General features: G+C 40.5%; 1 protein-coding gene across 2 annotated transcripts; it reads left to right on the top strand.

Moving 5' to 3' along the window:
* Nucleotides 1-49182: 49182 nt before the first annotated feature.
* Nucleotides 49183-110285, top strand: SEPTIN7 (septin 7). 2 transcript variants are annotated; one of them, XM_066556550.1, is made up of 13 exons: nucleotides 49183-49285; nucleotides 83355-83461; nucleotides 89429-89529; nucleotides 90131-90265; nucleotides 93198-93315; nucleotides 94980-95072; nucleotides 96334-96430; nucleotides 98455-98506; nucleotides 99411-99536; nucleotides 103576-103596; nucleotides 105858-105993; nucleotides 108603-108742; nucleotides 109267-110285. In XM_066556550.1, exons 1-13 carry the CDS (start codon nucleotides 49276-49278, stop codon nucleotides 109304-109306), a joined length of 1176 nt encoding a protein of 391 aa, XP_066412647.1. In that variant the 5' UTR covers nucleotides 49183-49275; the 3' UTR covers nucleotides 109307-110285. The 2 variants fall into 2 exon arrangements, with proteins under 2 accessions (XP_066412647.1, XP_066412656.1); XM_066556559.1 differs by lacking the exon at nucleotides 103576-103596.
* Nucleotides 110286-144179: the final 33894 nt, after the last annotated feature.

Consider the following 144179-nt stretch of genomic DNA (forward strand, 5'->3'; position numbering starts at 1 on the left):
CCACAGTGCCTGGCTGTAGACCAAGCAATGAGCTGGCTGTGTTTTAGGAACATGTTTGAAATGTGGGAGGTGCATAAATGTCTGCAGGAACTGGGGCTTCTTTGTGCATCATGGCACAGCCCAGGCAGCCCCACAATTCTGGGTCCATAACCACAGAAGCAACAAACCCAAAAGGATCTCTCATAATTTGAGAACAAAGTGATACTTAATTAAAATAAGAAGAAACCAAGTGTGACCCTTCTTTTCATATTTCTTTTTACAACATATATAGTATAATTAGTCTGTGGAACTTGCTATCTAAAGATAATCCCAGTTTTGAAGGCAGTTGTCAGGAAGCATTTGATTAGGGAAGGGCATGGTTCATGGTGGGAAAGGAGTAACTTCTCCCCCAGCTAAGAACAGAGCAAGTGCAGACTGAAAAGGTGCCTGTTTCATTCTCCATAGCATACAAGCTATGTTGAAGCATTGCCAATTAGAGTATCATCCCTTGCACCTCCAGGAAGCAGTAATGGACTCATCTGAATCAACAGCAATGTAAAATTTACTGTCACTGAAGATCACTCCTTCCTATAGTCTTATTTTTTCTTTGAGTGTGTTTAGGGCTAAAAACATAAGGAAAAAAACAAAGAGACTTGATGGTAGCCAGAATTTTTCATGCTTAAAGGAGAAGTTCCTCTGAAACCTGATAGGTTCCTGATTTACATTAAAGGGGCTCTGTTAGATATTTTAATTTTTTTTTACCTTTTCTTGTGTAAAGTTTGTGTCAGCATCTTTAATTTCAGCTCAGGACTACACAGGCAGAAAAAGGGATGGGGGCATCTCCTGGCATGTGCTCAGATAACTGGCACCTGCACAATAAGTGTGACATGCTCCAGATATCTTGAATTTTTATTCAAGTACAGTTGATCTTTGTATGTGTGCTGGCCAGTTATCAGGACAGACATCACTTGGTCTGCAGTACTGCACATCCACTCAGGTTGCTAACTATCCAGAAATCCCAGACATAAGACCAAATTCCTGGTTTTCTGTCTCAATAAAATTTCGGGGGTGAGGGGAAGAAAGGACATGCATGGAAAGAATTAGGATATGTAGGTGAATACCCAGCTTTTCATGAAAGAAGGGATTGCTCCTCCACCAACCACTACAGTGGTGTTTGTTACTGAGCGCCTCCCCAGCTCCCAGGACATGGCACAGGGGCATTACAAGGGCAGAGCAGTGCAGCACTGCCAGTTCCAAGCCTTCCTCACCATGCTCCCTGCATGGCATGGCCGAGCATCTTCTTCCAGTGGCACCTGTGGGACAAGGAATAGAATTAGGAGTGTGGTTATGGCAGAATTGTCTGGTTGAGAACAAGGTGTGGCAGGCTCAGTGATGAAAATGCTTGGAATTAGCAAGGCAGCTCCTCCCTGCTTGCAACTCTGGTGTAGCCATTACCTCCTGGCAGTATCCCTTGCAGCAGTCCCTGGGGATTTCTCTCTCTCCCCCTGTCCCATACACTCTGTGTATCAGTGCTACACAGGTGAAAATAACCACACAAGTAATTCATTAATTGGCAGAAGAATGTGAAATGCTGACAATGTGTCTTTGTGAAGGGGTAGGGGAAAACCTTTAAAAACTGCCAGTCTAATGATTATCAAATATCTATCTTCCCTCATTCTTGTCTTTATACGCCTTATTATTATTTCTAACATAAATTATCAAATGCTTGCTAAGTTTTATCCAGCCTGTAGAAAAGAAACCATTGTTCTTCAGAATGATTAATCAATTATCTTTTTTGAAATTCCAGTCTTACAGGTTTGCCAATGTCACAGCACATGACTGGAGACTTACAGACTCTAACTAATATCTTTATTCATGAGCAGTCCCAGAAAACTTCATCCATCCATTTCAGTGCATAGGTATTTACAGAAACAAGATCCAGTTGTCCTGGAAATCCATATATTTTGTATATTTATATTTTGTTATGTCTGAGCCATTGTCTCGTGTCTGTTGTGATGACACTCTCATATATTTTTGAGTGGAAACAAGCTGGTTTAGATTCTGCTTCCAAATATTTTGTTTCCAAATGCTTTTCTATTATTGTTTGTCTTTTTAGGGGTCATCCTGACATCTGTACTCTGAAAAATATAACCTTCTCAGTCTGAAATGCTGTTCTTGCAGCTAGAAGGTTTTATAATAACATTTATCTCTGTCCACTAAACATCACACTCTTATTTAAAGAAAGATTTTACAAGTTTTTGAATATCATAAGAAGAGTCTTGAGTCTCAGTTTTAAAGTTTCAAAAGCCCTTGTTCATAAATGTGGAGCTTAACACTGTGTTCTGAGAATCTGTAGTCACGTCTCATTCACAAGAGCAAGATACAATGAAATAACTGGGGGGGGGGGAGGTATTTTGCCTGCAGTTTTTGATGCTTTGGCTTTTGTTTTATCTAAAAATTGCAAAGGCTGAATTCAGCCTATAGGTTGTGTAAGCAATAGGGGTTAAACCTAGTTACAATTTAATTCATGCCATGCTGAAGTGGTTGCAAGAGGAAGAAAGGCACAATTTCCTCATAGTGACACTTCAAAGAGAAGTCTTAGCCGTGTAAATCTGGATGCTCCAGTTTTAGCAAGGAATCCTATGTGTGTATGTAATCAGCCTTCTTCCTAGCAGAGCACTTAGAGCTTCCTCAGGAGCACTGCAGGTCACAGGGCTCCTCCTAAACCCAAGGGGGATCGTGGGACTTCACAAACCATTTGTGAAGACCAGGTTCTACAAGCTGTCATGAGGGTTCTTGGGCAGAGTCAGTTGCTCTGGCCACTCTTGATCCCTACAGTCATTTCATAACAATGCCAGACTTCTTATATTGACAGTCTGCTGTTTGACTGCATTTGCCTGAGTGCCTTTTGGACTGTTCAGCAGTACAGCAAGTATGCCAGGTATTTTCTCAGTTTGCTGGCGCAGACATTGCTCCCGCTGAACCTTATATGATTATTAACCAACAGAAGGTTGGTAAGAGTGAGCTTCGTGATATCTATCCAGGATGTAGATGTTACCAAAATAAAAATGGTCCTTAAAATCAGTATTTCATGCACTTTCACTCCATTTTCACATCTGTCATTTTAAGTTGAATGAACTTGAAAGGTTCTTTGCTTGTTTGCTTTAATGAGAGTCTTTGGCAAGACATGGATTTCCTGCAAGACTCCGTGGTCCTAGGACATGCGAGCCCTCAGGTCACGTAGCACACAGGGTGTTGCATGTCAGGCTCCCTTTTCAAACACCTGCCTACAAACGGCTCCTAAACACAATTAAAGATCCTCAATAATTCCCAAGTCAAAGATTCCCATGTCAAACATTCCCGTCCCCTTATTTTGCCAGGTTGCTCCAATAACATTGTGTTGATGTCCAGAGTGTTTTTCTGCCTTTTACAGAGTAATCAGTGTTCGGCAAACACCAAGCTTGCTTTTCAACCACGAGATGTGTTGTCATCTCATGCTTGGGAAAATAAATGGCACATGCCTAAGAGTGCTTATTCACACAGGTACCTAACCAGATGTCGAAGTGGTGAGTAATAGGGAGACTCAGCAAGTTGCTAATCAGCTATTAACTGTGTGCTTCAGTAATTGGCTTCTGCTGAAAACCAGTTCTCCACAGGCCACAATTTTAGGATGGAAATGGCAAGTTAAATGAGCAGCGCACAGAGATGCTGTGGTTAACCTTGTCAGTCAGTAGATGGCTCTGTTGCTTCTAGCCACCTTCAGGGAACAACACTGCATTGCCATGGCCAAGGAGAGCGCTCTTCCCCTGGGATACAAGGAGCCACTGACAGTGCTCACAGACCTTTCCACTTCGCTGTTTCCAGATGGTTCCGTTTGCACACAGTATTGTTCATCTATTTTTTTTGGTTTTTTGAAGGTGTTTGTTAGTTGCACGAAATCTTTGTTAACTCTCTGGTTGAGCCATCATGCATTGCTGTTTCATACAGCTTAGCTTTAGTAATTATCTGCTCTTGACATCACCATAATTTCACAGCAACCAGTTACAAATGCCCCACTGGGAAAGAATGGGTTATTTCAACTGTTTAGAAGTGGACTGAGAGTTTCTTCAGTTGTGTATTCATAATCACTGTCCTGGCTCCTTCTCATTCTCACCTTGTGGCCTAGCAATTGTGCAAGTGATGGGCTTCCTGTCAGCTTAAAACATGGCAACACTCACATCACCAAAAAATTACAATTGCTTCATTGATTAGCTCCAGCAGAGAGAATGAATAAATACAGAGTTCAAGCTACTCTTCCCTTCCAAAGAAACAGTCACACCAAATTGGAATTGGAGGAGACTGCCAGGGCATCAGGAAGAAGCTTGGAGTGTTAGGCTCCTTCTATTCTGCAGATAAAAACAACATTTCAGTTACCCAGAAAATCTATTAATGAGTTTTCTCATGCATTAAATGACCACACAAAACCCTCTTTCCCTCCGTCCTAAAAACACAAGCCAGCATGATGCCAGAAGAACTCAGTGGTGGCAGAATTTGCAATGGGCACAAGGAGATTATATTGGCTGCAATGGAAAGAAATGAAAAAAGAGACAAGTTTATTCTTTGGCAGTTGTGGGAAGACACAGCAAAACTAGTCGCAGAGGTAAAAAGTTCAGGAAAAAATAGTAAACAATTTCAGATGCAAGTGGATTCATGTTCAGAAGGTGGTAATATTATCTGAGCTCCTGTAGCAAGGAAAACAGGTCCTGTAGGCAGGATCTGCAGTCCTCTGGAAGCACTGGGAATGTTTTTATGGGTTTCAATAGCCTGTAGAGCTGCCAAATGTTGTGCATTTCACTCAGGCCAGTGAGGACCTTCTCACGCTGGCCTGGCTTTCAGCTGGTTTCTCAGGCACTCAAGCTGGCAGTGGGAAAATGTGTCAGGCTTTTGGCTTGTAGTTCTGTCTTTGGACTGTTAGGGACCCCCATGGCTCTACTCCTGCGTAATCATGACCTGTCTGTAAGTGGAGTATGGCCCTAAGCAGTGGACCTGATCCAGGACAAGGGGAGCCAGGATAAAGGTTCCCAAGCTATTGTCACTGATGGCAGGATCCCCAACATTTTGCTCCACAGTTAAAGTAGCTTCTGCCTCTGGAAAGCCCAAATCAGAGCATCAACTCCTTTTCTCACCCAGCAATGTCTGACTCATTCATTATCCTTCTGCACTGGAACCACATGGGGCTGATGTTCTCTGTGCTTCCCTCCTGCTTGGTGACCATCTCTTCCCATTAATCCCTTTCCACTTCCCAGCAGCATCCATTTAGTAGCCCTCTCCAGCACTGCACTACCCCACACCTCTGCTCTATACTGCTTAAAGTAACGTGTATTGCCTGCTAGTCTGAAAATTGTTTGCAAGCATGTGTAAAATTGCACACAGGGAGCATGGCACCTTTTGGAATCACTGTTTCAGTCCCAGTCTGGGGCAACATAGTGAGGACAATAATAATCACAAAATCAAAGAAACAAATTTTCAACTTGTGGAAAATGCCTGCAGTCAATGAATGACTGCCCAGCATGTAGAAATGAATACCCAGGGTCTGGAACAAAATAGGATTTGTATTGCCATAGATTTCATACTGGATGGCAAAAAACATCACACAGATTGAAATAGCAGAGGAATTTATCTAGAAAATGCTTTCTCACAGAGCTGTGAGAATATGGAACGTTAAAAATCCATATTCAGTGAGGGGGTCAAGGGAGATATTTAACCTTTCTTGGACTGTACACATATGAAAACTTGAGTTAGATGGTTACAAGCTTGAAAGAAGGCTGACCCATTTTGCTGTTTAAAATATTCTGAGACTTCCATGGAGACATATCTGATGCCACCTATATATAATGACCTAGATTTTAAAAACAGTTGGGAAGCAGACGTCTGGAAATCTGCTGTGAATTTTAACGTTTTCCATGCAAAGATGGAGTGTAAACTGGCAGTTTCATTTCACTTATGAAGGACCAAAATGCTTTTAGGGCTTCCCAGTTATATAATTAGGAATGTCATGTTTGGAAGATGACTGTGAAGTGACAACAGAGCCATCCTTTCCCTGCCAGATTCCTAAAGGATACTCAGGTAAGCACAGGTCTAACGCTATCTAATAACTGTATGGTTGTCTGTGTGCCATATCTTAATGGTTTATTAATAAATGGGTGTCAGTGGCACGAAATTCCCAGGCACCATTAGTGCCTGCTGGCTGAGTTCTCACAGTGACCGACTAATGGAGCAGTGAAGAGAATGAATTGCTTTGCCAACGTGAAGCACTCAGAATAAAACAGACATGTGATGGTCGAGATGAAGCACTTTAAAGAATACCTTCCCCTCTCCTCAGATTAACAGGCTTCAGTCCACAGGTTTTTCTTCCCTGCTATATTCTCTGGAGCTCACTCAACCATCCATAGCATGGACTATGTGAAGTGGCATTTCTAGAGTTCAGCAGGCAGGCTGCCAAAAGAATCTCTTCTTCTCCTATTTTAATGTGAATTTCTGTGAGTTGGGGAAACTAAATCAAGCAGTCATATGAAAGGGAATTTCTGGCAGAAAATATTTGGAGGGAAAAAAAAAAAGAAAAGGAAACTAAAATGTCCCTTTTCATATTTTAAATAGGAAAAAATATCCCAGAGCCTCATAGGCTCAGAGATCCAAAGGTCAGGAGAAACAATAAGTAGTAAGCCTTAAAAAAACAAATAATCTAGTAGAGGGAAAAAAAAGAAAATTTGTAAAAATAATCAAAAGCAAGTTAAAGGGTAATTAGTGAGATAAATAATACTGATTTCCAGAAAAATATTTCATCTGACAGCAAGGGGACACAAATATGTTTTTAGTGGAAGCTGACCAAAGATAACTAAAAATTGGTCCATGGGAGCATAATTGGCTTGATTGTCACAGCTCTTTAAATAAGAATTTTGAGATTATGAAAACAGTTGTGTGATACTACTGAAAGTGCTAATTAAAATAAAGCAGGCATTTCTGCAGACTGCAAACAAAAAATTCATATGAAAAGGTTTGATTAGAGTTTCCTCTTCAGAAAGTCTCTGCACAACTTTTGGAGGCCAGAATGCACATGGAGCCAGAGAAAAGTAGAATTAACTATGCACTTTCTCCCACAGTTTCATCAAAACCTTAGTGAATTACATTATAATCACATTATAAAATAAATGCTCATTTTAATCCCTTGGAAGTCTCACAAGTGCTATCCCTGTTACACAAACAAAGATGACTCCAGACACAACAGTTATGTCTTGAGAAATATCAGGCTAGATCATCTTTCACGAAAGCAAATAAAGGCCAGAAAAGATAAAATACTGTGAAATTATGTTGTCCTTTTTTGCAGATGTCAAGGAAAATTCTGAATTATAGTAGCAATACTGAATTAAGTCAGAGCTAAATACTAAAGTGATTATTGCTGTGCAGAATGATACAATGGCAGACATATGTGCTATGAATTGGAACATACCAGATGCTTGTTCAGATGAATTTTTGCAAAAATTGAGTCTAGTGAAATAAATTTCAGAGCCTCAGCATCTCAGAAGAACACACTTTGAATTACTTGTCATAAATATTTGGTGGTTACTCTTGCAACTCCTCTTATTTCCTGAGTGCAGTCCCGTTAGTATGAGACAATGTTCCTCGAGTCTCTTGAAGCTCAGTCTCAGAGGGGACTGCCTCCTGTTTTATGCTGGCCCAGTGACAGACCAAACTGGTTTTGTATGAGGTGAGCATCAAGGGCATTTGAATGTTCTTGGAAGTATCAGGTGGAAACCCTGGGCAAAGGGAAGCTTGCTGTGGTGCAGCAGACACAGAGAACCTAAGTAGAAGGCAAGCAAAAAAGCTTGGGATGGACAGAAGACAAATGCTACCAGATGCTTTAACATCAGCTGAGTAATAGCAAGTAATTTTCACTTTACTGCTCTTTCTTACAACTGCAACACAAAGAAGCTTTGCCAATGCCTCCCATTCTTAACTGCACTTTTGCAGCAGAGAATTCAAACCTCACAGAAGTCAGTATGGTACTGCTGGCAGAAGAATGGATTTTGCACATGATTTTTTAAAAATATAAATGGAACTAAACTTTTTTTAGTGTATACTGTGATTTACAGAAATGGCCTATCTTTTATACCAACTTTAATTTAGAATAACTCAAGTAGTAAAAGCCTATAGCCATTTTACCATAGCTTGCAGAGTTGTCTTACTAACAATTTATAGCTCACGCTCTCCACAAACATGACAAGAGTAAGTCCCCAGAAGTTAAATGAACCACATCCTCTGTGAATACCAGCCCCCAACCTTCTGCAGAAGGCCTGAGAAAATAGAGCTAGTAGTATAACCCAGTAGGTCAATAAACTGATTCTTTCAGATCTGCACTATTTTGGATTTGGAGATAAAAGCCAGGATGTGAGCTTTCTGAGTCTGTTGCTTCTATACGTAGAGTGTGTTCACAATCTTTCTAAAGACAATTCAGAGCTATGTTAGTCTTCATGTTAGTCTTCAGCTTTTCCCACTTATTTGATATTTCCTAATTACAATTCCACTCAGTGACAGGACGATTGAAATTCCTATGATTCCTGTTGTAGCTATTTTGCAGGCTTCCTTTATCTACATAAACATTTCCTGTTCTGCTTTCTCATCCTCCCCCAGTGTCCTATAATGGCTTCCTATTGTCATTTTTTTACCCTTTCTTTCACTTGAGTTCAAATGGATTTTCATTGGTGACCATTCTGTCTGTGATATTTCTTGGGTTAGAAATACATCACAGCTTCTCCCCAACTGAAGAGGTTTTCTGTGTGCTACCAAATGCTTTGGATAAAATATGTAGTGAAATGTTTAAAATTCTTGACCACATCTTAATTTGACCAGAGCTACAACACAACTGATTCAAGTTCTGCACCTTACCCTTTTGTGATTTTTACTCCTGAGTGGTTTAGTATTTATAGAGCAGCATGGGTATAATTTAGCCACTGTACAGGTGCTGTATTTCTCTGTGATTTATACTTTAGCACTAAAATGATTTACTATGGAGTCTGCAGTCCGACTGAGATAGTTACAGACCACAAAGGAAGGGAAAGACCAGTGCTGAACAGCACCAGTATGGAAGCTAGTTCATTAAAGTCAAGGCAAAGTGAAGCTGAAAAAGAGGAGTCTTAAGGAGTTTCTTAAGTCTTTGTTATGTGGGAATGAGAGATGCAGCTGAGGAAGGTCTGGGAAGTGAGCCTGAGTGATACTTGTCTGTCCTCACCCCCACTGCTGTGTTCTGACCAAAACAACTTGCCTCCAGTGTCTGTTTCGTCTCTCTCTTACTGGCCTTAAATCATACTAGTCACTTTTACAGCCTTGCTTCTCATCATCTTCCTTTCCAGCCATAAAATTTATGAATATCCCCCAGATACCACCACTGACTCTGTCCACTTACTAGCTTTACCAGTCCCTTGTTTTTTCTGTGCCTCCCATTCTGAATATCACCATCATGTGCACTTAATCTGTAGCTCATTTTGCTGCCAGTCACTCAAATCTGACCCATGCTACAGCCCAAGGGATTCTCCCACTAACACTTAAGGGTGCTTTGGGCACTCTTTGGTGCTTTTCATTTCAAAAAAGTAGAAGCCTGGTTCTTTTCCTTTCCCTGAAGGCCCTTCATGAAATCCAAGTTTCCTTCTCTGAGATAGTGAGTGACTCCATCCTGTACACCTGCAGATCCTGTTCCATTAGTGGGTCTCAGTTCTTAAGTAAGAGTGTTAACTCATATGAATTCCGTCATAATTGTCATGATTGTGGATGGCCACTGAGACCCATTAGTGGGTCTCAGTTCTTAAGTAAGAGTGTTAACTCATATGAATTCCGTCATAATTGTCATGATTGTGGATGGCCACCACATAATATAGTCTGCTTTACTAAAAGAAGTGGGCCATTTTTAGGGTTCTGCATGTTGTTTAAGAGGAAGATGTTGTAGACATGGCTTCTCTTACATCCAGGAATTAAATTTGTTCATCCTCAGCTGGAAAGTCTCTCCAATACCTTTTGTGTTTTGAGAAATGAGTAGATATAAGGTAGTCAAAAGAAGAGACAAGGGAGATAATTTAGCAGGAAATACATCCCTGCTTCTGTTGAAGGAAGGTTTAGAATAGAATATAGAATATTGGACATAGAATATAGAATATACAGAAGATAGAATAGAATAGTTCAGCTGGATGGGAGCTAAAATGATCATCTTGTCCAACTGCCTGACCACTTCAGGGCTGACCAAATTGAAGTGTGGTATTAAGGGCTTAGTCCAAATAAATGCCTCTTGAACACTGACAACTGTGCTGCATCAACCTTCTCTCTAGAAAGCCTATTTCAGTGTTTGACCACCTTCTTGGTAAAGAGACATTGGTTTCCCAATGTCCAAACTAAACCTGGTGCAACTTTGAACCATTCCTATGTGTCCTATCACTGGTTCCCAAGGAGAAGAGATAAGCAATTCCAAGGATATGCCTTCCTGTCCTCTCATGATCTTTCATGTACTCTGGACACATTCAAGGATCTTCACATCCTTTTTAAGTTTTGGGGCCCAGAACTACACAATATACTCAAAATCAGGTTGCAGCAGCTCAATACAGTCGGATAATTATTCCTCTTGGCTGGTCAGCTGTGCTGTGTTTGAGGCACTCCAGGATGAGGTTTACCCTCCTGGATGCCAGGGCACACACTGCTGGCTCCTTTTGAGCCTCCAGTCAATTGGCACCCCCAGGCCCCTTTCTGTGGGGCTGCTCTCCAGCCACTCCTCTCCTAGTTTATACTTGTACCCAGCAGTATTCTCTCCCAGGTGCAGAATCTGGTATTTCAGGTGGCTAAATTTCATCCCATTAATCATAACCCAATGTTCCTGTCCATTCATATCTCTCCTCAAGGCCACTTATCCTTACAAAACAATCAACAATACTTCCCAGTTCAGAATCATCAGCAAACTTACTAATGGTGCATTCAACTCCTGCACCCAAATCATTGATAAATATATTGAACAGAACTGTTCCCAGGATTAAGCCCTGAGGAACACTGCTAGTGACTGATGTCTATCCAGATGTAGCCTCATTCCCTACAACACTCTCAGTTCTACCCTCCAGTCAGTTAAAGCTTGAGTAAAAAATATGCACCTTGCCATCTTTTTGAAAAAAGCAAGCAATGATCTGCATTTTGAATAAAAAATATCACCTTTAAAAAAAGCAAGCAATGATCTGCAATTTTTTTTCTTTGCCAGATGAACTTCTGCAGTAAATATGTGTTCTTCACACTCTGTCCCCTCAACTGATCTGAGCTTCATTTCAATTTTCAAGACAATTACATCATCCCCTTTGAGCCAAGTATCCCTGGAGTGGTAAGGAGGGAAATACAGTCATTAATGGTGTTAAACCCTATCCTGCAGAAAGCCAAAAAGAAAAAGATCATTGTTCTGGCTTAAAGCAGTTGAATGGGGAATCACTAAGCTGCAGGGAGATATGTTCTGAGCTGTATGTATTTGCCTTTGCAGCTCAAGAGATGCATAGCTGTACAGTGTATTGGTTAATACTTCTGAACAGCTTTCTGGACATTTCAAAAGACAGAACATTCCCATCTTCCATTTTAGAAATAGATACAGGGATAAATGCCCTAGCCCCAAGAAGCAGGTTGGATTAAGATGGAAGGTGTGTAAAATGGCTTCATGGGTGTTCAAATCCTTATCAGAACTAAGTATTACCTGGGTGCTGGTATTCTTGATACTCTCTTATATATAATCTCTCCTTAGTAACTGATGGAAGAAGGGGAAAGTCGTGATTTCCTTGAAGTGCTGTACCATCTGTCAGCTCTACTCATCTTTTCTTCAAACTTATTTTGAGATAGCTTCTTTTCTCCTTCTGACATTCTCTATTCCCAGGCTTGGCTATAGCTGGATGATTGTTATGTTCAGTTACAGATTATGAGGTACATACAACTGTTCACTTGAGAAATCTGAGGTATCTCATCAAGTGACATCTCATAGACACAAATGTTGACAACCAGTTTTCCACGAGGGGATGTGAAGCAAGAAGATAACCAACATGATTCTTTCAGATATTTCTGCAGGGAGTGCAGATATAGCATGACCCCATTGATCCCAGATAGCTTCTGTAGAAAAGCAGCCAGATATGAAGTTCATTTGTGTTGGGAGCTGATGATAAACCTTGCAGACTTTCACCAGAGATAAGAGGAACATATTCTGCAATGGTCATAAACCATGCTAAGGAAGGTTTGCATTCCTGTGAAAGCTGTGAATTACTGAACCTGGTTTTTTAATATTTTTCTTGAACTTAAAAAATACAGTGATTATGCAACACAATAAATAGATTCCTCTATATTTGAATGTGATTCTTTCATTGAGTAATATCTGGATCATGTATGAGGGAAGAATTTATGCATCTTTTAAAACTCTGAGTCTATTCTGATAATTTTAACCTTGCAAAGACTGGTTTTTGGCTTTTAAATTTTCTTCTTGCTGTTAGTAGGACTTTATTTAGGGTTTTAATTATTTTTACTTGCCCTCTACAGTCTCTCCAACAGAGCATTAAGGCAGAAGAGGTTAAAATGACAAAAAAAGGCACGTCCTTATAAAATCAGGATGCTAAATCCAGCTGAGCAAAGCAAGCAGAGTGCAGATGCAAAACAGAAATAAAATATGCAGCAGATTCAGAAGTGAAAGAATAAAGAAGTCTGTGTGGTAGACAGTGAGAAACTAAGCAAACACTGAAAACACAGCCCACGAAAGAAGCAAACATGCACCACATATAATGAGGAAGGAAAAGTCAGGCTCAGGCCATCCCCACTCACTGGCAACACATGAAGAGAGTCAGCAAATGCAAGCTGTATGGGTTTCTCTGAAAACAAAGGCTTGATTTTCAGAAATGGAATTTTCTTCTTCCCATGAAGCAGCATATCGCTTTTACAAAGTCAATCCCTCCAAAAAGTCAATGTGAATACCAGAATGTGGTTTAAGGTTTTGTCTTCTGGGGAAATGTTTATCCTCACTAAGTGGGGGTAATTGGAAAGGAATCATTATAAATTATCGGTGGAACTTTGAAATTTATCTCTTGCAATGTGTCATGTTCTGGCAGTAAAGCGAAAGTAAGTCAATGCTGGTGGTTCAGGAAAAAAGCTGGAACAGGAAATATCAGGAAAAGTGAAGGCAGTGAGTAGCTATTCAAAGCATAATTTACAATATGTGGATGTTACACACCTACCTGGGGCAAGATGTGCACATGTACACCTTTGCCATGCAGACACTGAGGCAAGAGACAGAAAGACTGAAGCAGAAAACAGCTTAAGCACTCTGAGTCACGTCCACACGTGTTAGACCTCTGTCCCAAGCCCACCCACACTGAGCCCTTTTTTTTCACTCTGCTAGTCTTGAAAAATATGATGAAGAACCCTGGCATGTGGGGAAAAGCCAGTGGTTTGCTAAAGCTCTTATGAGTTTGTCTGCTTTTTTAATCCTTTGTTAAATGTGATTGCAGCTCAGAATTCATCCTTTTTTATGTTTTGCAAATTGAATTAAAAATAAATAAATAGCTAAAAGGACCTTTCTGGCAAATTTATTTTATGTCTGTGTTGTTATAATTCAGCCAGCAAACACCAAGTTCTTCAGAGGAAAACATCCAGGGCTCATGGCTTAAAAGATCAAAAAGCAGAAAAAAGGGAGCAAGGAGCTACATCCTTTGCTACTAGCCCAGCATCCATTACTAAGATTTTTATTATTAAGGCAGCAGTGAAAAATTATGAGCTCAGGAAGATCTCATATATCACATTGATGGAACTAACAAAATTTTAAAATATGTGTCATTTTAAAGGGTAATGAATAAAGATAAATGTGTCTTGTTCCATACTCCAGAAATGAGCAGCTATTCAGAATGGGGAACTGAATAAACCTATCGTTTCACACCACTTTCAATTCTTCTACCATAATTTTCACAGCCAGAATAACTTAATGGGAAAGTGACACAGGTCACCGATGTAATAAAAAGCTGAACGTCAGATGGTGAGAAAAAATCCTCAGTGGTTTTAACAGTATCAAGAGTATCAGAGGCCTGGCTTCCCTGAAGCCAGGGCTATCTGCAACCAGCTCTCACAGCATTTGCACTGGGGGAGCTGCTGGTGCAAAGCAGGCAAAGCAAAATGAAGTTCAAGTAAAGACCTGTCTCTGAAAGGTGGAAAGGTCTAGGCACAACAGACGCTTCAGCTTGACAATGTAAATTCTGTAAGGACTCAAACAGAAAGAGGCAATTACTGCCTTATGCTCAAGGTCTAATCTTAAATTATAGGATAGTTTCCTAATGAGGGGGAACACTGCTGGAGACAGCTGTGGTGGATGGAAGGGAACACTGCTGTAATTATAGATCCTTGCACATCAGTGACAGAAGTTCCCAAACTCCAAGGGGAAACACCTTAATGATGTTTGTTTTTACAGAATCAAATATCATTCCAAGTTTGCAGTGGGATGGAAACATTCAAGTAAGGGAACCTTTAGACTGGATTTCAGCCCTACATGGTGCATGTTAGGAGCTGGACTGTTTTGGCAGGGGTGAGCTAGTGTGCTGGGATCTTAACTTGGGCTTGGGTATGATAACAATGGTCAACTAGAGAAATGCAAGATTTGTCAGTGGCACTGGAGAGGGAGAAAAAGAAAGCCAGCAGACAAGTCTTAGGCAGAACATCTGATATGGCATAATCAGAACAAACTTGTTCCCTTCTTTCAAGATGACTGCTAGCAGCAAGGGTGTTGAATATTTCACACGCTTTCTTATGCCACAGAGCACGTTACTGGACAGACTGAAAAAATGATTCTTGGTTTAACAATTTTTTTTTTGCCTTTGTGAGCTATACAGTCATAGACAGCAGTCTAAAACATGTGGTCTGCAGACTCCCAGGGTTCCACAGATGACTTCCAAGGGCTGCAGCAGAAATGACTGAAGAACAAGCTGTTGTCTAGCCACCGTTCAAGGATCTGCATGTCTCCAGTAAGGTTTACAGGGGTCTACAGGTGAAGAAAGCTTAAAATCTTTGCATTTACACTATTACTATTACATCAGAAGAAATGGATGATATTTTTCCAATTAGTACTTCCATGGATGACTCAGCTCCTACTAGCATGATACACAACTATATTTTCAGAGTATCTTTGCTTCAGCCAGTACACAGAACAAGACCTGATTATGTAATTAGCAGCTGTTCAATGATTTGTGTTCTGATGGTTGTTTAATGGGGCTTCAGAATTTACTTTGCTGTATTCTGAAGGAAGGATTTTTTGTTTCCCAAGATGCTTGTTTATTGGCATTTAACAGTATAAAATCTGAGTATTTCACAAATATTTTTTTAAGAAAACCTATAAGTGGATAAAAAAAAAGGGGGGGAAAGTAAAATAATCTTGGTAACCAATGTGAGATATTAAAACCTGATCCTTTTAAGCACCTAATGTTTGGGATTTTTTTTTCATATACAAAAAACATAGCCCCCATTGACTTTGGTTACAGCTCTGAACACAGCACTTTCTCACATCAGGAGTCACACTGACCACCAGGGAAATTAGGAGCTTCCGGGTAAACATATACAAAGTTTGCCTGGAATGCAAGGAGTTCTGGAGCAGTGGGACAGAGTCCAAGGCAGCATTTAAACCCCAGGGGCCATTTATCCATACCATATCTTCTCTTTGCCCTCAGCTTTGAGTCCTGTACTTCTGACTGATCCAGTCCTTACCTCCACTCTGTAAACTTCCCACCCAGTCTTAATCTTCTTGTGCAGCAAAACCTAGGCCTTAGTAAATCCAAGATTTATGGACTACAGACATCAGCCCTATGTACAGCTTGTTTCTTGGACCAGCACTGTTTCCCCTCTCCTTGTCTCAGCATCAGTGTTCCCACTGCCTTTCTCCCTTTCTCCTGTGTCAACTCAGCCAGGTTCAACCACAGTTTCTCTTTGTGGGTATTCCCAAGCTCTGATGGTCCCTTCCAGCTTCTGCCCTGCACTTTACTTCATCACCTGTGTTCTCCCCCATCTCTCATTCTGGTCTAAAACTTTCATCCTTCCTCCTGCCACCTCCAGGATCAATTTCCATTATTCTGAGGCTTCTGCTGTGCAGCAGCTTCCCCTTTCCTCCATAGTTCTACCAGGGGAAGCTGGCTGAAAACCAGGCAGTGCCCCTCTCTCAGTTCAGATCTCACCAGTACGTGTGACCTGACACAGAGCCAGCCTTGTAATGACCATACTGGGGGAAAGTTATCTTAAATTTTGATTGGAATGTGCTCAGGGAAGACAAGCCATCAGGGAGGTTAGCTGCTAAAACTGTTTCTGTTGAATATTTGTGAGTGACAAACCTTCAAGGGCCTCCCTCTGACTGAGCGAACTGTACCTGCGTTTGCTGAAGCAGTGTAAAAGAGAGAGCTCTTTCAGCAAGACCACTTCTGACCACTTCTCCCTCCTCCCCCCAGCCCTCCTGATGGCAAAGGCCAAATCTCCACTCCAAACGCCTTTGACCTGACCAAGCCTTTCAGGCTGGATCTGAAAATTACAGCCACGCTTATGTAGGTGTATCCCATAGAGCCAGACAGCTCTGAACAGCTCAATTCTAGGAGCTGATTTCTGAAGGAATTATAACTGGCTGCAAACAGGGCTTTGTGAGGTGTGCAGACAATTTTAATAATACCTGGAGCCACCAGACTCACCTACAATAACTGATTTCATTTGAAGAAATCTATACAAAAACTGTTTTGGTACAGCCTACAGTAAGCAAGCTTTTGTTTTATCTTCCTCCTCCCCATGTTAATTGTGACAGATACAGACTGACATCATTGTAATCTGGGAAAGAGATAGTTAGGAAAGGAATTGCAGCCACACCAGCACCTAGCTTTCATCTGACTTCTTTCTGCTCTTTGATCTCTTAGCTGGCTAATTAAGAAGCTTGAATCAGCACCCTGCCAAAATAGGTTGTGTCTTTTTTCCATACCTGTGACCCTCAGAAAGAACAACCAGTGTACTCACATTCAGTGAAAGAGGCATTGCTTATGAGTCTTTCAGCTCTGTTCATTTAGATGACCATATAAATGTGTGCTGTGCTCTACTGTGGACCCTCCTCTTTCTGCATTTCCTATTCAAAGATGAATTGAGGGGGAAAAATACAAGCATTGACATCACATTTTGCAAAGGAAGCAAATGTGCTCCTCCCTAAATCTAAATGAATGGCCTTTTAAGGTGACTGCTGAATTAAATTCCTGCATGATGAAATCAACAGGCATGAGAAAGTTCTTATTTCCGAAAAAGAAAAATGCGGCAGGGGAGGAAAAAAAATTAAAAAATCAGCCAGTATGTGATTGCAGGGCTGAGAGCTGAATAGGAGCTGTTTACACGAACTCAATAAAGATACTTTACTCAGCTTTGGTAGTAAGGCAGCTTCACAGGCTGAAGGGAAATGGGGATATACATACTCTGAGCCTGCTAAGCTTCTCTAATGTAAGACATGTGCATTTCGCTGAAGTCCTGAAATACCTCACTTAGAAGAAAGATGATTGAAACCCCAAGCCCATCTTTCTGTTTATCATACATTACATATTTCTGACATACTTTGAGCAGTACTTTGAGCAGTCTTTATATATGTATGCCTGTAAGGTATGCAGCTAAAACTTAATTTCTGTGAAGACCTAAAATACCATTAAGACAGAGTAAAAATAATCTCATTAGGGGAATGGGGCACATCTGGACATTCTCAGGATAGAAGCTCTACCCAAGCACAGCCTGTCACTTTACCCTTGCAGGGGGAAATCACAGGGAACCAAACCACCATGAAATGCAAAAATTAAACAGTCTCCCTGCAATCTTGAAAAAAAGAGCCAGAGACCTCCACGAAGGCCATAAATTTTGTAGAGCTCGGGAGGTCACTAATAGTTAATTAACACTACTGAACCACTTTTCTCTAATTTTTCACAGAGATATTGCAGAAATATGAGAATACAATGGACATGAAAACCTGGCTCCAGTTTTTTACCTCTCCTTATACCTGCTGCCCCAATGTAACCCTAAAACTTGGGTCCTTACTCCACATCTTCCATTGTTGGGATTTCTCCTGTGGCTGCATTGTTGATAGAAATAATAGCTTTAGGGCAGGAGAGATCCTTTAAGGTGTTGGTATTTTTATTATTATTCCATCATCCAGACTTGCATTAAGTAAGGTTAGAACAAACACTGATAAAACATTGATGTCTTATCTTAACTATTCTCAGCGTTGCTACAGGCAATGGTGCTACACCAGAGATAACTGAATGTTAGGGGAGGGTGGCTATTTTAGACAAGCCTACATGTGCAGGAAGGAAGGGAATGTGACACCTCGTTACAGATTTAGTTTTAAGATAAATGGAGCAGAAAGCCATGATTTTCCTTTTTCAAACACAATTCCTCCTCCTATCACAGATTTACAGGTGGTAAATTAATTACTTGGGCAGTACAAATAAGGAACAGAGAAGGAGCTGAATGATGGATTGAAAACCTTTCAGAGACAAGTGACTTCTATCACAAAAGGCAGGGGAACACTGCAGTCAAAGCTACTTTCTGTGTCATAATCTGGAGCTAACCCTGAACTGGATGTCTCAGCAGGGGATGTGACAGCACTGCACCCTTTTAACTTCTCCTGTCTTCTTTGCTCTCTGTCTACTAAAAGAATGAAATCTGAGTTTTGAACCCTGCATATATCTTATCCATAGCAACCACAACACTTCCCTCAGATTTGCTAAAATGCAAATCTTGAATTTAGAGGAAAGAAGATGGATCTTCCCCCGATACTCTAATTCTGAGCTTGACTGAAATTGAGAGCTAAATATCTTTGTCAGCATCAGGGCTTCCTGATAGCCTTTCCCATCTCACAGCCTCCAGACTCCGGCTTAGCAACCCATGACCTTTGCTGGCAATCAGTGGGAAAGCACTGAAGAAAAATTGCTGAGTGATGACTCACTCTACCAGAGCTTGGTTGCTCTATCATTTTCTAATGCTGCTGATGGGAAGATATTTTCTATTGTGAGAGGCTTGTTTTCCTGCTCCATAGAAACAATGATCCATAAGGATTTCCTGAGGAGTGACTTCTCCTTAGAGTAAGTCTTCTTGTCTCTTAGCCTCTGGAAGACTAACTGAATTACCCATTACCCAGTTACTTATAACCCTCCTGTCCCTTCCTGTGTTTTCAACACCTACTTTAATGTAGAGGACTCCTCATTGGACACAGGCACTGGGGAACAGGGAACTAATGAAAAACTTTTATAAATCAGCAGAGGATGTGGAAGCATATAGGACCCACAAGAGGAATCAGGGGACCCATGTGGAATACAGCATGGGGGATTGCACTTGGAGTTGAGCAAGTGCCACAGTCCTGGCAATGCTGGAGTGTGGACTCCAGCTTGGAACAGCTGATCCTGATGAGGGTCATGGCAGCAGATTTCTTTCTTCTCTGATCAGAAATAGCACTTGGGGCTTGTTAAGAAAGCAAAGGCACAACAGCAGTCAAAGTTTATCTGCTTGGGCAGAAGTCCCAAAGCCACTACATTCTTCCCCTTTTATTTACAACCTTTGGTGACGACTCCTCTCCTCTGATGGCTGCAGACTGTAATGTTTCACTGCAAGCACAGCTGGCTGTTTGGGGTGGCTGACACGCAGAGCTGCACCTGCTAGAATAGATGCTAAGAAAAGAGATGTGTTCTGAGAGATACAAAGGCATTGTCTGACCCGTGACGGATTGTGTGGGCAGAAGAGTTTGTTAAGACCATCCTGTGTGACCTCCTGCATTGACCAGCTGCTGGCTCCTGGTTGGGTGACAGAAAGCCTTTCAAGATGCTACCAAACCTATAGAAATTACTCTGATTTGATGGTGAGTATTGGTAAATAGTATTGGTAAATATGTGTGTGTGTGCCTTTAGATTGGAAGAGATGTCAGTCACACTGCATAGCTCACTATTGTCCCTTTTTCTACTCCCAGGAGGCTGGGAGAAGCAGCTGTACTGCAGAGATGCCAACCATCAGCAAAATACAGCAATTGTTTTAAGAGTTTAATGCTATTTATCTTCTAATTTATTTACCAGAGATACATGAAATCTCAATGCTCAGTGAAAGCCAGTTTGCTGAGGAGAAAAGTCTTTAAAACACCCTTCCATTTGCTAATGTATTTTTCTTATTAAATAGATTGTTTTGTTTGTATTAGAATATTTAAGCATCATTAAAAAAAAAAAAAAAAAAGAAACAAGCAAGTGAGGGTAGAGAGCTCAAGCTGAGAGAAGATGGGAGCAGGCAATGGAAAGCAGGCCAGCCAGGTCTCATCTTCTTGTTTCTAATTACTTGCCCTACCAAGGACAGGGTCCCCGTTGGCCTGGAAGGGTTTGGTGCCTGCTCCAAAGGCTGACAAGCTTAGAGGTGAATGGTCACTTTGTGTAACTGTGTCTGAAGGAGCTCACTCTGATCTCCAGACACATGTGAGAAAGTTGCTGCCTTGGTATTTGCCAGCACAGGTACTGCAATCTCCTCTGTGTTTACCACAGGTATTTAATGGCTGGGAGTGCACTGCCAGCCTCTGCACCACGTGGAATTAATGGCAGGATAGAGGCCCACGGCAGAACAGATAAGAGGGATCTCGAAAAATGACAGAGGCCAGACAGCATGAGATAAATGGTGGTGAGAAAGCCTGCATTAATAGCAGTAATGTAGCTGTGTTTCCTGAAATGAGAGCAAGAAATTCCCTAGTGTGGACACACTTCTTGTTGGCCAAAACATTCTGAATTCCTCAATAATCAGGCAGGAAGTGGTAAAATCCATCAGACAAAATGAACAAGATGTTATTTTTTCCAACATTAAAAATACATTTTAGGTCACAACTATTACAGAAAGAAACATTTTTATGGCGAATCATATTTATTTTTTCTGCCATACTTAATTTTTCAGTGATGTACAGCAAATGGAATTTCTGTACACAAAGATGTGTTTTAGGAGCTTTGTTTCCATCCAGATCAGTACTTTACCTAATAGGTGCATTATTCAAAAGTACTCACTGCTCTTTCAAAAATTTGCTCAAATAGAAATTATGTTTTAGTAGCTTCTCAGTCAAGTAACCAGAGAGAAAAGCAGAATTATAAATGCCAGGAGTTTTGTGCTTTGTGTAAACAGCTGGAGGTAGGTAATTTCAAATTTATTTTTGTCACTTTGTGTGGTTTTGTCTAGTTTGCACCATGACTGAAGTCAGTGTTGACTCTGTACCACAACAGATCTACAGCCTTGGATCTACCTTGCCTTGGCTGGCTGTTCTGAGAGCCTCCTACCAAGATTTCCTGTTGCCTCCATTTTAGAGCAGTTCTGTCTTTTCTCCAATGAGTGGAAGTCAGTAAGATCCAGCAGATGCTGCTGCCTGAGTTCAGTCAGCAGAGTAAGACTGTGATTCCTTCCAGCTTCTCTGCTTGTACATCAAGAGGAAGGAGGATGCTAACTTTATAACTTCTCCCCATTGTGCCCCAGAGGTTAGGCACCTTGCCATATACAGATGTTATCAAAAATGGAATCATTTTATAAATAAACTGTGAAATAACAACGGACTACATAAATGTATGCTTTGGTTCAAGACCATGTATTCCATTCTTTGAGAACATTCTCTAAATAAACTGAATGTTTTCATTTTATACTTTGTTATGATTTATCACATTGTGGATTATTTAAGGCTTTCAATGTTCTCTCTTCCATTTGCTGAACTTTAGACATGGAATTAAAATACACTTGACTGCATGGTCTTCCTTTATATTCAAAGAAGAAGCCATGTAGCTATCACAATGGATTAAGACATCCTACATTAAAACCCTGTCACTTTTGCAACTGCATTTATGCAAGAAGACAACAGTAGCTAATGGGTCCATCTAAGACATTGAGTTGAAGGGACAATTTTTTCATAGCTGTGGTAATCATGAATACTCTGAAAAAAGCTGCTTTGCCAGTTATAGCCCAAGAAAATTGAATACTGTTCTCTTGCAAAAAATGCTCTTGCATAAAATGCAGCCATCTTATTCCATTACATGCCATTACAAAAAAATAGTTATTTGTTTACTCATTGGAAGTTCATGCACATACACTACATCTCTTGACAGTCCGTAAACACTGCTTTAGCCTGCTTTCTGTCAGAGGCACAGGCTCAAGCTGAGAACCTTTCTGAAGGATTACTTCTCCATTTTCCACAATGGACAGACCATAGCACTAATAGATGCATGACACCAAAATTAAGTGATCCACATTCTTTCATACAGGTTCCAACAGCCAGCTGTGCTGTCTGGACTCAGGCACAACAGAGTTATGGGGTAATCTACCCATCTGCAGGGAAAGCTTTTCTTTTGGGGGACATCCCCCAAAACATCAGGATCAAACATTCAAGTCTGTCCAAACCAACTCTTTCAAGAAGTAGGGGTTTTCAGGAAAAAAAATATTAATGGTGTTGAAGTATCTTCACAATAAACTCTTTCTGCTGTTTCCAAACCTATCGACTTCCATTTGGTATTTAGTTATGCCTTAAATAATTTATTTACTGTCTTGTAATGATTCATATAACTATATAATGCTGCCAAGTGAATTCCATTACCATGGGGACATTTGCAGACATTTTAAATAGTTGAGATAAGTACAATAAACTAGAAAAACCACCAAGAAATAAATTGATATAAAATAGGAGATCACTGGCTCACAAACTGGAATGAAATACACTACATTTTTGAACCAGCTAGCCAACTCAACAGTAACTGCACAAGTTGCTCAATAATACACTACAGGTAGAGAAATACTGCATTCTTTCTGCAATAAAGCAGGCAAAACACTTATTAAAGAAAGGTAATGAGGACAAGTATCTGCTTCCTACACAACTGAACCCTCTTTCAATAACATTCAATTTTCCAGTTAGGTATTTTAAGGACATAAAGAACACACAGGAGCTGGCATGTAAGTGTCAGTCCAATAGACTATTTCTATCACAGTATCTTTGGTCAAAGTAAGTAATATCTGAAGACAGACATGGCCATTATAAATACTACTAAATTAATAAAACATGAAGTCATACATCTAAACATTTCTGGTCTGTCTATCTATCTATCTATCTATCTATCTATCTATCTATCTATCTATCTATCTATCTCTCCATCTATCTATCTTTCATTTAGTATATTATAAAACAGAGGCATTCCCATGCACTCCAGGAGCACAAGATTAACTACCAAAAAGTGCTATCAATTTAAAACCAAACAGTATATGCTTCCCATATATTAGACCAGTTTTTTTACCATAGTTTTTACAGAACTTTGGGCATTACATTTGGCTGTTAATGGGAAAGAAAAAAAAAAGTGTTGGCAAGGATTTTAGAAACATCCTGTGTAGGAAGAGTCCATGCTGACAGTTTGTCCAAGAAGGACACTTAATGAGCACATGACCCAGAAGTTGTTTCAAAAATATATATTTATAATATTATGTAAATAACCCCAACCCTTATTTTTCCACACTTCCATGCAGATTATGTGTTTTGCATTAAAATTTACACACTGTAAGGAGTATGTCCGAAGTCTGGCTCTGTAACAAGCACATAATTTCTTCAAAAACTCTCTAACACACTAACTTTCTGTTATTGCAACAACACAAGAACTTTCCTTATCTGGAAGAATAAGGACAAGTTTGGGTTATGCTAATGGATCTACTTTGAAACAAGCTCTTGAAATATTCTTGGCTTATATAGTGTATTCATCATCAAAGGACCATTATCTCCCATTATGAATCCCAAATGTCTATGTAACTGATTCTTTCAGAACTGTGCTCTATTTCTAGTATTGCTCAGTCATCATAGAAAAATCACTAAGTATTTTTCTCCTTATGTAAAACAGAAGTTGAGAATGTTGCAATTCAGAATATAAACACAAAGAAGTAATCTGAATTAAGTTGCAGCGTTTTCCTTGTTCTATGTTTCTTTGTTTTCTGTTTTTTTCCACATTATGCACCAATAATTTAACTAAGTGGATTGAACCATAATGTATTTTGAGTATTTCTATAATGTTATATTCATATTTTATCAGTTTGTGGTTTTCTTACAAAATATAGTTTTGAGATTTTTTTCTGTCAATAGTGAGCTTTGACTGTTCAAGATTGAATAACCCTTAAATTGCAAAATTCCTACTATCACTAATGGCAGTAGCATTCAGTCAGACCTACGTGTAATCAGATGCCAACTGTCACACATGGTTTAAGTTAAAAATAACAAAGAGTTCACTTTTTACTTACTGCTAAGTATTTCATGCCACCTTTTGTTGCAAAAGACAAGTGACTAGTTCTACTGGATTAACTGGAGCTATATGCATAGGTGTGTTCAGCTTAATGACTGTCACTAAATAAACTATCAGCAAAGCCCAAAAGACAGGTACAAATAAGTCATCCTCTGACAAAAGCAGGAGACAAAACCAAGCAGTGAACTATAAAAGCTTCTGTTCATTGATTCTAGCCCAGGGGTTCAACAGCTGGGTTTAGGCTGGAACCTAGAGATCACATGCATAAGGAGTACCTGAAATTTGCAACTGAGTATCTGAAAAGTGACTTTCAGGAGGTTTTGTAGGGTTGATGCTCTGGTGCCGAGACACCAATAAATTTTTTCATACACAGCAGCTACTCAGAAAACCCAGGAAGGATGGTCTGACTACCTTGGATAAATTACACATGTTTGTGTGGTAGATTAGACAGGAGTGGTGGTACAAGTCCTACTCTGTGTGAAATCCTTCGCTCCTAAAGGTCGTGCCAAGCAATTAATTTTGTTTAATCAATTCATTTAAGTGCCAGGTGCAGCCTCCAAGGCCAGATCTGGGAGCCAGATCACGTGCTAAGTAAGCACAGTGTCACAAGGGTAAGTGCACTGGTGGACTCAGGACCTGCCTACCCAGAGGGAGCAGAGTCCAGGCTGGTCCAGCTTGAGGCACAAAGGGAGAGACTCGTCACTTCAGAATGAACTTGGAGAGGATTCCAGATTGTAGGCATGCCAGTAACTATAACAGAATCTACATTCACATTTTTACAGGTAAAGGAAACAGAATGAAATGACAAAGTGATTAAAATGCCAGTAAGTGGCACAATCTGCAACATTTGGCTTCAGCTGTCCAGCATTTCTACCCAAGGCCTTGATGTGCATACTGCTACCTCCAGTCTAGTGTCAAGTACTAGATGTACTGCTGCTTTAGTATGTGCAAAGATAAAGCCTGATTCAATGCTCCTATGCTGATATAGGTGTCCTTTAATCAAAAGGTGACAACACAAAGCCAGACTGCTGGGGCCACAGTGGCACAGGGAACACAGTACTTCCTTCCCATCAAAACCTGTCATTCACTTTACTTTTTATAGAAACAATGTCCTGATATGAGTAAAGAGAATAAATAGCTGACTGCTGTACATACAGAATTGATGTTTTAATTCTGTAATATTTATTATCTAATATTTTTCTTCTGTAATTTGAAAAAAACCACCCTCTAGTGTTTATGCAGGAAATTAATTTTTAGCTCATTAATTCATTTTAAGAAAAAACACTTTTCTTTGGGAAAGCATAACTCCTTTCCTGAAATTAAAAAAAAAAGGCAATAAAATGTCACATTGCATGCATGTCTAAGTATTTTTTCCGCCTAATCTAATATGCAAAGTGTGACAGCAGTACCTTATTCCAGGCTAGGAAGCACTTGCTAATGTAAAGAGGCAGCGAGCCCAGCTGCCCGAAGGCCTGGCTCTCGCAGCAGTGGCAGCCTGAGCAGCCCCTCCTCAGTGCCCTGCTCAGACACAGCGGCCCCTCAGCCTGCTCAGCTGCAGCGCTGCTCATGAACAATTACACAGCTGGCTACAGGGAAAGCCTCACAAGGATCTACCCAGACCTGCCCAGCCCCAGTGGGGTTTACTTATTAACAAGTAATCAAAGGGAGAAGAGGAATTACGGGACACGGGGCGCACACCATTGCCTTGCTGTTGGTCATACCAGCAGCAGCTGCTGCTGCCTGCAAGCGGAGGGGTGGAAGCGTGAGAGGGGCCTTTGCTCAAGGCTCTGATTCCCTGGAGTAGGAAATGTATTTTTCAATCTGTCAGCCCACCAGCTTGCATCTGTGACTCTCGTACAAACAATGCATTAGATGGTGCATTTTTCAAATAGCTTAACACTACTGGAAACCTCCTATGTCTCCCAAGACAGGAGTCTTTTGCATGGATGAAGGAAACTGCCACGAAGGTTGTATCTCACCTCACTTAAGGAAGTAATAGTTAGTGTGAGTGTGGGGCTAAGGGTTAGGCTGCCTTCCTGCTTCTACTGAGCTATATTCCCTGCTACACACTAGAACTGCACAAAGCAACCATTTTCTACCTTAAACAATAAGTGCATGTGTGTGCCTCTCACAAGGATCACATCATTGGGTCGTAATCTATCAAAGCCTCTTTCTTTAGATAATTGTAGTAATGGATGTATACCAGGACGATACAGTAAACACACTACAAAACAAGAGATGCTGTATTTTTCCTGTAGCAATTGTTCAATAGAAGCCTGTGTTCATAACTTTTACAGCATTCACTTGCTGGTGAATGTGGCTCTTTCCTATTGCTGCAGAGCACTTTTTAAAAAAAGCAAATGGGAAAACTTAAAAGGGGGGCAAGAGGTGAACATTTTATCTTGCTTTATTTGCGTATCTGCAGAATAATCTTGTAGGTGGCAGCCAAAGATGCCAGTCATGATGCAGCAGTAATGATAGGATAGAATAATAGAATGGCCTGGGTTAGAAGAGGCTTTTAAAGATCATCTAGTTTAAACTGCCTGCCATGAGCAGGGACATCTTCGACTAGCCTGGGTTGCTCAGAACCCCATCCGATCTGGCTTTGAACACTTCCAGGGATGGGGCGACCACAATTCCCCTGGGCAGCCTGTTCCAGTACCTCACCACTCTCACAGAAAATAATTTTTTCCATATATCTAATCTAAACCTAGTTTCAGTTTGAAGCCATTCCCCCATGCTCCAGTGAAAAGTGCATCTTCTTCCTTGTAGGCTCCTTTCAGGTACAGAAGGCTACAATCAGGTCACCCTGAAGCCTTCTCTTCTCTAGGCTGAAAAACTCAGTTCTCTCTGCCTTTCCTTGCAGGAGAGGTGCTCCATCCCTCTAGCTGGTTACTGTGCTGCTTGTGAGTTTGCAAGGGTTGTTTCATGACAGCCCTCCTCCTCTGAGAACAGAAAAGTGCCATAAATACAGGACTGACTCTGGAAACATTTATTCAGGCAAATGACCATACTGACTTGGTATGTCACCAAAAGACAGGGTCGAGGGACAAGACAGATGTGACACCTGATGCCTCACATTACTGTTAGCATTTGTATTACTGCTGTTTCTTGTGTTAGAGAACAAAGCAAAATGGTAGCATTTACAAAGAGATCATCCAATGTAAGGGGCAACAGGTGTCCAAGAGGCAACACAGTACAAGGACAAGAGACACTTCTGGTCAACATGACAAGTAGGGGTCAAAGAGTGGTCAAGATGCTGGTAGGCATTATTCCAAATCTGAAATTTAAGGATGGGTTTGAAAGAGGATGCTGTGCTTATTAATCCCCACTGAGTATCCTCAGCCTCCTACCTTGCAAGAGTTGGACTGTAGACAGGAGCAGGAATTTGGGACTTTACCCCATTGCTGTAAAAAACCTGTTGTTTAGGCAAGACATTGCTTGGTACACAAAGATCTGTCACACTTGCACAGCAGCTCCAAAGGATGCTGCATACTTTGGACTGACTGAGCAACATGATTCAGTCTGGAGATGCACCATGTGCCCTACAAACCCAGGAGGGACTGGAGTTGCCATGCAGGAGCAAGTCAGCCAACTACAAGTGCAGTTATTCCACCACATCTCATGCTGGAGCTAATGCTGTGTGCAAATTCACCTAGTGAGTCACGTCTGCTTGCATTAAGAGAAATACAAAAACAAAATAGTCTTCCTATGTCTCACTGGCAAGGAGAGACTGAAACTGGCTAGGCTGGTTGGGAACCAACCTGGAGGCAACCCTAGTTACTAGATTTTCTAAATAAGGTGGGTGGTTTTTGTTTCTGTATCTGAGGACAAGAGGGACAGAGATGGGGGTTGAGTTATGGCAGGTAGTGTCCTGCATTTAATTTAGCAAAGCTTTTTTATTAATTTCACAAAAGGCAGTCACAAAATTGTACCTTCCATATTTGAATCAAATAAATACAATCTACAGAATCCTGACATTTACTTGTAGAGATCAGTTTTTTATAGTTCAATGACATATTTAATGAAGCCTTTGCTTTTGAAGAGGAGCAGCAGATCACCACAGGAATGGAAAAAGTTTGGCTTTATTACATTGTACACAGAACACAATATTTTTCAAACCTCAGGGACCCATTTGCATTTGCTTTATTTCTTAAAATGAACACAATTTTGCAGAATCTCCCGAAGCCTGTGAATTGCTGTATGAAAAGAGACACCCCCCTCACTGCTATTCACAACCCAGAAAAATGGGACATTAACCTCACATAAAACCCACTGGCTTGCATCTTGCTTCCTCATTAACCCTGTGCCAGTTTTGCAGAAGGTTTCAAAGGTGCAAGCTCACTTTTGTTTTTCCAACAATCAATACACAAAGTAATGTTTTACTTAAAAGGGAATTCCCCAAAATCATTATTTCCTACTTGAAGATATCCCCATCACTTACATGCTATTTTCTCAACATTACATATCTGAAAACCAAGATAAATATTTTTAAGGAATGTGAAGCCCTTACTACAAGAGAGAAAACAAGTCTTATTCGTACTGTTTGTTTTCCCACAATGTATTTTTATGGGAGAGCTGTGGGGACCATATTTTGCATTCAGTGAACAACTTCTGTGGTGTAAAATGTCCCTCTTTGGTATTCGAATAACCACAAAAGCAATGTAGCTCTATCTCATTCCCATGGACATTACCACCTAAACCAACCAGAATGAAAAAAAGGTTATTTCTTACCTCATCCATTGTGAAAGACATGGATTTACGAGATAACATTTGGCAGTCCTGTGACCAACGATAATAAAAATCTCTTTCCCTTGGGCACCCAAGAACCACAGCATATTGTAATATTTCCAGTTCTTAAAGAGTGCTGAACCACATTGTGAATGGCTGCATACCTTTTTGAAAAGACTATGCATTTTCCTTGTTGTCATAAAAAGTATTTGTTTATCAAATGCACAAAAAAAAAATAAAATACACTAGACAGGAAAGAATTGGATGGAACTCTGTGAGAAACAAAGGCAAACTTTTTGTCTTCATTGTTGCTCCTGCCTGCTTGGCAATGAGTGCATACAGAAATATTGCATTATTGAAAAATCTCCATTTGCTGCTGAAATGAAAATTGCTATTTTCATCTTCCCAGTCCAGGGCATGATGTTAAGATGTACTTTTAATAACGGCAGCCACAAATTATATAATAAGCAGTAAATTAATGTATTTTTACCTTTCTGCTAACCACCTTTCCTGATTAGAGAAGTGCACCGTGCCTCATGTGAAAGAAAAGGCCAGGAATGAACCATACTTGAAAATCCCTGACACAAAAGAAAGTATGCTAACTTTCAAATCGCACATCATAAATACAGCTCTCCAGTATTCCAGTTTGGGCATAAAATATCCCAGATTTTAAAAGGCTCTTGGAGCCTATGGATAGATACCTGTCCAAAACATAAAATAGAAATACAACGTTGAGAGGTCTATTGGAATAGGAAAGGCAAAAGGCATGTTTCTGCCTCTCTTGGAATCCATGTTTTCACTTCTGTACTGCAGTGGACGTTTCTCTCGGCTGGCAGCAGCATTTCCGAGGAGCCAAGGCAGGCTCTCAGGGACGTACTGGACAGACCAGCCCAGGCGCAGGGCTTGGCACTGGGATTCCCAGGGCACCCAAGCATCCCTTCGGCCCCCCAGAAAAATGTAACCTAGCGCCTGCCAACAGCTGCATTCAAATGGTTTGCTTGTGTTTCGGTTGGTGTTTTCTCACTGTGTCCTCATTCATTACGGGGGACTTGGGCACCCAATCGTGACTATGTGGGGGGAGCAGCGAGTCGATCGCCGCAGTGCCGCAGCCCGAAGCTCCCTGGGGCTAAGCGCGGCTGAGGGCCTCGCTCGCTCTGCCCATCCCGGTGCCGCTCTCCCGCCGGCCTTTCCCTACGCCGCTGTGTGGGCGGCCGCGGGCGGCGCAGGGGCCCTGGCCTGGGCCGCCCCGGGCCCCGCCAGGCACTCACGGAGCGGCGCCGCTCCGAGCATGCGGGGGCGGCGCGACCGCCTCGCCCCGCGCGTCAAGCCCGGCGGACATCTTTGGTCCGGGCAGAGTCCGCCGTGCGGCCTGCGCGCTCCGCAGCGTGAGCCCGGTTCCAAAATGGCCTCCGAGCGCTCCTTCTGTTCTCCGGCGCGGCGCGGGAGGAAATAACAGCGTGACTGACCCCGGGCTGGGAGGGGCGGGGGAGAGACGTGGGGATAGCGCCGGGCGGAGGGGCTGAGCCGGAAGCTGCTGTGTGCTCGGAGAGGCGGGCGGGGAGCGTGTGAGGAGCTGGGCGGAGGCGGCGGGGGAGAAGGAGGAGGAGCAGGCAGAGGCGGCGGCGGGAGCGGAGCCGCTAAGTCCGTCCGGCCGCCGGAGCGCGTAGGCGCCGTGTGCGGAAGGGCCGCGGCCCCTCGGCGGAATCGGCGTAGGGGGCGTTGGAGAATCGCCGCCGGGTTGGCTGGCGGGAGGCGCTCGGGGAGGAGGGGGCGGCCCGCTCGGTGCCGCCGCGGCTGAGGGAGGCAGGGCGGGAGGACGAGCAGCCAGCCGGAGCCCAGCGTCAGCAGCGGCAGCCGCACCGCCGCCGGCCAGCGCCATGGGTGAGTTTCCAGCCCGGGGCCGAGGCGTGGCGGTGGGGCCGTGACAGTGCGAGCCTGCGGCCGTGGGGTCTCCACGATGGGTGGGCTGAGAGGCGGCGCGGGGAGCGGGGGGATACAGCGGGCACGGCCGAGGCTCCCATCCTGGCGGCCCCGCCGCGGGGCCTCCCGTCCCTTTGGCCGCCCCCCACCTTCTTCGTCCTCCTCCTCAGATGCGGCTCCGGCCCCCCTCGCCGCCGCCTCTCCCCCCTACCCCCCCAGTCACTTCCTGCCTCGCCGAAATTGTATAATGCCTGCGCGGGGCTTGGGGAGTCGGGCGGCGAGAATGCCGGAGATATTTCTTCTCCCTAGCTTTTCTCCCCTTCCCCCTCCATCCCGGTCCCTCCTCCCCTTTTTTTCCTTTTGCGCCCAAATTTGGGAGGGAGGAATTTGCTGCTGCAGGAATTAAAGCAGCCTTTCAAATATGCGGGAGAGGAGCGGGTGGGACTGGAATCGCGGGAGGAGGGGGAAGGAAGGAAGGGGGCGCCCGTGCGCGGGTGGGAGCGTGTGTGGCAGCGGGAGCCCGCCAGCCGCCTGCCCGCCTGCTTGCTGCCTTCTCCTGCCCTTTTTTTTTTTCCTTTTCTTTTTTCCTTTTTTTTTTTTCTTCCTCTCTAGAGCGTTTTTTGAGGGGTGTATCTTCCTTGGGTCTGACTTTTATTGGCGCCTGCCCGCGCTGCCCCGCCGGCCCAGCCCGTGCCCCTGCAGCCGGAGGGTTCCTCGGCCGGTCGTTCGTAAAAAGGCAAAAGTAGAAATTGCAATTTTCGAGCAGCTGCCCCGGGAGTCTGTATGAAACGCCTTTTTGAGCAGTTTCTGTTTGATCCGCTCGCTTAGCGAACCAGTCTTGCAGAATAAATTGGAGGGGTGCTTAGTGTTTCAGGAAGGTTGCTGGGAAAAGGGGCGATTATGCACGAAGATTGTTTTAATGGGCGACTTAAGGAAAAGCAGCTAAACTTATTTTAGCATGAAGTTGTTGGCTTCACGCTGAACCAGTTATGTGCAAATGTAATTCCAAGAAAAGACAGCGTTCAGGAATCTTCTGCGTGCAGTTTGTGTGCCGCCTCCTGCAGATGAAATATCGCTGAACAGAAGACTGTCAGAACTAACCATTCACTGAATGTTTTTTCCTGGCCATTGTAATCTCCCTCTGACTGACAGTGGTTTCAGGTTGGGCTCAGTGAAAGAAATGCTTTTATATGCAGAAATTCCTATGGTCTGTATTAATATCTTGACCGAAAAAATGTCAGTTTATGTAAAATATGTAGGTTTAGTTCCCATGAAAGTTAGATGGGTCACTGCTGTGTATCTGGGCTTAAAAGGTAGACCATACCTTCTTATGGAAGTGAGATTTTTTTTTTTTTTGTAGTAATAGCTGCTCAGTGCTAAATGATAATTTAATTTATGTCTAAAACTTTCACTGAGGTATCAAACTAGTATTATTTCTTCTTTATTATTCTATACGTACAATAAAGTTTTTACCTGCTGAAATGCTAGGAAATAAGGGAAGATGTATTTTTGTGTAGTGTTTAGCATCTTTCAGTTGATACCTGCTTAGTTTGTGAGATTACTAGCATTTTTAGCTGTTGATTTGTGATCATAAGAGCAGTAATTCAATCTGACTTTGGATGGCTGCATTTTTTTAAGCTGACTCGAGAATAGCAAAAATCAATAACGAGAAATTTTTTATCTTAGGAGAGTGGGTTTCAAGAAGCCATTGCTTTAAAGTTAATTACTACCTTGTCTGTTGAAACCTGAATTGGAATCCAGGAACATCACCTGTTCTGTGTTTGCTACTATGGAAGAAAGGGTTGTTACTTAAGTCATTTTGAAAATGAAGCAATTGTAACAAGAACTGTGCATCTCATCTGTGCACTGATAATAACTCACAGCATTTCCTTCTGCTTACCCATAAGGACAAGTAACTGGTCTTAGTTGAAACAGTGCTTCATATAAGTACTCAATGCCTGTGTGTTTCTGTGTGTATGGATAAAAACTTGATTGTTTATCTTGTGCAGAAATTATAGATCAGTTTTGTCTGCTTTGTAAGCTAAAATACAAGAGGTTTTGCTTTTTCTTGCATAGAAATGTCTAAACGTGCGCAGCAGAATTTTTTTTCTTTAACTGGCTGTCAGCTTAGTGGTATTTGGTCTCTTTCATGGGGCAGGTTCATACTTCGTGTGCTTTATTTTCTTCAGTTCTAGTAACTCAGTGCTGCTGTGGTGGGTTTTTTTATTACTACCTTAAAATACCCATTAAGACAACAAAGATTTACAAATACAATGGCTGCAGTTTCAAAACCTCATTTTAAGCATAAAGTCAGTGAAGGAAAATTTGCCTCTGAGAAGGTGTAGGAGAGAGGACTGTAGTATGACACACATTTTTAGCTTCAGTTTACTGCCAGACTGTTCACTTAACCTGTCTAGACCAGAGATGTGTATGTATGTATGAGTGACGTTCTGTTTTCTCTAAGTTGGTGCTCCAGCTCTTGAAATGAGCTAGTTAATTGCAAATGTGTGCTCTGTAATTAGAATGGCATTTAGGCACCATTTAAGTAGTTTAGTTAAGCCTCGTTTAAATTAGTAATTCAAATTTGGGGTAGTGTTAAACTGTAGGCAGTCACAAACTATTCCCTGTGAGGGTTTGAACGTCTTGAGCTGATGTTTGTGGAGTAGATGTCTTGCAGAGGTGGGGATGGTGGCACAAGGAGGTGAAGGCATTTCTCAACTGCAGGGGCCAGGAACTCAGTTCACAGAAACCAGTGATTTCCTGTTCACCTTGCCAGAGTGAGTTTCCTGTATGTTAGGGATGAGTCAATTTTTTTTTCAGCCCTGGTTTAGTGGCTGCATACTGATAACTCTGTAATGTTATCAGTAAAAGTGGCTCCTTTCTATTATGTGGGGGTTTTAAATAGGAAACAATCAGGTCAGTATTTACTTTCAAAACTTTAGTTTAATGCAGCACCCTGTGAAACCAGGTAGTGGCTTCATTGTGTGGATGTGGCTGTGAAACTCCTGTAAGCCATGGCCTCCTTACTTTACATTAAAAATCAAAAAGTAGCCAGTAGGTTCACAAGCACTTCAGAAGCCAATATGTATCCACTTCCCTTTTGACAGAGTTTGAGTTAGAGCAATGTAAAACACACGCCTGACTAAACCTTGCTCTGATGTATGTCCTGGACTTCCTTCCCCCAAAAGCCACTTAATCTTCTGCTTTTTGTGCATCAGTGCAATTCCATGCTTCAGATGTGCCTTACAGGAGCCTGCTGGTCTCAGGGGCTGGCAGGGCTGCTGCTCACAGTCACTGCCCAGCAGCCCTTCTTAAAGCCACTCATGGGGAACAGAATACTTCTGTATCTTATTTTCAAATGGCTCTTTGTGTGGCTGTTTTCATGCCACATTTCTGTCATTTAACGCAGTGATAGCTCAGTATGCATTTAAAAATAATTTTGGAAGCAGTATTGCTGAACAATATCACTCTGGGTGTTACATTCAGAAGCACTTAAACTAAAATAGAACTGAATTATTTCTTAGTGGCGCAGAAGATTAAGAAATTTTTTTTGGTCAACATTGAAAATAGCATCTCCAGATACAGCTTTTCTTAATTGCCTTTATTTTCTTTTTTGCTTATTACTATTATTGCTCTTATTACTTAAAACTATTAATAGTTGTGTGCTTCTTATTTTTTAATCTGAATACTTAAGATATTGACTTACAACCAGGGAGAGGATTGATTAAAGCGTTAGGTAGTTGCTTCCTCCCGTGACCCATTGTAGCTCAAGGGAGATCGATATTAAGATACAGCACAAAGTTTTGGTCTGACATTTTTAGAACAGAGCTTTTTAAATGGGAAGATTGCATCATACTCACAAAAGATGTGAGACCTGAAGAAAAGAAAAATTACTTAAACTGCTCTTTTGTGTGATGAAAAAGATCAGAGGATGACAGTGGTCTGTAGAAGTGTGCTCTTAAAGTAGAAAATACCCCTTATGAGGCTTTTTTCTAGTGCCGTGAGGTAAAGCATGACAGGAGAATGACCAGAAAAATAGAAATACAAACTAGGTATATGAGGTGTGTTCTTCAGCGTTGTTGGTGAATGTTGAACTATGAAGTAGTAGTTTATCAAATTCTAATCAAAGCAGTCTCAATATATGCAGAAATCAGCCTATCATACAGTGATGTTATTACAAATAAACCTTTCAATTGCCTTTCATAAAGGCAATTGAAGTCCTTGATGGCAGAATTTCTGGAGTGACATTTGTCTGAGAAAGCCTTGTAGGTCATTGGAGTTGATGCTGAGAAAAATGTAAGATGGCATGAAGGTTGGTACTGCTACCAGTGATTGTCACTGAATTATGAGCAGGTAGATTCTTAGAAGAATAATGCATTAAATATTGCCTGGCTTTATATCTTGTACATTTAAAAGACTATTCATGTAATAATTCATACTGAACTTTAAATAAAATGAAACTTGACCTAGTGAGGTGTTCAAATTGCCAAGAATACTTAAGTTAACATTAACATAATGCTTAAATCAAACCCTTTCCAGTGTTGGCCAGTTGCAGTGTTTGAATTTCATTTATGTGTAATTCTGTTACAGTGTGCAGGAAATTCTAGTGTGCCCAGCAGTGTCCTCTGCTTTCTTTTTTGTTCTTTTGTAAGAGCCTTACCATATGATTTTATAGCCTAGACTGATATGTAACTGCACTGCAGTTGAAAAATCTTGTCTTGCTTGTATGTGTTTTCTATGCACAGTGTATGAAAACTTGTGTGTTCATATGGTGGTGTGATTAGATGAGCTTGCTGATGTAATGGAAAGTTAACCTTACAGTAGAGTAGTTTTCAGCTGGGTGTGTGAGCTAATCTCACTTGTTGGATGTGCACTTATCAGAACTGATAGGAGGGCAGCCTGAGCTCACCCTGGTGGAGCAGTTCCTGGGTGAATCTAGGCCAGCTGCTTGAAAGGAGGCGGTTCTGCTGGTCTGCCCACCCTGCTGCCTCTTCAGCCCAATAGTGAGTCAATTCATGGAGCTCAGCTCACAGGGTCTGCCTGTTTTTCTTCCTCAAAATGATTTTTCTTTCTATTAGTTGAGCTCCCTGAACCTTTTATACTATGTGATCACAGAAGTGTTGGCATGGAAAAAGAAATGTAAGTGGGGTTGAGGCAAGAGCTGGAACTTGAGCTGACGACTTGGGCAGTAGAGAGCTGTGTGCAGCCTTGGTTTAGTGTGTGCTTTAGGCTGGTGTGACACGGCACTGCTGCAAAGAGAAGAGAGCTTCGTTTGCTGTTCCCACCCAAACACTGAATCCTAACATAGGCCGGCAGTTGCTGTGTTGGTGTGCCCAACGCAGCAGAGATATGTGGTAGTTGATCTTGTTGTACAACTTGTTTATTTCCACTCTGCTAGTCGTTGAGATAGGGAAGGAGGAAGACTGTATCCTGTTGGAGGAATTAGTGCTAGTGGTTGAGAGTAGTACTCTCCCCTTGGTGAGAGCTGGTGACTTACCTGAGGATAAACACAAGTGGGCAAAGTTTAATGGCTTTGGTTTCAGCTCCTGTCGCTCAGTCCTTGATCACTGAATGGGTGAGGTGAGGCTTTTTATTACAGGCTGTTGAATCATTGCCTATGACATTTATGGTAATATTATATTAGCATTAGGACTTTTCTAGAGTGATTTGCAAAACTAAGGCCCTCATTAGTGATGGCTGCAGAAATCTCACAGTGTAGAGGGTCTTGTAGTCATGACCAGATCCTGATTGTGGTGGTATCAGAGTTTTAGCTGACTTCCTGTTATAAAAGGAGAAAAAAAAAAAAAAGAAAAGGGAAAAAAAAACAGTTTTGAGGCATTAAAAGCTGTTGCTGGAGAAATATAATTCTCTGTAAGCTTTCTGACAGCAGAGGCTTTTCTGAATGTGTGATCTTACCAATATGCACTGTAGTAAAATTCCAGATGCTGGATTAAATGTAATTTAATGCTTTCACATTTGGGACAGTGAAAATTTCCAAAATAGACTGATGCCAAGAAACCCATCCTCTTGTTTCTCCCCATCCCTTGCTTCTGGGAGCAAACATGTCCTTATTGTCGTTAGTAAAGGTGTATTAACAAACCAAGAGATTCAAGATTATCTTAGTTTCTTCTTGGGAGGCTTTGCCAGATGGTGTGAAATCAAGGTCTGAGTAATCCCTTGATGATGGGTAAAGGGAAGGAAGCCATCCTGTTGCCTTCTGTGTTCTTTATTTTTGTAGCCCTTAGTTGAGGGAGAACTTAGAGGAGAATAGACTGCAAACTGCTGCAGTATGGTACTGAAGTTTGCAGTCACCTCCTACTGTTCAGCTGTGCCAAATATTGACCTTCAGTGCTCTTATTTGCAATTCTATGGGCCTCTGCAAACCAGTAAGTTCTCAGAGCAGTGGAAAGAACCTGCAGTTTCTATCTGAGAGACTGAAACAATGAGGAACAAGACCTTAAAGAGACTGGGGCAAAAACCATAATATGTGGTTGTTGTACAGTTGAGGATTGTGAATTTAAAAAAAATCTCCTTTTTCAATCAGTTAAAGAAAAAATGGCTAAATGTTGCAAGTTCAAAACAATGCTGAAGACTAGATGCTTGAAGAGAGGAGAAGGTAGGGGTAATGAGCTCCCCCCCCATAAAAATTTGGCAAGGAAAGCTGGGAATTTCGGCAGGGAGTTTTTTCCTTACCAGCAGTTTCAAAATTAGCAAGTTAATTTTTGAGCTGGGTGGTGGTGTTCCTTTTCATGTCTTTAATAAGAGGGATTCTATAAAAGGTGTTTTGAGGTTTATTCTGTTCAGAATTCTTGAACAGTTGAAATTTTCAGCAGGGGAAGTCAAAATCATATTAATGCTCAGTATTTTGTGCAGACCAAGTTAAGTTATTTGAATGTCAGTATATTAGTAATATACTGACAGTCAAATGTAATATACACTTATATACAATATACCTTAGTAATGAAGGGTCACTGATGTGTTGTTTGTCCAAACACATGCAAGAGTTAATTTGAAGAAGACTTTGATAGTGATTAAGACACAGCTTCTGCAAAAGAGTATTAATGGATGGCCTCTAACCTGGTTGCTGAATGATTTTCACTTGCCCTGGCCTTGTGATCTGCCTGCCAGGCATCCAGTGTCCCCCTAGGTAAATGTGACTGTTTTTCTGTATGTTCAGTTCTTTGTGGCTGTGGGCATCAGGAAAGATCCTGGGTTTCCTGTGCTTTGAGTTGTGTTTCTGGCTGTGCATCTTGCCTGCTGAGTACTCTGGTGTGTCAGCAAGGTGTGGAGAGGATTTAACTCCCACTTGAAAATTTGGCAGGGCTAATCATGTAGGATAGCTGCTCAGCTGGTGTACATGTTGGACCATGTCTTCACAGCCAGCTTCCTCCCTAAAGCCAAAAACAAAAGGATTTGGGAAGTTGAGAAACCAACAGCTTTGGTGCTGTTAATCACTGGGATGGTTTACAATCCAGCTGCGGCTTCACTCCTTACTCCTCTTTAGTTTTGTTGTCCAAAGCAGTTTGACTACTGGTGATTTGGTTGCTCTCACATGTGTTGCCTTCTTCTTTGAAAAACATGTGCAGTAAACACCAAGTTAAAAATTAAATCTTTGATGTAGAATAAATGAAATAAATCTTTAGGATTTCAAAATGCCAAACTATTTTACAGATGAATGGTAGTTTTATCAACTATATATTGTAATAGTCTTATTAAATGTGGGTGGTAAATTTTACTGTAGATATGGACCATTCTTTGTATCAGTTGCCATTGCAACTCACAGGGAAACAATCTTAACTTTTACTTACTATCTTCCTTACACAGTAATTATAATGGGAGCTATCTTTCTGTGGTATCTCTCTAGTTTAAAAATAAAGATAATTAAAAACAATGCATCCAGCCAGCTGTGTTTCATAACATCTAAATTTAACACATGAAGTGGTTTTTAATACTTGACTTGGCATAATCCTTTGAAATAACACCTGGGTCTTTTTAAAATCATTTTGGTCTCATTAGAATTCTTTATATTCTAAATAGAGAACTCAGTGTGGAAATAGTTAAAAGGTAAAATTCTCCAAGTATTAGTAATGTAATAATATCCCTATGGACTCCTCTCAACGTTTGATGAACCTTGTAGTAGAAGAATTGAAAAAAAATATGATTTCAGCATATCATTAAAATTGTAATTAAAAAGCCGAAATTCTGTGTTTTGGTATCATTAAAACACGCTGTTATAAGGGGAACAGGGACATGTGCCTTAGAATTTTAGCTCAAAATATCTGCCATGGTGAAACCAGCAGGACTTTTGAAAGCTTCTCTATGGCAGAGGATAAGGAGTTCAGTATAGAAAATACTGTAGGAAAATATGAATATACAGAAAACCAGATGACTTCCATATTGGAATGATTTGCATCCACTGTACAGAAATGTATGATAAAAGCCCTTCACCCTTGTTACTTCTCAAAGGAGAATTGTGCATGTTAACAGAAGAATCAGGATGAAATAGTGTAATTTCTCTCTTTAAGGGGAAGACACTTCATTTAGACTATATTGAATGTGCTTGAGTATTTTTGCATGAATGATTCACCTCTCATTAGCATTTCTGCACCTACATGTTCAAGAAATTTTACTAGATCTGATAGTAACCCTTTGGGCTAGAACTGTAATAATGCTATTTCTTGTCCTGCCATCCTTGCAGCTGCTTCATGAGGAGGCAGGATGGGATGTGCTGCTGAGGAGTTCACTTCTGTGGGGATTCCAGGCATGGAACAAAAGCAAGTGCACAGTGCACACCTGCAAATGCCTTTTTCAGAGTCCCTTGGTTGAAATACTGCCAGCTGGATTGCAGCAATCTACTTTTCCTGAGAAGCTGACTTCTGTGCTTGGGCTTATACGAGAGACCTGTGCTGTTGCTGCTGCTTCACCCAGAGATTTGGTGTGGGAATCAGTTGGTTTGGGTTTGTTCTTGGGGTTTTTTTGGGGTTCTTGTTTTTGTTTTTTTTTTTTAATTTTGGGGATTTTTTTAATCATCCCCTGCTGAATCTTTCAGTTAACTGATCCATCTGTATGCAAATTTTGAAGGAAAATGCAATGTTAGGGTGAACATGAAGGAACTGAAAAACGATATGACAAAGGAACTAAATGATACATTGTGGCAATGCCTGTTAGTTTGTTTCTCAATACTTACTGTGCTTTTTTCCTTCTGTGTTTTCAGTGCTAAGTGAGACTCTCGAAATGGACTCCATGTAGAGGCACTGACCTACTTGGGGGAGAAGATCCTTTTCCTTAAAAATGGCTCTTTTCAAAGCCATAGTTTAGTTGATGTCATAGGAGATGAAAGTAGTGCGAGATAAAACTGTCTGAAAGATGCCACCATTTTGGTATTGGTTGGTAGGGTTTTTTGGGGGGCTTTAAAATTATTTTAAAATCTTTTATTTATTTGTCTTTTGGGAAATATCCACAAGCTAAGTAGACATGAGGCATGTTAAATATGAAGTTGAATAGCAGATAGTTTGTTTTCATTTCTGTTGGAGTTGTTTGTTTGTGTTCAGTGGTTTTTTTTTCCTTCGAGGCTTTGTATCCAGGGATCTTCCATACTTGGGTTGGGTTTTTTTGGTCGTTTTTTAATTTTTTTTTTCTTTTGTATCTTTCATCTTCAGACCTTGGTTCAGTGTTTGTATTGCAATAAACATTCAAGGGCAGCAAAACTGAGGAAGAAGAGTTAGGGAGGTTAATGGTGGTGATTGATGCACCAAGTGATGTGTGCTTGATGCTGTTCCTGACATGAGGTCCCCAGCTGCCATTTCATTTCGACCCTGACTTTATAGAGTGGAAGATAATCGGTCACTTCACTGTCAAATGTGATTTCTAGTCAGTCATTTCAGTTGGATGCAAGTGTGATGGTGGTTTATGTGCTCCTCTCTGCAGGCAGATTAAGGAGTTTTTTAAAGCCAGAATAAAAGGGAAAATGCACACTCAAGCAGCTTTAAAATAGTATTTTTGTACTTTAAAATTTCATCTAAAATGCAAAAAAGGTTTTCTTTATTTTCAAGGAATTAGTTGCCTAGCTAGTTGTAGTGGAGGTTGAACTATTACAAAAAATTGTCAGCATGTGTGGCTGGCCTGAATTACTCAGTAGAGTCATCATGAGTAGAACTTTTTAATATTGTATGTTTTAGTTATACAGGCCTGCTTTTATAGTTTGACAACTTTCCTCCCTCTCTGCCCTTTCTATAACTATGATTAGTTACTGCTTGACTGGCTTCATTTTCCTGTAGTTGTCAGCTTTCTTGCACTTTGACTGCTCAAATAAGTGCAGCACTGGCTGTGTTGGCTATAGCTGCTGTGCATATTTATTGCACCCTGGCTCTGAAGTCTCTCATATTTCTTTTTACTAGAGAACTTAAGCTTCAGTAGTGTGCCTACAACATCCTGTTTGTTTTTCTTTGGAGTTTTCTGCTTTCCTCCTGGACATGCTGCCTGTAGCTCAACAGACAGATTATGCTGTCTGATCTTTCTAGTGCAGAGTCCTTTGGCTTGTAGACATCACATGTATTTCAGCACTATTTTTAATTAGCCAGATGATGGTGTCTGGTATGGGAAAAAGAAGGAAGCCTAAAGCTCATTCTTCACCTGCTCACTCACTATGCCCAGTGTGATTTTGAGGAACAGTTGAATTAGTGCATTCACTGGATTAGTGCTTGAAATTAGTGTTTATTGACTTCTTCAACTTGCTACTAGAGACCAAAAAACATCCTCATTTCTTAATTGTGGTTATGCATTGAAAGGATTTTCTATTTTTCAATCCTTTATGGAAATATTTTTTGTTTTATCTAATGTAGGCCATACCCTCAGTTCACACTTGGAAATCAAGTTGTTGTCTTGTGAAGAAAAGCTGCAGCTGATGTCTGTTTGAGGGAATAGAAGTGCTCATTTCCTTTCCATCAGTGCTAGACTTCTGCCATGCAGATTACAGCAGATGTTACTGACCCAGCAAATATTTTTACTTTACTTAGAATAGTGAAAGGACAAACATGTTCATAGATGCTCAGCTTAAGTTTAACTTTGCAAATAGGTCTGATGAGTTTCCCTTTTATATTATTTCCCTACTTTGTTCTTTGGATTTTTTTCTGTTAGTTGTTTTTTTTAATATGGATTGTGTTTATCTTAAGGGTTTTTGCAGAGAAAAAAGTCAATGCTGATGTACTACATATTATCTTAACAAGTGCTCATGGATTATAGAAGCATTATTACATTAAATACTGCTACCTGAAGCCTCTATTTTAAAAATGCAGTAACAAAAACTCTTAAGTTGCAAGATGTGCAGTTGTGTCTCTGAGATGTGGGAGGACAAGATGGGGAGATGTCTTACTTGTTTTATGTTTTGCCTCTATATTGACAAGTTGAAAAAATGCAACATTAGATAAACTGTAGAAAATTTAAAGGGGTTTTGAAGAAGTTGGTAAGGCCTTCTTGCAAGTTTTGGAGACTTCTCTGTATTGATGTGGAGACTTCAAATAACTAGTAGCGTTAGAAAGAAGAAAATAAAAAGTTACCATGTCAGGGATAATGGAGGAAATAGAAGTAAGCAATGCTTATAGACCAGTTGTTATGCATAGAACCAGATACTGTCAAACTGGTCATACTCACAGCACAGTGGTAGGATATTTCATAGAAATACTCTGGCTAAAGGATTTGCAGAAATTCAGCTAGAAGTTCTAAAAATACTATTTTAATTCTTCAAATCATTGTTAGAGCAGGTGCAAATTCCTGTATTTTAGCAGCACTGAGTAAAGTAAATGGTATATAAAGAAAACTTGCCCTACATCTAGTTACCTTACCAAAATAGACACCATAGCAAATGTAAATTGTAAGATAAAATAGTGTTCAGAGGATGCTCCTGGTTCCAGCTGTGTGAAATACATGAAGAATGATCAGCTTTTCTTTTCATTGTTGATAACAACAAACATTGTTATCATATGCCAAATGCAGAGCATATCTGCCCTTTATAATATCACTTTGTGTTATGGTCAGATTTCAACAATTTTTGGGTGTTCTGTGATATTCCTGGGTACTTTTAAAAGCAGTATTTCCTAGGAGGTGACTAGAAGAAAAATAAGTATTTCTTTCTCTTAGAGTAAGTTTGATTGAGAAGCACTTAAAGCCAACTTTGATTAGAAAGGACAGTGACTCCCTGTTGTCACACTGCTTTTCTGTTTGGTCTTCTATTTTCTCTCCAGCTGTCTTCATTAATATTTGCTGCTAGTTTGGCTATGTCATAAATCCTCAAAGAGTTTTTATAACATCATATTACAGGCTGTTGGTTGCTACCAGTGCACAGAAGCTGCACTTACCCGTGTTGAGTGTGAGCTGAACTCTCAGGTTGCACATCATAGAGGTAAAAAATGGCTTTAGCTCACCTTGGACTTCTGTCTCCTTTTAGTTGGAGAGAGATAAGGTGTGCTCTTTTGTCAGGCACTGGACCTTAGGCCAGAGGCTCTCATCTTTTGGCCCAGATGGTAATATCTGAAGAATGACTTTAAATTTATCATTCCTGAATACAGTCATTCCAGAATAAAGGAGAAAGGTAAATTACAGTGTCTGGGCAATAATGAAGATGACAGACTTATTTAAAAAGAAACTACTTTTTTTTTTAATATCAGGGATCTTCTTTAGAACTGCTTGGGAAGCCACTGATGCCTTGTTTCTCTTTTCACTCATTTGCATAGTTAGAGCAGTTTGCTACTGGCTATTAATTCATTGATTCAGATGATGGATCCAAAAACACCAGCTCTGCAGCTGGTTTATGTGGGCTGTGACATTTTGCTTGAGGGAGATGTACATTAAAGCAACATTGAGTACATGGAGTGAATGCACTAAAAGTCATCTAAGGCCAAGTTTATAATTGTATGGCTTGCCTTCATTTGTGCTGAGTTAGATTGGAGATAGCTGACAACTACAAGAAGATTAAAATATTAGAAGACTTGATATACAATGTTAGCTGGAATGCATCATGGATGAATGTAAAGTGATACACGTGTTCTGCTGTGTTGTATGCTCAGTGACAAGCTGTGAACATTTTTTAGAGCTCAGGAGTGAGGTCTTGTGTACAGTTCACAGTGTCATCAGCTCAGTGCTTGGAAGGATTCAAATAAGTTACATTGGGAATTGATAAAAGGCCGAGAGAGTAAGAGATAGCACATGATCAGACATTGGATCTTGGATACTGTGTGTAGCTCTTGCCCTGGCTTCCTCAGAAGAGTACAGAGCTAGAGTAGAGTTATGTAAGAGCAGCAGGAGCAATCAGAGATATGAAATGGCTTCTTTTGAGTGCAGTATGTTAGATGATTAGGGCTGTTTTCCAATGAAGATACTACTGTGCTAGCAGGAGGTAATTTTAAAATTATAAAGTCATCCTTTTAACAATGTACAGAGGGAGTTCTTGCTACAGGGACTTTGGTGGATGCTGGTTTTGTGATAAGAGTGTGCGTGGAAGAGAAATTGGTCAAATGCTGTTTAAGTGAAGAAATAGTCCATCCTAAATGCTTGCAAGGTGGATCTTTGGTGACTGTGGAGGTGTTAAGAGAAACACTACTCTGTTTATTCTGCTGTATGTGCTACCTTAGATGTATGGTTTTGGCCACTAGTGAAGGCAGGAACTTTGGTGTGACCCATTTGGCTGTTCTTGCTGGATGATAGGATTTCAAATAGTACTGTTTTTGTCCAGGGAAGGAGGCCCCTGTGTGCACTCAGTGAACTAGTGCTTGATGATGTTACCTTCTTTCACAGTTGAAAGTAGTGATGTGCTACATGATACCTGATAGTGATGTAGTACTTAAGGTGGTTGATATTAAAATCTTGGAGTACTGAGACCGCTGTGGGATCTGCAGTATTAGTTATGTTCCAGCCTGTACCGCTCGCTCCAGTTCTGCTGCATATACACCTGTCTTCCTCCCAAAACAGAGGGAGCTTCCTCCCAGAGCATCTTATGCCACCTTTCTGCGAGGCACAGAGAAGGACTGGCATTGATCAGCAGTGCTTTGCTTTTTTGTCCTTTCAGAAGAGTACAGCAGCAGTGTACCCAATGTGCTGAGCTGGTATGGCTCTGGGTGCTGATAGACCATGAAGGGGGGCTGTAGAAACAGAAAGCTTATATTGCATTAGGTAGAGAAGCAGAAGGAGACTTCAGTTCCACTTTGAAGTGCAGTTTCCATCACAGTGTAGAGTTTCTAAAAATAAATTCATACTCTGGAACTATGGGATTGATTAAAAATTAGGCATTAAGATGCAGAAGCATCTTAACTGCTGGCCTAGAATTTGCTATTAAGATGGGGTTTTTTACTTAATTTTTTAGTATCTATGTATTGAAATACTCAAGCCTGGGAAGATGTTTAGTGACAAACAGGATCTTCGTGATACAGCTTTTAGTGAAGGTATTGTAAGTGGTGTGTTGGAGAACTGTTGTAGATCTCTTGTCACACACAGAGTTAGATGTTGTTGAACAGATACTTAGCTTGTGTTCCCTGCTTTGTTCTTTATTTTCTGGCTGTTGAACCATGACACTTGTTCCCAAGGTTGCAGCAGTGCTCTAATGCTCAGTGTTGCAAATGAACTGAATTGACACTGTTCACCGAATGTGTCAAGTACTTAGAAGTACAGAATCCTGGGAGACGTTTGCAGAGATGATGGCTTTAGTCTTTCTACCTTTTCCACCCTAAAATAAAGATGCTATGCAGTAGTGTGGTGAAATGAGATTGCATATTCTAGTGAACACCTCAGAAGAAGAAACACCCTGAACCCATTACAGGTTCAGGTAGCATGTGGCAAACAAAATCATGTTGAATAACTGAAGTAAAAAGAGCTATTGTATAGCTACCTGTATTGATCATTAAAGGGCTGGAGTTCAGGTGGAATATTACCATGAAATTAGGTTGTTTTATGTGTAATCCAAACTAAATTAAGGTTACTAACAAAGTCAATTAAGGCGGCCTGCAAGAAAGGTGAAGAGGGATTTTTAACAAGGGTATGAAGTGAGAGGACAAGGGGAAATAGCCTTCAACTGACAGATGATATGTTCAGATTAGCTATTAGGAAGAAATTCTTTATTGTGAGGGTGGTGAGGAACCATTTGTCCAGAGAGGTTGTGGATGCCCCATCCCTGGAAGTGTTCAAGGTCAGGTTCGATGGGGATTAGAGCAGACTGACCTAGTGGAAGGTGTGCATGCCCATGACAGGAGGTTTAGAAGTAGATGTTCCTCCATACCCCTTCCATCCCAAACCATTCTGTGATTCTGCTTAAAATGCTGCATGCTAAGCATAGTAGATGGAAAATACTGTTGTGGGATGATGGGAGTTACTTTGATCAAATGTAAGTAACGTTTTCTTCTTTTCTTTTCTTTCTCACACTGCCCCTGTTACTCTCTCTGGATTGTGACTGCACCTGCATGGACTTGTTGCTGCAATGGTTCAAATTCGTCATTTTACTGGACTATTTCTGGATGCATTCTCTTGATATCTTCAATCATGAAAATGATGGAAACGTGTTGTTTACAAAGTAGCTGTAAGTATTACCTTGATGCAGATGTTTTACAGCTAATGTAGGAATAGAAGCAGCATTAGGTTTTAAGTAGATGAACTAAAATTGAGCTTAGGTAGCAGCTGGTTGAAAATCAGGAAGGGGGAAAAATTAAGGGTAAGTAAGTATTAAGGGTAAGTATTGTAAGTATTAGAAACATGAGATCTCATTGGGCACCATGTTCAAGACAATGGAAGTCAACTCTTTTACCAAAAAAAGTACTAAGTTCTTTTAAAAGCTGTTGCAGGAATTAAAGAAACTCAATTCCTAATTTGTTTTGGTCTCTTTAGAAGTGGCAAATTATGAACAAAGGCAACCATTTAAAAACCAGTATGTTGAAATCTTCAGTTTTAACTGGTGTACCAGAAATCTGAATCTGGCATCCAGCTGCAATTTTTTAAAAGGCTTTTTCCTACTGAGGACAAATGCTCACATTAAACACAGCATTAATGCCCAGTGTAACGTTTCGTACATCTTCATCTTTCTGGTTACTACCATTTTTATTTCATTATCTAAAATTGTGGGTGTAGTTAATGTAGACCCACTTAATAAAGCAAACAACCCAAAATTTGCCATCTATTCTTTTTTAGCATTTCATACTCAGTGATTTAGAAGTTCATAGGGGTAAAGCTATCTGAAGTGTGGAGCTCTTTATAAAGGGGAAGAGAAAAAACATTAGTTCAAAACAAAAATTATATGGAAACCCATTCTTTTAAGCAAAAGAATTAGCTAATGAGTGGGTGAGTTGTTTCTGGTAAACATGACACACATTAAAAGGTATGTAGATATTAAAAAATGCAGGTGGCTGACAAGTAGAACTATTAGGAGTGTGTGACTGTGATTAGATATTTCATATCTGGTAGGATGAATAGGAGTTCCACATCCTTAATGGTTATTAAGGACCTGCACTGTTAAGGAACCCTTTAATATCTTTAACAGCACTGACCTGCATGTCATGTAATATCTCTAAAGCATTGGCTCCAGCTCAGGGTTTCAGATTGTGATAAATTCCATTCCTTACATGCAGTAATAGATTGGACAATTAAAACAAATATTTAGATTTTAAATTCCTGGCTGATTTTTAAAATACTTTAAAACCTTTCAGATGAGATTACAGTTGCACCAAAGGCTATATTGAAACAAAAAGCTTCTTTAAAGAAGTTCCTTGATGACACAACACAAAGATTCCTACATTTAGGGAAGTAATAACATTTGTTGCATTGTGAGTATTTAAACGGGAGCCTCTAACTTAGTCTTTGCAATGGTGTAGTTTTGTTTGAGATTATTAATAGTTTATTTGCCAAATGGAGAAATCAGGTGACTTAAAACACAGAGTCCATTTATTGACTAGTGCTGTTGGATTGCCAAGAGGTTAGTTCTTGAATTCAATACTTTAAAGGTGATAGTGGTTTTATATCCTCGCTTTAATTAAAGAAATATTTTTAATTTAAAAATTCTGAGTTTATTACTGCATTGAACTTATTCTGTCAGTTTTAGAGAGAAAGAATTTCAAAATAAATGACTCAACCACATACCAAACTTGAATTAACCAAACTGTATCCCATACAGAGAAGTTCTGAGCCAAGAGTGCCTGCAGGAGAAAATTCTTTTACAAATTATTTTTTAGAATTCCTCTGTTCTCATAAAGATAATTTTAGGCAGTGGAATTTGAACTTGTAGACAGCAGAAACTGAGTCAGTACCACTACCACATGACATCCTCTCAACTTTGCATGGACATAACGCCTAAAGGCTGAAATCATTGCTCCATGACAAGCAGTGCCTTGTGTTGCTTTTAGTAGACAGTTGTCTCAAGAAAGTGTTTTCAGAATCTCTGTAAAATATCTAAATTGCCCAGTCTCATAAGACAATCCTCAGAGCTGCTGTGTTAATAAACAAACAGTTGTAGGATTGTGCTGGAAGAGTGGTGTAAAGGTAGCACAGTTGAGCTTTGAAAGACTGCTGGGTCTAGTACAGTGAGGAGGAGGCATTTTAAGTACCTCCAGCATTTTCATTAATGTGGTGAGAAGAAGTAATGGCTAACATCCAGAATTCTTCTCTTGTTTCACAGTAGGCACTATTTTGGGTAAATTTTTCAGAGTACAAGGCAACTGAAGTTTTGCCTGTATGGAGAGTTTACGCAAGGCATGCTGCATTAGTGTAAGTCTGGGTTTAACATGAAGGCCTCCAGTTGAATGACACAAAAGCAGAGGTGTCAAGTTGATTCCCATCATGTTGAGGCAGTACCACCATGACTTGGAAGTATAGGAAAGGTGCATTCATACTGCTGGTCTATGTGTCAAATGGGCATTGGTACCAAGTTGATTATGTTTTAATTTGTTTGTACGTGCTCACTGTGCAGGCATAATATGGCAATTGCATTTGCCCAAATGCAATTTCCTAGTATACCTGAGTTTCTGTGCCAGTTTTTTGACCATCCAGTCAAAAAAAAAATTCTTTGGTATTTTTTGCTGCAATTCATTATATTGTCTTGAATGTAGACAGCTTGGGCTGTTGAAAGGTTGGGTAGATATCACTTTTCTACAAATGTGAAAATGAAGTGAACATTTCAATAACCAACAGTACTAGCCAATTAAGAAATTACTTGCTTTCTTTTTAACTTTTTTTTTTCCCTAAATATCTCTTGCTTTAGCAACAGAAGAACCTTGAAGGATATGTGGGGTTTGCAAATCTTCCAAATCAAGTTTACCGAAAGTCTGTGAAGAGAGGATTTGAGTTCACGCTCATGGTAGTAGGTAAGTTTCTTTCTTTGTTTTGCGTGTTGATAGTTAGAAGTATTTTGACATAGTTCTTAAAATCTGTGATGATGATGTAAGTATGTTTTGTATGATCTCAGGAGAAAACATGGATCTTCCCCTGCTGGACTGATAAATTTAGGTTGGTTAAAAAGAACATGTCTGGTCCACAAGTTAATGAGGAGACAAATAAATGATAATAACTATGTAATTCATATTGTGTTAGGAAAACAGTTCAGTGTGGATCTGGCTTAAAATGCTACTTCTAAGTATCACTGATGTAATTTGAACTTGATTGTCATTTAAATAAAAAAGAAATTTTTATGGTTGAGTGCAACAAGGCAAACCTTGTATATAACCAGGCAGTAGGATCCTGTCTATCCTGCACTTCTGTGGCCACAAAACTATGCTGCAAAATCAAAGCTTTAATTAAAACAAACCTTTCTAGTTTGTATGGTTGCAAAGAAAACCAAATGTAAACAGTTTGTTCCCTATGGACTACAGTAAATGGGAAATTATTGTTAGTTTGAATGAAATAATGCCATTCAGAACAGTTCATTTAGGCTTCAGTGATGACCCAAATTTGTCATCTTTCCTGCTAAGGAATCTCATTTCTTTCTCTTTTCTTGCTCTTTTGAGTACTTTTATGATAATAGACTTAGTAAAGTTGGGTACATTCACGTGTAACTGATGCTACTGGATATGTGACCTTGTTTTGGCATGCTAATCAGCAAAATAATAATAATAGTTTAGAAAGTGTTTTATAATAGCCATCTGTCACTTTGTTATCTAGTTTTATCTTTTGTAATTTGGCTAGCTTGATAGCGCTTTGTTTTGTCATCAACACAATGGATTTCTTGTGCAGGCTTTATGTGCATGTAGCCTGTAACATAACAGTACTATTGACACTCAGATATCAAGGGCAAATTGGTGCAAACTCGTTGTATAGGTCATGTATATTTTTCTTTTGATTACAAAAGTAAGCTAGAATTTTAATATTTGAGGATTGCTTTTTTATTTTGGAACTTAATGATGAGTTCCTTCATAGTCTAGCATCCAGTTACATAATTATTTAGAATAAAACTGTTAAGTCTAAAGTAAATTTTGGTTTTCTGCTGTCTACAGGTAATAAAAAGGAGGAAGGGATGAAACTGTCCTCATAAGTGGTTGATGTAGGGATGTGATACACCTGTGATAATCTGCAAAATTACCTCAATATTCTCTTGTTTCCATGTAGTATAGTTTAAAGCAATTACATTTAGGAAAGTTGTAGAAGATGGAAGAAGAAAAATTGTTCCAAAATTAGATTGAAAATGAGATGTTGACTAGTTTTACTATTTTTGTGCTTATTGCTAAGACTTCATTTGTTTGCATGGAGATTTATGCCACTGTCTGGAAGCTTACTGGAGAGGTGGCAGTATTTTCCTGAATTAAAAATGCCACTAATTCTCTTCTTTTGACCCCCAAGTATAGAAATCAGATACTTGAAAGTGAACATTTAAACAAAATGGTAGCTGATCTTTTAGTCCTCTGGGGACATTTGGGGAGAGGTGGGGTAGGGAAATTATTTTGTTTCAAAGTTAAGTGCCTGATAATAGTATGCCCTGAAAAAATGTGTTTGTTTTTAAATATGAAGATGAACTAGTTTGTGTATTACTGATCACTTACGCTGGTAAACACTGTAATGTAATCTGCAAGTAGATTGTTAGGATTGTAATTTTTTGTTGCTGTATTCATCCTGTGAGGTAGTGTACTCTTAATTTGGTTTGAAGTCTTTAGCTGACATAATGATACAAATCTGTAATAGCAAATGGAATTATCTATAATCTGCTTGATTAAGTTTAAAAGGTGTTTATCTGTGTATGGTCAGTGCTGGGAAAATAAGAATACTGGATGTATTTCCTCTTGGAGATTATCTAAAATTTCCTCTTTGTCTTTCTACTACTAAGAGTTGTGTGTGTGTGGCTACCTTTTACTACAGATAGCACAGCTACTGGTCTGCTGGCTCTGCTCTATGTGGAGGTAGTCAGTGTGTTACCCATTTGTTCTGAGAGGCAAAAAGAGAAAAACAATGCTTGCTGTTGGTAAACAGGTACAACAGAGAAAACAAATCATATTTGGGATCTGGGATCTGTATCCAGCTATTTTCAGGTGTCCATGAGGTTTGATATTGCAGCTAATGCATTTGTATAGAAACTGTTTTCCTGTTGTACATCTAGTCTGGAATTATCAGTTAAACTTAAAAGGTGTGCATAGTGTTATATCTGACTTTTTGGTCTTTGGAATGTGTAGTATGAAAATTGACCAGAGCAGTGTTTGGGAGGAATTTGCCAGTATGGTTGTACTATTGTGTGTGTTTCTACTGCTGTAGAAACAATTCTGTTTTCAGTTTAACAGTGTAAGATTTCTGTGACCGAGCAAGTAGTAAGGACAGCATCAAACAGATCTGTTGTTTCCAGTAAGAATTTTTGCAGGGAAGTAGATTAATTTTGCAGAACATTTCCTGTGCCTAAAGCATGAATGTGAGTACATAAAATGCATATTTCCCCAGTTATTGTCATTGCCCTGGAATGATGGAGCTGCCCATAGCAGTGTGTGGTGGCTTCCTGCTCTTCTTTGTGCCAGGGAAGTTGGACAGTGGGCTTTTTAAAGGGGGCATGCATAAGGCCTAGTAGTTGTTGGAAAGCCTAGAGAATGGTTTCTGGAGCAAGTTTTCTCCTCCTGAGCTAAGTTGGTTGGTGGCATTACTTTGGGCTCTTGTGGACAGTTTTCTGTCTGTAACTTGCTCTTTTAATCAGGACTTGGTAGGATTGATGTATCTGAGGCTTGTAATGTTAGTGAGCTCTTTTTCTGTAAAGCATAGTTGCTGATTTCCAGGTGTTATGGTGTTTACATTAAATATAACTAATGGGTGAAGTGATTATGAACTACACACATACAAGTATAAAAAGAGGATGTTTAAATACCTTCTTTATATCAAATGTTTTAGGAATTATTGAAAAGTAAATAGAATAATAGAAACTTAATAGAAACTGGTGTACTCTTTAATATTTAATATTAAAGAGTAATATTTAGTATTTAGCCATAATAAACATTTTGACATTTCTATATCTGTTTCTTTTCTCTAAATTGTATTGATTCTTTTGTTAGTGTTTAAACTTTTCTTGAGAAACTGAAGACTGAGATAGCCCTTTGTTTTCCTTATTAATGAGTTTTCATTGATTTGTCTGTCATCTTCATGAGACAATTTCATATTAGTTATATTCTCAAAGGCTAAGCAGTAGTTTTTGTCATGCTGCTTCTGGAACAAGTTGGTTTTGCAGAATAAAAACTCACAAGCGCCTCCTCTCAGGATATGACATAGAGTGAGCAGAAATATACATTTAACTGAGCTCCATTCTTGATGCTTTCAAAGTAAGATATTTAAGTAGTGGTTTAAAGCAACTGATTCTACATCTGAAGCACTAAAGCTCAGTAGTGGAAAAAATGTCAAGTTTGCCTTGGTAGCCTGCTTCCTTCATAATCTTGTGTAATCTCTTCAAATATAAGACATTTGTTGAAACACTTGAGAACCTGACATAAATATTTAGTCTGTCTGAAATTCAAAGAGTATTCTCTGTATTTCTCTGCTGTACGGGTTTTTTGGAGGAAAGTGCATGTTTGAGTCAGATGCTTAAGAAAACAAAATTTCCAGAAGTAATATCACTGTGGTTAGTAACTCACAATTAAAGAAAGTCTTAATTGTGGAATTGTGGTTCTGTCTGTTTGTTAATATAATTACAGTTGCTTAAGTAGTGGGTGTGTGTTTTTGCTTTAGTGTATATGAGGTGTGGAACAAATAGTTATTTTTCAGTGTATCTTCCTTCTAAACACTGAGTCAGGAAATCGCTCTTTTGTTGTTGTATTGAAATGACACTGGAAATGGGATTTGAACCAACACCCAAGTAGATAAAAAGTCATAATTCTTAAAAATTCATTTCTCCTATAGACCTTATATACTTAAGAACATGTATTTTTGGTGACTTTTCCTAGAGCTGTGTATTTCAAAGTGTTCAGGCTTCATGAGTTGCATTAGAAGTTGAAAGTTCAAGTTTGGGGTTTTTTTAAAGTCATCTGATTTCCGAAGTCAGAACACTTAGAGTTAAGTGGTTTTCACAGGACCTTTCTACGCAGTTCCTACTTCTTGAGCAACTGTTTGGTAGCTGTGACTTTGAAAGCTGTTTTGAAACCTCTCCCATAGTGAATTGCCTGTTTTGCTTCCAAATTGTTCCTTTAGCCTTGTAGATCACCTGTAGATTACAGCTGGAATGAAAATGCCATGCAGTATTGTTGGAGTGCTTCATTTGTAATTATATGTACACTCAAGGGATTTGGTTTAAACATGGTTTTTTGGCATGGATGCAAAGAAAAGGACTGTATTTTGCAAGACTTGAAGTTGCATTAAAGAAGCAGCACACCCTGATTTTAAAATGCTTTTATTGTTCACTGAAGAAAGCTTAGACAGATTTAATACTTGCATCTTCTGGTGATGGGTCATGTTCTGATCAGAAAGGGAGCAAGTGAAGGGGGTAATTCTAAAGCAATTTATTTATCAAACCAACCAGTAGTACTAAGACACTCAGCTACTCACAGATATTTATTCTTTACTTGCTGTCAATTTTAATGCCAAGAACAAAACCATTTATCACAGGATAGGAAGAATAATTAAATGAAAAGTAACCTGTGTGTGGGCAGTACAACTAAGTAGGAAGAGTTTTGGGATGTTGCCAGTTCTTGTTCATCTACTGTGATTTGAAATGCTCCTGGTTAAGGTTTCAGTCGTGTCTCTACCACAGTATCTGAGTAGGTGTTTGGCCTTTGGTGTGACCTTCATTACCTGGCTGGTGAGGATCCTGCACTGCCATTGCTGAGTGTGCAGTGCCTTGTGCATACAGTCAGGGGAGTGCAGGACTGGAGTAGATTCCTCTTGTTTTTACAAAATAGAAGCATGTGATGGAAAAGAACTAGCAAGATTTCTTGCAGGTATCCTCCATTCCCCTGTAAGTTCCTTTCTTCAGAATACCTGAATTCCCCTAGTTCTCTCATCCTCTGAAAACTGCCCTGTGTGCCATTGGACATGCTTGGCTGCAGCCCCTTTTGGGCTACTTGCATGGCAACTGCCTGGATGGTACAGCTGTGCCAATGGGCTAGGCTAGGGCTGGGTTAGACAGCACTCTTCCAGTTCTCAGGGGACTTTTTCTATAATGAGATGTTGAAGGCTGGGTTCGAGTGTTGTGCTATAACAGAAATAGATCCTTTAGAAAACTAGCTAATAAATAAAATAAAGTTGCAGAGATTCTATTCACAGCATTATGAGGTTTCCCTGAAGTATTCATATAGAAAAGGTTGTTTTTAAGGTTACTGAATTCTTTAAAGAAGTAATTTATTGTATTCCACTGATGATGCCTAGAAAGTATAAAAGTTGATGGCTGAATATGTTAACATGTACCTGATGGGGATGCCAAAGCAAAATAGGTTGAACGTAGGAGAATTGGCAGAGGTAAAACACGAGGAAATTGGTGGAATTTAGAATGGAGCCAGTGTATGCCCACAGATGACATGCTCCTCTGGAGTAATCTCTGTTTTGGAATAATGCCTCATCAGTCACCTGTTACTCCTTTTTGTGGAAAGAGGTTGATAAACATATTTTTGAGAGGGCAGAATGGATGAATTCTGAAAATCTTTAATGAAGAAATAAGTGTCTCTCCAAGATGTGAAAGATCAGCAACTTAACAGTGAGTTTACTGGCCTGCATGATTTTCCAGTGAGTTACTTTCAGGTGGGATCTTGAAGTACATATTCATGTGAGTACTCAGCTTCAGTTAGAAAATCTTCTCTCATACTTTTTTGTTGGTTTATGGATAGATTTTTTCTTTTTTTACCCCTCCTCTTTCTTGTGAACTACAGCTGGCACCATACTTACTGCTTTCGCCTATTTTTTGGTGTTTTGCTGTTTGTTTTCTATGGCTGGGAAAAGAAACCTGCACATAGTATATATAACCCGATGGAAAAGAGAAACTTTTTACAGTGGGTTGTTGTTGAAACCTATTGCCAGGGAAATTCAGCCAACCGACCTATTTGAGCTTATCAAATAGCTTCAAATACTTTCACAGATTGCTTGTAGCATAGTGGCTTTTAATCGCTCAATAGGAAAAAAAAAATCTTAATTTTTGTTAAGCTCATTTTAAACATTTTCCTCTCTGTGCAGTAGCTTAAAGGTTCTAATGAACAGAACTAAAGTTGGCATTTAATAGGATTGGTCTTCAATTCTCATTTTTTAATTGTTTGCAATTACAACATTAATTGGAATTGTAGTGCTTACTGGATAACTTCTAAAGAGCCTTTGGATTTTTGTTTTCTTATTAAGTGTTTGGATGCAAAGCTTCTTGAGTAGATTATATGAAAGCCAACTACAGTAAGGTACTTTTTATTGGATGCTTGCTGTTAAATGACTCAATTTCTGACAACTAACCTTAAGTACCAAGTACCTTTAGTATATTAAAACATTACTTGGAAGAACAAGGAAAATGTGTTTGTAAAGCATTGGTGATTGTAAGTTTCTCATGTGGCAGTATTTTGGTCAGATCTTAATTTATCTATTAAAATTCTTTGTTTACTGGCAAAGATTTTTATTGGAAGAGACCTGTATTTCCAAGTGTGTGGATGTGAACCCATAATTTGGCAAAAATCTGCCTGTAATCTAAATGGCTTTTATTTAAAAAAAAGTGAGGATTCTGTTGCAAACCATTTTTTTTCTATTCCATAAATTGTTTTTCTGTCAGTCTCATAACAAATGCTGTGAATTATTTTACTGGATCTCTAATAGATGAATTCAGGAAATTTCACAGAAAACATCTAATGAGAGATTATGCTCTGCATTGTGTAGGTGTCATTTTCACTTTTGAAGCTTTGTGGATTTTTTTGGTGGTTCTCTTCATAATCAATCCTGCCACAGTACTCAGTACTACCTGTCTTCAGGCCATCTTTGCTGTCTTCCTCACTGCATAAATATTTTTTTCAGTTTTTTTTTTCTTCTCCTACCTTACCTTTTTTGTTTTATTTCTAAATAAAAATGTGCTTGCTGATTTTACACATCCAGCTGTGTGCGCACAAACCCACAGTTACTCTGTTGATATTTAGTTTTTTGTAGTAAGTTTGTTCATTTTGGTGAGATCAGCATTTGAACCTGGTCCTTGTTGCTGTTGGTGACAAGTTTGTAGATCACAATTTAGCTGCAATGAAAGCGTCTGGCATTTTGATATTAGAATAAGGATAATTATTAATGTGTGAACTTGAACACATCTTAGAGAATGTACCAAACAAATAGAATGTTTTATTTCTTAAATTGATTATCAGGTGGCCAACACTTATTTTGATGCTACTCAACAGATTGTCCTGAGTTGTCACATGCATGAGCAGGGTGTGAACTAAATGTTGCACATCTTGTAAGCAGTGACCTGTTAGAAGTCACATTAATACTGTTTCCAGTTCCTTAGCCTGGGATAATCAGATGACACTATACTGCAGCACTGGTTTTTGAAGCCATCATTGCTACAAGCCCAGAGTGAGATTCAAAGTAGGAGCCAGTTTTTCGTACAGATAAATATGCAGTATGAATTTAAAACTGGTTCTCATTCTTGTTTCTTGTTGGCTGAAAATGTAAGTCTTTCCTGCTGTATCAGGAAATGCTGACAACTTTTTCAAGAAATAGGTTCATTTTGTAACCAAAGTGATATTCTTGGATGGAGTATTTGTGGTCTAAATATCCAGTTCTAGTAAAGCCTATGTGACCCATTAAATGTGATTCAGTGTGATTGTTTTCCCTCTGGCTGATTTTGCAACAGTCAGTTCAGATCTTCCTTGTCAATCCATTTGAAACAGTTAGTTTTTCTTCCTTTCCAGTTTTTTTTTTCTTTATATAGTATGGCTGTTATATGCAACTGTTTCATTTTGGGGTTTGGATATTTTTCTGTTGAAGTTCTGAGCACATTTACTGATAAATTAAGAGTTTATACCATATTCTTGTCTTGAATTTCTCTTATTAAAGAGAATGAGCATCCTCTAATATTTTTTCTCACTTCTTATGGTGTATCTGATGGTATTTTCCAGTAATTTTTACCATAATGCAATACTTTAAGCAGACTGTTTAGATTTATCAGTGGCTGGAGGGAAGAAAGGCTGCTGTAGCTGTTTAATCGAATTACTTTTTTCTGTTTGAGTTCTTGTCATCCTTTACTTTCATCCTGATTTTTCTCTGTAGGTAGCTTACCGAGAACTCTTACACTCTGTCTTGGAATAGTGCTAATTTTATGTCCAAGTTGTTATAAGCTATGTTAAGTTTGTAATGGCATTTGATATAGTTCCTTCCCTCTGTTAAACTTGAAGTGAAAGTTTTTTCTGAGGGTCTTGGTTTCCTAATTTCACAGTTATTTCTAGCTTTTTATCAGTGAAAGTTTGGTTTTGGTCATAGATGGAACCTTAAGCCAGAATTGTGCTGATCTTCAGACTGGATCCACGTGTCTGTCAAAGTTAATGCAAAGTGCATAATTCTGGTTCTTGTCATGAAGCTTCTCCTTTGAAGGCTAAACAAATGTGTTTCATGGGGCAAAGGCTTCCTCAGAAGGGCAAAAATGGTCTGTGATTCGAGGGGATTAAACTCAGCCTTCTGTGGAGTGAGAAGCAATGCGATGGAAGGACAGAGATAAATGTGGGCTGGATGAAAACATCAAGTGTCAGTTCTAACAGCATCTGGCTACGCTGTTTTACTGCTTGGGATTTGTGGTGTTGCTTTCTGTATAAGGTGACAGCTTGTGTTTTTGAAAAGAATCTGGAGCATTCCCAGGTGGAATCTCAAACTGCAAGCAGCAGTGCCTTTTAAAATAACAGTCTGAGGTCATTATATGTTGAATTTTGAATTTATGGGCAAATCCAGAATTATGGGTCCATTTTCTGTTGCTCAGATAGTGAAAAAATAGTAATTCAGTGGTCTGAAGTGGAAAGAAGTTGTTGGATGATTGTGGAACACTTTTCAGTACAGGATCATGAGCATTGTGTTAAACTGAACAACTGTGAAGCACACCACTGCTGAAGTATATAATTATCAGATAAGCAGTTGCTGATGCTTGATCAGATCAAATGACATGGAGTAACAAATCAGATCAAATGACATGGAGTAACACTGCACACTTCCATCGGTTGTTCTTGCCTTCATGCACATTGCCTGTGTCGTCTGTCTTTCAAGATAGAAATATTATGTGTTGTATCCACAAGTATGATAGGGAGGAATCTCAGGAATATTCCAAGTTTGGCTCATGAAAGATCTGAGTGGTTCACCTGGGATGTAATAATCTGGTAAAGAGCCAGTTGTTATTTCATCTATAACTATCTCCTTGGACCCTGTGATGTAAATGTGTAAAACATTTACTTTCTCTCTGTGTTAAACTGTGATCCATTAATTTGCCTTCACATCTACATGACTTTTCTGATGACAAGATATTGTTGAAGTTTCTGTCCCACGCTGCAGAGTTTAAAGGGAGCTGTAGGTTTTCTGAGAGGCAACTTCTTTGTCTCAAAAGTAGGCAATTCTCTTTTTACCATCTGTTCTTCCTTGGTTTGATGGATGGAGACAGTTTATTGTCAGTTTCCGGTTATTTTTTGCTCTGCTGTTTTCCTTATTAGCTATTTTCATCTGACATTGATGAAGATTATTTGGTTTGTTTTCTTTTTGTCGTCCAAGAAAATGCCTTACATGACGTTAGCACAGTCTGTCATAAAAGCCTTTGAGCAATTAATGTAATACCCTGCAGTAAAAATACCCTCTATTCATGTAGGACTGAATAACAAAAATAACACAAGGGGATTTTTAAGGACCTGAAGATGAGTTTTCTTGGCTCTTGGATGAAGTGTGATGGTGCTTTGCTTGATAGGTTAGCAACATCAAGTAGTGTTCAAGTTTATTGTAATTTTTTTTAAGGGGATGTCCCTTCTGAACATTTTGGTCACCAGATTCTAACCTTTTATCTCCAGACTTCTGGCCAAAACTTTGGGGAATGTAAAAGCGTTTTTGATGTTTGCACTGGTTTATGACTAACCATTCTTCACTGCTCTCAGCAATGGTAGTTGTGAAAAGAAATCATATAATCTCTTTATATAGATCCAGTGTATGACACTCCCAGCTCTGAAAAAACCAGAGGTAACCTTGTTAGTATGAATCTTCCGGTGCAGAAAAAACTAGCTTTAAACAAAATCATAGCCACCTTGTTTCCATGTGCTCTGAAGCCTGTGAGGGAACTGGTGCAGAGGCTGTTTGAGCAGGACAAAAGAAGCCATTTGTCCCACACCCCACCTATGTTCCGTGGCAGCATTTGTGATGCATTGGTTAACTTGAGTGAAACTCCAGCCAAGTCAGACCTTGAAGAGCATGATCTTAGTTGCTCTGTCAAAACTGCTCCTATATGTAGTTTACTGTATCAATAAAAATAGCATTTTACATTTGCTTATTTTGTAAAGTTGTGCTGGAATTGTTCAATTTTTATTCTATTACTATCTTAAAGTAAGTAATTTTTTATTTGAATTATTATTTCAAGGATGTATATTGTCTCCTATTTCTGAGTAACTGAAACTAAAAAACTAAACCAATTACCATTGCAGGGCAATGTCTTCTGTCAATGATTTTGCAATACCCACTTCTGCTTCAATGCAGGTAGACCTTAATCCAATAATGCATGGTGCTTACTAATCCACTTAATAGACTAACACTGTCTAGTGGTTAAAAAACTGAATCCACATTCTTAAGAAGAAAAACATGCTGTGTTTCTGAAATACTGTTCTTGGTCTGTTCAATTTGATCCTTTTAGCTACAGTTGTTTAATAGTGAAGTCATTCTATAATCAGATACTTTTTAATGGCTGAATGCAGAGAAATTAGTTAATACTTGGATGGTTGGGTCACATTTTACCTTTAAATATTTGTCAAATTGAAAAAGTTTGGCTTGAATTATCACAGTTATTTCAGTCTACAATAAGTAAAAGAATGTGATTTTTACATACTGTTGGCTGTGGTTTGAGCTGAGGACAGTGTCCAGATTTTTGACTGTGAATTTATCTGCTGTGGTTGATTTATGTCAAATGGCAAGCATTCAGATAGCTGAATAAAATAAAAGTGACTCAGAGGAAGTATTTTATGAGCTTTGCAGATACTTGGACGGTTTGAGGTTCCACTCAAAAACAGCTTCTGCTTTAAGTAACAGTAAATGCATTTATTCTACAGCTAGTTGCATAACATTTTTATATACCTGTCTAATTAGAAAGGAGTTGAGACCTACCATTCAAGGCAGCAGCTGTGCTATGTAATCAACAGACAAACTTCTAGGCATTGTGTGTGTGTGTGTATATATGTATTCATTCTTATTCCCTATTTTGGCACTCATATGAAGTTTTCTATTTGGTCGTTTTTCTATAAATAAATTTCATTTATAAGAAGTAATTTGCTTTTAGGGCACAGTGTAGAGTGCTATAATTGTATTTCTAGTGCCTATTAAATGGTGTTGAGTGGCTGACTAAGACCAGGCAAAGAGTCAGCAGGATAAGTAGGAAATCAGAAGGAGGATCATCATAATGACAGTAGCTGAAATCATGTCATGGTACTAATTTGGAGAAAACAGCTCTCTGTAGAGATGGATGAAGAAGTCTCCAGTTTCATGCCTCCTGCAGTTTCTTGACTCTTATCTATAGAGCTCTTTTAAAAGGTTTCAAAATAGCCCTCCTGCAAATAAATGGTAAGCAGCCATTTTGTGCTTGAAGTTTGTGCCTTGCTGAAGTCCGTGCCTTTGGTTTTTGAGAAGCAAATTTTGAGTTTAATGGTGTGTGGGCCTGGTTGATAGTTTCTTGTTTACTATATATAACTTCTCAAAAACACATGTTGTGAAGAGGTCAAAATAAAGATTACTGTCAGCTAGCACCATAAACTTTGGGAGGTAAGAGATATTTCAAGGAAGCGCCACTGTTTGCTTGCATGCCTTTTTACAGAATCATGGAATAATTTGTTTGGATGGAATCTCTCAAAAGTCATCTGGTCCAACCACTGTTCAAGGCACTTTCATGTGGTTTCTCTTGAGCATCTGCTGTTGTCCTTTCTCAGGAGGAGGATGCTGGATTGGATAAAATAAGCACAGTCCCATTTTGGAGTCACACTTGATGATAGTGGTCTGGTGTCTGTTGCCTTCTTGAACTTGTGGTGAAATGTAGGCTCTCTAGTCTGATAATTAAAACTACTTGACAAATGTTTCTGTCAAATCAGTTTAAGGACTCAGTAGTCCAAGCCTTTCCAGAGACAGCATTGTGATGTAGAAATTCATCATGTGGATGAGATGCTGCAGAGGTATCTTTGCCATTCAGCTTTGTCATTTAACCATTGAGGTGGTTTGTTTTGGCTCAAAAAAGGCTAAACTGCAAAAATGTTTTTATACATTTCAAACAGAAGCAGAGCTCAGGAAGATGGAAGATGTTGATAGGTTGATAGGACTCTGAAGACTTTGTGGATCTAATATCTTTTAGAATTGGTCTGTGGTTAAATTTGTGTCCTGACATGCTTTGCAGTTGCTAATCAGGTGAAGTTAGGCCACTCGAAGTATTGTGTTAATGAGAAAGTGAAAATATTTTACCCAAATGTAGATTTTTTTACCCAAAGATGAAACTGAATTGCCTCAAAATAGATGAAAATTAATAGAAATTAGCATTTGATTAAATGGCATCAACTGACAATTCTTATTTGAATTACACTAATTTGAATATGCAGATTGTGAAGATCTTTCTTGGTGTTTGTCTTTTTAATAAACTGCTACAGAAAAGATAATGCAGTTAGTGAGCAAATCTATAGTTGATTATCTTATTCTTCTAGCATCTTAAAACTGACATGTTGTTGCATCTTTTCTTGGATTTTTTTTTTTTTTGTGTTGCTGAAAAGCAGGGAGACAAAGGCTTCCCTGTTACTAGTAAGATTTTACTTGTTTGCATATTTCTTAGTGGTTTGATGTAGATATATCACATTTAGGTCAGGATATCCTCAATTTGCCAAATGCAAAAATAAGCACTCAGGTTCAATCTCTAGCCTAAGTAAAGATGATTATTTTCTTACTGCATTCAGTGGTTTTGGGGAGACTTTTCTTAACTTCTATGTGCTCTTCATATTTGTGCCTTACAGAACACTTTTATGGATTGTGCTCCTTCTTGAGAAAGCGCCCATATCCAAACATTAATAAAGTGATGGGATTCTTTTTTTTCTTTGCTTTTTTCATGTTGTTATTTGTAGGTTTTAAATATGGAGCTGGATACTGCTTCCTAATTCTTCAGCTGCTGGGAACTATACCTCTGCAAGTAAAGTAGAAGAGTCACATCCTAGAGAATTCACATCTTAAGCTGCTTGGTTTTGTTCATACGAAAAAACCCAAATGTACTGTTCTAACAAACCTACTATCCATGCACTTCAGATGAAGCTTGAGGCTGGCTCTCTGGGTAAGAAGAGAGAGCCTCTCAGCACTTTTAACTCAACTGAAAGAAAAAAGATAAACTTTGACACAGAATTACTGCAGATTGAGATGTCTTTTAGAGAAGTGGGTGTATATGCCCAATTTAGATTGGCAGTAATTGCTGCATATTTCCCCATAAAGTATCTATCCTGTTAAAACACCTGGGTTTTTCCATGTCAGATATTACTGTCATAATGCTATTCATTACTATATGAATAGTATTATCTGAGTGACATGGACATCTCAGTTAATGTTACCTATTTATTACAGAGAGGCATATACGTGCAGTTTCTCTTGCTTGTAATAATCTGTAGCCTCAATTTGCTGATTGGCCTTTTTTGGCTTTTGTATAAAGCCTCTTTGTAGATTAAGTTCTATGGTAAATTCTGCTATGTGGAGGTGCAAAAAGATGTAAACTCAGATGGGTTTTCTTGATACAGTGAGAAGCTTTTAAATGAAGTGTCATTGAAATAATTATTAAAAATAAACTTAAAAAATGCAGTAATTTTTATTTTTCAGCTAAGACTAAGATAACTATAGAGACAGTTTTTGTTTTTTGTAGATATTCACATGTGACTTCTTGGTTAAATTGTATCTTGAATATGTTTATGCTTCTGAGAATGGAAGATCAAGGGCTGTCTCTTGTGTGCCTTTCTACCTGTTTAGTTCAAGCTGCTGTGTCATAGCAGTACTGTTGAGTGTATTTAGCATTTTTTCATGCCAAATAAATTGTAGTGCTCTTGTTTCTGATGTTTCTGGCTGCAGCTTTTTTGTTGATGCACTTTGAACTTTTTCCAGAAGGCTTTTTATTACTTACTGTTCAAAAACCATTTTTAGCTTTTTCCACATATTCTGACAAAGTGACTGCATATGTCAAAACACATGTATAGCTTCAGAGCTATCTGCTTCTAGCAGCAAGCAAAAGCTGTGGTTCTTTGAGCTATTATTGGAGAAAGTGAGGATGTTATATGCTGGGTGTGAAGGCAGGAAAGTACCGAAGGGGAAGGTGAAAACAGGAGACATAGGAAACTTTTTGTATTGTTCTTGAGATGTAAATTTTGATTTGCAAAAATAATTAGTAATTGAATTTCCATGGATAAAAAGGTAGAAGAATGTGACTGGGACAGATATACCTGCTGTGTGCTGCTCTCTTGTTTTGAATCCTGTGATTCAAATTTAGCACTGGGTGCTGCTGAAGACCTGGAAACCATGTGACTGGCTGGTGATAAGGTGGGCAGGAGCAGCAGAGAGCTGTGGCTCATGGAGAACCTTCTTCCTTGGCTGAATCTGCTAACAGGAATTTCTGTTCAGCCTCTGGCAATTTGCCAAAAGAGGTTGTCAGATGGTACCCCATGCCCCACAAGGATTTCTCTTATCTTGAATCTGCTGAATACCACAGCATTTTTTCATCAAACTTTGATTTTGGAATCACAGAATTGTGTGAAATAGAGGGTGGTATGTTCCATGTTTCCCTAAAAGATTAGGATAAATGAGTTGCCACTTAACAGGTTGTTACAAAGCAGATTTGTAAGGGGAGGCTCATGGCCTGTCTTCAGTCATATGTGCCTGGGACATTGTGCATAGACACTGTTCAGAATTAATGCAATTCCCTATATTCTACTTGAGCTTTTTGGAAGTGCTCTGAATATTGTATCACGGGGAATTTTTGAAAGCATGAATTCTCTCTACCCCTTTCATCAGAAGCTTTTTTTGCTGCTTTTGTTACATGTGAGCTGGTGGGTATTTGCTGTTGAAGCCTTAGATGAGTTTTGGTCCTGCCCTTTCTGTCATCAAGTACCACTAAATCCACTCAGTAATCCTCGGGGTAACTCTTCATCTGACTCATGGGATTCACGTCTCACAAAGACAGGCACTGTAAAAGGTTAAGTGCAGAATTGTTTCTTGCACAGATGTAGTGATCCATTCACTCATGGTCATTCTATGGATGTGTTGGCTGCTGCTGTTCTGAAGGGTTTTCTCACTTTTTGCCTTGTAACTCACTCAGAAGTTGGTTCAGTTTACTGCTTTCAAAGGGTGCCTGGATCTGAAGTCTGTCTAAAACTACAGATGGCTGAAAAGAATGCAGAAGAATGTATAGAAGCTATTCTGAAACTGTTTACCCTCATTAGCTCTCTTGACATGTGTAATCCCAATCTCATTTATTTATAAAGTCCCTGAGAGCAGGATCTGGATTTTGTATTTTTTTTAATAAACAAACCTGGATATGGAAATTATGGTTCTTTGTTTTGGCTGTTTTTTAAGAGTAACAAAGTAGCAAAGAAAATTTTAAATACTTTGTTGGTAACCTTTTTAATATAAAGTTTTGCTAAAATGCAGTAAAATCTTTCCTTTTTTACTTACTTATATAAGTTGTTGTGTAATGCTGTTTTTGGGTGGTTTTTAGGATTTTTTTCAGCATGTCTCCATTTGCTCTTGGGCATATTTGAGTTTATGCATAATGACTATGACTTGTACTATGTTGATAATTTATCTACTCAAGCTTGTCGAAACTACTCTAGTTTGCCTTTCAGAACAGGCTTTTTAATATCTCTGTTCTAATCCTGCTAATTAGTAGTCAGTGTTGACCATAAATCTAAACTAAGCACTATTGTGTATGCTCTAAACAGGATGAAGTAAAAGAGCTTTCTGCCTTGTTACAGGCATGTTTTTCTTGGCACTTCTTGTTTGAGGATATACCAAATGTATTAGTTGTTTAATGTTGATCCTTCTCAGTTAAATGCACTGAAGTTGTAAAACAGTGTTTCTCCTATGCTCTAAGTCCAACAGTGATTATGGAAAGAAGCAAGTGAAAAAGATAGATAGATTACTTAAAAGCTGCACTGTTGTGGGATTTTTTTCTTTTTTCAGTAGTACTGAGATATTTACTTTATATAAAACTTGTATGCAAAAGGGTGCTCAAACGTGTTGTTTGTTATGAAGTTTCATGAGATCTGTTATATAATGACGCATTTCATGTAGGAGTATGTTTGCTATATACTCTGTTACCCTTCTTTTTCAGAATTTTAAGATCCAGAGGTACTAAATTCAGTTTCTTTTAAGACATTCATGTATACTTGCCAAAATACTAGTGAAAATAGCCTAACAATATTCTGCAGCATATTGCTGCCTGGGTCAATGGACCAATGTTTGAATCGTAAATAAAATGTATTCAGTGGGCTATGAAATCTCTGAGGGTAGAAGTGTGGTTGCAAAAATTGCATAATTTTATGTAGACTCTTTCAGGTTTATTTTCTTGAGTGGGATTCATTAATAGAATGGAATAGAACTAATTTCTCATCCCTCCCTAATTGCAGAGTCAACGGGTTGCTCCCAGTAATTATATTCCAAGGCACTAATATTAGAGTTCTCAGCTTTGGCTCTGGAAGGGAGAGTATCTCTGCTATTTTGTGGGAATGCTGCTGCTTTGGTTGGCAAACCAGCACTGGTTTTGATGGGGTCAGTAAAGTATCTTTTGACTCACTGGTGGCTGCTTTAGGCTGTCTGAGGGGTTGAGGACTAAAAAGTGCTGTTCTGCTTTAGATTAAACAATGCTTCTGCACCTGTAGGGAAAAGAAGCAAACAGCAACAGCAAGGCTCCTTGCAAAGAAGCTGGAGTCAAAAGCATTAATACAGATATATATGAAATAGAATATAAGGAAAAAACTGTTTTGGGTGTGTTCCTGTTTGGTTGAATAAAGCTAACTTCCTCACTCCCAATTCTGGGTGTGGGAAGACAGACCCTAAAGTTTTGAGGAAGAGGGGAGAAGGGAGGTTTGTTTCCTTTCTGGATTGTATATAAATTATGCCCCTATAATTAGATACTTTGTCTGTGAAAAAACTTTGGGATAACTAAGGCCAGCAACAGTGGTCATGCAAAACAGCTCCTTAAGACTGGGAAAGCATTCTGCATTCAGGTTTTAAAATTACTGCTTTGATCACCTAATTCAGGATTATAGACGTTTGTATGAAGTATTGGAGCTGTTTTCCCCCTGTACCTTTTATCTGGTACCAGAATACTTGTTATTATTATGTTACTCCTTATTCCTTGTGGGTGGAAGTCACAGTGGTCAAGCTGCCTGTTCTCAAATCCCTTCTATTCTGCTGCCTCTTGATGACTCTCAGAGTATTTAAAATACTTAAACACTTGAAATACTTAAATATTTAAAATATTTAAATACTCTCAGAGTATTTAAAAAGGTGCTGAAGATTAGAAATGTCAGATAATTACATAGATGCTGTTACTGCACATTTTTTTGGTAGAATTGTGTGACTTTCTCTTCCCGGGAGAGAATATAAATAAGCTTTTTCTATTCTACACTTGATGTTAGTTGGACAATTAGCACAAGTGTAATGGGCTAGCAAGTCTCACTTGTGTGCTAGATGGTTGCAATGCATGCAATTAATTTTTAGCTAAGATGTAAATTTATCTTTCAAGTAGCTCTCCCAGTTGTTCCCATTTACTGGGATTTCATTCATATCATGGGGAAGCCTGGCAGCATGTGAACTCAATTTCTTTTGAGAAGAAAATATTAAATCAGAAGGTCCTGTCAAGGATTACAGGCAATGGGGTCAGTTTGCTGATTAGAGTTCAGTCCATCTGCCTTGAGGCTTTCATCCAGAAAAGAGTCAAGAGGGATAAAAGAGGAACCTGTGCTAATTGCCTGGGAGGAAGGGATGGCCACTGGTGTCTAGGAAACCAAACTTAGTTTTGTCAGTTGAGGAATAACATGGGCAAAAGTAAAAGTGTAAATGTGGCCTTAGGTGTAGTAAAGTCTTAGTTCCTGTAGTACAACTTTTTATGCAAATTTTGCACTGTTTGGCTTTTCTTGTTTGTAGGAAGTAGTTTGTATTTTCTGTTAGGTGAGGGTGATTTCTTTGAAAGGATATAAGGAAATAAGATGTCTAGTACAAGCTTTAGAAGTCTGGGGGATTTTTATGTGTAAAAACTCTGAGAAACCATAAAAGCACGTGACATGTTTAACATGCAGGGTGTAAGCTATAACTTGAACATTTCAAGTTAGATTGAATTAGCCAATGCAGTTCTGACTGCATTTTATTAATAGATTACTTTGTCAAGTGTTGCAAACCTCTCAGTGGTAAAAGCTTCAAGCTTGTTCATCTTATTTCAATAAATGTCAAGGTGCTTAGCATAAAACAGGTTAACACTTCAACGTTTGCTATGGGTTTGCTGCATTTGCTTTTCCTAGTGAGGAAATCAGCAGATAGTCTCTCAGATGGATGGTGGGATTTTAATGATTGCCCCAATCCCAGGTTGTTCCCATTTGTGACGTTTCAGGACTGTTGAGTAAGCATGAAGACGGATGCAAGAACATAGGTGTGATGTGTCTGTAGTAGGCTTGAGGAGGTTACAAATATTTGTTAAGTAATATTTGTATAGTCATAATGATCTTTAAGATAAGGAAATTGATTCTGACAGAAAAAAAAGCCAGTAAAAAACTCTTAAAAATCTAGTTGGTATTAAAAATAAGACCAGTTTACTTTGTGCTACTGTACAAATGCTGTGAAATGAATGTAGCTTGGAGCAGATCTGATCTGATTTGAAATAACAAATTTAATGCTAAAAGAGTATCTTGTATCAGAGTCACTATAGCAGAAAATGACTTTTCCATTTTTTCCTGTGCTGCAGACATCACTGTTGTTTATCACATTAGACATCTTAATGTAGCTTATTGTGGGCTATTTATACTTAAATAAGAAGTTTAAAAAAGACATACTTTGGGACTGAAAGGTTACTTTGTGGTTTCCCCCAGTTATGGTAATTATCTCTTTTAATCATTGAAATAAAGCTTTTCAAGTTAAAAAACACTGTGGGCCCCTCTCACCAAGAAAAAAGAAACCCAAAATATACCCAACCTGGGAAAATGTATTTTGTTGGAGTACCTGTAGTATACTTGGTACAAGGACTTCAGGAGTGGTAGTTGAAGTACTTTATTTTTCAAGAAACATTTCCGTTTAAATCTTCATTGTTTATCTTTTAAATGGCTCCTTTCAGAATCAGAGCTGGGTTAGTTTTAGGAAAAATTTTGATGCAGGAATATGCCAGCATTGCATCCCGTCCTTCAGGATTGATTCAAGCAGCAAAGGCACAGCTTGTGGTCATGATGGGGAGGACAGGAATATACATCTCATATTGTTTTTGTAGCGAGCTAGGGACCCCCTGGATACTCCTTTTCCAGTAATTGGGCAGTCAACTAACAAAGAAGGATAATTTTTACTTCTTTTTGAGTTAACTGGTCTGGTTGAAAGAAAAAATGCAGCATCCTGATAGAGATTGCAGCCCTGCATCTCTAATTGAGGGGGTAGAACGTTTTGTGAAATGTAACTCCGGTGTACAAGTAGCAAGTTGAGTCCAATTACAAGAAACTTCTGTCGGTCACTTCAGTACCTGAATTACTTCTGGAGCAATTTAGGCCTATAATTCAAATGAAGCATTATTACAGATGAGTGGGGAGGAAAAAATAAATCCTAATGGAAACTTGGAAGAAAATATTATGTTTTGCAGGGGTGACAGTGCCAACCTTGGTCTTTATTTTACAGACTAGAAGAATTACGTTCAAACTGTAAAAAGTAGTCAACCTGAAACACATTATAGAAAGAGGAAGTTTGTTGAGGTTGTTTATGGTGAGTTTATTTTTGGAAAGAATGGTATTGGAAGCAGAGGGCTTATTGATGCACACTGATGTACACAGCTCAGCACAACATATTTTTGCTGAAGTTTGAATCTTGCCTAAAACCATTTTCCATAGATTTCCAATTGATTTTTCTACAGGACTGTCTCACTGCAGCATATAACTGGATGCTGGGGTGACTGATGCTGATCTCCCAGTATTATATTTGATTTGGGACTCTGTCCATGTCTTTTCTCTGACCACTGTGCATGACTTAGATGCTTCACTGTTGAGAAGTCTCGTTCAGTAGCAGATAGATTTGGGCTGCCTATGTGTAACTACTGTTTTCAGATATAGTTAGCAGTTTATTTTTCAGTTTTATTCAAACTGTCTTGTACTTTTTGAACACTTAGCAACATTCTCTTCTCACTGTTCTCCTCATTCCAGCCCCAGGTTTTCTGTTGATTCTGGTATTTGCCTGCATGCTGGTTTACCTTTGGATGGGTATTTATGTTTGAGACACCTTACAGTGCAGCATAATGACTGAATCTGCTAGCTTCATCTTTTTAATTCCCTATCCTTTAGAGTGCTTAGTTACATTTTCATTTTTGTGATGCTGACTTGGCTGTTGTTTTGCCTGTACTTTGGAGAACAGAATTCCCAATAGCACTATAGGTATTCAAGTACAAAAAAACACACTGTTTTTTTCATCATAGTAAATTTGAACAATAGCTGATGTTACTGAAATTGTAAAAGCCTCCCTATTCCCCACTCTTTTTATAAGGCTGTTATACTACTAGTTGATAGCATTTAGAAGTGGCTAGGAAAACCCCAGAACTGGATCTTTCTTTTCAAAAGTTTTAAATTCAGCAGAAAGTCCTTGTCAGTCAGTGCTTTACGTACAAATCTGTTTTGGAGTTCTTTGTGCCATCTGGCTGCTTTTTTATTTTTAGTATCAGTACCTGTGGATTTCTTTGACATGGCTGTTTTTTCCACCGACTAATGGGATGGTGGCAAACTGTCTTTCTCTAGGCTTCCTTCAATCACTTCAGTGTTGGTAGATCTGTAATGTGACCAGCATAAAGTTACCACTGGAAAATAAAATAACCAGAGCTGCTGTCTTCAAGACTGCTGGGTCCTTTGAGAGGTTTCCCATCAGAACATGGCAAGGATGATGAGCATCACAGATGTTAATGGATAAAACACTGTGAAGAAAACTACTTTTTGATTATGGCACTGGGCTCACTATTAGACTTGTTTATTTCAAGGTCTGTGTTCTTCTCATTTTCTTCTAGCTTTTCAATAATTGTATGTCTTTAAAAACTTTAAAACCTGAATGCATATTTTCATTTAAGTATCGTGTGCTTGTCAGCTGCTTTTTCTAGACCACGTTATGGTGGCTTTGAGGAAAATGAGACTTGTGTACTTTCCTTGCCAAAAGAACTACAAAACCAAAACAAAACGACAAAAAAATACAAACACACAAAACAAAAACAAACCCACATAAAACCACCCCAAAACATAAAAGGTTTGCTTGTTTAATGAAAAACAGAACAAAGTGAAGGGGGAAAAAATTATACTATGCATTCCATATGTGGTCAGCCTCCTTTTGACTAGTTCTTCTGTAGAGCTTTTTTTTTTTTTTTCAAGTCCCTGATTTTTTTTACAGATGCTGGAATTCTCTTTTTATGCTATTTATTAATGCAGTGGACAAGTGTTTAAAGATACTTGGATGGGAAAATTTAGTTGATGTAGAGGGTGTCAGTGGCATGAGTAAGAGAATGGAAATGATTCTTCATAATTTTTAAGTACTGGAAAAATCATAACATCCTCAGTGGCATTTATAAAGTGTCCTCCTGGTTTAATTAGAAAAGCTGTGATCCAGCGGTAGCAGGTGTTCCTCTAGGCTGAAGTTCAGATTTTAACCTGGCCTAAGTCTGTGCTGCTGCTAAAAGAACTAATAGCACTTGGCCTGAATTGGATTAGTGTGCAAATCCAGCTGGAGTGTTTTCTGGGAGCTGCAAGGAACGTTAGTCTTCAGTCTGCTTACAACACAGCAAAGGAAAATCTTGTGTCAGCACAAAGGAGGAATGGCTTGGAGGCTGGGATTTAATTTTTTTTCAGTGTCAGTACTGGTTGATATGACAGTCATTTGAGGCATTTGTTTCAGAAAGTTGTCAAACTGAGCCTTGGTTGCATTGAACTAATGTTTTGACGAAAAATCTTGAGCATTATGTAATGTTGTGGTTGTAACGAAGGATCTGTGTTTATGTCTGAGATTTTTTTCCTTGAACAGTTTTGACTTCTCTAATTGGAAGAGCACTGTATCCTATGGATAACTTTCTACTAAAAGTACTAAATGAGGCTATGCAGAAGTCAGTCTTGTAGGGTGGAATTGGAAAATATTACTAGATAAATGTTTAGAAACTGTATTTTTTGAATTCTGTATGCACGTGAAATTTTTGAGAGCTCAGGGGAAGAGCATAAACTGTAGCACTGTTTAGCTTAAATCACACATCAGATCAGCTGATATTAGTGGATGTACATAACTTTGGCAACATCCTTTTGAGTTCACACTTCCTTTAAGCACTGGTTGTTGCAGCTGCTGCTCGGTGTGGTGTAGGATGAAGGCAAATATTTGTTCTTGGTTTTAAAAGTACAACTTAAATGTTTGTAAATGACACATCCTTTAGCATAGTGCAGTCTTGGCTTTAAATTAGTTGCATGTTTCCAAATCAGGATGTCTGTTTCCAAATGAAACATTTGTGGAATATGGAAATCTTAGTAATATGCATTTTCAAATGGCTCCCCAAATGGGGAGCTTTCACATATAAACTATAAATAAGTAACTACATGTTAATCAGGTCTATCTCACTTGGACTTCCATGCCTCACTGAAGTTTAATTTAATTTCCTTTATTTTTTAAAGTCTTATTACTAAAATGACTATTTCAGGAGAAATGTGTATCTGATATATCATTCTGGACAACAAACTTGAATAGGAATATGATAATTGCAGAAATGAATTTTTAAGAATGGCACATGAGGTATGGGAAGATTTTTGCTATGGGAGAGCAACATTGGACTTCTTCAATTCAGATTTTGAAGTCTGGATAAAACAAAAATAGATAGTGCTGCAAAGGTGGTATTGTTGTATTCTAATTTATGGAATATAGAAATTATGAGGCTGTTTCATGTCCTTCTGGCCCTACAGAGGCAAATAACTTGGAAATCCACAGTCCAACTCAGCCTTAGGGTAGCATAAATATTGAAATAAAAAATGAGGTGAAACTGATGTTTTGTATTAAAAAGATTAATTTAGAGGGATACCATTACATTGTCATGGAGAAGAAATTGCAAGATTTCTTTATTTTTGAAGTCTTAGAGATATACACTGCTGGCAAAAGTGTGGAATATATATGAAGTCGCTAACTTAAAGGAAAATGGGTATTGACAAGTATTTGTTCACCATTTTTCTGCTACATCAGTGCCAGGCAGAGCAGAAAACAATAGCTGCAACTCAGCAGGCATTGAGACAGAAAAGAGTATGTCATATTTTTACTTACTTACATGTTAGGGGTTTTTTTGCATTTTATTTGACTGAATGATTTAAGAATTTATGTGATTTATATAAGAATTTATGTGAAAAATATTTTAAGAATTATGATTTGTATCTCTTTTGACTAAACTCAAAAGAGAGTATCATTCTCACCTTCTGTAAAGGACAAGCCTATCACTTAGCAGATTCAGCGTCCTTGGCTCTGGGCTGCGTCCTCTGTAGCTGGCAGGAATTCCAGAAGGATTCCTGGTCCACCTCCCCATGTCTGTCCTTCAGACTTATCCACTGCAAAACATAGCAAGCATTCTAGACAGGTCTTAGGATGTGACCTCCTCAGACCTGTTTTCCCTTGCACTTTGTAAATGGATGCTTCTGTTGGCTACAAAAGCAGCTCAGTTTTCTTCTAAGTCATTACTAGAAAATTGAACAGTGGTGGCAGCAGTTTGGAAATAATGGCTTAGCACTTAAGCAGAACAGTTGTTACCATATTAAAAAGGGTATAGCCTTGACAACACAAGCTTATTCCACATCCTTTTTTAGAGCTAAAATTCCCATTTTTACAATTCCAGCGGAGGCTGTCTTAGGGAAACAAAAGCACGTTTTGCCAAGGTTGCTTAGAAGTGGCAGCAGTGTATCCAGGAGAGTACATCTCTGTGATCCTCTTGCTCCTTGGTTGGCTAACACCAGACCAAAGAAGCAGAATTATCCTAATTTGCAAGCAACATTGCCCTAATTTCCTGTTCCTTATTGCCACAGGAATCATATCACTAAGGGTGCATTTTCAGAATTCTGTCTAGCTGTCTGTATCTTCCTCTTGCCACTTGTGCCAGTTAAGGGGTTTGTCATAACATAGTTTCCTGTTATAAAAAGTGCTTCCAAGGATATTAAAGAGAGAAGGCAGCAAGAGGGAGGGTATAAGGTATTGAAAGAAAATGTTCCTACCACAAGAAATATTCTAAGTCCTCTGACAAAGTTTGGTGCATTTGCTTAATAGCAGAGTGTCCCTTCTGGGATATTTTGAGAGCACTCAATATACTTCCAGTAGCTTTTATTCTGTTATAGTGTAAATTTTCAAGGGAAGCTATGATAAAGATTTGAGGAAGTCAGTATAAGTGCTCTTTGTACTGTTCTGTAGAGACTTATTAGGTTCCATGTAAGTAAAAACAATTTTGGTTTTTGTCCTTCTGAAATTTTCTGTGATACTTATGCCATAGATGTATCAGTTTGATGGTGTTTTGAGGAGGATGCTTGAAGCAGTCCAGCTGGAGAAAGATTGTCCTTTTTGGACATCCCAGCTAGCTATCCAGGACTGCTAGCAGTATGGGGGCACTACCCCAATCTCCGTGGTTTGGGACAGCACCTAAGGCAAACGCTCTGTGCTATGGCAGCAGCACGACCTTGTGGTAGGACGTGGCTTGGCTTATGGCTACAGTCAGCAGAAATAACAAGAGAGCGCTCTCCAGCTGTGGTGAATCCAGGTTTATTGGGTCCCAGGGGAAACCGACAACTGAAGAGAGTGAGGGAGGGGTTGCAACAGCTTATAAGGAGGGAGGGACACAGGGGGGGAGTCAGTCCTTGGACAAATAGGGTTTCAGAGTGGAGTAGGATACAAAATATTGACTTAGGGAAAACCCCCATGGGATAACTGGAGAGTGGAGCCCCGGCCCCTGAGCCAATCACTCGACGCGCTAGCTGGAAGGTTCTAGAGAGTTGTAGAGAGAAGGGTGTGAGTGCGGACAGGGCACTGCAGAGGGATTTGAGAAAGAGTACATTGATCTCCAAGGCAACTGGGGAGGAGTTGGGATAACTGGCAGCACAAGGGAGGGAAGGGAGAACCAGGGTAGAACCATTACATGTTAGGGGGGAACAGAACAGTCCAACTTATAGACACAACACAATAGATGCTGCCTAAAGTGCTTCACCTTTCTCTCCTTTTGCTCAGGTTGATGTCTAGAGCGTCTTGTTCTTGAGTTGCATGCATGTCACATTCAGATGTTGACCCTGTATCTGTACCAAGTGTTTTAATCTTAATGATTAAGTAAACCCCATCAGTCTTTTTTATTTCTTCATTAGCATTTTGATGGCCATGTCAGTTTTGTTTCTGTCCAGGTATAGAAAGAGCCTAATGTGACTAATCTGCAATCTCTGTTCATTAATATACTTTTTATTCCTTAGTCAGCAAATGTTAGCAGTTATGTACTGGAAATGCTGTACAATTGGTTGGCAGCAGTAATGTGGAGATGACAAATCTCATGTTCCTATAATCTTCCCCTCTTTTTTTTTTTATTAATAATTTGTATAATCAGGGAATTCAATTCTGTTTATCCCTGTATTTGCCTCCAGAGAATAAGTCCAGCTCTGCAGCAGTGGTGGTCTCAGATATTTACACTCTTGCTTTAAACAGAGCATCCTGCTTTATCATTTTTCACAACAGTTTCTGTTCCTCTTGATTTGATTTTTGAAGCAATAAGGTTTTTTTTCTTCTCTTGTGAAGGCTCTTTACTTTTGCTTTGTCAAAGCCTGTGAAAATTGAAGGTATATCCTGGTTGTGAGATTTCACAGAATCACAGAATTTCTAGGTTGGAAGCGACCTTCAAGATCATCGACTCCAACCCATGTTCTAACACCTCAGCTAGATCATGGCACCAAGTGCCACATCCAGTCTTTTTTTAAACGCATCAAGGGATGGTGACTCCACCACCTCCCTGGGTAGATGATTCCAGTATTTGACCACTCTTTCTGTGAAAAACTTCCTCCTTAATTCTAGCCTGTATCTCCCTTGGCACAGCTTGAGACTGTGTTCTCTTGTTCTGTCTGTTGTTCACCACAGAAGATTTGTCCCGAAACTCTTCAGCTTCTGTCATTTCCAATTGAATTCTTTAACCCAGTTATTTCACAGAGAGCTTGTGCATTGAGATTGCCCATGTAGGTCAGTTTTTACAACTTCTTGCTGCTTGTAAGGTCTCTAAAGCTGCATTGCAGTATGACTACAGCTTAATCAGACATAGGAGTTTTATTTCACCTAAAACTAAAAAACAAAGGTAAGCTTTGGTGAGCCTGGACTGCAGCTGCTAATGGTGGGCTTGTAACTCTGAAGCTCAGATTGTTACATTTCAGCTGTTCTAGGTACTAGGTAAGAGGGGACCAATGCCATGCAGTGTTTTTGTCATCTGCAGTAATGTTGAAGAACTGGAAGTGAAGAGAAACTTGTGGTTTTGGTTCCTTGGTTTTTACTGGGCTGCAAATTTTTGTCCAAGATGCTGAAAGATTTCTTTCCATGCCTCATGTTAAATTAGGTAACATGTCCTATTTTAAATGGCTACTTGCCAGACACACTGTTTATCAGGAGCAAAGCCTGTATATGCAATTAGAGGAAATAAGACTTTCTTCAGGAAGTGCCACAAATTCTTTGACTTGTGAATTGTTGATGATTCTTTTGTGACAGAGAAGAGGTCTAGTTTTAAATGCAGATTTTTACACTTATCCTTGTTTCCAAAAAGAGAGGAGAATATTTGACTTAGCTCATCTAGCTGGTGTCATCTCCCCTTCATTTTTCCATACTGAAGCCCTGTGTGCCCTAGTTTGCTGGATTGCTTTTTGCTTCCCATGCTCCATTGTGAATTCTAGTGCAAGAGTTGGACTGGGAGTAGGGGACCATTTTTCTTGGCAGTAGCCAAAATTTCACCTGTGAAATTAAACCACTGTTTCATGGCAGCTTTAATCTGTCAGTTGTAGAATGCTAGACCTGCTTCTGCTTTGAGAGGAAACAATAGTACTTGGAAAATGCTGTGTAGGATCTGTTGCAATATTCTTCTGAGGTATTTCCCACTAATGGCTTTTCTGAGTTATTTAAATGTCATCTCTAACAAGAATGATATACTAAGAGTCTGCCCTCAGTTATTGCACTTTAAATTTGGCTCTAAGAAAATTGATTAAATTGTCTTGCTGTATCCTAAATGCTGAAATTATGCTGCTGTTGATGCAGTTGCTGACAGGCAGAAATGGATTTATTGCTGCTAGACTTCCTTGTTCTTCTGTTTTGCTAGAAGCATCTTTGTGGCGCTAACATATGTTGCTTCCATAATTTATGCTTCACATTCAAGTTGTTAAATGGTGGAGCTTTGACTTTCTTCCCCTTATAAATGTCTGTAAAAGACAGAGTTGATAATTTGCAAGATTTCACATGACACCATCCTACATGGAAAAGCAGATATGTGGTAGCAGCATGGTCCTGCTCCCATCTTCCTCCTGACAAGTTTCATTTGGATTTTCTTACATGTTTATTGGACTGTTGTTTGTATTTTGTATTGCACTGAAGGCAGGAACTAGCCTTTACGAAAGCTTCTAAAATCAGACTTGAAATAAAAAGCATCTTGTAGTCTCCATTTTTGTGGTTGTCTATAATGGCATGGCAGAGCATCATTTCCCCCTGGCAAGAGGACAGTTCTGTCATACCACTTGCTGTAGTTCAGGCTCTCTGATTATTCCTTTAGCTTCCCTTCTGTATGAAAGCAAAAGCCTGCATGTTACAGTGCCATCAAAGCCATTGCACATTTGCATAAAGCTGCAGGTGCTGTCGTGCACATAAACTGTGAATTGTACAAGGATGAAAGAAGATGAAATGCATTATTTTTTATGCCTTCTGACAAGCTTTTTGCCCTTCTTTGAGTCACCAGCATCAAACTAATGGGATTATATTTTTAGCAAAACCCGTCACAATAATTAGAATTTATAAAATTGAAAAATTCCATGAAAAAACTTGCTCACTAGCTAAAACTAAAATATGCTTTGATGTAAACATTCTGTGTAAGTAGGTTGTGGAGAAGTACAGCATTTTTCTGTTGAATTCGATCCCCTTTTGATAACTCTTTGTGGCTATCAAATGTGCTATCAAATGCACTTCATCACAGAAGAAATGTGTTGTTGAATATCTTCATTCTGAAAAAGCAGTGAAGGAACTGCAGCTTATGCTTGACTGTATCAAGGAACTCGAAATACAGATGTCTACTTAAAATGCTGTGGAAGATTCCAAAAACCCTGTGCAATTTTAGAAACCTGGTTACCATGGGACTTACTGGCAGTTTTTCTCTAATGAGCTACAAGTCCCACTGAGATGAGTTACCTTCTCTCAGCCATCAGAACTAGCAGTTAATGCTTCTTTTCAGTTTGCAGTTCTTGCTGTGTCTGGTTAATAGAGACAGTGACAGAGAGACTGGGCCATCTTCTTGGTGGTGATATATGAAGCAAATCACTTTGAGCAGTTTAACTGAACTCTCAGCATCTAATGCTGCAAAAGATTTTTCTTGCTGCTGGGTGGTTCCTTGGCAGTCTTGTAGTCCCACCTGGAGCTTGGGAAAGCAACTTGAAATTCCTAAATACACGTAGCGCTTGTGGTCATGTTCCCAGTGGTGCAGTTGACTGTCACAGGTCATAAGCTTGAAATACTGTTTCAGTGGTAGATAGCCAAGTAATTGTTAGTGAAGAGTAGAAAACTTCTGGTTATTTCTGCAAGAGTAACTTAAAATGAAGAGGTAGGAAGTCATGCAGAGAGAACGCTGAGAATGTTCAAGATTGGCTACTCGCCTTGATCACTTGATATGTTTAATGAGCTCTCATGTGAGGTCATAAATCTAAGAATGCAAGTTGTGCTATTTTTGGGGTTTGCGTTTTAGAAAACAAGATCCTAAAAATATAGAAGAAAACTGATCCTGGATTTTTAGAATGATGTGGTATCTAGAAGATGTAGTGTGATGCATTATTGAGAGGGGCAATATATGAATGAGAAAACTGGTCTTCACCAGAGGTTACAAATAAAGCTGGAAGAAAGAAACCTAGGTTGGACTTCTTGTCCATTTTTCTCATAGATATTTGAGTGTGAATGGCACAGGCTAGAAAGTTGGAGGAGGTTGGAAATATGCTACATGCTCAATGTGCCACAGCAATGAACAGTGAAAAAAGCATCATTAAGCGTAACAATTCACTTCTGTTATCACAGGGACCAGGTGCTGGCAATTTGAGGCTTTTTGTAGTAATGAAGTCATAGCAAGAATTGATGGAAACGAGTTAGCTGTGAGTAGATTTTCTAGCTGATTGTCACAGATTAGGATTTCTGGTTCATTTATGAGGAGGGATTTGGAAATGAAGGTGAAAGATTGATGTAGTTCAGTTGAGCTAGTTACTTATTTTTTTACCTGAGCAATGCTTTCCTCTATTCACATGGATTGTACACCATTGTTCCAGTATTTTAGTTGTTCATTTCCTTTGCTAACTTGCTTTAGTACTATTCTGGAGACTATTTACATGGTTTGCAAACCATCCCAGTGGTTTCCTAGTGGTCTTCTCTGATCCCCAGCAGTATGTTTGAGATCTATATGTTTCAGATATAAAAGAGGAGACTGAATGTGTTGGTTTTTGGGTTTTTTCCTTGGTCTGTTTTCTCATGTTAACAGCTAGTCTTATCTGTGTAGGAAAAAGGAAGGTACTTGGTCAGTGTTTTGTTAACAGAAGAAAAAATTTTGCTATCCAGGGTTAGTTTAAAGTGATGTGCTATGAGCCATATTTACAAATATGGTAATGGTCAAGAGGTAATCGTTAACGCAAGTGTATAAGAAGAGTTCCACTCTATTTGTACAGCCATTTAGAAATCCATGGACTTGAGAAGAGTTGGAACTTCTGCTAGTCCTGTAAGGGCTCACAAAAGGTATTCCCTCACAAAAGTATGTTAGTAAAAGTATGTGCTTATTTCTGCCAACAAGAGTGCCCAGCTTCATGTGTTTGAATGTGACTATAAAAACAGCTTGATAAAATGTTAACATTTGGAAACACTAAGCTGTTCATAAATATGGGACACAAAATAATGAAGAAAAGGCTTCAAATTCTTCTGAATATTGTTCTTATGTGAAATATTTAGTGGGAGAATGAAGGCAAGGTTAAAGCAGTACCTGGATACCAGAAATAATTAACATTGTGGATTCAGGATTACCCTGCAAAATAAATGTTTTCCTTTTTTGCTTCTTTTTAAAACAAATTTCTAAAAATTGCTCACTCTAAATTAGGCACCTAGGTCTAACCACATCATAATTCACTAAGTGATTGGAAGTTATTGCTGTTGAAAAGTTTCTATTACATTGCATCATTTTGCCAGTTCATGCAGTGGTCAAAAGGAAAAATCTCATCAGACATGCCCACTGAAAGTGGGAAGATGCATTTTATTTGGGATGTATCATTTTGTTTCTGTAAAGGCAAATTAAATTCCTTGTTTTCCCTTCTCCCTTGTGGTTTTGTTAGTCGTATTCAAAGCCTATTGCATCCGTGGAAGCTGATTTCTCAGCCTTTCCAGTAAGCAATCCTTTTAGGTAATTTTGGGAAGGACAGAGGGTTTTGTTTGGCTGGGGTGTTTTGTGTGTGTGTTTGGGGAATCCGGGGGGTTTGTTTTCATTGGGGTTTGAAATTTTTGGGGTTTTTTGGGTTTTTTTTGTTTGGTTGGTTTTTTGTGGGGTTTTTGTTTGTTTTGTTTTGTTTTTACTTCTTACTGTATTTCTAATGAAAATTAGAATATTTTAGTGTGTCCAGAAAGGCTGATAGAATGTTCACTTACAGTTGATCTCTCTAATTCTGCTTTCACTGTAGTCATCAGAGAAACTCTAGTTTTATTACAGTGGAAGCAGCATGACTTCCTATACTATAATATTAAATATTTCAGTTAGAGTTTTTACCTACAGTTTCAGTGCAATTGTTTTATTTGATGTTATAGCCTCTTACTCCTGTTGCAGATGTTGACCCTTGCATGGTCTAAGGCACAACTGCATCCGGGATTGGTGCATTGGTGCAGACTCTTACATGTGATACTTCAATTACTGCTAGCAGTTAAGCAGTTTAAACTGTTATAATCTGCACTGGCTGATTAAAGTTAGCATGATGATAAGGATATCCAGGATGCTGGGCACCTTTGGGAACAAGATTGAGCATAAATATCTTTAGCATACTTTCTTTTCACTAATTTCAGCTCAAAATTGTCTTCACATCCTTGCAGCTGTGAGGGCAATGAAGGGGGAGGAGGGGAACAAACCTCAGCTCTCTCAGAGTGTAATGCTTCAGCAGTTCAGACACTGCTTGGTATGGAGTGCCACAGCTGCCCCAAGCCATCTAGGGCAAGCTGCTGGTTTTCCATTACACTCTTCTGAAGCTGAAAATGTTATTTCCATATGTTGTATTTCAATGACAACTTGACAGGCACTCATTTTCAGGAGAAGTGGTAGTTGTCAGTGTTTTTCACCTGAAATTCTTCAGCATATTAAGATTGGCAGTAACCCTAATAGAAGGGAGAAAGAAGGAGCAGCCCTTGTATACTCAAGTAGAATCTGATGCTAAAATCTTTCTTCAATACTGTAGTAGGATGCCTTTTACAAGATTATTGTCAAGTTAAAAAGCAGAGGTTACTGAAAGGATATGAATTGTACATTTCAAAACCAGAGCCACCCTCTTGAGGGCTTCAGTAGGGTACATAAAAACCTTCAGTTTAACTGGAATGATGCCTATCTCTTGAGCAGGGTTGAGAGATGGAGGTTAAGCTTTTTAATCAGGATGCGTCTATGACAATGGAAAGTTGGGCATTTCAGAAGCTTCTTTCTGTTGCAGAATTGGTGGGGAGGCCCCTCGGCTGCAGCTGTCCCTGCCCTTTAAGTCTTGCAGATGCAGAGTAGCAAATCGGTGTTTTTCAAAACCAGGCTCGGAGGCATAGTTCGTAGGTGTCTCATGCATCTGACCACGGAAAAAGGCAAAATCTGCAGGGCAGTGATGAAATCTTGTCAGCAAGCACGTTCCTGCTGGCTTGCCTAAACCTGTCCCGGTGGGGGGGTTAGTGTTCATTGCTCTTTTGACAGCCATACCTTGAGTACCTATCTCCCTTTCCATCAGCCTGGCTGTGGGCAGCTGCTGCTCGCACTACGGGTTAGCTCATCTGTCCAAGAGGGTGGGGTTTGAGGAGCAAGCGCTGCTGAGAGCACAGACAGCCGGCAGGAGCTCTGGTTGCAGTGTTTCATCAGCTGCTAATCCGTTTACAGTGTAGCTAATGAGATTGCTCTGCTCGGTGCTGCAGACGCTCTGTGCTACCCCGCTGTAATCGAGATGGCTGCTGTGTGTGAGCCAGCTCCTGTAGGAAACCCTGATACCTATTACAGGGAGACAGCTCCTGACTACTTCCTGTTACATAACTCTCTTGCATTAACCCAGAACATTTATCTCAAGACAGGGTTGGAAGTTTTCTCAATTCAGTCTCTAAATCAACACAATGTTTATTGGGGCTGGAGTGATTAGTGCTTTAGTGAAGTATGACTTTTCAATTATGGGCCCAGGTCAGCTAATTTTCCTCCCTCTCTTTTACTGTAGTGAAAATACATGGTTTGCCCTCAAATTTGTTAGCTTGAAAGCAAATTTCTCTGTGTCTGTTTCTGTTTAGGTCAATGAACTGACAGACTGCATATGAAATTTAAACAGAAAAAAGCCATTTTTTTATACCTTTCTCCTTAGCTCTAATGCCAGTGTGAATTGTTGTGTTGAAGTAGTTTCTTAACAAAAAAAAACCTAAGCAAGACTTTTCTTTTAGAATAATAAATAGTTGATCTGAAATTCCTGCCCTTGTCTCTGTAGAGCTGTAAATGGAGGATAACCTTTGCTGTGGTGTCTTTAGCTGTATTTGCTTGGATTGTCATGGCAGTTCATTGTTTAGCAAGGCTGATTTACTGTTGGTCATGAAGAAATTATCAAAAAAAGCCTAATAAAATCCAGCCCCCCTTCTGTACCCCAACAACAACAAAATTCCCAGGCAAACCATGTAGTTTGAAACTTCATTTTATCTCTTGTGGCTTTAATAGTTATAGCCAGCTGATCTCAGTCTTTCTCCCTCCACCCCTACTCCCACCCTCACCCTGATAATAAAGACTCTCAAATAAATAATATTTGAAATAAAGGAGACAACTTAATCTGCTTTGGCATTATGATGAGTTATACCAGGAAGATAGCTTGTGTATAAAATTCAATGTAATATCATCTCTGTGTCTTGTAATGGGAGAAATAGACAAAAGTGCTGAATGCACCTAATTCTTAATATGATCAGAAAAATTAATGTCTGTAGAGCCCAACAGTGGCAGTTGGATTTGAAAGGTTTTCCTTGAAATTGGAAAATACAGATTCTTAAAGTCTTAGAGTGCAGTGCATGTTTTCAGGTACTATGTTTAAAGAGCGTTTGAAATGTGGATCTAAATGTTTATATTTGACATGATACTCCTGGTTTTACTGAAACTGTTCTGTTTTCTTCTAGGTGAATCTGGACTGGGAAAATCAACATTAATCAACTCATTATTCTTAACAGAATTGTATTCCCCAGAGTATCCAGGTCCTTCACACAGAATTAAAAAGACCGTACAGGTATGTCTGGGGGAAAAAAGGTACAGCCTGAATTTTGTAACTTGCAATTTAGTAATGTAAGGTGATGTAAGTTGTCACACAAGCACCCGAGTTTCAAGATACATTTAGTCATGATATGAATCACTAAGAAATATTCAGTGTGTCTTTCAGTGTCTCTGAACAGCAAAACTTACAGGTTCTCGAACCTGTAGCCTGTAGAAATATGGGAGCCCTGAAGTGTTTTGTGTTTTGCCTGTAGATTAAAAAGCACATGTATGTACAGAATTTTTTGAAAATATATTTTTTATTATCAATTAAAGTAGTGAGGAAATCTGTAGAAATACATAGATTAGCAGTAAAACTTGTCTGTTAAAGGCAGGCTTTTAGAGACCAAATAGTAAATGATTTGACAGAAGGGCAGGGACCTGGGTATAAAAGTATCTGTGAGTCTTCTGCAGACTCTATCTTTAGTGGTATTTAGTGGTACCTTGTTTGTTTACCTGTGACAAGTTGTTACACTAAAACATCAGGGACTAGGGTGAACCTGCCTGACTTTAAGCACTAGACCTAGGCAAAGATGATGTTGCTGCAAGTGCATGATCGACATAAAATATTAAGCTAAAGACTGGAAAACTGAAGCTGATCCATTTTTTTGTGTAATAACTTGCTACTTTCCCTTAAGAAAATGAGCATGTTTTCTGTCTTATAAAAAGATTACTAAAAATAAGTTACCTAATGCTAAGAAATAGTAATGCTATGGGTAGTTTAGGAATCATTGTGTTTGTGAGGTACTTTCTGCCTCCACAGCTGAGCAGCTGAATAAGGATGCATGAGCTCTGCTTACCTCTCTTGATGTACACTTGCTTAAGACTTTGGTAAAGATAGCATGTGATAATCTAACTTTCATTCATGTGAGAACCATGGATGCTCACCATTGCTGCTGTTGTTCAACAGAGTTCCTCCAGCTGCAAAATTCAACTGTGGCTGAAGGGACTGGGCAATTGTAGAGTTGTCATAAAGTGATTAAGCCCTTTGTTGTGTTAGGAGGGTATGCAAGGTGCTAAACAGAAGCTGTAAAATAGAGTGCTTTTTTACTCATTGGAATCAAGTAATTAGGCTCCAGTGTCATGAACCACAGTCCTTACTGCTTTGTGGGACCTCGGGATTTTTTTTCTTTGGGGCTTTGGGTAAGACATTTTTTAATCCAATATCAGAACACAGAATCATTACCACAGTAGAAGGATAAAGTTAGTTATTATGTCCATATCGAGAAGTTTAAATTGCATTGCTTATCAGTTAGCTCAACATTAAAGCTTGAATACTATTACAAAATGAATTCACTGCAGAATATAATTTTTTCTTATTTGAGAAAAGCTTTTGAACATCCAGAGCTTGATTACCAATATATTAGTTTCCTAGCTTTGTTCATATCTGTTATGCTGCTTTATCAGTTTAATGTAAAACCATAGTGACTGACAAAATGGACTTGAAAGCTTGTTATCAGGGGCCATCAGACCATTATTTGAATAAGGTCTTGAAACAGCTTACTTGTTTCAAAGAGATGTTAAGTGGGATGGCAGAGGTGTGCAGAGTGTTAAACTCTCATATAATATACTTATTACTGAGCCAATCAGTGACTGTTGGAAAACCCAAATAGATGGGTGACTTTTTTATTGGAAGAGAGATGTAGCATGATTTCATTACTGATGATTACATCTTAGTTTAGCAGAAGCTAAACCAATTCAGGTTATGTTCATTGAATTTTAGTTTAAGTAACTGTGGGATGGGTTCCCTGTTATTGGAAGATTTTTGTTTTTTTCAGTTGGGAAAAATCTTTGGAAGAATTTGTACTTAAGCTAACAAAAAAACCGAAACCAAGAGATCTTCCAGAGAACTCACTCCCCCCCTAGTTAAATGTGCATCAGTGTAAGAAAAAATATGACAATCTGTGTGGAATTTCTGGAATTTGAGTTAAGTACTTTCATCTGTTAGGGGGCAAGATTAGGTGATCTGTTGTTCATTCTGACCATCAGGGTGGTTTGATTTGTATTGATTTACTGTTTTAAGTAAAAGACACATACTTTCCATAAAGCCTAACTTAATGATTTTTTTTTTGTATGTATGTAAAGCTGGAGAGGGGAAGAAAAGGGTTTGAGCAGAGCTCAGGCTGAAAAGTCATTGCATTTTCTTCTTACTTCCACTATGTGGGCTAAAGCTTGAGGGCAAGAGCTTGCCCAAGTTATTTTCAATAGTGAATTGGAGTCTGACATGACTTAAAAAATAATATGGTGGGAATGAAATAGATTTAAAGACAGTCTTCCCCTCCAGAAACTAATTTTGACTTTATCTAATAAAGTCTTTTTTTTTTTTTTAAATATACTTACAATGCAGCTTTTCTTTCAGTTTCTTGGGATGAATGAAAAGTCAGTGTAGCATTATAAGAAAGAAACTGAAACTATCTTATTTCATTGTCAGTGTAAGTGAGGATAAAATTGTTTCCCCCTACAAGCTTGAAAATCGTGTGTGGTAGCAATGTGTATGATGTGGAGGTGTTTCCTGTCAAATATTAAAGAATAAGCAGTGGGAGTTGCTGTTTGGATCCACTGGATTTGTACTCTGCCAGTGAAAACCTTTGTAAGTTGAGGATTGATAAAAGGGTTTTGCAGGGTAGGGATGAGAGAAACCACCTCACTTGAGCATCCTCAGATCTTGGTTGTAACAATCACCTGTTCTTATATGGTGGGAACAACTTACTGATCAGGAATTGTGTATGAGGCTGTCACATAGATAAACACAAACTGTGGTTTGGGCTTGAAAACCATTGCAGTTTGGAGTTGTTGGCAGCTCCTTGGCATTAATCTCATAGAAAATGCAGAAAAACGTTTAAGAGTAAGTGATTTGGTGTCAGATGAATTCAAAGGAAAGACACTGAGAAATGAGAGGGTATTAAATGTGTTTTCTCTGATCATTATCTGACTGCCTTAGATGCAGGATGGCAAAGGCATGTTTCATCCAATAAAAAGCAGTCAAGCTGTAACAAGCACCAAGTGATGAACGCTGTGTAGTTACTGCCAAGGAGACCCGTGTGACCCAGCTGACTGGAGTGCATGGGAAAATGGCTCTTTGGAGGAGACTTTTCTTAAAAAGTCTTAAATTCCAAGACTTGAACTAATGCTTTCCATGAATCCCTTGGGAATACTTGTAAATCAGATGATGGGATGCAGTTGGATGCTTAACTGTGAATGACACTAGTTTAGAGTGATTTTCTGGATCTTTTCCAGATGTTGCTACTTTCTGTGACTTTGACCATGTATGGAGACATCCATTTAGGTTAGAAAAATACAACTTTGTGGAGGCTTTGTGGCAGGGTCTTTGTCTTCTGTTTCCTACCTGTAGAATCCACTGCTTACCATATATCCTAAATGTGGTCTGATTGTCCATAGCACAAGCATAGGACTTTTAATTCATCAGCTAATATCTCTTGTTCTGTAGGTTTATGAAAATCCTGCTCTGATAGCGAGATACCTACATGAATTTATGAAAAATAAGAAAAAAATTTAAATCCTCACAACCCAGTAATGTATTAGCACTGTCTGCAGAGATTAAGTCGCTGCAGACCATTTGTCAGAAGGTGACTTCAGCCACAAATTTAGCCACACTTAGATTTTACAAGCATGCACAATCAGGGAAAATGCTTGGCGTGACATTTCTGAGATCTCCTGACCTTTCTTTTCCTTTGTTATAAACATATGTTCAAGATAATGTTTTATTAATTGCTTCTTTGTAAAGGCATTCCACTGTGAGCCCATAATAATTTAATGGTTCTTGCTGGGAATTTTTGTGCTGGAGAATAACACTGATACCTTGTAGCTCTTGGCAAGAGTACATCTCTTAACATTATCATCTCTAGTATTTTGCAAGTGTTGTGGGTTTTGTATACTTGCAGAGAGCTTGGTAATAGGAAGGCTGTGTGGTTACTATATGTAAGATAGCCAAAAGAATGCAAGGAATCAGAAGTTAATCTCTTGTGTGCTAAAGCTTGAGAGTAGTAAACTCTTGGCTGAGTTGACTGTGTCAGGGGATTACTGTCTTGAGTTCTGGTATCAATTGTGTACAATAAAATTTCTTGATAGAACTCTAGAGGATGGGGGAAATAGACTCGCCATAATTAAAATGTATGTTTCTAAAGCAGTGCATGTATTCCTTGGTTCTCATGGCTTTCAGCTACATGCTTTTGGAAGGACAAGAGCTGTATAGTTTGTCAAAGAGTAACTTGGTGGTGGCTTAGGCTGGTGCATGTACAGTTTTGTTTGGTTGGTTTTAATTCCTGTTGTTTTTTTACACCTTCCTAACCTTGCAGTAAGGCCTGTTCATGTTGGAGTTTGAATTGGGTGGTCTTGAAGTCCAGCGCAACCTGGATACTTCTGTAACCAGTATCCTGGTAGCCGTTAACTGTTTGAGAACTAGCAGTGAAAGGGACTGATCCAACTTGGGTAGGATCCCTACTGATGAGTAGATAAAATCCTGCATACTCAGAGATTTAAATATGAAGCTTTCTTTGTAGGTAGTTATGGTTTTCTGTGATTCTGGATATTCTCTTCTGAATTGGAATCAGTGTTATGCTCATGCAAGAGGGATTTAGTTCGACTTCCTGCAGTGTTAGTTTATCTTGTGGGCTTATACTGCATCACATAAGCAGTGATTGCAGAGCATTTGCAACAATGTTCAGGTGTGGCTGTGAGAGTCTGCTTCACTTGCATAACAATCAGAGATGTGCAAGCACTTAAGAAGCATTAGTATGATATTTCTCAACTCGTGAACTGGTCAAGAGACCATCCAGATATGGTTTATTATAAATAGAACTTTCTCTCCCCACTTAGGGTTTGTGAAGCTTAAGGAATGTTAAGCAATGAGCAACAAGATGGCATTACCTTGAGTCTTCTGGCTCTCATGTGCTTCTGGATAAATGGCTTACATGGCTGATTTCTTGAATCCATATCTAGAAAATGGTGTAACTCGTGATTTAATAGGAATTGTTTTAATATCGGGGGAAAAAAAAACAATGATTAAATGTCTGAGCAATTGGAAAGAAGCCAGCATGGGTTTGTCATTTCATACTGCGGTGCATCTCACTGATAGTACAGTGGCGTACAGCACTTTCTCAGGCAGATGGGCCTGACATTGGCAGTATCAATGATTACTGAAATATTAGTAGGAAGAAGAGGGTAGCAGTCCATGTGCTGCTTAGCCTAGTTCTTCTCTGTCATGACATGCCTAATCTGTTGGGTGACGTGTTCAGTGCAAGCTGCCTGAGCTGTGCTGTAGATGGGTGGTCACAACTGGAGGCATGATCTCCCACGCCCCAGTCTTGCATCATTCCTTGTGCTGATACAGTTGCCTTCTGAGGCGGGTTTCCATCAGTGACTTGAGCTAATAGGAACCCAATCCATTAGTCGCATGAGGTCTAACTCAGCAGATTGCAGACAGATTGTATTACTTTCCAGTATAATTCTGTTTGTAATAGGAAACCATCACTTTGAGATGGTTCCCAACCATTATGCTAGCTGAAAAATAAATGTATTCTTAAAAATACATGAACACGACTAGAAGTATCTAAGGTGCTTGTGGGGAGGATTAGTTTTGAAAAGTGTCATTTTCCTTGAAGTGACCAAGTTTGCAAGTTTTATCAAGTTTAATGCCTGGTTAAGATTTTTCCCGTTTATCAGGAACTTAAATATTAAGATATCCCATATACTTAGAGAGTTCTTTTATCACTGACTTTATTTAAATAATGATATTTTTCTTTTAAAAAAATCATTATTGTAAAATTATTGGGATTTTATAAGCAGAACACAGACACAGCGTACCTCTGAAGCAGAAAAGTTAGCAATTCTTTGTCAGGCTTCTTATTCATTGAATGCTTTTCCCAATGTTTAAGATAGTTGACTAAACTGCTAAAAATCTAATCTTATTGTATTCGTTTTACAGGTTGAGCAGTCAAAAGTTTTAATCAAAGAGGGTGGTGTTCAGTTACTACTTACAATAGTTGACACACCAGGATTTGGAGATGCTGTGGATAATAGTAATTGGTAAGAGATTCTTTCTATGTTCTCCCATGATAATTCTGCACTGTGTTTTGTGTGTGTGTGAGAATACCTTGTGACATATTGTAAAATGCAGACTTCAATATTCAGTTAAAATATTAACACTTCTAAACTTTTCATTTAGCTGAAAACTTCTAACTGCTGTAACTCCAAGTGTCTTTATAACTTGACTGAAGTGCTGTCAGCCTTTCCCCTTAAACTGAATGGTGCATTTGGCTCTTTATCCACACATGCAGTGTGCAAAACTATCTTCTGTGCTGTCACAAGATGCAATCAGTGAAACATATTACTTTAGCTACAGTTCTTAAGTGTTCTCTTTAATGCTTCTACAATGAAGGTGATTGTGTTTGAAAGGTTTTTTTAAGTGGACACACACATTGTATCTTCAGAACTATGTAACTCAATTTTAGGTTGAGGAGTTGATCAGTTGCAGTGTTGAAGTACCCTAATTAAAAAAAAGCAAATGAAAAGCAAAAATACCCATCCCAAGCTATGGGGAAATTGCGAACATCTATTTCTTAGCAAAAAGAGGTTTCTTTATGTAAATAATGTAACTTACAGATTTTTATTCATGTAATCTCTGCAGCTGGCAGCCAGTTATTGACTACATTGACAGTAAATTTGAGGACTACCTGAATGCAGAATCTCGAGTGAACAGACGCCAGATGCCAGATAATAGAGTGCAGTGTTGTTTATACTTCATTGCTCCTTCAGGACATGGGTTTGTATTAGTGTATTTTATGTTTTCATTCTCTTATCTCAGATAAATATCTAAATTTGTCAATCTGAGTTTCAAATTGGATTTTCTCAATGGCCTGCAGATCATGCTTAATTTCAAAGATGAGTTTACTTTGGCTTGTCAAACATTAGCAAGCCAAACACCAGAAAATACAATTGTATATTAATGGCATAACAAGAGAGATAGAATTCTAGCAATGAAAAATACAAAGACGGTCACAGGTGCCAGGTCTGTTTGTGATCTGTATCTCCTCAGATCACATTAGGAGAAAGTGGTTCTCATGTAAAGCAAAAGGATTTTTCCTGTCCATTCTTCCTCCCTCCCATTAGTGTAAATTGAAGATGGAAAGTTTCATACATCCTTGTAAGCATACCAGTAATTCACTTGGTGTGTAGTATTTTGTCTAGTGGCAATTCCAGTATAGGCATTGCAGATTATTTTTCAGTTATTATGTGATCTTCCACCCCTGCATAGTTTTTACTAGATCAGACTTCTATCTAGTGGTAGACAGGGAGAACTGCATTTCCAAGGTGTATTAGGTACAGATTAACTATCTGAAACTGGTTGTGTATCTTTTTATCATGGTATCATGATTGAATTTGTCAGACTCTTAAGTTATACCTCCAAAACCAGAAGGAGACAAAGATAAGTTTAAGCCTATTCTATTGTGTCGGTCAAAAGTAGTAAAACTTGTTGAAGGGAGTGATGAAAGAATTTAAAGAGTATTCCTCAGGCAGTAAAAACTGACAGCTATTATACTTAGCTTCTGTAGCTAACATTGGAATGGGTCTAATAATTTTGAACTGTACAGATACTTCCAAATATGGAATGAAATGCCAGAGGGTGGAGGTTTTTTTATGCAGACTTGCCTTTATTAAGCATTTTGTTGTTGTTCAACAGGCATGTTTGTAATGCCAGTTTTGCTCAACATGCATGTCAGTTTTAAATGCAAACACTTGAATTCTTGACATGCTGATTTACTAGTGTGCAAAATCCAAAATGTAATTTAAATAACGGGAAGATGATTCCTTGTGTAAGTCAGTTATTTCTGAGCTAATTTTCAAAAAGCTTGTCTTCCCTGCACACCCCCATGTCTGTTAGAACTTCCTAAATCAGTGGGAGGTACAAGTTGTTCTTAAGGAAAAAGAAATGTTTCCAATGGATTAAAATTTGGTCACTAAATTTGTGAGGCTAAAAGCCATAAAAGTATATTCCTTGTACAGGTATTTCATATTATTTTTAGGGGAGAAAAAGGTGTACAATTATGCTACGTTTTCACGCTGTTTTTCAATTCTTGGAATAAATGCTTAAAATTGTCATCTCAGTAAGGAAGTTAAGAAAATTGGTGCTGCTTTTAGCATTCGTTTCCTCTTTTAAGATGCTGCCCTCTCTGAAAGGACAGAGCTCACTTCCTACCTGGTTTTTGTGGTGATGCAGTCTTTACTCCTGTTCCCTCTGCAGACAGCAGCACATCTAACCCACCAAGTAGTGTCCTCTTTACTCTTAATGTATGGTTATATTTACGTTGAATTAAAGCATTTGTGGGTGAGCTTGCTTCTACTTGTCATTTTAATACATCTGTAAAAGCCTGCTTTAGATATTATAAAAAAACAACAGTTAAAGTCCTTCCATTTAATACATCCCACCGTTTTTAGCTAGTATTCCCATAAACACCTGAAATGATTGAATTGGTTTCTGTGGAAGCAGGGGGAGAGAGTGGAGGGACAGGAGGAGCTTTCCAGGTAAGTGAATGGGGTGATGATGGAATTTGCAATCTTTCTGCAACTTTGGAATCTTTCTATAAAAGCTTTCCTCCTTCAGTCTCCTTTGTAAACACTCAAGTCCTTAGATGAGCAGACCTTTTGAGCAACTCTGCTTTGGCAGCTGCGCTTCAACCCAGTGTTGCTGCCCTAGGTAACTTTTTGAAGCAAGCAGAGGGAAAGCATATTAAGGTGAATGGATAACCAAAAGAGTGCTTATAATGTAGATGTGCTTTAATATTAGCTATTTAATGGGCACATGTTGAGAACTGGTGAAATCAGTGACAGGTAGAAAATGTTAAAATGAAGTTAAATATGAGTTCTTGAACATTTTCTTCATTCTTTTATGTATGGTTTTCAGAAATTTCAGTACCAAATTAATCTGGTTTTAATGTTCCTAATACTAATTTTTTTAGGATGAAAAATAATCTTGTTAAATCCTTTAAGTGAATCCTTTAAGCCTGACTAAACTTGCTGTCATTAATGCATCAAAACCTCTCTAGTTTTACTTCAGGAAACAGGAAATACTGGCCACTTTGATCCACATAGACGGTGAATATACAACCGCACAGCCACTTTATACCCATATGATGGTTTAGTTTTTATCACTGTCATCCACTTTCATAAATGTCTTTTTGTTTTACATACCAATTTAGAGGTGAGATATTTCTAATTCATTTGTACATAGGCTACAGGGGTTACCATCTTCAGCAATCTTAAGGTCTTAAAATAAAATGTCTCCTAGCCCACTCTCAAGAGGAAGCATACTGAGACTTTCAGAACCTGCAGCTGTATGTGTGAACAGAGCAAAATTCACAACTGTGAGCTCTTATCAGTCAGGCTTTAAGTGGGATTATCTTCCAGCTAATAACACAAACTTTACTACCTTAATAGAGTTCTTACATCTTGCTTAAATGAGTGTACTTTCAGCTAGCAGAAGACTCATGACTGCTAGTAATATTAACTTACCACTTATTCCTCTTGTATTATACAAGTTAGGGGATTTGCTCTAATAATTGCAGGTAACCTTTTCATTTTCAGTCATCTGTCACTCATAAATCAGTGTCTTAAGAGTAGTTGTCAGGACAAATCTCATCATTTGTACAGTCTTGTTTAATTGATATAAATTGCAAAGCTCTAATGCTCTATTTCAGACTTAAGCCTTTGGATATAGAGTTTATGAAGCGCCTGCATGAAAAAGTGAATATTATTCCACTTATTGCCAAAGCAGACACACTTACACCCGAGGAATGCCAACAATTTAAAAAACAGGTGAGTTGAAAAATTAATATTTACAACACAGGATAATTTAGTAAGTTGGTCCCTATGGAAATGGTGAGATTTAACTTACAAGCAGAGTTTAAACCCTGAAGCAATAACTTGAGACAGCAAACCTAAGTAATTTATATCTCTAGATTTAATTATAATTCTTAGTGAAATAATCTTGTTTCTGTCCTCAGGGGAAGAGGTTTCAAGTCTAGTATGTTTCTTGGCAAGTAAAATAATTCACTGCTGAGATAAAAATCAGTAAGGGAGGAAAGAAGCTTTCAGGATTTAGGTGCCTAACAGAAGTGTGTTAAAAAAAATAAGGTATTCAACAGTATCATAGTTTTACTGATTGCATTGAGGTATCCACTTCTATGTTGATGCACTGTAATTATTAAAGATACCTCAGGTATTATATAAGAATCAGTAAACTTGTTTACTCTTGGGTGTGGTAATGCATTTTAAAGATGGTGAGATAATTCTAGCATTGATACAACTGATACAATGTCTTTGTATTTGTAGAATGTATTTGCTGTGAGTGTCTACAAGTGGTTTATGTTTTATTTTCAGCTACATTATCAGAGTAGAACAGTTAAGCTTTGTAGTATTGTATGAAGAGGACAAGGAGGACCCAGAACAAGACAAGACATAAAGTTTTTTTTTATTGAACTCTGTCCAGTCCCAGTTTAGAAGAACGCAGAGTTCTGAAAAGAAGGTGGCATTAAGCGGTGTTGTGTGTAAAACTCTTGATTTAAATAGATAAGATTAAAAATTAGGTGACAGAAAGGAAAAAATGGTAGAGCACAGAATATTTCTAAATATATAAGTAGCTTTATGAATGAGTGGGTGTTAAACAGGGGGGACTTTCCTAAACCAAACTTTGAAAATAAGTCCTTGCATGATTTGGAAACTTAACTTCTCCTAAGGCTGCAAACCCATGAGCTAGAAATATTCCCCAGGGCTCTGCAGTGCAGCTGTCGGCTAAATGGTCTAATATTTTTCCATCCTAAAATTCTGCAAACTAATCAGCTTGTTTTTAAAAATACCCTTCAGACAAATATAGCATCAAAACAGGACAGTCACTTTATTATTGCTTGTGAATGTTTTTCAGCAGTACTAACTGCTAGAGTTAGTCCATCAGTCACAAGCTCTATTAAAATAGGCAGGTGATCCTGCTTCAAGCAAGTGCTGCTCAGGTATGATGAAAACTGAAAAGAATAGGAGTGACAGCAGTAGCTGTTGTGGGAACTCAAAGGGATAAAGTGTGCCTGCAATTATCTATTCAAGTATCTGGTTTTTAAAGAACCCAATTGCAAAACTGGTCTGAAAGTTTGTTGTATTAGGTTTTCCACCTAACTCTATGCAGGTAGAATTTCCTTTAGAGTAAACCTCTTGTTTGTCCTGTTATAGAAAACTGGCATTAATTTTTGCTGTCTTGTGTTGGTGGATAATATTCTGGTAGCTGGGAGCTCTAGCTCTGATTGTCTTCTCTTGGCTAAGGAGGGATGATCACACTATTAACCTGAGGTCACCTGAGGGTGTTAAATGTACAAGTGATGTTGTAATTTAAGTCAGGGTAATCTAAAGGATTTTATGTATCTAACAAAAGGAGGAGAATCAGGCTGTTATAAAGTATGAAATCCTCAAGCATATAATAATTTTGTTTCTAGATAATGAAAGAAATCCAAGAACACAAAATTAAAATATATGAATTTCCAGAAACAGATGATGAAGAAGAAAATAAGATTGTTAAAAAGATAAAGGTAAACTAATTTTCTTTTGAAAAAGTGCTTATGGAGGGGCAAGGGGGGAGCTGAGTTTGAAAAGCATTCTGTCATTAATGAAGAGCCCACCAGCGTGTTTAGAATATAGAAATCAGATGTAAAGCTGTCCTAAGGGTCAGTGTTCCTTATCAGAAGCAATGAATGACATTATTAAGTCATCTAAGTCCTTCAATGGCTAAAATTCAGAATGAGAGCACTAGATCACATGTTTATTAATGAACTCTTAAAGATAGATATAGTGATAGATATAATGAACTCTTAAAGATCACTTTTTAAAATTCATCCTTATTTGACTTCTATCCACCCTCCACAGCTTTCCACTTTTTTTTTGGTTCTGAGCTTTGAAGGAGGCACGGGTTTTCTTTCAGACAGAGGTGTGCAGTGGCATAAAGTGTGTGCATTACAGCTAATAGCTCTCTGGCTGATTGATACACTGAGACCTTAATGGAGATAAATGACTAAAGAAAATCAAAAGGACTGTCAGGCTGTTGAAAGGCCTTTTCTTAGTTTACTCATGTTTTCAGTTTGTTCTTTCATGTTGGAGTCCATCTTGTGTATGTTTCTTGAGCCTTGCTTCTGTTTGTTCAGTAGCTGTAACAGCTTGTAAGAGCTTTTAAAATTTTTTGTTACTGGGGAAATCTCCTAGGATAGATAAACACTAACAGGACAAAAAATGGAAGATATTCTGGGACTAAGCCTAGAGAAGAGCAGAATAAAAGCAAAGACAAAAGTGCAAAATACTGAGCTTAGTACTCTGTCCCTTTCTGCCCCTGGAAGCTGCTCTTGGCTCCTTTGTTGCTTGTTACACTGGAGGCATTCTCAGTTCAGCTGAAAACAAGAACTTGACGTAGTTCTTTGCCAAACCTTTGAAAACTGGGTACAAGATCCAGTCAAAGTAACAGCCCTTGTAGCCAGTGGGTATATGACTTGGTAAATAATTGTGCAGTTGAAAAAATAGGAATTGGTTTGCCTCTTGCATAGCTTACTAAGTAACAGTAGTGTCTGTTCCTTAACTAGATTTACAGAATGCAGCAGCATAGGGAATTCAGAAGGAGTGTGTGTATATATAAGTCATTAAGCTGGGCAGAGGTCAATAAACATCACTATTCTCTCACTTTGGGGTTAGCTGCATTGCAGTGTTACAGCACTGACCTAGCTTATGTTAAGTTGATACATGGGCATGCTTTCAGTATCTTCTGGCAGCAGATTTTGATTTTTAAAGTCATACTTTATCTTGTAGGACCGTTTACCTCTTGCTGTGGTAGGTAGTAATACGATCATTGAAGTCAATGGCAAGAGAGTTAGAGGAAGGCAGTACCCATGGGGTGTTGCAGAAGGTAAGGCTTTCTTGTGATTTTTTTAATCCATTTAAAACTTACTAGACATGAGTCTGTATTTGAAATGTTTGAAATGCTTAATTTCAATGATCTTTTGAATATACCATTTTGTTATTTTGACAATATTGGAACAAGGTAAAGGTTTCAACAACATGTAACTTTGCTAGCAGATTTCTCTTGAAGCCTCAGTGAGAAATTGTAAAACCTGTAGTAATTTATTACAGGTGATGATGTGATTTAAATTATGGTTGTTTTCTAGCTTTTTTACCTTAATTATCTTCATCTAAAACCTGTGTATTAAATTCTTCTTTCTAGAGCATTCACATTATAAATATTAATTTGATCAGTTCAATTGCTATAAATAAATTTTTTCCCAAAACATCTGAGTCTTAAGTACTGGGGTGTAGCAACAGGAAGTTACCTGGTAATAAATAGAGTACTTTTTTTAAAAGTTTGTTTGAAACTTACTTTCTACTGCTATAGAGACTTGAAGATAATTGCATGTTCTTCTGGCAGCCATTTCTTGTGCTTTAATGCTGTTCATATATTTCAAATGCCACATCGCATGACTTGCACCACACTCTGTAGTAAAGCAATCACTATTAGACTGTTTTTCCATGATCATTGAGTTTTTTCCTTTGGTGTGCATGTATTGAATAAAGAGAAATTTTTTTTCTCTCATTATTTCTGCCTTCCAAGGGCAATGGACTATAAATTGGATGCAGTGTAAAACAGACAAAAAAACCCCAGCCAACAAGCAGTGTATGGACCAATATTTAAAAAGGAATGCTGCAGCACTTTGAAGTGCATGTCTGGCAGGAAATGAGGTTTGGCAGAAAGTAAAAACCAGCTGCATCAGAGAAGATCAAGCTTTATTTCAGGCTCTTCTGTTGGCATTTGGAGATGTGCAAAATTGTGCTGCTTTTCTTTATTTTAAAACTAATTTCTGAAAGGTTTCATGTTCGCAGTGGTATGACTTTTGGAAAGGAAGAGCTAGCCTAACTAAAAGGAGCCTCTTGGAGTGGCTTTCAGTCTGTCAGGACAGAGATGATGCTTTTTTGGGAGTATGACTTCATGTACCATCTGAGCAGAATTTACCAGTCTGTGTAAAACCATGGAATAAAATAATGCAGGAGTGCAGATGCAAGAATGAACACAGAAAGTGGCAATGTTCGGCATTTTTCTGTAGGATTCACTGAATTTACTTGGGCTATTTTAATTCTTTCATCTTGGTTTTTTCCCTCCTTGCCATGATAATGTCTGTCTTTACTTCAGAGGCACATTGGAAGCTGCCCTATGCCTTTCTTTTGTGTGTGCTAAGAGCTTTGTCTGTTGCCTTCTCTGTCTGCACATCAGAGAGTTCTGGAATGTGCATTTTCCTCCAGTGTCATTTCATGATCTCTCAGGGAAATGCCACTCACAGCACCAGCCTCTTCTACTTCAGTGGGGTGATGGGCGCAGTGGAATAGGTGGCATCTGTAATGACATCATAATGACAGCTGCCAGCTCACTCTTGATCTGTAGGTTGGTGCATCAAATTCAGTACACAATCTTTGCTTCAGTAATGAAGAACTAAATCCATCTTAAAATTAAAATGGAGACTTCTGCAACTTATTGGGCAGGGACAAACAGGTTGAGTCTGTCTTTTAAAGGTTTTTGGATATAGCTGGATCTAGACTGAAGTCTTCCCTTAGTGTCTGATCCTTACACAACTGTGCTGTGAGGCAGCCAAAGGATGAAACAGTTAAACTGGCAAAACTGCTTCTGTTGTGGTAGCTTATTCTGCTGCACTGACTCAGAACAGTTTGCCAGTAAGGCTTAGGGGAGCATAGGAACTCTGCTAGTAAGACACATTATTATAGTTATGTTAATACTTTCCTTCTGCTAACACACATGTTGTTTGAGTAAGGAAAGGCTGTGGGAGTAATTTGTTGTTGGAATGAACGTAGACGAGTGACATTTTACCTCTGTGTAAAGCACAGATTTTGGCTGACATCTCAACAAAAGCTTACTTCTTCTTGCAGTTGAAAATGGTGAACACTGTGACTTCACAATTCTGAGGAACATGTTGATAAGGTGAGTAACTGATAGGTAACATTAAGTTTTCTGGTATATCTGTGAGATTGGAAAGTCATATATGGGAGAAAAAGGAATTTGAGATTGTGAGTTCATATGAATTCTCATATTTTTTTAATTGTAAACAGTTACCGTACATTTTATGATAACTTGTTTAACCACATACTTAGCAAGCAGTGGTGTTGGTAGTGAATTTTTTGTGATTACTTTTTCTGTTACTTGTTACTAGTCCAGAGGAGCCTGAGTTTTCTCTTAGTGCTGATGTGTATGTAGTTGTAGGCATTTTCTAAAAACTTTAGCACTGAAAACCTACAACAAACAAAGCCTGTGCTTTGTTAGGTTAGGTGCTGAGTCCTGTGCTCCCAGCAGTCCACTAGGTGACATCTGCTGTAAAAACTGTTAGTCTGATTCCTAAGCTTTGCTTTTCTCCTGGCTGACAATGGAAAATTATGAAAAGAAGTGAATTCTTTCAGCTTAGTCTTGAATTTAACATTTAGCTTTTGTAGAATTAAAAGATAGAAACTAGGAAGTTTTGGCTTGTTGCTTCTTGCCTGACATGCTTTTTCTCACCTACTGCAGTAGTAATATACACTTTTCTTATCTGCCTATCAAATACCTGCAAGTTTATCCACAGAGCTCAAACTTTCCAAAGACTGGTCCTGTAAGTTAGTGTTTGGGATATTGCAAGCTTCAGATAGTTTGGTGCAAAATAAGCTGGTATATCTGTGCCTCTGCTGTCTTGAGAGCTTCAATTTAAATGGTAGAGCAAAAACTTTGTGGGAAATGGGACATTAATGGAGGGGTATAATTTAATTCAAGTCAATCTGCAAAATGAACAGGGACTGATTTTTCAGATAGTATTTTGTATTTGTGCACTAAGCTGATAAATTACACTTATTGACAGAACTCATATGCAGGACCTGAAGGATGTTACTAACAATGTACACTATGAGAACTACAGAAGCAGAAAACTGGCAGCTGTTACATACAACGGTGTTGACAACAACAAAAATAAAGGGCAGCTAACAAAGTAAGTTCCTGTTAAGGCTGAATTGCACTTTAATCATTTTACTTTCTTTTTTTTTTGGTTGGCTGATTTTGTGAATGTGTGGTGGTGTTTTGGGTTTCCTAGGGAGGGGTGCTGGTGGGTTTGTATGTATATATAGCCTTCAGTCAGTTCTCTTTAGTGTGTCTGAAAAGAGACAGCCTCTTGTTTACTTGTAATTTGGGATTTTTTTCCCTCTTTCACTAAGATTGACACTAGTTTCACTGAACATGCTAAATAGTAGATTCAGTTTTGAAGAGAACTGTTACATTTACTCAGAGTTTTATTTCACTGATACTGCAAAGTTCTTGTGCATTAGTTTCTATTTTGGTTTATATGTTACTTGTGGAATTTTTGGTTCTTCTGTGTGAATGATCAATACGATTGTGTCAGGGATGTTTTTGAGAAGAATGGGTTAATATTTATTTAGAAACTCTGAAAAAGCAGACCTGCTACTGTCATCTTTGAAATGCTGCTCTGGCAATTCATATGGCTGCTCATCATGGCAGGGGAATTATTGCAACATCATTATCTTTTGTGAGAAGGGAGTTGCAATGCAGTGTTTGGGGGCTTTTGTAGCTGTTTTTTCAAACTCATTTTTATTACCTCTGACAAGAAGTTATTTGCCAACCAGATGAAGTTAGTCAAAGATTTAAAAGTAGGCTCTACTGTATACTGAATTGCTATTTGAGAATAACTACACTCAAATGTTCTGCTCTGCGTGTAGTAACTGCATCAACAGTAATTAGTGATGAAATAATTATTAATGAATGGTGCTCTTATTTTGTACTATATTTAAGTACATATTTCTCAATCAAAATATAGGGTACTGTTCTTTTCAGCTAATGGTATGCAAAGTTACAGCTGTTCTTCCTGAAAAAGATCCTTGAAAATAGTTGGAAATACCTGCTATTTGCATCCATATGACAGCTACAAAGCCATTTTTCACTAAAGAAATGTTTATTCTACACTCTCTTAATGCTTTAAAAATTGTGAGGGAATGATTTAAGTGGACATGATTTAGTTTCATCTAGTGTGAGTCTACATGAGACTTCCCTGCATGGCACTGACAAAAAATGTAATAGTTTATGTCAGTTATAGCAACTGTTCAGAAGTGTACTTGCACTTAAGTAGCATTTCTAATGAGGTCAAGTCTTAAATACTAGTTTTCAAATATATGTGTCCATCACACTGTGGTTTCTTCTCACTGTCATGTTTCTGCTATCATGTTATTCCTGACTCGTAGCTCAAGGCTTCTGAGTGCACATAGCAAGTATGTCAGATGAACATGTAGTAATAAGAGTGCAGAAGAGAAAATTCTGCATTTTCTCCAGGACTTCTAACTTGCTATTACTGTGCTTTTTACTGTATTATTATTTGCTATTACTGTACTGAAAAGTGAAACTTTTTCCCCCCCCATTGTTATTTGGGATATCAAAGGAAGTTGTTAACATTTTCCTGGGTGTGTTGGTAAATACTGGGGTTTCTTATATACCTTTCAAAATCTTAGTATGTTTTTCTTAAATTTTGGAAAATCTGAACTTTAGTGACAGTACTTTTACCATTTTTGTTTTGTGCCTGCTTAGATTTGTGTTAGTCTCCACCTACAAACTCAGTCTGTTACCTCATCCATGTAAGAAGACTGGTTATTCTGCATTCTTAAAAATAACAACAGAGTCACTATTTAAAATTATTTTTTGTTCCCATATTGCAGACACAATAAGATGTTAGTTTATACAAAAATACATCTATGAGTAGGTTTCAAAACGCATTGTGACCTTCATTCACCCCTCCACCCCACTCAGTTTCTGATAGCATTCCTGATACTTCTTTTTGAGCCAGAACCTACATACACTACCAGGGTCTGGAGTTACTTTGCTTTCTGAAGCATGCTCACTTTGCCTCTCCTGTCACTTCACATCACTGTGCTGTCCCACCTGACTATTTCCAGGTGAATGTGCCTTCTGGAACTATTTTCTCCTTTAGAAATCTGTTGCTTGGAGCACTGCAGTACTGCAGCTCAGAGATGAATAAATACAATTGGTGCTCTTTGCTATCAGGGTTTTTTTGTTCAAGAGAATGAGTAAATAATTGCAGTTTGATTTAGCCATCTGAAAGATGGCAAAGTCTATTGCAAACTTATAAAGACTATTTTGAACATTTTGTAAGAGTTTGTTCCCCAGAACACAGGGTGACGTAATAAGTAAATACATGAAATTCTTGAATGCCTGTGCTGGTTATGAAGCAGCTGATGCTGTTTTTCTGTTTTTACCTTAACCATATGTTGAGTTGCAGTTTTTTGGGTGTTTTTTTATGCTTTAACATGCATTTTTGACTTCAGTGTATTTTTGTAGCTTTTGGTTTTTTAATCTAGTATAGTTGAAGCAGCATAGAAGGAATCTTCCTAATAACCATGTGCCTCCTGGAAACTGAGGGGGAGGAACAGATATTAACAGTTTATCTGTGCCTCCCCTTAGGAATTTTATGCTTGCCTGCTGGCCTTTTGAAAGAAGTGTCTGTGTCTCAAATTGGGGCAATATTGATTCTTGCATGGGAGACAGATCCTGTATCTGTGTGAGAATGGAGACGTGCTCTGATGCTGTCTGGTGGTATTAAAGCATATGGTTAAACACAGAAACACCCCCTGGCTCTGGAAACTCCTAAGCTGCTGGTTTTTGAGAGACTGGGGGGGCAGACATACCAGGAGACATGCAGTGGTGCTTGTACTTTTCTAAAAGTATCTCCTGCTGGCAGCTGTTGGAGCTGTTGGACTGACCTTTTGTAGCTTTAAAACAGCTGTATTTTTATGATCCTAGCAGATCTCAGTTTTTCATGCAGCTGTTGACATATTTCTTTAGACAAAAATGCTCATGTGAAAACAAATAGAAGTATGTGCTACAAGTTTTAATAATACTGTGCAGATTAATTGAAGCATTTTTCTGTCCAGTTAATAATCGTAACTCTGATTTGGTGAAACTTGCCTGTTCTGTAAGTAACCTGTTAACTTAGGAGCAATCCAAAGCAAGTATTTTCCATGGTTATGGAGGGGTTTTTTTGTATTTTAGATTTAGTCTGATTTGTCAAATTTTCAATATCATCCTAACCATTAAAAAAATAAAAATGTCAAGGTAGTCTTCAGATATGTAGATAACTTATCTCTAAATCATGTGGTAATTGTTTCACATGTGTACTATGTGACATGTGGGAAAATTTGCTCTGAAATTGCGATGATGTAATTAGGGAAATCTTTTTGGTTTGCTGTATGAAGCTGCTATCTTTAGTGAATTTAAAAGTAAAATTTTTATTGCAAGTCATATTGTACGTTGTAAAGATGGGTCTTATCCAGGGTAACAAAATGCACAGTGCTCGAGTCCCTGTGACTGCTCTTGCCTGTACTCTTGGCGGGTTCTGTGAAACAGCCCCAATGCCCTGGAGCCCATGTGAGAGGATGGTGAGATCAGAGCCTGTTTTCAGCCCCTTTTCCGCTGAGCCGGGGCGCGCTGGCTGCAGCATCCCGGTGCCCGGGGGAGGTGACGCTGCAGCCGCTGAGACCCCTGGTGGCCATGGGAGCCAAGTGCTCTTCCTGCAGTGTCAGAACATTCCCGGCTGTTCCATACACGGCTCTCTGCTAGCTGACAAATTCTAACCGAGGAGAATAAGCCTCCAGGTGGCATTGGTTTCCGAAAACTTGTATGGAGCAAGTGGTGGTTGGTGTCACTAAAATATTTTAAATCTTTTTAAAAGCATAGATGTTGTAGGAAAATTGTTCCTGAAAGCATCTGCGCATCAAACCTGCGTTAATATTGACATGATGTAGTGATCAACTAACTGAATTTGAAATAAATATAACAAGCTTTAGCTAACAATTTCTTCCTTTTAGTATGAAAAATTTGCTTTTGGGGGAGCACATAATTAGCTTTAGGAATCTAATAATATTGAATTTACTTTTTTAAATTATTGCTTTTTGGTTTTGTGGTTTTATTTAAGCATGCTAAGCTAAGCCTCTGTATTTTTTGTTTTTTAGATTTGACACAGTTGAAGGCATGTAAGTGGTGATTTAAATTTTTCCAAAAAACTTAAGACAAAAATTCTATAAACACAAAAAAGATTTCACTGTTTGATGTTTCAAATTTAAAACAGTTTCCTGGTATCCTGCTCTTGGCATTGTTTTTTCCACTAGCAGTTCATTTGGTTTTTTTTCCTAAATCTGTGCTACTGTAAATTTTAGGCATTTAGAAATGTTTACAGTGACAAATACCACTGTAAAAACCAATCCTCTTTAGAAACCTTTTGGCTAAGATTCAAGTCAAATTTGGTCAAATTTCAAAAATTAGTAGAAGTGCAAAATTATGGAATTCCCCCAGTTTCTATCCATGGCTGAATCATCTTTATATAGATGCTTATAAAGAATTAGTCGAATTTTTATCCTTACCTGTAAATTTACAATTCTTCATTGAATTGGGCATTTAGTAACTTTAATAATTTCTGACCATGATTTTATCTCATTACCTGCTTGCAGAGATTCTACTTTGCACATATCTAGAATAATTTTTAATTTTTGCAGAATAACTTAGAGGACTGTTATTAGACCACATGTCCTCTGAAATCAGTTAAATGTTTTACATCTTTGTTTAGTGATTTGTGGGGTTTTTTTCCCTTCAGCTCTTTTTTTTGTGTGTGTGTGTTTGTGTCTGATTTTTTGTTTGTTTGTTTTTGTTTAAATCCCTTGTATCATTTTGTCCTAAAATACAGAGTGATGTGCTTTTACCCATGTCACATACTTAGGACCTAATAAAACCAGTTGTGACCTATGTTGTAAAGCTCTCAGCTGTAAATGCTCATTTGTCAGTTAATCAAATTTTCTGTGCAGACTGATTTTTATCACTTTCTCAAATACAGCTTGCATGGCATCCCCATTGGATTTACTAAGTTTTCAATCAAAGAACAGTTCTGCACCCCTTTCAAGTTAAAACTGAAGCAATGATTCCTCAGTATTTATTCTACTTTGTAGATAAACTTTTGAAGAGCAGATGCATTTGAGAACTTTACATCTCTAGAAGAAAATAGTATAGTTTTGACAGCTGCTTAGCTTCCACAAGTACTGCTACTCACCTTTTCTTTAATTTCTTTAGTATTTTCTGCATTATTTTACCTCACCTGTGTTTAACCATTAATTTTTTCCTTGTAAAAGATTGCTAGCACTTGGCCTTTTGAAGGACTAAAGTAAAAATTAAACTGAAGATCAATTTCAGTTATGTATATTATACAGTATTTTACTCACAAGTCCAAGCATTGCAGCTATCAATTCAGATTCAGTTTAATATATAGATTAGATGTCATCTGCTGATTGTAACAATTCCAAATATAATCAGTTCATTTTCTCCAACGCAATAGTTTAAATTTTGGCCTTTTAAGCCATAGATACTCAAAACTGAAATAAGAGGCCAGTGATTTGGTTTGATTGCTCTTTGTGGAACAGCAGAGTCTTAACAAAACTCTGTAGCAATCATCACTAGATCTCAATCATCCTGTTTTATTATATGTTTTCAGTGAAACTTACTATTTAAAACCCATATCACCATAACATGGATAGCAGGCTTATACAGCTTTAAAAATTCAGAACAATCCAGGAAAGTATACCATAAAGTATATGGAAAAAATAAAAATAACGTACATTAATTTTGTACATTACATTTATTAATAGCTTTCTAAAGGAAAACTTTCCAACTAACACTTTGAAATATTGATGTTCAGTTGCCCAGACCTTTTTTTCAAATCTGATCTCTCTTTAAAACTATGGCCAGAGCATTCAACACAGTTGCAGTGTTGTCTCTTGGGCTCACCTGGGGACAATGAAGATTTAGAGAGAAAATAGAACTTTAGTCTGTAGTGCTCCTAATTTTCTTATTATGTCCATTAATTTTTTTATATATTTGAATTATGGGGAAGAAAAAGATGGCTGAAGATCACTTGGAAGATGCTAATTTTCTTTTTCATGTTTTAACATTTCCTCTCTTCCCATGACCAGGTGGTTCTACATATAGAAAGTCAAGAGTTTCTGTTAACTTAAATGTAGTATAAATCAATTGTGGAGGAGGAAAAGATATTGCATAAAGTATCTTTTTGAGTAAAGCTTATCTAAACAGTTAATATAATGATGTAAATTGAATTTAAGCTAGCGTGCCTACAGCAGTGTGTTTATGTTACTGCTTCAGCATTTTTATCTTGCTTTTTCCAGATGTCCTAATGTAACAGACAGGGAAAAAAGTTCTTACTAGCTAACTGTTTCTTCTGGATTTATGGCAGGAGCCCGTTGGCACAGATGGAGGAGGAAAGGAGGGAGCATGTAGCCAAAATGAAGAAAATGGAAATGGAAATGGAACAGGTGTTTGAGATGAAAGTCAAAGAAAAAGTTCAGAAACTGAAGGACTCTGAAGCTGAGGTAACCGAAATGTTTTAAACACCAATATAACTTGAGGCTGAACAAGTGTAGAGATGGGACTTTTTTGCCAAGATTTTGCAACATAATTGATTCCATAGTTGGTTTATATGTGTAAAGACAACACTGTTGTTCTTCCTCAGCTTGTTGCCTTTGCTGAAATGGTATAAATCTAAACTTAAAATGGAATTTAATGTTCACATGCATTCTATTTTTATTTTCAGTCATAGCATGTTAAAATACTCCTTAACTTCCTTACCCTCTTCTTCTCCCTTTTCTTTGGAATATTTTGTGCTTATTCTTCCATGTGATTTAAAAAGTTCTTCTTCTTTTATGTTCTCTTTTTGAACATAAAAGTTCAAAAGACTTTTATGGCTTACATAAGCTCATGCAATAATGATCATTTGTTGTGTTTATTGAAAAAGCATTTCAGGAATTGGAGACAATGCCTCTAGGGATCTCACCTAAATGGGAATTACTAGACTAAGGAAGAGTCAGGGATTTGTTTTCGTCAGTGTTCTGGTACCATTCAAACAAATTTTATGGATACCTAACTCTAATTTCTGTCATCTCCAGGTGAAGTCCTCACAGTGAAACCAGTTTTTTACAGGCTTCAAGGGGCTCTGAAAATGATCTTTTTAAGGGACTATTAGAACTTCTGAAGTAAAAGTAAAAAATTAAGTAATTTTTTAAGTTTTGGGAAAGCAGTTTCTCACAAGAAGCCTAATAGAGAAGTTCAGAACTGTCAAAGCTCCTTAAGAAAGTTTGTCTCCAAATTTGAGGAAAAATGAGGAAACTTGGAAGGGTAATTGAAATGCTGGGCAGCCTAGGCTCTGTAAGGTGCCAAGGCATACTGGATCAAAGGAAAAAAATTAATCTAGATTTTTTTTTTTTTTTGAGAACTGACTGGATAGGGATATGAATAGTAAGTAGTAAGATATGCCAGTCAGCATTTTGATGATTTTAAAGCTATATGTTCTATCTGGATCATGGTTTTTGTAGCCACTTGATTTATCCTTTTTTCAATTTCTGTCTTGAATCTTTTTGAACCCTTTAATACTTCTGGTGTCCATATTTTCCTTGTTATGTGAAGTACAAAAATACTTCTGGTTTTCATGTACTATCTCATGACTTTTTGACTGAGTGTATCCTGTGATACCAGTCTGTTATGTTCATTACAATTCATTCTTCTTTTTTCTTCACCATTCATGGCTTTGTAAACTTCTGTTGTATTTATGTAAATGTAGAAAAGTAAGCAACAGACGGTGCCATGTAAAAATGTGTAAAAGGAAATAGATTTTCAAGAGCTGTGTAAAACAGGGTTATGCAAGAGAGTAAGGAAAGAGGGAGTTTTATATCACTTTCTCTGAAGTGTAGACATCAGGTCGAGGGAGGGGACTCTACTTCGCTGTGGGGAGACCTCACCTGCAGGGCTGCATCAGCTCTGGGGTCCCAGCACAGGAAGGACATGGAACTGTTGAAGTGAGTGCAGAGGAGGCCACCAAGACAATTAGAGGGATGGAGCAGCTCTTGCATGAGTGAAGGCCAAGAGAATTGAGATTGTTCAGCCTGGAAAAGAGGAGGCTTCATGGTGGCCTAATTGTGGCCTTCCAGTATTGAAGGGACCCAACAAGAAAGATGGAGAGGGACTATTTGCAGGGGTGTGGAGTGACAGGACAACGGGAATGGCTCTAAATGGAAAGAAAGTAGGTTTAGATCAGATATTAGGAGAAAGTTCTTTATTATAAGAGTGATGAGGTACTGGACAGGTTGTCCAGAGAAGTTGTGGGAACCCCAACCCTGGACGTGTTCAAGGCTAGGCTGGATAGGACCAAGCCAGGTCTCTGCCCCTTGGCAGGAGGGATGGAATTAAATTATCTTTAAGGTCCTTTCCAACCCAAACCATTCTATGACTTAACTCAATTCAAAAAAGCACTATACCACATGAAAGGAATCATGTCTCCTGACAAGTATTACCATCCTTACATACAACACATTTGATTATCAGTCTGTCCCATCAACTTGCAGGAGAGAATTCTTATTCTCTTTTGGAATGTAGACAATTCACTTTCTCAATATTACTAATTCATTTAATTAGTGAATAAATTAATCCAATTTATATTTTTTCCAAATAGATCCACAATATAGTTATATCCTATAGTGCACTATAGTTTCATCCTATAGTGCTATAGGATGAAATCAATATTTTGGGGCTTTTTTCCCCCCACAGAAAGTCAAAGATGTTGCTCTTTTATGCATTAGTGATACTCAAATGCTCTCCAATTTGCTGCTTAGTGTTTGTGTCAAATACCAAAGTATTTTTTAATTTCCTTTTATTTGCCAAACGTAGCTGCTTACAAATTCTGTTTGTAAACTGGGTAGCATTTGGGGCATTTTCTGTTAACTGTAAAATGAAGCTGGGGGATTAATAACCTTTTGGTTTCTGTTACTGGCAGTATTTATCACCTTATCACCTGAGCTACTTTCTCTGAAGAAAAATACAACACATAATTTTGTTGCATTAGTAAGTTTAGTTACTGATGTTTGTTAGTACAGTTCCAAAAGCTGCTGTGTTTTCTGCACCTACTGACTCTGTTCATAATCTTCTACAGCTGCAGCGACGCCATGAGCAGATGAAAAAGAATTTGGAGGCACAACACAAAGAATTGGAGGAAAAGCGTCGTCAGTTTGAGGATGAGAAAGCGAACTGGGAGGCTCAACAACGTATTTTGGAACAACAGAACTCTTCCAGGTAAATTGGAGTCTTGTTCTGCAGTTCGTGGTAAAACTTCTGTAGCTTTCTGAGACAGTAATGGTCCATCCATGGTTGTTGACCACTATGGAGATGTCACTTAAAAGCCAAGAAAAATCTTGAACTGCTTTTAGTTATAAATTACCATATTTCAGCAATAGTGGGAAAATTATTAGCTTCTAAAGCAGGTTTTAGCCTGCAAAAACCTGATACCACACATAAATGTATCTGTGTTAAAAAAAAAAAAGTTTATATTGATAGATTGCAACAAGACTTCTGAGGGATGAAGAATTAAAGTTCTGAGAATTAAAATGTTTAATTCCCCCAGTCCTTGGGAGTAGAAATCTGGTGATAACTGCACTGCTTGATTCACACAGTACAAGTACTGTGTACTCAGTTTCATCCATTGTGTTGTAACCAGTAAAAGCTTTATTAAAATGCCTGTTTTTAAAAGATATATATTTTTTTTTTAATCAGAACATGTATGCATTATTTAACAAACCTTTTTTTTAATGTCATTTTAGAACCTTGGAAAAGAATAAGAAGAAAGGGAAGATATTTTAAATGCATCATTTTGACCACCAGTTATGTATTAGTTGCCAATATGCCAGCCTGGACATCAGTGTTTGTTGGATCCGTTTGACCAATTTTGCACCAGTCGTATCCATAGTAATGGATTTAACAGCATGACAAATTTTTGTTAATTTTGATGGAGAATGAGATGCCTTGAATTGTCTAGGGTGTTGTGTACTTGGAAAAATAACAGCTCTAAGTACCTTTGTTCAGTCTTTTTTTTAAAACAGGTGTCATTTTAATGCAAAAGAAAACATTTTACTGTTGTACAATCATGTTCTGGTGGTTTAACGGTTTACAGGATATCAAAAAATGCAGGACTCTAGACGGTTTTTAGTGAGGATAAATTGCCATAATATGATGCAAACAATGCTTCTCTATTATTATAATAAAAAATCCATTCAGTGCAGCATATACAATAATGTAATTTAGTCTAACACAGTTGACCCTATTTTTGACACTTCCATTGTTTAAAAGGACACATGGAAAAACAAAAGTTGTAAGCTTACAGTGCACCTAAGCTTTTTATAACAACCCTTTTATGTTTTGGATTCTTTAAATATATGCTATTCTCATTTAGTAACTTCTTTAGCCAGAAGGATCTCATTACTGCTTCATTTTTTGTAATAACATTTAATTTAGATATTTTTCCATATATTGTCCCTCCTAAATAGAATATAGCTTCTTTCATATGGTAGGAACCAGTGAGTAAAACTTTCCTTTAACTCCCTTTTTACATTTTATGGTAAGTAGCAGGAAAACGCATTTATAGGTCATTTCTAGGCAAAATTGTGGAGTTAACTACCAACCTGTTTCTACCTGTGTGCAGTCTTTCTTTATTTTACTAGAAATGGGAATATGGCCTCGAGAAAAACATCACCATTTTGCATTTAGCTGTATTCATATACTGCATTTCTGTATTTTTGTTTGTATTGTAAAAAGTTACATAATAAACAATGTTGTGATGTAACACGTTGCTGTGTCAGGAATTGTAATGGAGTTGAACAGCTGAGTACGTCTCTGGAAATGTGTGAACTTTCTCTCTGATTGACCTGTGCCTTTTATTTCACCTGAGGAATCAGTTTAGGATGTAGAAGACCCCATTTTCCATGGCCATGCTCTGTTGGCTAAACAAGGATCTTTCTGTCGTGCCCAGGAGAGGGCACCAAGTGCCTGCACGCCCTGTGCTGTGTCCCACCAGCTCCCCTTCTGGCAGTCCTGCTTTTCCTGCTGCTCTTACTGCCTTCTGCAAGCTTTTAGGAGGATCTGGTGGATGGGTGGGAAACAACACATTTGTAAGTTATTAAAAATCAATGGGGATTTCTTATGTCTATTTGAATAATGAAGAATATCTCATTTTTTTGCACATGTTCCCTGTATTATCTCTGTTATCACTCTGTTTCTGCTCATTTTTCTTTTACATGAATTATGATTACAGGAATATGATTTATTCAGCTAGCTTCTCAAAGAAATTGCATTTTCAGTAGCCTGCATAAAGGCCTCCTTGTAACTCATTTCAGATATTCCGCCTATCTCTTTCAGAGAAGACAACTGAGTATCAGTAAGTGGACATTTCTTTCCCTTGAAAGTAAATAGAATTCCAAAATCTAGTCTGTGATGAGTCTCAGAGGATGTACACTGCCTGCATCTGCCCCTCAAGTTTCATTTTAATTCAGTAAATGGAATAATTTAATAACCAGACAGCAGTTACCATCTAGGACAGAATTCTGAACTGCTTTTTGGACTCACCAAAACTGAGGATGCACTCTGTGTGGGTATATGCTGGAACTTTAGCATCCCCATTTGCTCCGAAGTAGAGATGTCTTTAATCAGGAAACTTGGTTTCATTATGCTTGTCTTCATTCTCCTCACTGTTAACACTCTAGCCTCTCACACTCACTCATGGTGATCAGAAACTTGTATAAGCTCATTGGATCTTCTGTATTAATCATAGAATCATGAAATGGTTTGGGTTCAAAAGGTTCTGTAAGTTTAGTTCCAGCTCCCACATCATGGATAGGGACACTTTCCACCATATCATGTTGCTCAAAGCCCCATCCAGCCTGGCCTTGAACACTGCCGGGAATGGAGCATCCAGAGCTTCTCTAGGCAATGTAATCTGTTACATGGCATTTGTATTTGAATGGAAATGCAGAGCATGTGTTTGGAGTTTTCTTCTGAAATAGAGCATTACCCTTTTGGGGAAGACTTCTGTCACCTCAGCTTTTTTTTAAATGCTTTGGCTTTTCATGGTGAGTTTTCACTGCACTAGGGCTTTTGTATTAAAAAAGTAAAACTGAGAATGATGTCTGAACCTCTGCAATACAGTAGCTGTGTGGCCAGTACAAAATTTGTAAGCTAAAGAAGCACCATGAGACAGCCCAGGTTTGTGGGGTTTTTTTCCTCCACTGAATAAAATGTAATTTAAATGTGTTATTTCTGCAAAGCCAAAACTCATTTTACTTGCTAATATTTGGGTACTAAAATTTCCCTGAATTAGTGTCGGAACTCTGAGCACATGCAGCAGAGGTTTTGTGGTGTGTATGAGGATCAGCCAGAAACCTGCTGTATCCAGGTGCCCACTGGATAATACTGGACTTGTCTCCTGTTTCTTTTAAAGTGTGCAGGAAACACCCCCTGCTCTGCAGAGGCACAGGACAAGAGCTGTTAAGGAGCAGTTCTGTGCATCTGTTGGGCGTTTCTGTATCAGGAGTTACTCCAATAACACAGGCCCATGTAGTTGTGGGGCTGGAAATTTTGCTGCTTTCTTATGAGAATGAAGATCTCTGTTCAGCTTAGTGTATGTTCTGTGAAAGAGGTAGTGAGGGAGAGAAAATAATCCTGCTCCTGCCAAATGTGGCACTGCAAACAGCCCTGTTGAATGTGCAATTGCACTTAAATATGGGGGGTAGGTATATTCCATTTTAGATAAATATAGGTATGAATATGCATTTATATTTTTATATATGAAGAAGGGAGTAAAGACTGCAAATTTGGGATTTTCTTCTGATATAAAATACATTCCCACATTGGGTACCTTATCTGGTTGACTGCAATGGAGGTTCAGCATCCTGATACTCATGATGCTGAAATTGCTGCTTCCAGCATGAAGTACAAAGTTTTGAGGGAATGACATAGTTCTTTTGGCTTTCACTGCAGTTTTCCCATTTGATAGGCAGTGAGCTGCTGATGCCCTGACTCCTTGAAAGGCCACGTTGGACCTCTTTGGTTCAGGTGACACCAGAGTACTCTTGTGGTCAGGCCGCCAAAACCATTCCTCAGTTGGGCACCTCAGGGAATGAGGCAAATCTACATTTCCCCTTCATAATTTCCACAGTAAGCATAAGAGATTCTTAATTGTTAGAGGATTGCTTTTGTCTTCATTAATTCAAGCAACCCCTCAATGTGATTTAAATATAAATGGCTTAAAATAATGCTTTCAAAGGTTTCAATACAGATAAATTAATATAGGTGTCAAGAGTTGGGCTGGATCACTGGTTCATGCTTTGACAATAAGCAGAAAGTGTAGCTGAAGTTGTGGAGCAGGCCAATACATGGAGGGTTCTTTTTCCTGTCTGTGCAGCATTGTCAGGCCGATTTGTCTGTGGGTGGTGAGGGCAGGCTGTGTTAGTGCCCAAGGAAAGGATGTACTTTTCCCTGCAGACTACCTGATGAGGTTGTTTTTGCACACAGTTCTTGGGTTTCCAAGCCTCTCTCGATGCAGTTGATGTTTCTCCACTGCCAACATCTCTGTTTCCTGACATTAAGCTGTTCAAGGCTCAGCAAAGGCAGTCACTCTCTTCCCCACAAGCCACACCTGCTTCATCCCACATTCTGGTGAGTATCCTGTTCTTCTGGGTGCCTGGTGGGTTTGGTGGCCAGCCATCAGGATAGCCTGCTCTTCATACCAGGTTCTGCTGTGCTACTCTTTCTGAAAATGGGCTGCCCTCCCAGCACCTTCAGGAATGGAGCACTTCTGGAGCTTTGCTCCATGCTGGGGGTTTGCCCAGTCTGCCTTCCTGTTGCCACATGGTTACTTCTCCCAGGAACTACTCAGCTTGTTCTTCTTGGCAGCCTCCCTTGCTTCTAACTAGTCACAAGTGTTCCTTTTTAGAAGTGTGTGTTACATCCTGGTAAAAATGGCACAGGTCACCTTCATGGGGTGCCAGTGGGATTCCTCCCCCACACCCAGATCTAAATGCCTGCTGGTGCTGGAAAAAAACACTGTTCCCATCCTATTGGCTTGATGGAGGTTATTGGCTGTCTTTGGCTCTCGGCAGCACTGGGGAAGCCCTATGAACTGAAGGCCTTCCCTTGCTGTGGTCCCAGGAGGTCCCAGGAATATATAGTTGTGAGCCTGGAGAGTTTGACCCATTCACTGGGTACCCACAGCTGCCTGGGGTGTCTCTGCATGAGCAGGAGGGGATGCAGGAGGGCATCTGAAACTACAGGTGGGGACCTGCAAGTGGCCTGGGGTGCCAGGCAGTGCTGCTGTGGTGGCTGCAGCTGCAAATAATTCTTGCATGCTGCACCCTGTTCTCTTCCCTTGCACTATTAAAAGGGGATGACCAGTGGAACAGATTTTTGAGCAGTATCATAAGGAACTGCTGACTGACAGGAAAGCAAGTCAAAATTTTTATCCATTCCCCTCCTGGTTGAAAAAGCAGCTCTGGTTCTGTAACATATCACTTCTGCACTGTCATCTGGAGAGGTTTATGAGGCAGCCAAGATGTTTGCTTTGTGCAGACTGGGCAGTTTTTTAATGAAGGCGATCATATTTCAGCTTGCCCTGGGACAGCTCGACCACATAGGTTGAGATAAAACTTGTGCTTTTGCTTTACTAAGGGAATATAATTCCTCTGCTTCTCAGATACCCCCTGCCCCAGTCTGCCTTTCACAATGAAGGGAAATGGAAAAAGCAGTCATGTCACAGTGACCAGATTTTTGTAGTGTAGCAAGATTACAGAGAGGCAAAGAGGAATCCTTTTTCTGCTCTCAAGACTTTCTCATGTGGAAACATTAAGAATTTCCTTCTCTCCTTGGGGAGCTGCTGAATTACTTCTCCCCTGACTTGACTCATCTGAGGTCCTGCATGTGTGGTGGCAGTCCCAAGCAAAATATGGGCTAGGCAGAGGAGCAGCCCTAAGGAGAAGGATTTAGGGGTGCTGATGGGTGAGAAGCTGGGTGTGATCCAGCAATGTGCTTTTGCAATCCAGAAAACAAACGTTTCCTGGACTGCATCCAAAGCAGCATGGCCAGCAGGCAGAGGGAGAGGATTCTGACCCTTTGCTCTGGTGAGACCCCACCTGCAGTGCTGCATCCAGCTCTGGGATGCACAGGAAGGAAATGGACCTGCTGGAGGAAGTCCAGAGGATGCCACAAAGATAGAGCACCTCTCCTGTCAAGACAGGCTGAGGGAGTTTGGGATGCTCAGCCTGGAGAAGGTTCCAAGGAGATCTTAGAGCACCTTCCAGCACCCATATGTGCCCTACAAGAGAGATGGAGAGGGGCTTTTAACAAGGGCATGGAGTGACAGGAGAAGGGAGAATAATGGTTTTTAACTGACAGAGAGTAAATTTAGATTAGGTTTTAGGAAGAAATTCTTTGCTGTGAGGGTGGTGAGGCACTGGAACAGGTTGCTCAGAGAATTGAGTTGGTACTCCATCTCTGGAAGTGCTCAAGGCCAGGCTGGATGGGGCTCTGAGCAACCTGGCCTAGTGGAAGGTGGCCCTTCTTGTGGAAGGGGAGTGCAGCTAGATGGGCTTTAAATTTTCTTCCAACCCAAATCATTCTGTGGTTCCTGGTGAAGAGGAAAGCTTGCTTTGTATGTGACATGCCTGAGAACTGTGTTGACAGCATTCAGGCCTTCATATGACTAGTAATGGCCTCTGAGAACTTTGAAAGGTCACCTAAAATTGTTGTTTTCCTCAGTTTTCCCTCTGGAAACAGAGATTTGTGCCTCCCTGCAGAAGAAAAGTTTTCTTTACTTGCAGGAGATGTAAGCAGGGCAGTGGGTCTTGGCAAAGTAGATGAAGCTAATTTGGCCAGCTCCAGTGAATGAGTGTCCTGCCACCTGGCATGGCATGAGCTCCCTTCCCTTTCTGCTGCTGTGTTGGTGATTTTAGACCCTGCATGGAACTGGTTGAGCCCCCAGAAAATGAACCAGTTGCAGAGTAATTTCATCATGCCTGGAAACCTTACAGAAATTAAATTCAGATTAAATCAGTGGGATTCCCAAGGCTTTGCATTTCCTTTCCTGTGCACCGGACCCTGGTGGGGTTTCTCCCCTGTCCCCACAGATGGTGTAGCATAGTCCCTGCTGTTCCTTCCTGGCCAAAGCCACTGTTCCCAGTATCCCATCTGCATCTGCAGCTGAGGCTCCCTTCCAGATGGTTGTGATTAATAGATTTTTCCCCAGAGGCATTTTCCCCGGGGGAATAGAAATTCAGTGCTGCTGTTTCATCAGCTCTGACTGCAGAGCAGCCCAGGCTCATTTTATTTCAATTCTCATTGTCTGCCAAGCTACTGTCTCACAGAAACATCAGCATTTTTATTTAATCCTGCACAAAGAATGTATGCTCTAATTCTCAACGTTGCAACCTAATTCTTTGAATTGCAAATAGCAGTGGTTTCACTCCTATTCCTAGTGTGTGTAGGTCATAGACTTTTTAACAGTTCTTTGAAAATAATTTTAAGTCCCTTCTGTCTTTAATTTGCTTTTGGGTGCTCAAGATTTGGCTCTCTCCAAAGGTGTGCACCTCACGCTAGGTTGACACTAGGGAAAAAGTGGCAGCTAAGTAAACAGCTGGGCTCATCTGAAGGCTTTTCAGGTTCAGATGTTTGCTTGCTGTGGTAGCCCACCTGATGTGCAAACCTGATTACAGTGAATAGTGCAGAGAAAGGTGTGTTTTGTGGTCTGCTTGTGTTTGCCAGCAGTACAGTGAGCACATGTGTTATGAGCAGAAAAGAAATAACCCATTAGTCCCTGCACAAAAATTCATGCACAAAAATTCAAATCCCAGGAATGACCCAAACCATAAGGAACTTAAATAGTCTGTCCTTATTTAAGCAGCAGGTGGCAACATCCTCTGCCTGATGAAATTCATCTTAGGTTTTTGTGAAGGGTTTCTTTTTCCTTCTTTTGGAACAAGAGAAACCTCAGGCTGTTTGCAGCCTCTGCCTTTCTTGGGAGCACCTTGCCAGTACCTCCAAAGAAAAGTCTGCAGAAGCATAGTAGGAAAGTGTCTCGACTTTTGTGCTCTAGTTCCTGTTTGGAGAGGGTGTTTCTTCCCCTGTGGGTTGAATGGTCTTCACTGAGCGTAACCTGCAGTCAATCAGTGATGCGTGCAAGAGCACAGAGGAATGCCTCCATGTGTACTGACAAATGCTTTGCCTACATGCTGGCTTTAGTTGGTTGGTTTGGGAAAGATGCAAAAAAAAAAAAAAAAAAATTCCCTAAATACAAGGATGTGAGCAGATGTATGCTTTAGTGGCTTCTCAAATCAGCTATTGAGAAAAACATCTGTTTTCCTTTTCCCAGCCTTTCCCTGCGGAGCAGCTTCATGAGCCCCCGGACTTTCCTCATTCTGCCCTTGTTTCCCCAGCCTCCTGCTGCCTTCCCTGTGGTCATGCCCTGATTCTCCTGCCCCAGCCTCTTCTTCTGCTGCTCCTACAGTGACTGATGTGTCTATGGAAAAAGACCCCACTGAGCTGCCTCCTCCCCATACATCCTGCTCCTCTCCTCCACCTCCCCACTGCCCTCTCCTGCCATTACCTCATCTTTCCTCTCCACACTGTGCCTGCAAGAGCTCCTTGTACTGAGGGGTTTGTTGCTCCAGTGAGCAAGGGGATAATGAGGGAAAGCCCCTTGGGAATGGACGGCTGTGCTGGGCAAGCAGCGCTCAGCCCTCCTGTGCTCCTGTTCACGGCTCCTCATGCACTCCAGCTCTCCACCTTCTTTTTCCCGCTGCTGGGCACAGGGACTGCTCAGCTGTCCCAAGGCTGGCTCTGGCCTGTAGGGAGAGGTGTCCTGAAGCTGAGATGGGAGGTAGCAGAGCTGTAGTCCTATGTGTTTGGGATGCACCTGATTGCAAGCTGGGCACCCATCCTGGATAATGTTTTAAAGCATGACTCTGTGTGCCTTGTTCATACTGCCTTTAATGAAGCATCAAGTCTCTTGTTTAAAGGGTGTTGCTGCTGCTATTCTTTCTGCTCCCACTGCTAAATCTCAGTATGCTCCTGAAGCCTTGTGTGGGCCATAGTGGGCCACAAACAAAACACTTGTAAATATGAATTCAAGCCTTAACTTGAAATGTCCTGGCACCACTCTGATATCACAGTGGTTAGGCCTGAGATATGATGGCTTTATTGCAGTCCTTGGAACCACCAACTCGTAAATAGTCCACAGCCTAACTCAGGCATCTTTGAACCTCAGCTTCTCAAAAAAACTTCTGTAGACCCACTGACCCAATTCACTGTTTGTTTCTGTGTGCTTTATTCACCACCTTGCTCAGTCTCAGTCTGGTGGGATGGGGGAAGACATTTGGGGTTTATCTTTAAATGGAAAAGGCTAATTTTTAAATGAAAGCTGCTTGAAGAAGCCTAAAATTATTATATTCCTGGTGTAGGAGGGCCCAGAGTCCAGACCAAGCGATTTAATTGTATGATTTCTAATGAATCAAAGACAACTTCAGTAATTTCTTCTATGTGCTGTCTTCATCCTACAGCTGTGTTCTTATGAAGTATACTTGGTCTCTGCTCTCAAACTCTCCTTATTGACCGAGAATCTTGAGGGCCAGAGGTAAGGTTATATATTGTTTTAAACACAGAAGAGCTAACAAATTAAGTGAGTCTATTATGGAAAAAGAAGCAGCCAGAAAATTATGTCAGATCAGAAGATTGTGGTACAACAAAGATTATGTCTGTAACTGTGTAGACAGTAAAGGCAGCCCAGAAATTCCTAGAAATTGCTGAAGAGACACACATGACACTGATTTAAGAGATACTAAAATATTTCTGTCTGTAAAGACAGATGATCAACAATAAATGCCTGGAAGCTCAGGGGATTTCATTTGATCTGGGTGAGGAGGCCAGCTTATGAAGTCTCAAAGTGACTGTAAGCAGTGAGGATTGCTATTGGCATTGGCAATAGACCTGCTTCCACTTTCTATTTCACCTTCGGCTCTTGTTTGGTTGTATTTCTGGTGTGTGATTCATACTGCTCTTTTCCATTTGCCTTAAACTTTTTCTTTTTGAAACCTCCTCTAACCATTGTTCTTCCTAAATTCCAGGTTTATATGTCTTCCTGTCCTATTTACAGGAACAATCCCTAGCCACATGAAGCTAGAGAAATGCAGTTGCATGGAGAAAGCATGCCAAAAAAGTGGTCTTGTGTACTTAGAAATTTAATTTTCACATTCAGAAAAGGCAGGAGCAAGTGCTAAACCTGCTCCTTTGCTACTTGCAGCGAGGGGGAAGGACTCGCTCCTGAGAGCACACCTGGGGGTGGGACTGGCCAGGGAGCAGCGCTGCGGAAAGTCGTGGGGGTGGGACAGGAGCTGAGTGTGAGCTCCCAGCGTGCCCTGGCAGCGATGGAGAGCGGCACCTCCCACCCCTGTGGGCAGAAACGCGGCCGTAGGTCGAGGGAAGGAGTTCTCTGCCTCCACTTGGCCCTTTGTTAGACCACATGTGGATGCCACATTTCACATTCCTCCTGATACCTGATGGATGTTAATGAACTGCAGCGAGTTCAGGGAGGCCCCACGGTGGCTGTGCAGGTGCCCAGGAGGTTAGGAGGGCTGGGAGGCTGGGAGGACTCCATCCCTGGAGGTTTTACAGCCCCGCTGGATAGAGCATCCCGAGTACCCTGCTCTGAGCTTTGAGCAGGCTATTGAAATACAATCATGATCCTTCAGCCTGTCTTACTCTGTGTCCCTCAGGTTGCTCTAATGGAAGTGGCAAAGGCAAAAGCCTGAACTAAACTGGCCTGAAATCCACAGCCTCACAGAGCAGCCCAAGCTGGCAACAGCATTGCAGAATATCAAGAAGGGACCACCTGGCAGTGTTGCTTGCTGCTGCTCTGCAGTCAAGAAAAAAACAACCCAAACAAACAAAAAAACAAACAAAAAACAAACAAACAAACAAAAAACCAAAAAAACCCAAAAAACCAACCAAACAAAAAAAAATCCAAAGAAAAAACCCAAAACCACACAGAAAACCTAATTGCCTTCTCATGACTGAGAAACAAGGAAATTTGAGCTGCTTAAAATGCTAATCAAGGGCAATGTCCTGTATGTCTTTATTTATGTGAGTTTATATAGAGACACTGTGTTTATATACGGGATGTAAAAAGTTGGCCCTGGTTTTGCATGGTGAATGGGAATGTCCCTCAGCAGCTGGTGTCCCCCCTGCCCATGGCCTTGTCCCATGACTAAGCCGGGTTTCCTGAATTCCTGGGGAGCTCTTTTGGACAATCCCTATTTTCTGGCCGTTTCTCCCCGGTTTCCCGGGAATGTTTGCTCACGTTTGCAACTCCTCCCATGGTGCTGCAGTGGCTCACAGGTGACTGACCCAGCTGCCGGCCCGGGGGAGGGCAGTGCTTCCGAGCAGCCTGGCTGGGACAGCACCATGGGACAGGGGAATGCAGTGTCCCTGCTGGGAGGGAGCCCCGAGCCCCTCGGCCACAGGGAGAGCACAGATGTCAGACCCCCGCCGGCTGCATCTCGGGGTATTTATGTCGCAGTGCCTGCGTGGCGCCTGTGCCTAATCCCCGCAGAGAGGCAGCTACGGGGCCAGATGTTTCAACTCCATTGACCTAATTCGGCATCTGGGCGCTGGCGCCTGCCCTTCCTGCCACATCTCCCAGCTTCCCGGAGCAGCAGCTGCCAGAGCAGGAGCAATCACCGCAGGTTCAGGTCCCTGCAGGGCACTTTGTCCCGGGGCACCGGAATGTTGAGCCCTGGTATGTGCCGCCGGCAGCATCCCGGCTGCGCGGGCAGCCGTGCCCGGCCCGGAGGAGCGCCGGAGGATGGCACACGCCGTGGTTTCCAGCGCCCTGAGCCGATTTGCTGCGCGCCGTGAAAGGATGGATGGCGTGCTGGGCTTTCATTGAAGGCTGATTTCCCAGAGGAGGGATTTCTGTCAGGGATATTAACTCCCTGCTGCTTCAAGCTGAGTGCTTCAAGTGGCTCTCGGTGATGTCTTAAAAATAGAGATATCCTTATTAATATATCCCAAAGAGGGAAAAGGTTCTTGTTCTCCAGCAAAATATGTAGTCACCCTTGCATCAAGCATCATCCTTCCTGCCTTAAGAAAGAAGCCCGTCCTTCCTTGCTGGCCTTTGGCTTTGTCCAAATGAGAGTCAGGAGACTGCATCCTTTTCCTCTGGATCATCACTTTGTCAAAGAAGGGTTTGGGCTGATTGAAACCCCAGGGGTTTTCACAGACCTTGGCTTAATTTTGATGCCTCTCAAGAAAGCCAATGAGTTACACCCCTCTTTTCCCCCACCTATCAGTCTGAATGAACTAGCGTGGGCTGGGCAGTACCTACCAAGGAATAGGTGTGCAGAGAGACTCTCCCAGAATGATGATGATTACAGAATCATCATCAAGGTTGGTAGAGACCTTTAAGATCATCCAGTCCAGGTGTCCACCCAGCACTGCCATTGTAACACCTAACCCACATCACCTAGAGCCATATCCAGGTGCCCTGTAAACACCCCAGGGATGGTGACTCCACCACCTTCCTGGGCAGGGGGAGGTGGTGTAGTCAAAAGCCTGACCACCCCAACAGTGATTTTTTTTTTTTTTCTGGTCTGAATCTCCGCTGTCTCATCCTAAGCCCCTTTCCTCTCGCCCTCTCACTGCAGGCCCGGTAGAAGAGACCGGCCCCACCTGGCCACAGCCTCCTTTCAGGCGCTTGTAGAGAGCAATGAGGAGCCCCCTGAGCCTCCTCTTCTTGAGACTAAAGAAGCCCAGCTGGCTCAGCTATTTCTTACAGACATGTTTTCTAAACCTTTCAGAACCTTGTTGCCCTCACTGGACACTCTCCAGCCCCTCAATGTCCTTTGTAAAGTGCAAGGTGCAGACATGGACACAGCGCTCAAGGTGAGGCCTCACTGGTGCCGAGTACAGGCCGTGGTCACTGCCCTGGTCCTGCCAGCCTCACCATTTCTATTTTTCTGTGAGGAATGAGCCTTGCAGGGACCCTTGTAATACATGGCTTTCTCTGTCACACCAAGAGCAGCAGCATGGGGACAGGGAGGCTGGATTTGGAGGATTTGGGGTGCTGAGTGCCAGTTGAGGTCTGACCCCCTACCTCTCATTTGCTGTTTTATTGGCCAGCTCTGCATCTGGAGGGGTCCATAAGAGCCCAGCTCTGGGTACAGGAGCTCAGGCATGTATGGGAAAGGGCTCTGCATGCAGGAGAGCTGTGCCCAGCCTTCATCTGCTGTTTATCTGAAAAAAAACCCCACACGATTTTGCACTGTTTTTGTCCTTAATTCACATTTGCTATTCCTCCTAATCTTCTCTGGGGTTGTTTACAGAAGCACTGGGGGAGGATTTCAAGCACTCTGCCGTGCCTCTGACCCCAAAGACTAAACCCCATGGGGAAATGGGGTGGTTGTTTCAGCTGTGGGGTCCCAGGCTGCTGGGAGCTGGAAGATGGCAATCCTGGCAGTGGGCCCAGCTGCTGGTCGTGGCTCACAGCAGCCACCAGTGACTGGCTCACACTGCAGAGGCACCAGCTGTCCTGCCTGGAATGCTGAGGGAGGAAGGTAAAAATACCTCCTCAGTCACATGCTTGCGAGATTCCTGGATGGAGGATGCTAAAAACAGCACAATGGTTGTGGACATGTTGGGTTTCTTGGCAATGCAGTCAGCAATTAGTCTTCCTCCTGGCTTTGCACCAAAATGGAGGTGTGGGGGATTAGGGTTGGAGAAAGCAGTGCTGCCCTGGGGTTGCATGCTGGAGGATGCATGGGTGGAGCAGCCTTTTCCCAACTTTCTTTTGCCTTAATACACTCTGACAGAAGACTTCCATAGCCAAAAAACTGATGCCCTGAAATCATAAGGCTAGCTGGAGCAGAACAGAGGCAGGGCTGGACCATCCCATACTGGTTTGGAACATCATAGGAGAAAAGGCATTGCAATGGTTAAACATGGGCTGAACAGATTTGCCCTATGCATGTAGCAAAGGGAATTCTCAAGGACATAACATAATGGGGGAAAAGCTGGGGATTTTCTCCACAGCCCTGCAAACCCTGTCTGTGGCTGCTCAGAGCCCTGCAGCTGGGCTTCCCCACAGTATAAATGCAAGCAGATTTGGTAGGTGTGCAGCCAAATAAGCCCTGAAGAAGCTGGGTTGTGCTGAGACCCCAGTGGCTGGGACATGGGCAAGAGGTCCCTCTTGACAGTGCTGCCCCACACCAGTGATGGCTGTTGAAGCCCTGCTGTGGTCACTTCCCAGGCTTGACAGGCAGCACAGAGCAGTGAGAAGTCTTGGAAGGTTGAGCTATTAGTAGGCAGCTTCTCATCAACTCCTGGAAGAGGAGTGTGTCCCTCTCCCCAGCCAGCAGGGCTGCAGCCAAAGGAATAATGTGGTGAATGCCATTTTCTTGGCAACTCTGAATGCTGAGTTGCTACCTCAGGGAGGAAACAGCCTGTGAAAAATGTATTTGAAAACCAGTTGCTAGATAGTCATCGGGTGAAGCAAGATGCAGCTTTGGGCTGAGTACCAGAACTGCTCTCCACTGCTCATCCTCACCCAGCAGGTGCACAGCTCCCCTTCCAGTGAGCTGGGGACACTGCTGCAGAGTGTCCAGCTCCCAGCAGTGCTGCTTTTACTCTCCATCACCTTGTTGGGAGCCCAGCTTCCTGCTCCTCATGCAGGGAAAAAGGTCTCTTTGCCCAGTGGAGACAGCTGAGATACCATCATGGCTGAGAGCACCACAGCCTTGCTCTGTGCTTAGATATGAAGTTTCTCAGCAGTGCTCACCCTGGTTATCCTAACTAGCATGCATGTACAGGGGAAGCCAAATGGCTTTCAAAACATCCATCTACAGGCTGTGCAATGTCAGCTGGCTGCTGGCCTGGAACAGCTGCTATGGAAAGTTGTCCATCCCAGCTCTCACAGTGCAGGAATGAGCCTGGTGGATGAGAAGTCACAGGAAGGAATAGTAAATCAGGAACCAGCACCCTTCCCATCTATTTTTAGCAGCAGTATCAGTGGTGTTTACGGGAATTTCCTCCGTGTTTCCTCTGTGTTCCTGTTGATTTCCTTCTCAGTGGTGTTACAGCTTCAGTCAGCGTGACCTACAACAGATGCAAAGCAATCAACAAGCCCTTCCTGGCCGTGGGGAGATGTGGGATGAGGGGATCTGCCATGGTTACTGGTGTGGGATGCTTCCATCTTTTATGTGCCCATGCTTAGCCTGAATAGCTTAATCCTTGGTGATGCTTTCCTCAAGTCAAATGTTGCTGAGAGTTCAAATCATCCCTCTGGAACTGTAAATGTTCCCAAATCTCCATCCCCACCTGCCTGTAAGAGGGAGTGGGTCAAAGCAGTGCTGGTGGCAGGAGCTGCTCATGCGCTGGCCCTCAGTCAGTGGTGGCAGGTGGCTGCAGGGGTTGCTCCATGAAGATGCTGTTTCCAGGCAGAAGTGGAAAAGCAATCACAATTTTATGATGTGTTGGGCCCTGCTGGGTGTCTGTCACGCTGATCCAGATTGTGCAACTTCAGTACCATTTAGCAGCACAGCCTGTTTAATTAGCCCACCTGCTCAGCAGTGGGAAAGGGATGGCATTCACAAGCCTTGCACATCACCTTTTCTAGGCTCCACAAAGCCTTTACACCCAAGAGCTGGCAGGGAGCACACCAGGCAGCAGGATGATGTTCCTGCTTTCCCTACACTGCCAGGCAATAGCAAGCCTTGCCTTCCTCCCCTACCAGCCCTTTCTGCGTCCCCTCTTCCTTTCTGGCAGGGCTTAGAAAACCCATGCACACCCATCCCTGGCACTACAGGACATTTAAATCCCTTCTCATCCCATGAGAGCAGCAGTAGGGCAGCCAGGCTCCCAGCCTAGCCCACAGATCTTCCAGAATATGATGTCAGTCATGATTTGCCCTTTTACCATCTACCTGGTTTTACTGATCAGGTAACACAGGCTGTCCTTGCCTCCTGGTGGGCTTTGCTCTGGGGGCTACAGAGGGAATAGACAGACTTAGGGCACAGAGAGACCCAGCCCTATTCCATCCTGGTGGGGCCAGGGTGTTCTCCTGCTGCCTTCTGGCTCAGTGCATCCATCCTCTCCTGGCACAGAGATCCCAGCCCCTTCCTGGAGTAGTAATAGTGAGTTACTGCTGATATCCTTCAGCTGCCAGTTATGGGGCCAAGTTATATAGAGACCTGACAGCCCTTTCCCAGGTAAGGAGTTTGAGGTTGTTTTTGTTGCTGTGGATGTGTTTCTGGTCTGTTCCATGTGCTGTTGTACCAGGGACCTCAGAAGCCATTTCAGCTTCTGAGAGCAGGGATGGCAGGTAAGTCAGGCTCCAGAGAAGAAAGAAAAGTAAGGTTTTAAACAAAGCATGTTGTTTGCCATTTTTATTTCCTATAGATTAAACCCTATAATTTTAGGTGCTCATGCTCTTACTGTAAGTGCTTATTTGTGAAGGATTTAGGCTGTAAGCTGTTGTGTTAGAACTCCTCTCACAGCATGCTTTACCTTCTAAATATGCCTTGGGTTGTTATTGCTGCAGTGGAAACCCAAAAAGAAGAAGATTATGAAATCTGGTGGAAAAATGAAGCAGTGAGGTTTTAAGTCTCCTCTGCTGTGGGTGAGCTGGCACATGGCTTAGAACAGTTTGTCTGGGCAGATACTGGGAGGGAGTGCAGGATAATGTGATGAGATGCTTTGTGGCTCACCTGGAAATCATTTCAGAAAGATGTAAAGGGTGACAATTTTCTGCATGCAAAAGGGGTTGAAAATAACTTTTCAGAAAACAGCCTTGGGAGACTTATGGAACCCTAGGAATGCAGTTTGACTGGAGGAGCACTTGAAGAGTGCAGCACCCCTGAGTGAGGGGTGTGTAAGAGCTGTGCACCTGGATTCTTAATTCTGTGCAGCTGAAATCAGGAAGCCACCACTTCACCTGAATCTGGCCCAGCTGATTCAGTTTGCAGCTGTGCAAACTCTTGGTGGCCTTCTGGCCTCTGGAGACTTATTCCCTTCTTTGTTTCTTTCCTCACTTTAAACCAGCAAAAGAACACCTTCCAGCATAACAGTTTGAATGGTGAAGGGTGGGTGAGATTTTGGGGTGCAAATCTCTTACTGGTTTGAGCCTTTGAATACAAGCAGTTGTGCTGAAGTTGATGGCTGTGACTCTCTGACTACTGAAGTTTTTGCTTACTAGGCTTGTGCACAGCACAGCTCCTAGACTCTGGCTTGGGGTGATGGTTTTAAGCTGCTTTTGGAGCACCAACAGCTACCAGCTGCTTGAGGTGTTGTGCAGAGGGGGGGAAAAGTCCAGTCTTCATGGAAAGAAAAGGGAGCAGCAGTTTCTCTATTCAAACATTGCCATGGCAAAGCTTGGTGCTGCAGTAGGCAATGCCCATGTGCCTGCCCATGGGGAACAAGGGCACATACAGGTTGTTTCATAGTTTGGAGATGCTGGCCAGGTTACTGGCCCTTTCCTTCAAGTGGTTTGGGATCACTGTATGGAAAGTCGTTACTGATTTGAGGATAAGGGACTTTGAAAGTCACCTCACCCCTGTGCTGAGGTGAGTCACTTCCTAACTTGAGAGGGTGATGAAATGAGCTGCCTTCAAATCCGCTCAGGAATACTCTGATCAAACATTGCCTCACCTGCTATGCCCACAGGACTTCTGCTGCCCTGCTCCCTACAAACACGTGAAGAGCTCCAGGGGACCTTGCACCTGTTCTTAGGAGCAATAACAGCAAAATCAGCCCCCGCTCCAAAAGGTCTTGTCTGGGAAAGAACCAGAGTCCTTCCACATCTGCCCTGCCCACTGGCTCCTGGCATCTTGTTGCCTCTCTCACGAGCGAGCTGCACAGCCTTGCTTTTCAGAAAACACTGGTGTTTTGTAATTTTTTTGGCAACTGGGACGAGTTCCTTGCAACTATCTGAACTTTGCATTTGTTTAAGCAATTTACTGCCTTGTCGCTCAGAGGGGTCATTTGTTCCAAGCTGAATAGCTGCGGGGCTGGAGAATAAACACCAGTCTCCCCACTCTTGCCTCCACAGGGTATTGGCCAGCTGTGGGTGATGCAAGATGGGCTTAGCTTCACCCTGTTTAATGAGTCAATGAACCCTGTATCTCTCCTGACATACAGGGTGACTTCTAAAAAGAAAGCTGGTCTCTCTGTCCTGCCCATTCCCCAGGCATCAGGAGCTGTGCCTCCATGCCCGCCCTGCTGCAATAGGGCAGAGTTTGGCCCTGGGGTGCCAGGGAAGGACATGGTTTTGTGGTGGTGCCCTGTCTCCAGAGGCTCTGTAACAGTTGGGTGCTTTTATCCTAAATAAAGCTTTAGAGATGCTGTGACAAACAGCGCCATTGGGAACTTGCAGGCAGGAGAGGCTTGTGCCAGAACCACGACTGGAGGATCTCTCTCCATGTTCCCTAGCTGAGACTGATTCCTTCTTGGTCTTGTGGCTCTCCTTGTCTCACTCAGCAGCCTTTAAAATCTGGAGGAAGTATCTCTTATCCCATCTTCCAGGACAGAAATAAAATGTCTGCCAGGTATGTAGGGATACTCAGGTCAGGGCTTTTTCTGAGACACAGGGTGAGAGACCAAATGAAACATCTTTATCCATGCAATGGAAATGTCCAACACATGGGTGTTCACTCTTTATAGATGTAAAATGTTGCTGAGAACTCTTACTACTTCCTAGAGGTCAGACAGCTTTAGGACTGGTGAGGTGTCCTGCTGCTTCACCCCAAAAAGAGCACAAAGGCATCTCTCAGGGAACATAGTCAAGACTTCTCTTTGCTTCCAGTTTCTAACCAGCAGAGCCCTGATGATGATGACTTCTGGGCTTAAAATAAAAGGGATCCACCTGAAACTGGCAGGCTCTGCTGGGCAGCCATCCCCACAGCTTTGCTGGTGCAGTACAGCTTGGTGGCTGACAAGAGGTGTTTGCCAGGTTGGCAGCCCCTGTGCACTCCAGCCACACTGCAGAGCCCAAATTGGGAGTTGTGCTCCATGGCTGAAAAGTGAGAGACTGCCTGCCCTGACCACTGCCAGGCTGCCCAACTGATTCGCATGACAAGAAGATGTTGGGCTTCCCAAAATTATCTTCAGTGCATCTCTAAGGTTTCATTTCCTTGTGGTGGCTGCTTTCTCAGACGCCTACACTTCCACATGCACACGAATGCATCTGCTGCAACAGCGAGCACCCCAGCAGCCTGAGATCTTGAGGCCTGGAGCCAGACCTCTGGCTTTTGTTGGAGCAAGCCAAAATTTCTGCTTTGCACTGTGCCAGGTAGCACTGCTCCCCTGTCCTGCTCCCACCCAAAATGTGCAGTGCACAGCAGGGGAGAAACAAACCCAAAGCCTGTACAGCCCTCCTGCCTGGCCAACAGTCTGCTCACAGCTTCCTTCTGGGTTCATGAAGCAGTGGAATGGCAACATCTTTGCAGGCACCTCTTTGTACCATCTGCAGTGGTATGGCCTATGTGGTTTTAGGTATTTCACATGGTGCAACACAAAAGCAGGGGCAAAACTTCTTTAAGGATGTGTAAAAACAGGGTAGAAACTGCACTCCCTTTGGTCCCTGGAAGTACCTGTAAGATGCCTGTGATGGGCAAAGAAGAATTTAGGAGGTGTTGCTGGCTCCCGTGGGCTGGCCTTGACAGAGCTGGGGTGGTACAGATCTCCCCATGCCACCAGTGGCAGGATCAGAGCCTCCAGCACGACTTGGGGCTGTGGAAAGAGTCCAAACCACTGGCTGGGTGGGAGCTCAGGCTGTGCTGGGTCTTGCTGGGGCAAGAAGGAAGCGATGTGAACACTCACCTCACTGAAACCCCAGAAAAAGCCCCGGATTTTTTTCTAGCAAGACTGAACCCTAACAAGCATAGCACAGCCCCAGCCTGGCACATTGCCCAGCACTGAACTGACAGGGGAGCCCCTATCCCCCAGAGCATCCCTCCATGCAAGTTAGTCCAGCCAGCCTTCCTGCTGTCTCCAGAGCATATGCATGTACCTGCAGCACTTGACTCCAGACCTTCAGCCTCCCACATGCCAAGAACAGGACCACACTTGAGGTACCCTTGGCTTTGCCAAAGAAAGGATGTTCTGCTCTTGCATGTGGTAAGCTGGGGTTTCTGTTCCAGCCTAGATGGGGCTGGTGACTCATGATCCTGCTTTGAAAACTATGGCTGGATTAGCAGCAATAGGCTAGTTGTTGTTCTCCCTTGTCCTTTGTGCCTCATTTATCAATTTATTGCTTGATCTGAGGCTTTCTCTTTATTCCCACCAAGACTTTTGTTCCTATTGTCCCAGCTTGTCTTTTCCTTGACAAGTCTCATTTACTTGTTTCACTCACGTTGACTTACATCATACCCTCAATCATTCCAGAAAAAACTGAATTTGAGGGCTTCTAAAAACCTTTCTAGGAAAGGAGAGAGGGAGCTGGAGTGCACCTGTCTACCTCCAGCCCCACTCAGGGACATGCCCACCCCCCCAGGCAGTCCTGGCAGGGAGTGTGGGGCAATGCTCTGGCAGGGCTGTTAGCAAGGCTGCTTTGATTGTGTGGGGTTTAGTAGCAGCCATCACCAGGCTTGCTGTCCTGAGGAAAACTTGCTTTTTCTGCTTTCACCTGCTGCCCTTGTCACCTCCTTGGCTATGGTGGTGAAATGAACTGTTATTTCATCCTTCACATTTTCCTGTGTGTAAGGATATGGCAAACCCAAGCTATGATGTGATTTGTGAAGAGGAATGAGGCATTTCTCAAGGGAGTATTCCAATCTCTCTTCATGAGCAGAGCTGCTCGTGTCCAGCCAGCACCATGGTGTGGTTTACTACTTCTGCAGAGTAGGAAAGGGAACAGCATCCCAAAGTGCTGCTTCAGAGAGGAAAAACTTGCATGATTTTAAGAGAATAATAAAAGAAGTTAAGTGCAATGATTCATCTGGGGGGTCTGGCTCCTGCAGAGACAGCAGCAAAAGCCAGCCTATGCTGTCCCCTCTCTCCAGGTGTTGGGCCTTGTTCCCCATCAATGGCTGAGGCAGGGAGCATGGAGATGGTTGCTCAGGCCATCATGAGGATCCCAGGGCTTGCCAGGGATGTGCTTCCTGTCTCCTACATACCCACACTTGAGGTACCCTACAGAGAACTGGTGCTCTTGCAGTACATCTTGCAGGGAGGTTGTTTTCCTTGGTCTGGAGCATTGCCAGTGTTCAGCTGCAGCTGATGAATGAGCTGTTAGGGAGATAAATGTGCCATTTGGTGACTGGCCAGAGCATTATTTACCATTTATGCAGGGGAAGCTCAGCCCTGCACAAGGTGGTGCATGACTGGCATTACCAAAAGTGCAGAGACAGCAAGACCCAAAAGGCAGAGCTGCTGGCTTTGCCTGTAGGCGGTTTCTTTCTGAGCACAGCTGGCAGAGCTGGGACAGCTTGTGCTTCCCAACAGACTGGATCAGAAGCAGTGAGATACTGGATTTACAAACATGATGCAGGGAAGCAAAGGCCCTTCTGAGCTGACTTAAAGCTGTGAGAGGAGACAGGTGCCTGTGGCAAGGTTTAGCAACATTGTGTTTCAGGAGTCCTTATTTCAAAAAATGTATGCTGTCCCAGAAATAAGCTAGGAACTCACCAGACCTGCCTGTATTGTTGCTGCTACTACAGTGATCCTCCAGAGTTACTAGCTGTGTGTAGCTGTGCAGCAGCTGAGCTCAGAGGTGCTGCAGCACAGAGGAGCATCTCACAGGTGGGAAAGCTGAAGCAGGCAGCAGTGCTGGTGCTCAAGGGCCACTAAACTCATCTTTCCTGTGTCTCTCTGCTCCACTGGGTGAGCTCCTCTGCTGGCTGCTGCTCTAGAGCCAGAACAGCTGTTGCCTGTCATGGGAGCAAGAGAATGGAGTTGGGTATTGATGTTTCTTAATTAAGAGGATTGTCTGAGTTTCTTTGCTGGCATCAAAACGTATTCCTCACATAGCTGTGCCCTCTGCATTGCAAAATGGACACTGCTGCTATTTTTATATGTGTTTTCCCAACTGTTTTTCATTTTTCTGTGCATCTGTTCCTTGCATGATCTTCTGGGTAGCCAGGAGTGAAGATGAAGTAAGAAAAGAGAAAACACTGCAGTTTCTCATTTGGGCAGCCATCTGGAGGCTTTCTCAAAACATTAAGAACCCCCTGAAACTTTGATCTTTTTGCAGTGTTTATGCTGGGCACCCCTCAAAATGGCATCATCTTAAATCACAGCTTTGAAACATGAAGGCCAATCTGTGGTGGTTGGCAGAGACAGCAGGCACAGTAACCAGTACCAGCCTTCCTCCAGAGCCCCTCTGCTTCTCCCACTTTCTCCTTGCTCTTCTCCACCAGCTTCTGCAGGATGGGCTGGAGGCAGGCAGAATTGGATGGGATCCATTTCATATTTTGTCCTTGCTCAGAGTGACTCTCTGAAGTGACAATTTGCTCCTGGCAAAAGGAAGAGCTGTGCAATGCAAGGCCTTTCTGTCCATGCTTCATGTCCCTGTCCCACACCCCTGCACCCTATCCCAGCATGGATAGAACTGGGCTTTTGCTGGGCACAAGGTGCTGCAAAGCCCTTAGGTTGCTGTTTGTGGGGAAAAGCAACCCCAGCAAGGCTGTGCTACCTCTTTCTGGGCAGAATGGCAAAACACAGAGAGGCCTTCTCCCTCCCTCCCTCTCTGTTATTTTCCCCTTGTGAGGGATTTAGATAACCAGCAGTACATATGATATTCTTTCCTTGTGGTGGTGTTTTGTGGCTGGCAGATCTTGACCCCTTAGATGTGTGAGTGAATTGAGCTGCTCCTCATTCTGTGCAAGCATTTTCCAGACAAATGTTTTTGTCTTAGGTTGCCTTCAGGTACAGGGTATACTGAGGTGACTTCAGTAGCTGATGGAGAAATGTTCAAACTGAACATGATTCCTGCTCAAAATCACAATCTGGTCTATTTCCTCTTCAGAAATTATAATCTTTAATAAATATAATGATTAAAACCAATCTCTAACAAGAATGATTAAATCATTGCCTTGGTATAAAACTGCTTGGCAAGAAAGGCTGAAGAAGCTGTAGGTGGAGATACAGGTTGTATGGCAGTAAACTTTGAAAGCTGTTTGTAGAGTGCAGAGAAGTTTTGTTTTTAAGTAATGACAGCTGGAGAGAAAGTGCTGGACTTTGTCTGCAATTCTGTCACCCTCTGACATCTGGCGGGGAAGCTATTTCTTCATTCTGTGTTGCTATCCAGGCTTGGACTTCCAACTTAATTCAGAGTGAGTAGGAAACCTAGACAAAATGCTGAGAAGTGCCTTAGCAGAACCCCCATCACAGGTAAGATCAGAGATGGACTTTCTCTCCCTGCTCTGCTTGCTGGGGTTTTTTTTGCACTCCCTGTGTGAAGAACACTGTCATGAAGCATGCTCAGGTTCCTTTCTTCCCTTGTCCCTTCAGAGCTGTGCACTAAGTCTGGCTTGTTCCCTTAAGACAAAAGGACAAAGGAACTGAAGTTCCTCAGCCACAGATCATGGATAGTGTCTGTCAAACTCAGCTTTTCCCTTGCTGGTATTTCTAGTACTGGGTTTGGGCTGGTTCACAAGCCAAAGCTTCAATCTAGGCTTTGGTCCCAGAGGAATTCAGCAGTTAAACTTCTCCCTGCCTTGGAGGGAGGGAATAAATCCCATCCTCTGAGTGCCATGCTGTGCAGAGTTCCCCATTTTTGGAGTGTTAAGGCAGGAGGATAGCATGTTTCTAACCTCAGAGAAAGAGTTTGGAAAGCACAAACCATCGGCAGGCTCCACCAGAGTCAGGTGTCTAACTCCAGCCGACATTTCTGGAGACAGTGCTAGGCCAGTGCCCAGCAGTTTGGAAAAATCCCACTCCTTTAAAACTGTTTCAGTTGTGGGCATCTCTGTTCATCATGGAAAATCCTTCAAGCCTTCCCAGTCTAAGAGCAGTGAGGAACCTGTAGTCCCCATGGTACAGGAATGCTTGAGGCTGGTGGGTTATGTGCTCCTCTCCATGAAGCATGGCATGAGCTCAGCCTGGGATGCTGCAAGGCTGGTGAGGCTGAATGGGCTCTGAAAGCCCAAAACTGCTGCTGAGGCTCTCTGTGTCCAAAAGAGCATGGAAGACTTGCTGTTTGGCTGGAATCTTTTTAATTAACATCAGGCTGTCATGGGTTGCTCTATAAAATTGCTGAACATGCCCATCTTCATGTGGGCTGGGGATGATTTGAAGGTGTCCTTGAGCATGGCACTTCAATTGGTAGGGAAGCAACCCAACCGTGCAATGTTTAAAGCAGGAAGGAGAAAAGGGGAAGCCCTGCTGCTTTGCAAGGAAGGTGGGCTTTCACTGGGCTTTATTTAATTGGAAATGATTAATATTCCCTTGTTGCTATAGCTCCTCTGGGGCTCTTCCTCCCTGTCAGGATTTTCATTTAGCATGTTTTTAATGCACTCTTTGCATATCTGCTATCACATCTGAAAGTCACCTCTGCAATATATAACAGGCAGGTAGAGGAGGAGGATGGAGAGGAACGAGCACAGATGCCTTTTCAGCATGCACCGAGTGCTGTCTCTGGAGAAGACCTGCTGGCAGGTAGTGCTGGGAAGCTGGGAAGGCTGTGCCATAAGGCAGCAGGCAGGCAGTTGGGAGGATGGCAAGCATTTCAGCATGTAGCAGTTGACATCTGGTGCAGGGAATGAGTGGGAGGGGAGGAGGGAAAAAGGCAGCCTGATTTCTCAGAGTTAGCTGCCAGCTTCCTCACCCTCGCCACCTTGCCAGCTCCCGGAGTTCAAAGTCGTGAGGCAGCCCATCCTTTGCCTGAAACTATGAGCTGTTGTTACTCCATAAAAACATCCTCACCTCCTCAGCAAGAAAGCGATACTAAATGCCTGGCTCTTTTTGGGGAGAGGGTAAGAGCAAGTTTTCAAGCACTGCTCTGCAAGCAGGTGGGCCAGAAATGCAGGGCTGATGAGTGAGAACTGATGCCCTCCCACAGTAGTCATGGGGACTGAGCTGCCACTGCTAGGATGCTGCCTGTCAGCTCTGGAGGCAGCAGAAATTTCAGGCAGTATGTATTCCATCAGTGTCCAGATCCCTCACACTTTGTGTGGATGTTTTGGGTTTGGATGACCCCAACTCAAAAGCTGGCATGGTAAAACACCTGTCATGTATAGATGTACTCCAAGCAGGGATTGAGTGGGAGAAATGTGGCCTCACTTCCGTGTTAGTAACACCAACACAAGTTCTGACTGGGTTGTGGGTTTGTTTTTACATTAAAATTTGTCTTTGTTCTCAACGAAAGTTAAAGAGAAGAGGATTGGGTTTTCAAGTGTTTAGGCCTACCCTACCCTATTGTGTTTTGTTTCTAAGCAGTAAACACTGCTTGATCAACTGTTCCTGACTGCTGCCACCTCCTCATCTTATGTTGCTAACACCTGTCAGCTCAGCCAAAATCTGTCAGCAGAGGTCCAAGTGCACTTCCTGACTTGCCAGCCCACCCAAAACATCCTAGCCATCCCAGTCGGCTTTCCTCAACCTTCACACAGTGCTTACTGGATCAGATAAGTCTTTTTCTATTGATGACAAGGTGTCTATGTCTATATGGGTCATCTGTGCACACCTTAAAATTATTAGGAAAAACCCCTAAACCCATGTTGGCCACTGGGAGAAAAGGGGTTTCTTGGTAATTCCAGGAACAGTCTAGCATTGCAACACTCCCCATTTGGAAGAGACGTGGATGGTCAAATTTGTGACCCCAGCACAGGGTTGTTAACAGTGCCTGTCATCAGCCCTTCCCACTCCCTGCCAGCAAAGACAAGTCAGGAGGGCTCTCAGCTTCCAAAAGGAATGTGTCCCACTTGCACTTGTAAAACTTTCTTTGATGTTATAACTGTTTCTGTGTGGATCTTTTCACCTTCTTCAATGTGTGCTGTATTTTAGCAGATGCATTTGCATGTTACAAACCACTTTTGCATATGGAACCAAGCAGCACACAATAATCTGTTGAGCAGACCCTTGTACCATTAGAGTCCAAGGCAGCTTTAGAGAGAGACCAAGAATATCTCAGTGACAAATCTCTTGTCAAAGGATTTGCAGCCACCTGCAAATCAGGTGATAGCAATACATTTGTCATTGATTTCTGGGCTGAAATACAGAGAGCAAAGACTTGGTTCAAGAGACCATGATGATTACAGCTGTTGACTGCATACTGAAAAACAAGCCTAATTTGGTCAGTCATTAACCAGAAAGAAGAAAACAGAAGATGGTTCATTCAAGAGGCAGTTTGTGCTCACTGAGTTGAAACAAATGCCTTTATTTAATTTTGTGAAGTAATTTTCTAAGCAATTAGTTTCATCCTTACCACTTGTAGTTGTGATATGCTGACAAATATTTTTCCACAGTCAAGGAAATTGCAAGTGGCTTTTCCATAAAAACCCAGCTGGTCTTCTGGGAATTTTGTTTCGGGAAGAGATGGCAGTTGAGTGAAATGGGTTTTTCCAAATCCTTTTTTCCAGCTTTAGTTTGGTTGGACACCACTGCTGGTGACCAGAAGTTTGGTCATTGTGGTTTTAAGAATCTCTACAGACTTGAGCTTGTGGGATAGAGTCAGTTTAACATGGTTGCACCCATCAGAACTACCTACTGCTATTCTTGTCAGAACTTTGAGATGTAGGAAAATATTTGAGGTTTTTCAACCTGAGTGTAATTCCTGCACTGAATAAGGTCTTGGAGTACTGAAGCACTTGAGCATACTCATAGACCCAAGTCTTATTAGTCAAGATATGTAAGGTTGTGTTTAGAGTCCAGGCTCCAAGAAACATTTATTTCTAAGAAACCAGATTATGGAGCTTTGGAAACCCAGAGTCCCTTTCACAGGGAGGCCACTTGCAGTCCTCTTGGTTACAGTCTCTCAATCAGAGGCATTCTTAAAGGTAGCCTTGTGTTGAACTGTAGTCTTGGATCAGGGCTCAGGAAAACACAAAGGAAATTTTTATCACTGAAGACCATTGCAGGAGCTGTTGTGGGGAAGCTGCTTTCACTGAGAAATATGTGTTGTATGAAAATCATGATTATGGCAAGTTATTTCTTGCAGGCCAAGCACTGGTGCCACCTTGTCACAGGCAGTCTGTTCAATATTGATTTGTCTATTAGCTGAGGCTTCCTATTGATCTCACATATCTGTCTTTTAAAGAAGATTAGATTTGAGCAACTTTCAGTGGAGGAGAGAGCAGAATAGAAAGGCTGGTTCCAGCATTAGCAGCATTTCTCTGTACAGATTTTAATGTCCACGATTCTAGCAAATTATTAGTGCTTTAACTTGGCTTTGCCTAGAGGCTGGCAAAGACATGACCTGTGAGGGGTTTGCAGGATCCATGTCTTACTTTCTTTGGTTTTTTTTTTTTTTTAGGAGAAAAATTTACAAACAAGTTTATATTTCTTAAGTTTCTACCAATGTGAAAAACAGTCAGACATCTTGATCTCTTCCTGACATTTGTGGTGGGGAGTTCAAGGAGCAAATCCAGCCCCATATCAGCTAACCCTGCAGGGGTGGGCAACTGTTAGTAGCCAGCCAGGATGGATTTATTCCAATGGCATGATGAGAGGAGGTAGCATGGACAGTGAGGTTTGGGCTCCTTGCTGAGGAGCCCCTCCTGCACAGCTTGGCTATGGATGTGTCTCCTACCTCATTCCCCAGCCTTTCCCTCAGGCCACACTAACTACAACCACCAAGTTACCCATCCCCATGTTCTTCCATGCCTGGGGATCTGTAATTAGACAATGATGGCTCTGTAAAGGTGTTGAAGATCTATTTTGGGGAAGCAGGTCAGATTTGAGTGAGAGTGTGCTGGATCTCTGTGTGTGTCTGCCAGAGCAGAGCCCACAGATGGGCTGACATTTCAGTGCATCCTGTTTACACTGCAGCCCAGACAGCAGGAGAAGTATTTTTAAACAAAAATGCAGATTGCATTGTATTCACCCCACGTTAAGGAAACAAACATTTTTGCCACAGTGCAAAACCAAACATTTGCTCAAGATTTAGGATTCCTTTCCCTTAAGCTATCTGCAAAACATAAACTCTGACTTTTTCTCTTTTCTTCCATTGATTTCCTCACCACTGTCCTGTGATACATTAAATGGAGAAATGTTTGCCATAGGTAACAGTTTCACATTTTTGCATTTCATAGCATGCCAGGAATTTGGTTGCTGAGCATTTTGTGTTTTGAAATGTCAGGCGTGTCTGTCTGAATCAACTAACTGCAGCTTGCACTGCGAGCAATGCCTGTATTTTGACAACATCTTTACACCAAAAGGGAGGGGGAAAAAAACCAACAGAAAAGCACAGGCTAAAAATTACCCTGGTTGCTAAAAATACTGAGGACAGGAATAGAGAATTCACCACGCTGTTTTTCAGGCTCACGTGTGCTTTGAGTTTATTACAGGATTAGAGCTGCCAAACTATGCCAAAGACTGCGGTTGAGTTTCTATTATAGGTCTGCTTTCTGGCTTCTCCCCCAGACTATGAAAGGCTTCATATAAGGAGACAAAATCCATAGGTAGGAAGCCTTTAGGATGAAGGGGTAGATATAAGGGAGTTGCTTTGCTTCCTCCAGAAAATTTTGAATTAGGGTGTCTGGAGCAGCCCAGGTATGGGGAGCATCACTCCCTGGTGCGTGCTTTACTGGTGCCCCCTGGAATGGGGATGCTGTTGTGCCAGCTGCTGTTGGCCACCTTGGCTTGGAAAGGGTTTATTGTCACTGCAATGAAGGGTGGGCTTTACCTGTCCCACATTACAGCCCTCGCTGTGCAGAACCATGATGGCAGGAACACTTGTCTGAAAACTGGGCTTTGTCCTAGCAAACCTTTTTGTCCTACCTTTGTCCTCCTAATGCTGGTGAAGAGGATTGAGAGGCAGGTGGGACAAAAGAACCTTTTGTAGAAGACACTTAATGGGGAATAAAAGTTAAAAACAGCATTAGCATTTAACCAAAATCATATAGCAAAAAACCCCACCCAATCCATTGCTGCCTTTTCATGTGATAGGAATTTGAAAGAATAAAAGTTTCAAGATGGGTTCCAAGCAGGGATCCCCTTGAGGTACTGTGTTGGGCTGATGCTGCTTCATCATACAATCCTGCTTTCCCTTCCTTTTTAATAGCTTCATGTGGTTTTATTCTTCAACATGCAGAATACATTATTTTGGAGAGCTCAATCTATAAAAAGCAACAAGTAAGTTGGAGCCTTGACTCAGCTGGGAGCAGCTCTGCCACTCTGAGTTATCAAGCTCTGTTTGCAGAGTGTGTGCCAGGAAGGAGCAATACCTGAGGGGACTAACCCAGATAATTTGAACAGCACCATCTCTTTTGCTTCTAGCAACAAGGAATGGCTGCTGCACATCATTACTGTAAAGAACCAAGCAGGCAGACAGGTCCCAAAGCTGCACACAGAGGCCAGCTTGTCACCTGTGCTGGCACCATCGTGTCTTTTGGTCAGGCCACATCTGCAACGCATGACAGAGTTGAAACACCTTGCAGCTGGCAGTAATGATAATAAGGCTAATAAATAGACTGGTTGCTTGTGAAATGATAATTTGTTCCAAAACAGTCCTTATTAATAGCCCACAGATGGCAGTGGCTATCTGGGGCCTCAGCTATGCAAACTGCTATAAGAATTTGCTCTGTAGCTGATGAGGAGCCCCAACTGCTGCTGGCTTAGTCCTAGGTGAAATGCGTGTGAAAATGGGGAAATGCTTCTTTGGAGAAATCTATTTCCAGTCAAAAGATCTATTTGTTTCCTTGAATATTTCATAACACAGTTACAAAATATGCAGAAAGAACACTGACCCCCTAGAGTACAATATGGCTGACTTCATGAGACTTACTCCCTTCACAAACTTGGCCTGCTTTATTTCTTAATGACATTTTTGAGCTAATTAAAACCCTCTCATGCAGATAGCTTGCTTCCCAAGCAAGAAGGAAAAAAAAGGAAAGAAAATTTCTTGAAGCCTCCCCCAAAGGTCAAGCAATGCCACAAGCTGTGATGAATGTGTCCATTTATCACCTCGGGTGTGAGGCTATCCAAAGCTATGACATTTCCCTGGTAGAAGTCAATAGCAAGTCCTCAGTTTGTAGCATGATGTGAAATTTGCTTGCTTTTCCTTTTTCCTTTTCCCATTTCTGTTTAAAGATATGATGGTCTGTAGCAACCCCCATCTCTATACCAGTGATACCAGCTGGTCTCAGGCATGCAAGGAGCTGCAGAACCATCCCAACAAGCCCTACACTAACTGGGAGATAATGGGACTGAGGGACCAGCTCCTGGGAGAGGACAGATCCAAGCCTGCAGGAACCATTATCTGCCCAAGCTGCATATTAGCAACAGTACAGAGCCAGGCCGGCTGTCTTTGTACTCAACCCTCCTTTTCCTCCAGCACAGAGATGCAAGTCTGAGAGTCTGAGTCTGTGCCTGCTGGCCTCCCACTCACCTGGAACAGTTGTGTGCTGGGATGTGAGGGCTGCATGCACCTGCAGGGTACTTTGGCTTATTTGACCCAGGTGCCTGGGAAGGAAGCCAAACCAGAAGCTGCCTTCATGTGCACATCAAAACTGGTCTGGCTCCATCTGGGGTGGCCCAGACCAATTCCAAGTCCTTGTGACAGGGATCCTGTTGGGGGGACCAGACCCTCTGAAATAAAACCTTTGAACTGCTTATAGCGCAAGGGCGCCAGCTGCTTTGGTCCACTGATCCATTCCTAGCATGCTGAATGATTGCTAATTATAGCCAGGAGGCAGACCTTTCCCCCTCGCCTGCTGAGCTATGCTGGCCTCCCAGCGAGCTGCTGAGAAGTTTTAGCCCTATCTGTTACCATCAAGTGCCAGGACTTCATTCTAGCACACAGCTGGCTCTGGCTGCTCTCTGCCAGCAAGGGCCTGTTACATTTAAAGTTTTAGTTGCCAAGTTTTAGTTTTAGAAGCAAAGGCTGAAGCTGTGGTGTCCTCCTACACACCCTGCTTCTTCCTGGCTTGTGGCTTTTTGAGTGTCTCAAAAGGATCACAGGGAACCCATGGCAGAAGGGGAGACCGTGTATCCCCACAGCACTGGTGCAGGAGAGGGAGGGGGGAAATTCAGTGGCAAGTGAGTCATGAGGAAGTTAATCCAGAGCTGTTTCACTGCCCTCCCCCCTTCTCTGTACTCTCAGTGACTTTTTTGGGAGATGTTAAAAGATACAAACTCTTCTATAGCTGAAGTCAAACTGTCTGCCAATAATAGACATGTTCTTTCCCTTTACTTCACCCACGCAGGTTGATCTGTGTTTTTTATTAAAATTTTATGGAAGGCACTTCGAACTTATAATGATTGAAAAACAAAATCAAAAAAACTGTTCCTTATGTTGTTGTTGTTATATTTGGGAGTTTATTTGGCTCAACTGTATTTTTGGCTTGGCTTAGAAATTTCTTGCTTGCCTGGTCTGCTTTTGTTGGCCATCCTGTGAATACATGCTTTGTAGATAGGGAGAAAAAATAATAACAAAATGTAGTTTTCCCTAAGGGTTCTGAACCAGGTGGAAGAGCCTGTGTTTTGCTCCTAGCAGTGAGAAGTGGGTTAGCTGCTGCAGTGAGCTGGCAGGAGGATAAATCTTTATTTTCCCTTTCTTTTGTGGCTGCTGCCTGTGCCACAGGTGTAGAGAGCTGCTTTGGGACACACAGCACCCCTGGGAGTTGTATTCAGAGGGGTATGAGAGGTGTCTAGGCAGGGAGGACAGGAATGAGAGAAACTGGGGAATGAGGATAAGCAGGTGAAGTAAAAGGGAAGGAGATGTGAGTAGGAGGATAAACAAAGAAAATAAATGGGGAAGATGGAGCTGCATACCATGCTTCTAAGGTGAGGCTAATAGAGGTGCCAAGTATACAAATATATGCACAGAACTACATATAGGCACACCTGCAGATGCACACAGATAAAAATGTCTCTTAGGAGTTTATAAATTATTTGAGCAAAATATAGCTCTGTGTGTGTGTGCATCATCTAAGAACAATTGACTTCTGAATTTGGTACTCTTCACTGCTCGTATCAGTACTGATCTATAAACCCAGCACAACAGATCCACTGTTCTCTAAATAGACTCTTATTTTGAGTCTGCATAAGGTCTGCAAAAATCAGGAGGCAAAATGTAATGTATGTTAAGTGAAGTGAATTGTATAGAAAGAGAGGTAAATGGTGTCCTCCAGGGCATGTGCTGGAGGAAACTTGACACTTGCAACTCTTTTTAACTCTGGACATTATGAGGTTTCTAATTGCAATGACCACTTTGTGAGGAAAGGACCTGTTGGGACATTAGCTGGGCATTATTTTAGTCTTCCCTGCTGAAGTCTGTTCTCTGGCAGCACACCTTGTTCACCTGAGCATCCCTAGTACCCTTGAACTAGAGAAATTAAAATAATTGGGCAGGGGGTAAATAGCAAAAAAGGAAGTGCTAGCCAGGCTGAACACACTTTTCAGATATTCTCTGGTGTTTGCTGACAAGGAGTTATGTTAGAAAAAGGTGAAACAAGGAGCCCCAACACCCCAACACTTTGCAGAGGGCCCTACAGTAGAGGCAAAGGCATCCCTCATGGGATGGGCATGCTACACTGCAGCTGACATCCATTCATAATCAAACAGCTGCCAATTCAGTAGGATTTGAGTCCTTTCATAGGATCTGAGGAAACTCCCAAGCCAGTACTAAATTACCCCTTAAAAATTCAAAGATTTACTATTTATTGCATGTGTCACAGTAGGATGTGGGAACTGTGCCAGGGCCCTCAGCAAGCAGAAAAGAAAGATGGCTTGTACCTTATATCAAGATCTTATCTGGGGATAAAAATTGATTGGTATATGCAATGTCACCTGCAGAGAGCTATGAATGCCCTGAGAAGTTTAATTCCAGTGAGTGCAGAGTAAATGCTATAGGAAATGGAAAATTTTTCCCAAAGTTTTCTTCAAGTACTGCTTTCTGGAGTAGAAATTATGTGTCTTGGAGACTTGGTGGATTCTTGGGTCTGGGCAAATGGTTTCACAGCAGTGCCTGAAGCAAGAACTGGGGCTCAGGGCATGCCCCACATCAAGATCCCCTACAGAGAGGGAAATCAGTATGGAGGCAGAGGTATCATTTGCAGTGGGGTTTGCACAAAAAAATGCATTGTTTTTGCTTTGTCAGCTTTCTTTCTTTACAAAGAAACACTCAGATTGAAGACCTTTTGTTTTGTTCTGTTTTCTTACCAACTTGAGTTCTGATTCAATGCCCACTTCTATAGAAAAGGAGCCCAATGCTTGGCTGATGCCTTTATCTCTTTACCAGCTGAAGGCAGCAGTAAAACATTGAAATTAGACTGGAAATCACAAGGTACTCCTGACCCAGCAGCTGCCTGTTTATCACAAGAAAATATATAAGAGTTTCAAATAAATATGAAAGACCCTAGTCTCTCTAATCCTGTACTTTAGGACTTTTAATGTATTTTCTAAAAAATGTTTTTAATGCCTGTCCAACTCAATCTGTCCCCTGTTTGGTTTGTTTTTTTTTTTTTGGCCATGGGTCAGCATTTCCCTTCTGGCTTGAAAGACTGATGTCAAAAGCTGGGCTGCAGCCAGGTAATCAGGTCAGCAAGGCAAAATTCAATCAAGTGTTTTTTCGGCCAGTGTCACTGAGGCCCGGACAGACCCTGGAGCCACAACAGCCTGGCAGCCCTTGTCCTCTGATAAGCTCAGAACTGATCTGCACATTGTTTTCAGCATATGATTAACTCTTTACATCTTGCTGTGTTCATTTTGGGGATGGGCTTGCCTTGCTCTCCTTGTGCCCAAACCAGTGGCTGGCTACCAGCGTGGTCCCCATTTTTGTGCCGCCCTACCCTCATGTGAGTGCCTGCCAACAGGTATAAGGATGGGGTACTCACTGGTGTTTTCTGGGTACTTCCTGGCCCTCAGGTACTCTGTCTTCTAGGCTATCTTGCCATCCTTGCAGTCCTTGTGAACTGATGGGGTTGGTACCATGAGGTGACACAGCTTGATGAGGCTTTGCATAAAGGGTTGCTTCTTTTTCTTCATTTTAAACCTGCCACCTTCACTTAATATCCAAAAAGTAAAAGGTAGCAAAGGGGCTGCAAGGGTCCTGTGGCTCAACAGGTTTCAAAGCAATGCTTTCTTCTGCTGTCAGTGACCAAGTTTTGCTCTCCAGGCTGGCCCTGATGAGAAAATTAGCTTCTCCTGGTAGAGTCTAAGCCAAAGCTGAAAGATGAAACAAGTCGATTATCTGCTGGGTGCATCTTAATATTTTATTGCCAGCACTGCACAAGCAGCACTTCCCCTCCATTATAAAATGGCATGAGAAGGAGGCAGAATCCCAGAAACAGGCATTGTTAATTTACATTTTACAAGTGTTGTTTGTCAAATACAACCATTGTAATTGCTTGCTTTCCATTTCTTAAATGTGCTAGCAATAAACTGGAAAGAAATAATGGGATACATGTATTTGGCAAGCTCTTTCCAGGGTTTTATATCAGTCCACTGCTGGATTCAATTACAGGCGATTTGAATTTTCACACAATGTCTTTCTTCTTAAAAATGTCTCCTTTCAAATCAAAACCCTCAAAATAATTTGTGAAAATGTTCAAGTTGTTTTAAGTTTTCTTCCAAAATTTTTCCTGTAGTGTGAAATTGGATTTTTGTGTTATGTGGAAAACGTTGCTCTTCTTGAAATAAACTTCTCCAGCATTTCTGTATAAATGGGTACATACTGAGCCAGATCAAAATGGAACTAATTTTTTTTTAACATCCCTCTCCTGTGATGCATTGGGATAAAATTGCCAATTCAGCTGCCTTACTCTTTGCAGCTTGAGCATTGTCCAGGCACATACTTCCCCAAATTAATTCCTATGGCACCCAACGGTGACAATAGAAAACCAGGAGCCTGTGATTGTAGGACAGCTTCTCTGAGGTTTGAGGATCACCAAAAAACCCCAGTGGCTGCTGGGATTCTCAAAAGTATTATAACTTCTTTTACTGAAATAGATGATAGCACTGGAATTGTGCATTGGGCCACATGGCTGTTTATTCCAATTCCCTGAGTGTGGCTTGGAGGACATCAGAAGCATTGTGATCTGCTTTTCCTTCTGTTTTCCCTTCTTGGGCAGACTTTGAGTTCTTTTCCTAAAAACTGTTTCAAGTGAATAAAGCAGTTGTTGCTCATCCTAATTGATTTTAGCTGAAGTTAACAGTGTTAATTATCTCTTACACCTCCTTCCTATTTTTATCCTCTGCTGCTGAAAACAGAGAAGGCTGCATTGGATGAAAATCCTGCAGCATGGTGGATTTCTGTCCCATGCAACCGGGGGATTAATAGTATATGGTGTTATTAACTGTAAATCTCAGTCCCCAGGCTGGCTCCACTTCAGTACATGATTGAATGTTCCCTGTTCCCGCTCAGGAATTTCTGCCTAATGCCACCCCACCCTTTGCTGATCCTCTTTTGTACTGGGCTGTCAGTCACAGCAGATGTGGCCAGGGAGCTGCAGGGTGGGGAATGCAGTGAGGGTTCTTCACTCTGCACCTGCAGAGTCTGTGCCAGGGTGTCTCTCCAGCTCTGGGCACGCAGCACAGCTGCTCTCATCACTTG

This window comes from Molothrus aeneus, chromosome 1 (assembly GCF_037042795.1).
Source record: "Molothrus aeneus isolate 106 chromosome 1, BPBGC_Maene_1.0, whole genome shotgun sequence".
NCBI classification, from domain to species: Eukaryota; Metazoa; Chordata; class Aves; order Passeriformes; family Icteridae; genus Molothrus; species Molothrus aeneus.

Excerpts from the sequence above, each read along its gene's own strand:
- SEPTIN7 (XM_066556550.1), top strand. Across the intron at positions 89,530-90,130 it reads GCTGTGGATAATAGTAATTG|CTGGCAGCCAGTTATTGACT; the intron begins GTAAGAGATTCT and ends TAATCTCTGCAG. Across the intron at positions 108,743-109,266 it reads GAACAACAGAACTCTTCCAG|AACCTTGGAAAAGAATAAGA; the intron begins GTAAATTGGAGT and ends ATGTCATTTTAG.